General features: G+C 54.5%; 10 protein-coding genes and 1 long non-coding RNA gene across 22 annotated transcripts in view; 6 read left to right on the forward strand and 5 right to left on the reverse strand.

Annotated features, from left to right (window-relative positions):
* Nucleotides 1-6,391: 6,391 nt before the first annotated feature.
* Nucleotides 6,392-7,503, reverse strand: LOC307096173. Its single transcript, XR_013813244.1, has 3 exons — nucleotides 7,057-7,503; nucleotides 6,904-6,962; nucleotides 6,392-6,729 (listed from the first exon to the last, which is right to left on the reverse strand). It is a non-coding gene; the product is annotated as an uncharacterized lncRNA (long non-coding RNA).
* A 12,802-nt stretch (nucleotides 7,504-20,305) lies between these two features.
* RPL10 (ribosomal protein L10) lies at nucleotides 20,306-22,807 on the forward strand. Of its 2 annotated transcripts, XM_079765569.1 has the most exons (6): nucleotides 20,306-20,404; nucleotides 21,235-21,293; nucleotides 21,386-21,493; nucleotides 21,674-21,812; nucleotides 22,327-22,489; nucleotides 22,577-22,807. In XM_079765569.1, the coding sequence occupies exons 1-6, from the start codon at nucleotides 20,382-20,384 to the stop codon at nucleotides 22,727-22,729; spliced, it is 645 nt and encodes a 214-aa protein (XP_079621695.1). In that variant the 5' UTR covers nucleotides 20,306-20,381; the 3' UTR covers nucleotides 22,730-22,807. The 2 variants fall into 2 exon arrangements, with proteins under 2 accessions (XP_079621695.1, XP_079621696.1); XM_079765570.1 differs by lacking the exon at nucleotides 22,577-22,807 and having other exon boundaries at nucleotides 22,338-22,483.
* A 4,292-nt stretch (nucleotides 22,808-27,099) lies between these two features.
* Nucleotides 27,100-35,618, reverse strand: DNASE1L1 (deoxyribonuclease 1 like 1). Of its 3 annotated transcripts, XM_079766002.1 has the most exons (9): nucleotides 35,470-35,604; nucleotides 34,684-34,848; nucleotides 32,654-32,866; nucleotides 31,455-31,543; nucleotides 31,287-31,373; nucleotides 28,592-28,692; nucleotides 28,329-28,441; nucleotides 28,001-28,249; nucleotides 27,100-27,929 (listed from the first exon to the last, which is right to left on the reverse strand). In XM_079766002.1, exons 3-9 carry the CDS (start codon nucleotides 32,780-32,782, stop codon nucleotides 27,771-27,773), a joined length of 927 nt encoding a protein of 308 aa, XP_079622128.1. In that variant the 5' UTR covers nucleotides 32,783-32,866; nucleotides 34,684-34,848; nucleotides 35,470-35,604; the 3' UTR covers nucleotides 27,100-27,770. The 3 variants fall into 3 exon arrangements, with proteins under 3 accessions (XP_079622128.1, XP_079622126.1, XP_079622127.1); XM_079766000.1 differs by lacking the exon at nucleotides 34,684-34,848 and having other exon boundaries at nucleotides 35,496-35,618; XM_079766001.1 differs by lacking the exon at nucleotides 34,684-34,848.
* A 1,656-nt stretch (nucleotides 35,619-37,274) lies between these two features.
* Nucleotides 37,275-47,234, forward strand: TAFAZZIN (tafazzin, phospholipid-lysophospholipid transacylase). 2 transcript variants are annotated; one of them, XM_079764801.1, is made up of 11 exons: nucleotides 37,275-37,726; nucleotides 37,809-37,937; nucleotides 38,198-38,347; nucleotides 39,640-39,685; nucleotides 39,931-40,016; nucleotides 44,669-44,749; nucleotides 44,841-44,882; nucleotides 45,090-45,152; nucleotides 45,280-45,332; nucleotides 46,224-46,301; nucleotides 46,418-47,234. In XM_079764801.1, the coding sequence occupies exons 1-11, from the start codon at nucleotides 37,618-37,620 to the stop codon at nucleotides 46,517-46,519; spliced, it is 939 nt and encodes a 312-aa protein (XP_079620927.1). In that variant the 5' UTR covers nucleotides 37,275-37,617; the 3' UTR covers nucleotides 46,520-47,234. The 2 variants fall into 2 exon arrangements, with proteins under 2 accessions (XP_079620927.1, XP_079620928.1); XM_079764802.1 differs by lacking the exon at nucleotides 38,198-38,347.
* Nucleotides 47,235-53,303: 6,069 nt separating this feature from the next.
* On the forward strand, nucleotides 53,304-64,421 carry ATP6AP1 (ATPase H+ transporting accessory protein 1). The gene is made up of 10 exons (XM_079764895.1): nucleotides 53,304-53,505; nucleotides 53,754-53,880; nucleotides 58,078-58,152; nucleotides 59,148-59,341; nucleotides 60,075-60,115; nucleotides 61,392-61,477; nucleotides 61,881-62,128; nucleotides 62,736-62,783; nucleotides 62,870-63,101; nucleotides 63,588-64,421. Exons 1-10 carry the CDS (start codon nucleotides 53,354-53,356, stop codon nucleotides 63,795-63,797), a joined length of 1,413 nt encoding a protein of 470 aa, XP_079621021.1. The 5' UTR covers nucleotides 53,304-53,353; the 3' UTR covers nucleotides 63,798-64,421.
* A 624-nt stretch (nucleotides 64,422-65,045) lies between these two features.
* GDI1 (GDP dissociation inhibitor 1) lies at nucleotides 65,046-71,554 on the forward strand. Of its 2 annotated transcripts, XM_079764393.1 has the most exons (11): nucleotides 65,046-65,182; nucleotides 66,460-66,567; nucleotides 66,713-66,812; nucleotides 66,960-67,094; nucleotides 68,010-68,208; nucleotides 68,477-68,608; nucleotides 69,124-69,223; nucleotides 69,653-69,824; nucleotides 70,120-70,264; nucleotides 70,395-70,449; nucleotides 70,539-71,554. In XM_079764393.1, exons 1-11 carry the CDS (start codon nucleotides 65,138-65,140, stop codon nucleotides 70,689-70,691), a joined length of 1,344 nt encoding a protein of 447 aa, XP_079620519.1. In that variant the 5' UTR covers nucleotides 65,046-65,137; the 3' UTR covers nucleotides 70,692-71,554. The 2 variants fall into 2 exon arrangements, with proteins under 2 accessions (XP_079620519.1, XP_079620520.1); XM_079764394.1 differs by lacking the exon at nucleotides 66,713-66,812 and having other exon boundaries at nucleotides 65,047-65,182.
* A 652-nt stretch (nucleotides 71,555-72,206) lies between these two features.
* FAM50A (family with sequence similarity 50 member A) lies at nucleotides 72,207-80,911 on the forward strand. Its single transcript, XM_079765838.1, has 13 exons — nucleotides 72,207-72,439; nucleotides 74,013-74,097; nucleotides 74,199-74,298; nucleotides 74,554-74,699; nucleotides 77,188-77,264; nucleotides 77,388-77,454; nucleotides 77,876-77,937; nucleotides 78,146-78,222; nucleotides 79,287-79,341; nucleotides 79,549-79,597; nucleotides 79,695-79,765; nucleotides 80,277-80,387; nucleotides 80,560-80,911. Exons 1-13 carry the CDS (start codon nucleotides 72,329-72,331, stop codon nucleotides 80,566-80,568), a joined length of 1,020 nt encoding a protein of 339 aa, XP_079621964.1. The 5' UTR covers nucleotides 72,207-72,328; the 3' UTR covers nucleotides 80,569-80,911.
* Nucleotides 80,912-94,678: 13,767 nt separating this feature from the next.
* On the forward strand, nucleotides 94,679-113,583 carry PLXNA3 (plexin A3). Of its 2 annotated transcripts, XM_079765403.1 has the most exons (33): nucleotides 94,680-94,820; nucleotides 96,771-97,395; nucleotides 97,672-98,211; nucleotides 98,980-99,162; nucleotides 100,271-100,399; nucleotides 100,469-100,569; nucleotides 100,887-101,010; nucleotides 101,085-101,241; nucleotides 101,318-101,417; nucleotides 101,603-101,717; nucleotides 101,890-102,090; nucleotides 102,270-102,366; nucleotides 102,740-102,930; nucleotides 103,008-103,153; nucleotides 103,223-103,343; nucleotides 103,445-103,581; nucleotides 103,675-103,845; nucleotides 104,578-104,671; nucleotides 104,756-104,995; nucleotides 105,077-105,220; nucleotides 105,301-105,535; nucleotides 105,627-105,769; nucleotides 105,851-106,107; nucleotides 106,203-106,269; nucleotides 106,359-106,505; nucleotides 106,595-106,754; nucleotides 106,865-106,968; nucleotides 107,185-107,281; nucleotides 107,558-107,748; nucleotides 107,879-108,048; nucleotides 109,225-109,437; nucleotides 109,654-109,804; nucleotides 112,639-113,583. In XM_079765403.1, exons 2-33 carry the CDS (start codon nucleotides 96,799-96,801, stop codon nucleotides 112,732-112,734), a joined length of 5,619 nt encoding a protein of 1,872 aa, XP_079621529.1. In that variant the 5' UTR covers nucleotides 94,680-94,820; nucleotides 96,771-96,798; the 3' UTR covers nucleotides 112,735-113,583. The 2 variants fall into 2 exon arrangements, with proteins under 2 accessions (XP_079621528.1, XP_079621529.1); XM_079765402.1 differs by having other exon boundaries at nucleotides 94,679-94,820; nucleotides 105,627-106,107.
* A 5,955-nt stretch (nucleotides 113,584-119,538) lies between these two features.
* Nucleotides 119,539-121,309, reverse strand: LAGE3 (L antigen family member 3). The gene is made up of 3 exons (XM_079764751.1): nucleotides 121,093-121,309; nucleotides 120,662-120,790; nucleotides 119,539-119,861 (listed from the first exon to the last, which is right to left on the reverse strand). Exons 1-3 carry the CDS (start codon nucleotides 121,257-121,259, stop codon nucleotides 119,747-119,749), a joined length of 411 nt encoding a protein of 136 aa, XP_079620877.1. The 5' UTR covers nucleotides 121,260-121,309; the 3' UTR covers nucleotides 119,539-119,746.
* Nucleotides 121,310-126,773: 5,464 nt separating this feature from the next.
* Nucleotides 126,774-129,524, reverse strand: UBL4A (ubiquitin like 4A). The gene is made up of 4 exons (XM_079766003.1): nucleotides 129,390-129,524; nucleotides 129,115-129,220; nucleotides 128,706-128,920; nucleotides 126,774-128,588 (listed from the first exon to the last, which is right to left on the reverse strand). The coding sequence occupies exons 1-4, from the start codon at nucleotides 129,456-129,458 to the stop codon at nucleotides 128,478-128,480; spliced, it is 501 nt and encodes a 166-aa protein (XP_079622129.1). The 5' UTR covers nucleotides 129,459-129,524; the 3' UTR covers nucleotides 126,774-128,477.
* Nucleotides 129,525-130,344: 820 nt separating this feature from the next.
* SLC10A3 (solute carrier family 10 member 3) overlaps nucleotides 130,345-133,307 on the reverse strand; it is a 4,171-nt gene continuing 1,208 nt past the window's right edge. For 3 of the 6 annotated variants that reach the window (XM_079764341.1, XM_079764338.1, XM_079764340.1), the window contains exon 2: nucleotides 130,345-131,993. In XM_079764341.1, the coding sequence (XP_079620467.1) occupies nucleotides 130,443-131,870 (1,428 nt within the window). In that variant the 5' untranslated portion in view covers nucleotides 131,871-131,993 and the 3' untranslated portion in view covers nucleotides 130,345-130,442. Of the gene's footprint in view, nucleotides 131,994-133,116; nucleotides 133,280-133,307 lie in introns of all 6 variants that reach the window. The other 3 variants (XM_079764336.1, XM_079764337.1, XM_079764339.1) reach the window with 2 other exon arrangements.

Raw genomic sequence — 133,307 nt, forward strand, 5'->3', positions numbered from 1 at the left:
CGGGGAAAGGCCGGGCCCTGGCCAGGCAGCAGGATGCAAAGTGCCGGGTGGGAGGACCAGGTAGCCAGGCTTGAAATCACAGCAGACCCTGGCCATCTCCTAGACATCTTTTTTTTTTTATGTATTTTGTTGATTTTTTACAGAGAGGAAGGGAGAGGGATAGAGAGTTAGAAACATCTATGAGAGAGAAACATTGATCAGCTGCCTCCTGCACACCCCCTACTGGGGATGTGCCCACAACCAAGGTACATGCCCTTGACCAGAATCGAACCTGGGACCCTTCAGTCCACAGGCCGACGCTCTATCCACTGAGCCAAACCGGTTAGGGCTCTCCTAGACATCTTAAGTGCGCCACCACCCCTGGGGGAAGGGACTGTCGCAAGGTCCTCTGGCCCAACGGGCAGATTGTAGGTCTCTCATGGCCCCTCAGCAGGCAGGTGGGAATATTCGAGGAACTGCTGTCAGCTGCACAGTTTGCCCACTCCCACCCAAGCCCAGGTATCCTCGTCTGTCCTGCCCTCCCTCCAAGAGCTGCTTTGCCATGGCTCCTTGGGGCATTCAAACCCACCACTTAACTGTCCATCACCTCCCACATCCCACCCAAGTAGCTCCCACTCAAAACAACCAAATCTCCCAAGTCCTCTGCCATGGGCAGCAGGCAGCCTCCTCTCCCACTTCAGGGGAAGGGCTCTAAAGCCAGCTTTCAGCCCTGCGTGGCTCAGTGGTTAAGCATCTACCTATGAACCAGGAAGTCACGGTTCGATTCCCAGTCAGGGCACATGCCCGGGTTGCGGGCTCAATCTCCATGGGGGGCGGGCATGCAGGAGGCAGCCGATCCATGGTTCTCTCTCATTGATGTTTCCACCTCTCCCTCTCCCTTCCTCTGTGAAATCAATAAAAAAATATTTTAAAAAAATATTAACTTGCTCTAGCTCAGTGGTCGGCAAACTCATTAGTAAACAGAGCCAAATATCAACAGTACAACGATTGAAATTTCTTTGGAGAGCCAAATTTTTTAAACTTAAACTTCTTCTAACACCACTTCTTCAAAATAGACTCGCCCAGGCCGTGGTATTTTGTGGAAGAGCCACACTCAAGGGGCCAAAGAGCCGCGTGTGGCTCTCGAGCCGCAGTTTGCCAACCACGGCCCTAGCTGGTTTGGCTCAGTGGATACAGCGATAGCCTGAGGACTGAAGGGTCCCAGGTTCGATTCCCATCAAGGGCACATGCCTGGGTTGTGGGCTTGATCCCAGTGGGGGACGTGCAGGAGGCAGCCGGTCAATGATTCTCTCATCACTGATATTTCTCTTTCCCTCTCTTCCTCTCTGAAATCAATAAAGATAGATATATTTTTATTTATTTATTTTAATATACCTCTTCATATGTAGTACCTATAACTTTTTTAAACATATATTTTATTGATTTTTTTACAGAGAAGAAGAGAGAGGGATAGAGAATTAGAAACATTGATGAGAGAGAAACATCCATCAGCTGCCTCCTGCACACCCCCCACTGGGGATGTGCCCGCAACCAAGGTACATGCCCTTGACTGGAATCGAACCTGGGACCCTTCAGTCCGAAGGCCGATGCTCTATCCACTGAGCCAAACTGGTTTCGGCAAGATAGATATATTTCTAAAAAATCAGCTTTCAGAGCTCTTCCCCAACTGGGTAGCTACAGGCATGCTGGCCACGCCCCTTCCAGAAGCACTTTGGGGCCAGCACGAGCCCAGAGCCCAGGGCACAGTTGCTTCTTGGCCCAGGAGAAACCATGAGCTCAGGGAGGGAGAGGGGGAGAACGATGCAGTGGCCAGCTGCCTGCTCCCCAAGCCTGTGCTGGGGTTCCACCCCCCAATTCTACCCTCCATAACATGTCGGACCCTCGCTGTTACTGCCCCTGGGGCTGGACTGCTGCCTGGGCTCTGGGTGGCCAGTCTCCACACTAAACTCTGCCCCAGGGGCCGCTGGACGCGCCTGAATGAAGTCAGGCCCCACCCCCTGGCCCAGCACTTCTCTCTCCCACTGTCCTCAAAGGCAGTGGATTCTGGAGGCTTCTGGAAGCTACCCGGCTGGAGAGGGAACAGGAGGAGGCAGAGCCCGGCCCACAGACCTGCAGCACCAGCAGGGGAACAGAGATCCCCCCGAGGCACCCCTTCTCCCCTCGGCCCAGTGGACCCCCAGGACTCTGCACACACAGCACACACACCCCTTCCCTGAGATGCCAGAGCCTCCTGCCGCCTCCTAGGCTGACCGCTCTGAGAGGAGACAGTCCTGCCCCCCAGCCTCTCCCAAATCCCTGCCTGGTGGGCCCCCCACGGAGATGGCTCCCAGCTACCAGGAGCCCTGTCCCCTCCCCAGAGGCCCTGTCACACCCAGGCAGCTGTGACACGTGGGGCAGCAGCGATGGGAAATGCCCACCTGGGGGAACAGGCCCCTGGGGACCACCCTGGGCTGAGCATGCAGGACACACCAGGCCTGAGCCTGAGCCCTGCCGGGCACGGGCAGGAGGGGCCCAGTGGAGGGCCCGCAGCTGGCACCAGGAGAGAGAGCCACCAGGACCCCATGCTGCTGGGGGCACATGGCCCGGGACCCGGCTGAGCCACTGAGCGAACCCCAGACGACATCCTGGCTGCTGGGAGGACACGGGGAAGGGCAAGGCCCAGGCCATGAGCCAGGGTCACACACTGGGTGTGGAGGCCTGGCCACCCGCCCAGAGCCAACAGGGGGGTCACCCAGCCTCACGCCTGAGCCCTGCTCACCAGTAGGGGCCAGGAGCAGAGGGGAGGACCCGGCCACATGCCTTCCCAGGCTCCCCCACCTGACCTACTAAATGGGGAGGAGATGGCTGGTCACCCTATTGGGGGCCCCGGGCCCCGCCCCGCAGGTCCTGTCTGCCCTGAGTGCAGGCAGGGCAGGACAGGGCAGGGGGAGGGCTGAGCTGACCCCCACCCCACAGTCAGCCTCCACCCCTGCCCCAGCCACACCTCTGCACCTGCCCCTCCCAGCTGCCCATCCCCGCAGGAGGCTGGGGGCCCAGGTGGAGAAAGGGGAGCACTGGGCCCTCAGGGTAGGGCTGCTACCCCCCTGCCCGACAGTGAGGGAGTCCAGCATGTCAACAAGGGGAACATTCCTCTGGGGGCCCTTGGGGTTCCCGCTGGGCCTCCAGCTCAGGCAGCCTCACCCTGTCCAGGGCCTGGGGCCACGGTGCTCCAGGGCAGCCCCCTGGGAACCTGGAGGGAGCCAGGGGCCGAGGGGGGGCAGACACCAAGCCAGGGCGGCGAGCATGCGCGGTGCCGGTGCTGACCTGGGCCCTGGGTGCGCTCAGTGGCTCAGGACGTCTCATCCCCGTGCAGGGCCCGGGCCATCCCGCCGCAGACGGGGCCCCAGAGGCAGGGCCGGTCGTGCACAGACTCCTCCTCAGGCCCGGGCGTCCCCAGGGAGGCCGTTCTCTGCAGGACACCGAGCTGCTCGGAGGTCAGGCTGCTGCCGCCACCTCCGTGACCAGCACGGGGGTCAGGGCAGGTCTCCAGCGCCCAGCGAGGCCGCAGCCAGGGGCAGGGTGAGGACATCGCTGAGCAGCGGGCGGGGCAGAGGCTGCCCTGCGGTCGGCACAGCTGCTGGAGACGAGGGGGCAGACACCCGTGCCCCTGGGTCAGGACCCGGGTCCTCGGGCAGAGGGTGAGGCCACTGAGGGCAGATGGGGACAGGCTCCGGGTGGGGCTGTGACTGCCCATCCTCAGGGCAGGCCACCAGGAGGAGCTCCCCAGGAAAGGGGCCCTGCAGCGGGGAGGGGGGGGGCAGTGCCCGCCCAGCACCGCCCAGCCCTCCTCAGCTTCCTGGCCCGGCGGCCCCGGGCAGACCGCAGGGCAGCGCCCTCCTCACCGTGGCTCCTGCCCAGCGCCCAGGGATGGGAAGGGGGCTCGGCGCGGGCACAGGGGGGGTGGTGAGTCAGAGGTCAGGTGGCCCGGGAGCCAGGGCTGCCCCAGGCCTGGGCGTCTCCAGGGGCCCCGACCCTGTGTCCCCACACCCTGGCTGATGCCCCCAGAGTCAGGGCCAGGATCCCTGGGGCGAGGCGCGCCGGCGTCCCCTGCTGCCGGGAAACGGAGCCTGGCTCCCCAGACACCCGCTGTCCCGGGTTCAAGAAACGCACAGCACCCGGGGTGGTGCCCGGAGCTGGCACCGAGGGCTCGGTGTTGCCCAGCAGCGAGGGCCAACAAGGGAAGCGCTCACCGCCCACAGAACCTGGGTGACAAATTCAGAGCCAGCAAATGCGTCATCGGGAAGTCACCTCTGGGCCCCAGCCAGGAGCCGTGGGGCTGGGGCGGGCACGTCTCCAGGGAAACGAGATGCAAAGGGCCTCCTTCAGCCACAGTGGGAGCTCCTTCCTGAACAACTGGACACTCGGATGCCCCCGCCCCTCCCCCCAGACTGGCACCTGCCACCCTCACCCCCCAACCCGCCAGATCCCAGCCGGGGCTACTGACACCCTCCTTGAAGAGAAGGGGCTCCTGGGCCTGCCCCCCCCCCAATGCTGCCTGCACCTCTCCACCCCCCGCCCCCAGCCTTCAGGCTGCATGGAGAAGGCTGGAGGGGACAGCAGGGGGGGGGGAGTGACCTAGCCTGTGTGCAGCCAGAGGTCACCCCTGCCCCTGCCCCTGCCCCTGCCCCTGCCCCTGCCCCTGGGGACGGAGAAGGAATGGAGGCAAGCCTGGGCCAGTGTGTGGGGACACGGGAGGTCAGGGACATCCTGTGGCCCAGCCTGGGTGGGGACTGACAGGGCGCTGAGCAGCGCTGCTGTGATGAGGAAGAGCTTCCTGCCCTGAGCCCCGAGCTGCTCCAGGGGATGGGACCACCATCCGGGCTGCCAAGTTCCCAGCGAAGGGCAGAGAGCACACACCGCGGGCACACGGGGCTCGGAGGCACTCTCTTCTCTTTCCCTTTGTGTGTTTCGTCCACAGCCCTTTAAAGACAAAGAGCCCCCTGCCCCGCCAGCTCAGGCCCTGCCTGGCTTGGTCCCGGGCTAGAACTGGCCACCCTCCCTGAGACAAGGGACACGTTCTGGAGGGGCTGTTCTGTGCGGGGCCCAGAGTCCTCACGCCTGGACCCCCAGGTTCGGGAGCAGGCCCTTCTCGCAGCCTTCTCATTTGCTGTGAACAGAACACCCTTCAGCCCGTCTCCCCTCCAGCCCTGTTCCGGCGTTGACCTGTGTGACCCATAACAACACGGCAGAGGTGAGGGAAGGTCACTTACAGATCGAGTGATAAAAAGACTGTGTCTTCCATCTTGGGCCGCTCCCCCCTCTGCCCTGGTCCCGGGGAAGCCCTGCCTGAGCAGCCTGGTGGCCAGGCCCTGCGGGGAGGAACCGAGACCCCTGTCACCTTGCCTGAGTGATCTTGGAGGCAGAGCCCCTCCCCCACCAGGGAGGCCCGAGGCTGCAGCCAGCTGGGGCCTTGACTGCAGCCTGGGACAGGCCCGGAGCCAGACCCCCCAGCCAGGCCCTTTGGCCTCCTGTCTCTCAGACACTGGGAGGTCACTGTCACTCTCATCAGGGTGCTGCAATTGGGGCCATTGTTATCAGCAGCAGGGAGCTGATACACAGTTTTAAATGGAGACGGGGCTCAGAGTCAGTCAGAAGCAGACCAACCAACAAGAAAGCCCAGAGCCATCAGGAAAAGCCTGGAGAGTCTGATGGCATGGAAACTGCAGCTGTCTGCCTGACCAAACACGACCCCAAACCACAAAGTCAGGAGACAAGTGACAAAGTGAGGGGGAAACAGTGACGAGATGAGTCAGGGCTCCTGTCATTAACGCAGAGAGAGCTGACCCAGGGCACAGGGCACAGGGCACAGCCCGACACCCCAAAAGGAAGAGGGGGTCCAGGAGGGGAAACGTGGACAACGGAAGCCAAGGGTTCCTCCACCCTCTGTTCCCACAGCCAGCGTACGCTCAGGCGCTGGGCTCTGAGGGGCCACGGGGGCCATGACTGGCCATGCCCGTCACCTGCCGCTCCAGGGAGAGGACAGGCCGCCGTGGCGCCGAACAGGACGGGCCTCTGACCCCTGCAAAGACGGGCCGAGGAAGGAGGGTGCTGCCGGGCACTGGCCCCAGGCGCTGGGACACCCTCCGGGTGAGGGGCATTCTGCAGGAAAGGTGGAGGCTCCCAGCAGCTAGAGGGCCGGCCGCACCCCCAGCCTTGCCACCTGTCAGGGTGGTTCCCAGGCAGAAAACCACCTTCTGGGCGCTCTGTGCCCCCACATCCCCGTTCCGGCTCTCTGGGCCCAGGCTCCTCTCCCATCTCCGAGCTGGGGGTTGGGCCTTCCCTCTGCCTCCTCAGAGAGTCTGTCCAGCCCGCCCCAGGCCCCAGTCTGGTCTGTCTCTCCTCCATGCCCAGATGTTGTTATCAAACCCGGGGATCGCTGAGCACCTGCACCCCGACCCCTTTCCCCGCCGGGGCTGTGCGCGGTGCCCTGCAGGCCGCCCAGGCAGGCAGGAAGGGTGATGCTGCTCACAGGAGGCCCCTGGTCTCCGGAGGGCTAGCGGCCTCCTAGCATCTCCCAGACCCGCGGGGACCCTCAGAGGAGCCAGCCCCACGGAGGGCAGGTAGGGCAGGGGGCACACACCTCGGGGCTTCAGGCCTTCAAGGAAGTGCTTCTCTCAGCGGGACCCCTGCACAGCAGCAGCAGCATCACAGGGAGTGTGAGATCGCCGATTCGCAGGCCCCAGGTCAGATCTGCAGCATCAGAGAGCCCAGGGTAGGCCAGTGACCTGGGTGTGAACACGCCCTGCAGGGGCTGCCATGCACCCGCACCCCTCCCCCCACCCCCCAGCCTGAGCACCTCCGGGATGGATGGCCCTGATCACACCTCCTCCCAGAGAAGCCGCCAGCTCTGTCTGCAGGGCTCACCTTGGCCTGTCCAGGTGAGAGGCAGGCGGGCACAGCTGATGGCGGCAGCGCGGGGGCTCCTGCAGAAGAACGGGCCTGTCTGAGCAGGGCTCCCTCCCTCAGGCCCACCCTGCCAGGGCCCACGGGGAAGACGGTCCCTTCCCGCCTTCTCACCTCCAGGGCCGTGGACAGCCAGTCCCTCTGGCGGCCGGCACAGGCCCCGTGACCGGCCTCCACGCTGTGCCCCTCTCCCCGGGACCCGGCTCCTGGGTGGTTTTGTTTGTAGGCCGTGCTTTACAGAAACTGTCTGGGTACACTCGGGAGGCGCTGGAACACAGTGGGCCCGGGAATGAGTGTGTATGTGACTGTGTGGGGGGAGTGGGGGTGGGGGTGAGGGGTCCATTTGGGGCCCTGGGAGGATGGGAGCTCCCAAGAGCTCGGAGCAAGGCCACCCTCATTGGCCAGGACTGGGCGGGGCCGGAGACGGAGTGACCCTGCCCTTTGCCATCTGGGTGGGGTCCCCGGCCTCCTTTCCTCAGGCTCCTGGGGACCCCAATACACTGTCTCTGGACATCGGGAGGGCCAGGCACCCTCAGGAAGGTGGGGGAAGTCCTGCGGGGAGCCGGGGATGGGCGCCTGTGATGGGCTCCCGACTGAGACCCCAGGATCTCCCGGGGCCTGGACTCAGTTGTTTCTTCTTTCTGGGGGAAGGGCAGACATCCTCAGGCCTCTGGCCAAGCCCAGCACCTGGAGGGGAGGAAGACGGAGACCGGGGGCGGGGGGGGGGGGAGGGGAAGGAGGCAGGGCGTGGTCCGCGCGCGTGGGGCCCCGCCCTGAGCGCATCTACAGTGGTCTTCTCAAATCATCTCAGCGCGCCCACCGGAAACTCCGCCCCATAGGTAGCTGAGCTCCGCTTTCCTGCCACCTCTTCCGGACAGGTTAGCCAATGACCAAGCTCTTCTTCTGAGGAGACCCGCCCTCATGAAGCTGACAGACACTTCTTTGACCAATCAAAGCTAGGCGTTCTCTAGCGCCTCCCCTCTAGCCTCCGCCTTCGGGAGCGCTCGTCTGGGACGTGGGCCGGGCCAGCTGTGGAAGGTGGGGACCTAGAGATCCCCGCGGGGACTGCAGCGACCCTCCACGCAGAGCTGCGGGAGTCGTCCTGTCTGTACGCTAGTCTGCTTGTGTACTTTTCGTGTGATCTTGTATTTTGAAGTAATTAAGTTCACAGGAAGTTACAGAGAAACGTTCAAGTCGCCGGGCCCCTCCCACAGTTCCCTAGTGTCCGCATCTTGCACACTTAGTACAGTCGCACACCAGGAAATGGCATTGACGCCAGCCGAGAGCTGCTCCGGGGTACACCCGTGTGTATGCGCACGCACAGCGCTGTGCACTTTGATCGCACGTGTAGATTCCAGGGGTCGCCACTGCCATCAGTGTCCAGCCTGTTCCCTCACAAGGATCCCTCCGGTTGACCTTTTACAGCCACAGCCTCTCCCCTCCTCCCGCCAACCCATGCAACCAGTATTCTATTCTTTTTTCTTTCTTCTTTAAAAAAAAAAAAAATTTATTGCCCTAACCGGTCTGGCTCAGTGGATAGAGCATCGGCCTGCGGACTGAAAGGTCCCAGGTTCGATTCCGGTCAAGGGCATGTACCTTGGTTGCGGGCACATCCCCAGTAGGGGGCGTGCAGGAGGCAGCTGATTGATGTTTCTCTCTCATCAATGTTTCTGACTATCCCTCTCCCTTCCTCTCTGTAAAAAAATCAATTAAAATTTTTTTAATATATATTTATTGATTTTTTACAGAGAGGAAGGGAGAGGGATAGAGAGTTAGAAACATCATTGAGAGAGAAACATTGATTAGCTGCCTCCTGCACGCCCCCTACTGGGGATCGAGCCTGCAAACAAGGTACATGCCCTGGACCGGAATCGAACCCGGGACCTTACAGTCCATTGAGCCAAACCGGTCAGGGCCAGTATTCTATCCTCATCCCTGCAACTTTGTCATCTGAAGGCCATTAGCTACCTGAGTGGAAGAATGCGTGTGTAACTGGCTGAGCCTTTTCCACTCCGCGGGGGCCTTGAGGGCCATGCCCGCTGCTGCACGTGTCGCTGGTGTTCCCTCTGCATTGCCGGCTGTAGTCCTCGGTGTGGATCAAGCAGGGTTCCCTCCAGCATTCACCCGCTGAGGGCGGCTGGCTTGTTCCCAGTCTCTGGCTTCTACAAATTACCCGCTCTGAACACTGGAGCACAGTTTTCCTGTGATTACAAGCTTCCACTTCTTTGGCCTAAGTGCCCCAGCGTGCGATGGCTGGGTCCTGTGGAGATGGACGTGTAGCTTTAAAAGAAACAGCTGAGCCCTGGCTGGTTTGGCTCAGTGGCTAGAGCGTCGACCTGTGGACGGAAGGGTCCTGGGTTCGATTCCAGTCAAGGGCACATGCCCTGGTTGCGGGCTTCATCCCAGTTGGGGGCAGGCAGGAGGCAGCCGATCAATGATTCTCTCTCATCATTTATGTTTCTCTTTCTTGTTCCCTCTCCCTTTCTCTCTGAAATCAATACAAATATGTTAAAAAAAGAAAAAAAGAAAGAAACAGCTGAGTTGCCTTCCACAGTGGCTATACCATTTTACATTACCACCCTGCACATTTTCAATTTTTTATTTTTATAAATATATTTTTATTGATTTCAGAGAGGAAGGGAGAGGGATAGGGAGATGGAAACATTGATGATGAGAGAGAACCACTGATCGGCTGCCTCCTGCACGCCCGCCCCACCCCCCGGGGGGATTGAGCCCCCAACCCCAGCATATGCCCCTGGCCGGAATCGAACCCAGAACCCTTCAGTTCACAGGCTGATGCTCTATCCACTGAGCCAAAACAGCTAGGGCCTCACACTTTTAAAGTACATAATCAAATTTTGTTTTACAAAACAACATTTTAAGCAAGACTTTTAAAGCAAGATTCTTTTTTGTTTGTTTGTTTTAAATATATTTTGATTTTTTACAGAGAGGAAGGGAGAGGGATAGAAAGCCAGAAACATCGATGGGAGAGAAACACCCATCAGCTGCCTCCTGCACACCTCCCACTGGGGATGTGCCCGCAGTCAATGTACATGCCCTTGACTGGAATCGAACCTGGGACCCTTGAGTCTGCAGGCCGATGCTCTATCCACTGAGCCAAACCAGTCAGGGCTAAAGCAAGATTCTTAACAATTTTCTTTTCTAACTACATTTTTCTATGTAATCACTGACATAGTTATTCAGTTTTAAAAACATACACTTTAGCCCAGCCAGCGTGGCTCAGTGGTTGAGTGACAACCTATGAACCAAGAGGTCACAGTTTGATTCCTGGTCAGGGCATATGCCTGGGTTTCAGGCTCAATCCCCAGTGTGGGGTGTGCAGGAGGCAGCCAATCAATGATTCTCCCTCATCATTGATTTTTCCATATCTCTCTCCCTCTCCCTTTCTCTCTGAAATCAATAAAAATGTTGTTTTTTTTAATAAAATAAAAAACATACACTTTAGCCCTAACCGGTTTGGCTCAGTGGATAGAGCGTCGGCCTGCGGACTGAAGGGTCCCAGGTTCGATTCTGGCAAGGGCATGTACCTTGGTTGTGGGCACATTCCCAGTAGGAGGTGTCTAGGAGGTGGCTGGTCGATGTTTCCTCTCATCGATGTTTCTACCTCTCTATCCCTCTCACTTCCTCTCTGTAAAAAAATCAATAAAATATATATTTTTTAAAAAACACCAAAAAACCATACACTTTATACATTTGATTGTGATTTTCTTTTTTTATATATTTTTATTGATTTCAGAGAGAAAGGGAGAGGGATAGAGAGACTCATCAATGATGAGAGAGAATCATTGATTGGCTGCCTCCTGCACGCCTCCTACTGGGGACGGAGCCCACAACCCAAGCATGTGCCCTTGACCAGAATCAAACCTGGGACCCTTCAGTCCCCAGGCCCACGCTCTATCCACTGAGCCAGACCAGCCAGGGATTATTGTGATTTTCTTTTACTTGGTAATATATCTTTGAGATCTTTCCATGTTAGTACACAAATGTCTAGCTCACTTCTTCTCTGGCTGCTTGGTATTTGATGAAATACATGTACTGTAATTTACATAATGAATCCCAATTGATGTACTGTCACATTTTCTTTCTTGTTTTGCTATTCACATTAATGCTGCAACCACCAGCTTTGAACATGTGTCAATCTCCTCAGATAATTTCCAATAAGTAGAATTGATCTATGGGCATTTAACATGTTCGTTTGTTTTTTAACATGTTTTTGTTGTTGTTAATCCTCATTGGATTATTTTTAAATCCTCATTGGATTATTTTATTAAAATGGAGAATATTTTTCCATTGATTTTTAGAGTGGAAGGGCGGGGGAGAGACAGAAACATCAATGTGAGAGAGAAATATCAATTATCAATTGGTTGCCTCCCACACCCACCGTGACCCCAGGCTGGGGATGGAGCCTGCACCTGAGGTACGTGCTCTTGACCAGAATCAAACCTGGAACCCTTCAGTCCATGGGCCCATGCTCTATCCACTGAGCAAAACAGGCTAGAGCTAACATGTTAATAGACACTACATAAGAGTCTCCCCAAAAGACGCTACTTGTCATACACTAGGGCTGTTAGTACTTTGTTCTCTATGTTGCAAATATTTTTCCTCAGATTATTTAGCTTAGCTCTTTTCCCACATTTCATTGCTGTTCTTTCCAGACTACTTTGTGGCAACTTGTGAGTTTTGCGCATCACCTTCAGCTTGAACTCTGCAGACGGGTTCCAGGAGGAACTTCAGGCTGTGGCTAGACTTGCAATGGATTCACCAACGAAGCGTAATGCCCCCTCCCCTGGGTCATTTTCTCAGATGTCCGATGAAGGAGATTCAGCTGACACTCAAGCTGTCTCAGAAGCACTAGCAAAGAACCTTAGTAACTTGACTCTCAGCCCTAGTATCAAATTCCCTTCCCTTCCACGAAAACATTCACCCCAACAGCAGGACAGAGAAGAAGAATTCATGGGGTATCTAGTGGGAAGGAGTTATGGCCTGGTCTACAGGAGGAGATGTGGAGTGAGTTCAATGGCAAGTCTTAAAAGAGACCTCAAAGGACTCTTTCCAATACGGCTGAGGAGAAGGAATGAGGCTATTCAAAACCGCAGGAAGAATAGCAATGAACCTGTATTTCCATGTGGCTGTAGCCATTGCCTCTCACATCCAGGTTCTTCTTCTGCTATTGCTGAGAATTATGACATGGGGTCATTTTAGGAATACACCGTATTCTTATACTCATTTAAATTGTAACACATTTTTTTATGTACTATTTCAATTTTTAGTAGCAAATGTGTGTATAGGGCATCTTTAATAAACTTGAGGCATATCTGAGAAAAACCATTTTTCCTCAGACTGTCTTTTTTAAAACATATTTTTTATTGATTTCAGAGAGGAAGAGAGAGATAGAAACATCATGATAAGAATTATTGATTGGATGCCTCCTGCACACCCCACACTGGGGATCAAGCCAGCAACCTGCCGATTGAACCTCGATCTCCCAGTTCATAGGTCAATATTCAACCACTGAGCCACGCGCGCCGAGCCTGTCTTTTGTCTTAAAAGACTAGACTTGCTGGTTTTGCCTGTGAAGAAGTTAAACATTTTGAGCAGAGGCAGCGTCTGCTCCAGAGCTCAACATATGGTCTGAGGATCCTACAGAAAAAAAAAGTTGGCTCCTTGTGAGGTGAGCAGGTGGCTGCTGTGTGGAGGCTGTGCGTTAACAAAGTATCCATGGAGAGCACTTACAACTCAGTGGATTCAAAATCCATTAAAAATTCAGAAATAAAGCTGTTACATGAAAGCAAATCAATAGCCCTAGCCAGTTTGGCTTAGTGGATAGAGTGTTGGCCTGTGGACCTAAGGGTCCTGAGTTTGATTCCAGGTCAAGGTCACATACCTCGGTTGCAGGCAGGTTTCTCCTTAGCCTGGGCCCTGGTCAGGACAGGTGCAGGAAGAAGGCAACCAATTGATGTGTTTCTCTCACATCGATAATTCTCTCTGTCTTGCCCTCTCTCTGCTACTGTCTCTGAAGAATCAATGGGAAAATATCCTCCCAGGAGGATTTTTTTAAAAAGCAAATCAATGGACTCTGGGATATCCTTGCTCAGTAGTTACAGAATGGGTCATTCTAAAATGGGTTTATGTATAATCATCCTATATAATAAAAGCCTAATATGCTAATTGTTCTGTCATCCAGTTGGCTGTCAACCAATCAAAGCGTAATATGCTAATGATATGCTAAAGTCACTCAACTTCTCGCTATGATGTGCACTGACCACCAGGGGGCAGACGCTCTGACCAGTAGGTTAACTTGCTGCTGGCATCCAGCAGATCAGGACTGAGCCCTCCTGCAGTCCCTCCCCAGCTGGCCAACTTCCCACATCCCTCCCCAGCCCCAATCTTGCACCAGTGGGGTCCCTCGGCCTGGCCTGCACCCTCTTGCAATCTGGGACCCCTCAGGGGATGTCAGAGAGCAGGTTTCAGCCCAATGGCGGAATGACAGGTTGCTATGATGCGCACTGACCACCAGGGGGCAGATGCTCAATGCAGGAGCTGCCCCCTGATGGTCAGTGCACTCCCACAGGGGGAGTGCCACTCAGCCAGAAGCCCAGCTCACAGCTGGTGAGCACAGTGTCGGTGGCGGGAGCCTCTCCTGCCCCTGCAGCAGCACTAAGGTTGTCCAACAGCCAGCTTAGCTGGACATCTCCCGAGGGCTCCCAGACTGCGAGAGGGTGCAGGCCAGGCTGAGGGACACTCCCCCCCCCCAGTGCATGAATTTTGTGTACCGGGCCTCTAGTCAATAATAACTTTTATAAAAGTACTGGCTGGAATGGCATCTCATTATGGTACAGAAGTACATGCAGCAAACCTCAGGGAAACATTCCCAAATTTGCAATATGAAGTCAGGAATAAAAATGATCTTACATGGGAAGAAATTGTGATGGAACTGGTATGCAGTGTTTCTAAAGAAGATCATAGTAAATTTTATTTGCATGCTTCTAAGCCATGATGATGAAGGAATAATTTTTGGAACAAATGTTGACCTGAGAAAATTAACACGTTTTTTCAGAGGGGATTATTGCAGAAGTCTAACTAAAAACCCAACCTTTTCATTATTCAGGCCCGCCAAGGTACAGAACTGGACTGTGGAATTGAGACTGACAATGGTTATAATGGTGTCCTGACATGTTAGAAAATACCAGTTGAGCCCGGTGTGGCTCAGTTGGTTGGGCATCCTACCCATGCACCAAAAGTTTGCTAGTTCAACTCCCAGTCAGGGCACATGCCCAGGTTGCTGCTTGACCCCCAGTAGGGGGCGTGCAGGAGGCAGCCAATCAATATCTCTCTCATTGATGTTTCTCTCTCTCTCTCTCCCTTCCTCTCTGAAACCAATAATATATATAAATTTTAAAAGCCCAGGCAAACTTAAAAAAAAAAAACACTTTAGAAGTACAAACACATAGTCATTGCAATAAAAATCTCAGCCAATGGATTAAGCCACAAAGAGATGCCACCAAAGAATCAGTGACCTGAAGACGGTGCCTTGGAAATCACCTCCTGCCTTGCTCCCTCTTAGCTGCTGCTGCTGCTGCTGCTGCTTTCCCTGAAAAACTGCAGCAGCTCCTCCTCAGAGACCCAGGCTCTGGCTCTTCAACGCCCCCCATCCTGGCTCCTAGGCTTCTGATGACACCAACTGCTCTTCTTCCCCTTGTTCTGTACAGCTTCTTCCTGTACTATCTCTGCTACTGCGGCATCCTGTTTTGCACATTCAGTCTTCCAGCCCCTTATAATCAAGCTCCAGGTCCTTATCTCTTAGCTCCTTATAGTATGACAGCAGAGAACTTCTCCTACTTCCTGTATCTGCAGGGCTGACAGAGCTGAAAATCAAACACAGGGTTTAATTGTGTGGGTTACAGAATCCCAATGTCACTTGAATTTCAAGTCTCTCCATGTTTCTTTTTTTAAAAAAATACATTTTTATTGATTTCAGAGAGGAAGGGAGAGGGAGAGAGAGATAGAAACATCCATGATGAGAGAGAATCATTGATTGGTTGCCTCCTTCACGCCCCCTACTGGGGATCAAGCCCAAAACCTGACTAAGTGTCCAGACTAGGAATCAAACCGTGACTTCCTGGTTCATAGGTCGACGCTCAACCACTGAGCCACACCAGCCGGGCTCTCCATGTTTGTCATGTGAAAGGTAGGGCAGTGGTTGGAGGAGCAGGGCCCTGAAACCTGGAACTGGGACATCTGGTCACCCTCAATTGAAGCTGACTATCGGGAAGCCCCCAGTCCCTCTGAGCCTCCCTTGCTGATGTGAGTAGCCTGCCTTCTCATGTCCGGGAGACTGGTGCTCCATTGCTGGAGGACTGTGTCATTAACTCACTTGGGCAGGTGCCTTTCAAGGGGACACCTGTTCTTAATAAAGGGAAGATAAATGATCCAATAAAAAAATGGGTAACGGACCTAAATAGAATCTTTTCAAAAGAAGACAGAAGGAAGGCCAAGAGACACATGAAAACATGCTCAAAGTCACTAATTATCCGAGAGATGCAAATCAAAATGACAATGCGGTACCATCTCACACCGGCCAGAATGGCTATCATCAACAAATCAACAAACGACAAGTGCTGGCGAGGATGCGGAGAAAAATGAACCCTCGTGCACTGCTGGTGGGGATGCAGACTGGTGCATCCACAGTGGAGAACAGTATGGAGTTTCCTCAAAAAACTGAAAATGGAACTCCCATTTGACCCAGTAATCCCACTCCTGGGAATATATCCCAAGAAACTAGAAACACCAATCAGAAAGGATATATGCATCCCCATGTTCATAGCAGCACAATTTACAATAGCTAAGATTTGGAAACAGCCTAGGTGCCCGTCAGCAGATGACTGGATCAGAAAACTGTGGTACATCTACACAATGGAATACTATGCTGCCATAAAAAAGAAGGAATTCTCATCATTTGCAGCAACCTGGATGGAATTGGAGAACATTATGCTAAGTGAAATAAGCCAGTCCATGAAAGAAAAATACCACATGATCTCACTCATTTATGGATAATAAAGAACATTATAAACTGATGAACAAAAGGATAGGTACAGAGACAGTAAAGCACCAAGCAGAATGTCAAATTACAGCGGGAAGGTTAGGGAGAGGTGGGGGAGATAAGAGATCAACCGAAGGACTTGTATGCATGCATATAAGCATAACCAATGGACTCAAGGGGACACCTGTTGTCCTTGAGACCCATTGCAACCATCCCCTTGACATTAGACCCATAACTAGTGTCAAACACCTATATGCTCCAGGGAACAGACACAAAGTCTGACCCAAGAGGAAATAGCTCACACATCAATAAAAATTTCCAGCCCGCCCTGACTGGTTTGGCTCAGTGGATATAGTGTCGGCCTGTGGACTCAAGGGTCCTGGGTTTGATTCCGGTAAAGGGCACATGCCCAGGTTGTGAGCTCAATCCCCAGTGGGGGGGTGTGCAGGAGGCAGCCAATCAATGATTCTCTCATCATTGATGTTTCTAACTCTCTCTCCCTCTCCCTTCCGCTCTGAAATCAATAAAAAAATTTTTTTTGGAATATGTTTTATTGAGTTTTTACAGAGAGGAAGGGAGAGGGATAGAGAGTTAGAAATATTGATTCAGCTGCCTCCTGCACACTCCCTACTGGGTAATGTGCCCGCAACCAAAGTACATGCCCTTGACCGGAATCGAACCTGAGACCCTTCAATCCGCAGGCTGACGGCTCTATCCACTGAGCCAAACCGGTTAGGGCAAAAAAAATTTTTTTTAAATTTCCAGCCCACATGGTGTGGCTCGGTGGTTGAGCATCGATCCAGGAACCAAGAGGTCTCTGGTTCGATTCCTGGTCAGGGCACATGCCTGGGGTTGTGGGCCTGATCCCCAAAGGAAAGCATGCAGGAGGCAGCTGATCAATGACATCCCTCTCTCTCATTGATGTTTCTCTCTCTATCCATCTCCCTTCCTCTCTCTAAAAAAAAATCAATAAAAACATATTAACTATCTAATTAAGACAATGGTAACTGAGGCAACTTCCCCACCAAATAATCATGTAAATCCTTACTGATAAAATAATCTGCCTGGCCGAAACCGGTTTGGCTCAGTGGATAGAGCGTCGGCCTGCGGACTCAAGGGTCCCAGGTTCGATTCCAGTCAAGGGCATGTACCTTGGTTGCGGGCACATCCACAGTAGGGGGTGTGCAAGAGGCAGCTGATCGATGTTTCTTTCTCATCGATGTTTCTAACTCTCTATCCCTCTCTCTTCCTCTCTGTAAAAAAGCAATAAAATATATTTAAAAAAAATAATAATCTGCCTGTTACTGGAATTACCTGCCTAAGGGCAATAGATGTATCCCAAACGTGAATAAAAGGGACGGCAAGGCCAAAGCAAGACGTAGTCCTCCCACTAGAGGTGGGCTCCCGCCTGGCCCCCATTATTCCCAAATTAAAAAAAATATATTAAAAATAAATACATAATAAATATTTCCATGACTTGATTGATATCTAACAGCTAAACCCAATCGAACACTTGTGGGAGTGTATTTTCAGGGTGTTAGACTAAGGAGGTGAGCTATAACATTCAACTGGGGCCGGATTCACTGATAGGGGTGCCCTTACTAGAATTCCAGTTTGAACGTTAGTGCATACAGCTGGTGAGAAGTCCAGCATCTCACTTTGTTGGCTGACTGTACTTGGACACACTGGTGGCCTGATGTTCATGGGTTTTGATACCAGCTGTCCTGGCAAGTGGTGGAGGAGGGGAATCCCAAGGCTCAGGGAGAGAGGAATTTGGGAGTAGATTTCTCACATTCCACCTGACACACTCCACTCCGAAACCGTGTTCCACAAAGGCCTGGAAGCACCTGCTTTCAGTGAGGCATTGAGAGCCATTAGAGGCGAGAAACAGGTGTCTTTGAAAAGCTCTGGAAAGACCACAGTGTCTCTGGAAAATAGGCAGCATTCTACAGCCCGAAATGCTCTAGACCAGTGGTCGGCAAACTCATTCGTCAACAGAGCCAAATATCAACAGGACAACGATTGAAATTTCTTTGGAGAGCCCAATTTTTTAAACTTAAACTTCTTCTAACGCCACTTCTTCCAAATAGACTCGCCCAGGCCGTGGTATTTGGTGGAAGAGCCACACTCAAGGGGCCAAAGAGCCGCATGTGGCTCACGAGCCGCAGTCTGCCGACCACAGCTCTAGGCCTGGGAGCCAAACACCTGACTGCAGTTGTCACAGAACAGGGTCACAGACTCTACCCCAGTTGCCAGACCCAGAGCCCCTGGATGGAAGGGCTGGGTCCCCTGGGAAGGTCTCTGCACCACTGTTGGACGAGCACACTGTTAGGGTCGCCAAAGGAGGCACACAGGAGGCCAAAGGGGGTAAAGAATTATGAATTTAGCCAAGACCTGTTTGGCTCAGTGGATAGAGCGTCGGCCTTCGGACTGTAAGGTCCCAGGTTCGATTCCGGTCAAGGGCATGTACCTTGGTTGCGGGCACATCCCCAGTGGGGAATGTGCAGGAGGCAGCTGATCGATGTCTCTCTCTCATCGATGTTTCTAACTCTCTATCCCTCTCTCTTCCTCTCTGTAAAAAATCAATCAAATAAAAAAAAAAAAGAATTATGAATTTATTAGGTCATCTGGAAAACCAGATGGCACCAGCACCCAGGGATGGCGAGTCAGAGGTTTTAAAGGATTCTAGGTGGGCTTTTTCGGCTGGGAATTCTCTGGGCGGGTCCGGATCCTGGGAAGGTCCGGAGAAGGATACTGGTCTTAGCAAGTGGAACGTGGTCTAAGGAGCAAAAGGGAATGTCGGTTGTCAGTTCCCAGGGGAGGGGGTATCGATTCAATTATTTGATCAGACCTCACATTCCAGCCTTTTTGCCCTAAAAAAAAAAAACAAAACCACCATCTTTCCAAGCCATTTACTACAGTGCCAGGTTATCCCTGAGAAGAGCAGGTATGCTTGAGCAGGATTCCCTCCCTCGGTCAAGTAACACTAAGAATATTGTTACTTCTCGCCTTCCAGAAGCTTGGACAGACACGTCTGGTGGATAGCACATTCCTGATTGACAGTCTCCAGCTCTGCCCACCTCTCCCTGGCTTATTGGGCTCCTGGGGTGGGGGGCAAATCCATGCTTTATTATTTTTATTTTTTTATTGATGTTAGAGAGGAAGGGAGAAGGAGAGAGAGAAACATCAATGATGAGAGAGTATCATTGACCAGCTGCCGCTTGCACGCCCCACACTGGGTATTGAGCCCACAACCCAGGCATGTGCCCAGGCCGGGAATCCATCCTGTGACTCCTGGTTCATAGGTCTATGCTCAACCACTGACCCACGCTGGCCAGACTGAAACAATGCTTATGGAGAGCCGCCCACACACACTCAGGCGGCATTGGAACATGGTGGGACTTGGTAAGGAGTGTGTGTGTGTGTGTTTGGGGGTGGGGGCACATTCTGGGCCCTGGGAGGGTGGCCGCTGCTCTCAGAGGCCTGGACTGGATGGGGCCGGAGACAGAGTGACCGCGCCCTTTGCCATAAGGCATCGCAGCCCTCTTTCTCCTCTTCTGCATCAGGAGCACAGCGTCTCTTTTCTCCGCCCCAAGAGGGTGGGCAGGGAGGACCCAACGGTGCTTACGGGGCCTCCTGGAACCTGGATTTCGGTGGAGAATCGTCATCGGCCTTCACAGGCTGCGGACTTTTAGGTTATCGCGGGGAGTGGGGGCGTGCCTCGGCCTCCGGCCTCCCTATCGACAAAGGAATGTAAGCCGAGGCTCCAGCATGGCGCGTCCCCTGCGGGCCCTGAAGCCCAGAGGTAGGCACAGAGAGCGTGTCACGGGCAAAGTGAATCCTAGGAACAAGCGCGCAGGCGCTGTGAGCCCCACTCGGGGGTATTTCCCCTTTTTCAACAAAAACAAAAGTTTAAAAAAAAAAAGGACAAAAGTTTTTCATAGTTACAGCAAAGCCTCGGGCCGAGTTCTACGCCCAAGATGGCCAGTTGGAAAAGGCTTTCCCCTGCTGATGTGGCTAGCCCCCATTCGCTAGCCGTCCACTGCGGTCAGGCGCCCCTCCTCTTTCCCGTTCTGCGCATGAACCCGGCGGCCTGCACGCAGGCGCAGAAGGCCATCGCGTCTATGGTCTTGCAAGCCTGATAGAAAGTCCACCCGCCCTCGCGAGGACTCTATGGTTCCTGCGCGCGAAGAGAGGCGGCCTATATAAAGCATGCGCAGGCGTGGGAGCGTCTCTTTCCCTTCGGCGTGGTGAGTAGTGACGGGTGCAGATTCCCGCCGTGCCCTTGCCGTTTCCCTCCCGTGGTTGGAACCTTGTTATCGTCTTCTGTTCTGACTTTTTCTGTTTCATTGTAGCCACTGAAGATCCTGGTGTCGCCATGGGTCGCCGCCCCGCCCGGTGGTGAGTATTGAATCCATGTAATTTCGCTGCTGGGAAGAGGAATAGGTGCATTTGGCTACTTAAGGCAATCGTGGGGGTGGAACCTCTCTAGTACACCCAGCTTTTCCTATTTTGGGAATGGACTCCCTCGTTCTCCCCTATACCTTCCGGATCGCTTTAGGTCTTCGTTTAGATCATGTGGTTCTTTCACTTAAAACTTGATGCCGCTCTCACAGTTTTGTTGGGGTTTTGTATTGATCCTTTCCTGCATTTCCGAGCCAGTTTCAGGCTGGAAGCGGCGTCCGCCTTGCATCCCGCCTTTTGTCCTGGAAATTCGCCGCCTTTTGAGGCTCAATGCCTTCTGGGCCTTTGTGTGCCTTGCCCTTCTTATTTCCGGGCTGCGTGTCCAGAGAGCTCAAGTCTTGTGTGGCCTGCAGAGGGCGTTGGGAGTCGTTCACATGGCTTGGAGGCCAAATGCCACGTGCCCAAAAGTCTAGGGTGGACAGTATGAACTGTGCTGCTTTTATGCAGCAAATATGTAGTACACAGCGCCTGGAAGTGAGAGGTGTTTTTTTAACTGGGAAAGTCTGTTTCAAAGGATTGGCCCTGTGAGAAGTTGGAAACCCAGTAAGGGGTCAAGAAAGATTTTTGCCTACATGGTTGTCCTCTTAACTTTTGGCCGCCTAGATGTGACTGTGTCTTGCTTTAGCGCCACGCCAGACACGGAGGTAGCTTACAGATTGGCTTGTGCCATCCCCTCCTTTGGTCGTGGAGGGAGCGCTGAAGTGCCTATTGACCAGTTAACTTGTGAATCCCTGCAAACCTGGGTTTCTCCCTCCCCCTCCCCGCAGTTACCGGTATTGTAAGAACAAGCCGTACCCAAAGTCTCGCTTCTGCCGAGGTGTCCCTGGTAAGTTGCAGAAAAGCTCCCCAACTGGTTTGGCTGCGCTGACTCCGTTGCTGAGGGCACCCCACACACAACTGACCCCAGGCTTTTTTCAGATGCCAAGATCCGCATCTTTGACCTGGGGCGGAAGAAGGCGAAAGTGGATGAGTTCCCACTCTGTGGCCACATGGTGTCAGACGAATATGAGCAGCTCTCCTCCGAAGGTGAGATGCGGGATTCCTGGTTAGTCGCACCTATTCCTACGTGCTCCCCCAGCCAAATCCGCAGCTCACTGGACTGGAATTACCAGTTCCTTAGTCATGAACACCCAATTGTGAGCTATGATGATGCTTCTGTGCCATCCTTACTCTGCTGCCTTCCTCCCCCCCCCCCCCCCCATCTAGCCCTGGAGGCTGCCCGTATTTGTGCCAACAAGTACATGGTGAAAAGTTGTGGCAAAGATGGCTTTCACATCCGAGTGCGGCTCCACCCCTTCCATGTCATCCGCATCAACAAGATGTTGTCCTGTGCTGGGGCTGACAGGTGAGTTTGAGGGTCTCTGTTGAGCTTGATTATAGTAGTAGAGCAAAGAGATGGCCCCACTCAACCGTCCATGGCAAAGCCAGCCTAATTGCTGGCAAGATATGGGCACGCATTTTTCTGCTACTCTTCAGATGAGCAGAGGCAAAAAGGGCATCATGACTAGGGCTTAGCCTCTGGGCAGCAGGTGGAGGAAGCAGCTTTGAGCCTGATGACAGCCATCTGCCAGCAAGCACGTTGCTAGGGCAGTTGCACATTGAAGGGCTTTCAGATGAGCCCGGGGGTGGGGGGGGGCACCTTAGCAAAGATTCTGTTTGAGTCTGTTTTGGGGTTCACTGCAGCCAATTAAGCCGACCATGCTCTTTTCCCCGTGGGGGCCTGGTGTGCAATGGCTGCAAACAGCAGCATCCTTGGTAGTGTACGCAACCTGTTGCTAGTATGGGTTGCCATAAGGGACCTTGGATACAGCCCTTTCCGGTGGACACTCGTGTCTGAACTCATGCTGCCCCCAATCTAGGCTCCAAACGGGGATGCGGGGTGCCTTTGGAAAGCCCCAAGGCACAGTGGCCAGAGTCCACATTGGCCAAGTCATCATGTCCATCCGCACCAAGCTGCAGAACAAGGAGCATGTGATTGAGGCCCTACGCAGAGCCAAGTTCAAGTTCCCTGGCCGCCAGAAGGTAAGAAGTGCGGTAACCTTTGGTCCCTCCTTTCCTTGCCCAGATCCCCCAATATGTAGACTCAATTCTTTGTTTTTTTTTCCCCAGATCCACATCTCCAAGAAGTGGGGCTTTACTAAGTTTAATGCGGATGAGTTTGAAGACATGGTGGCCGAGAAGCGCCTCATCCCAGATGGCTGTGGGGTCAAATACATCCCTAATCGTGGTCCCCTGGACAAATGGCGAGCCCTGCACTCGTGAGAGTCTCAGTGCTGCCCCCACCTTACACCCAACCAATAAATCAACTTTCCATCCATGTCTTTGCATCTGGATTCATGGGGGATGGGGGAGCCTCTGGGAACCCTTTGAAATGTGCCACAGGGGCTGGCAAGAGCTGACCTTTGGGCAAATAGTGTGCAGTCCCAGACCACAAACATGACCTCAACTTGAACTTGCCCCTAATGTCTTGCTAGCTGTTCTAATTTTCTATTGACTTTTTAAGAGGCAGATCAGTTAGTTGCTCTACTCATGTAAGCGTTCACTGGTTGATTCTTACAGGTGCCCTGGCCGCCTATCAAACCCACAATGTTGGCATATTGGGATGATACTCTAACCCCTGGCCAGGGCACTAGCTGTTTTTACTGTGCTCTGTTCTCTGGAAAATGTAGTAGCAGTCCTGGAGTTGATTCGTGTCCTGTTCACACCTTCACAGCTGTCACAAAGGAAACATGCTTAAGTTCAGAACTTATTACAGTTGCAACTATTACATGAGAGCTGGCTCATGTATTTTCTGCATCTATAGCCTTGGTAACTACTCTCCCAGGGGCTGCACACAGGATCTGCAAGATACCAGGAAGGCCAGCCCAGGAGGGGGGTGGAGTCCCTGAGAAACACTGGCCACTGAGGGGCAATAGTGGCATGGTATGCTGACGGCCCGCAGAGCAGTGGGAGTAGAAAAGACGTGGGAACCCTAGCCGGTGTGGCTCAGTGGATAGAGTGTTGGCCTGCAGACTGAAGACTCCTGTGTTTGATTCTGGTCAAGGGCACATGCCCAGGTTACTGGCTCAATCCCCAGTGGGGGATGTGCAGGAGGCAGCCTATCAATGATTCTCGATGTTTCTATCAATTCTCCCTCTCGGAAATCAATAAAAATATATTTTAAAAAAAGACCTGGGCCCTAACCGGTTTGGCTCAGTGGATAGAGTGTCGGCCCCCGGACTCAAGGGTCCCGGGTTCGATTCCGGTTTGGCTCAGTGGATAGAGTGTCGGCCCCCGGATTCAAGGGTCCCGGGTTCGATTCCGGTCAAGGGCATGTACCTTGGTTGCTGGCACATCCCCAGTGGGGAGTGCAGGAGGCAGCTGATCGATGTTTCTCTCTCATCGATGTTTCTAACTCTATCCCTCTCCCTTCCTCTCTGTAAAAAAATCAATAAAATTATTCCAAATAAAAATAATAAAAGACCTGGGCCCTGGCTGGTTTGGCTCGGTGGATAGAGCTTTGGCCTGTGGACTGAAAGGTCCCAGGTTCGATTCCAGTCAAGGGTGCATACCCGGGTTGTGGGCTCCATCCCCAGTGGGGGCGTCCAGGAGGCAGCCAATCAATGATTCTCATCATTGATGTTTCTCTCCCTTCCTCTCTGAAATCAATAAAAAATATATTAGAAAACAAAAACATCGGGGAGAAAACGGTGCTGTCCCCACCCACACTGCACCCATTGCACAGAGGAAGAGTCTCAGGCCAATGATGGGAGGAACTTGCTCCATGTCTCTGCACCCGTGTCCCTTGATGTCCCCTTCTCAGGGACACGCCCCGGGTCAGGTAGGGCTGGGTGGGGGCTTTGGCTCCTGGTCCTCAGGAGTGCAGCTTCCCTGCAGTGATGAACCTACCCGAACTAAGGGGTCCATCACGTCCTCCCTGGCCACCTTGCCAAGCGTCAGCCTCTGGGCGTTGAAGGCACAGATGCGAAAGGCCTGGGCCGCCCCCACCAGGAGCAGGAGCGCAGCTGGGCGGCGCATGGCTGTGTTTGGGCTGGTGGCGCCCCCTGCAGGAACCCAAGGCGGCGGCGGCGGCCCAGCTGGGCCTGCTTGTGGCTTCAGAAGGACCTGGTTATGGACAGAGAAGGGGATGCTCACCCTGCTGCCCAGCACCAGCCCCCAGAGCTGCCAGCCTCGAAGACGGCTGCCTCTTCTCTCTGTGGACACCTTTGATGTGGGCACATGGCTCGGCCTCACTCTCTCTCTCTTTTTTTTTAATATATTTTTATTGATTTTTTACAGAGAGGAAGAGAGAGGGATAGAGAGCCAGAAACATCGATGATAGAGAAACATCGATCAGCTGCCTCTTGCACAACCCCCACTGGGGATGTGCCTGCAACCAAGGCACATGCCCTTGACTGGAATCGAACCTGGGACCTTTCAGTCCGCAGGCCGACGCTCTATCCACTGAGCCAAACCGGTTTCGGCAGCCTCACTCTCTTCATGGTGATAAAATACACATGGCATGGAACTGAGCTTCTTAACCAGGTGAGTGGCGTCAAATACATCCATATTGTGCAACCATCACCACCATCCAAACCCAGGACTTTTTCATCTTCTAATGCCGCGACCCTTTAATACAGTTCCTCATGTGGTGGTGACCCCCAACCATAAAATTATTTTCGTTGCTACTTCATAACTGTAATTTTGCTACTGTTATGAATCGGAATGTAAATATCTGTGTTTTCCGATGGTCTTAGGCGACCCTGCCAGTGGTTCTCAACCTAGAATCTAAACGGAAACTCTGTCCACATTAAACACTAACCCCCCATTTCCCCTCCAGAGCCCTGGCACCAGCCACCCTCCTTTCTGTCTCTCTGAGCTTCACTACTCCAGGGACCTCACAGAATGGAATCAGTGTCTGGCTTATTTCATGTAGCATAATGTCCTCAAGGTTCATCCATTTTGTAATGTGTGTCAAAATGTCCCTCCTTTTTAAAAAATATTTTTTATTGATTTTTTTTTTTTACAGAGAGGAAGGGAGAGGGATAGAGAGTTAGAAACATCGATGAGAGAGAAACATCGATCAGCTGCCTCCTGCACACTCCCTACTGGGAATGTGCCTGCAACCAAGGTACATGCCCTTGACTGGAATTGAACCTGGGACCCTTGAGTCTGCAGGCCGACGCTCTAGCCACTGAGGCAAACCAGTTAGGGCTCCTTTTTTTTTTTTTTAACACGTTAAGCGCCCAGTCAGTCACCGGTGACTGACACTATACTTTCTGTCCAGAAGACAAAACAGGCTGGGCGCTTAACGTGTTAAGCCCACAGCACCCAGTATTCCCAGGTGGTCTCCCATCCAACTACTAACCAGGCCTGACCCTGCTTAGCTCAGAAGGTCAGAGGAGATCAGGAGAGCTCAGGGCGGTACGGCCATAGACAAAACCTCCCTCCTTGTTAAGGCTGACCCACATTCCACTGCATGGCTGGCCCACGTGCTGCTCATCCCTTCCTCTAGGAGTGGACACTCGGGTGGCGACCCCCTTCTGGCTACTGTGAGCGATGCTGCTGTGGACATGGGAGAACAGATACCTTTCAGGTTCCTCCTTTCCATCCTTGTGGGTCTGTACCCAGAAGTGGAATTGCTGAGCCTCATGGGAACTCTGCTTAGTTGGTTGAGGAAGCGCCCTGCTGTCTTCCATAGCAGCCGCACCAACGTCCATTCCCAGCAGCAGTGCACAAGGGTTCAGCCTCAGGGTTGACCCCAGCTTTTCACCACCATTACGAGCACCATCATGAATATCTTGCTCCACTCTTTAAATATATATATATATATATATATATATATATATATATATATATATATATATATTATTGATTTCAGAGAGGAAAGGAGAAATAGAAACATCAATGATGAGAGAGAACCATTGATTGGCTGCCTCCTGCACGCCCCACATTGGGGATTGAGCCCACAACCCGGGCATGTGCCCTGAGCGGGAATCGAACTGTGACCTCCTGGTTCATAGGTTGAAGCTCACCCACTGCGCCACACCAACCGGGCTGTTTTTAAAAATTTTTTATTGATTTTAGAGAGAGAGAAACCTTGATTTACTGTTCCACTTAATTATGCATTCATTGGTTGATTCCTGTATGTGCCCTGACTGGGGATCAAACCTGCAACCTTGGCCTATCAGGATGATGCTCTAACCCACTGAGCTACCCAGCCAGGGCACTAGCAGCTTTTACTGAGCTCTGTTCCCTCTCTGACTTCATGTCCTTTGCAGGCCACCTGTGTACGCCCTCCCACACTGACTGAGGGACTGTCCTAACACACCCCAAGGAAACCTGCGTGTTCCATTTGTGGGCGTGTAACATAGGGACACAGTGACCATCATTTAATACAACTGCTCCACAAAGCAAACATCATGCTTACAAAACAGAATTTCTTAGTTAATTTTTGTCATTACATGACAGCCAGTTCCTATATGTTCTGTGCATCCGTAGCCTTGGTAACCACTCTGCCTGGGGCCACACCCTATGAATGTGCCAACGTGGACTGAGGGCACCTCATGGGCTTCGCCACAGACGTTGGGTGTGTTTGCAGCTATTTTCATTAGATCACACGAGTTCCAATGCATCTGCCATTTTTTTCGTGTGTGTGTGTGTGTGTGTGTGTGTGTGTGTGTGTGTGTGTGTGTCTGTGTGAACGGCTTATCTCCATTTTTTGTATCTATTGGGATCTTCACGCGAATTCACGTGCATCCCATGTACAATACAGGTGGCCCAGTGACATATCTGTTCCACGCATGTAGTGTCCCTCCTATCTAGCTTTTCGTTCTCAGTTTGTATGTGTTTCCTTTTTGTCATAATTTTTCATATGTTGTGATTCCCTTTTCTACGCCCCTTTCCCCTCCCCCAGCCTCGGGGCCCCTGCCTTCCTCTTACACATTCTCATGCCAGGCACCGGCCCAGCAAAAGAACACAAGCCAAACCAAAGAAAAGGCAGAGGGTTGCAGGCCAATAGGGCAGGGCTGGGTAGGACCAGGTTGGGCAAGACAGAGCAGGGCTGGGTTGGGCAGGACGGGGCAGGGCTGGGTTGGGTAGGATTGGGCAGGGCCTGGCTGGGCAGGACAGGACAGGGCAGGGCAGGACGGGACAGGACAGGGCGGGGCAGGGCTGGGCAGGGCCAGGCTGGGCTGCAGTTGAAGCCCTTCAGCAGTCACTTTGGCCCCAGGGCAGAGAGCCTGGAGAGGCTGGGGTTTGAGTCCTAAGGGCAGTGTAGTCAGTCATCACATCCGCGGGCAGCAGCCACCAGGGTGGGTGAGGCTCAGGCCCCCAGGCCCAGCTGTGGGGGCAGGAGCAGCAGTAGCAGCAGCGGGGACAGCAACAGAGCTGCCAGGCTGAGGGGCCGGGTCCCGTGCCCCGCCCGGCTCAGGCTCAGCCTCAGCTCCACCTCCACGGGGTAGTGGTCACTGACGTTGAGGGCCTGGGGCGGACAGAAAGACAGTGTCAGGCCCAAGGGACTTCCCCGTGGCCATCCCCGCTGCCTCGGTTTACCTCCTCCTCGGTGAGCCGGAAGCTCTGGGGGAAATTGAAGGCCGAGGCCGCCTGCAGCAGCCTCCGGCAGCGCTCCCCGTGCAGCACGATGCGGTCATAGGCACAGTGGGTGCTGGCGCGCACCGTGGTGTCCTCGCCGTCGGCGATCGCCCAGTAGAAGTCAGCCTGAGTGCGCAGCACCAGCTCCCCCAGGCGCTTTTTGGCGAGTGAACCACAGTCGGCATTGAAGTCCCCCAGCAGGATGATGTCCTGGAGAGGGCGCAGCTGTTGTGTCAGGCCTCCACGCCATCCGGTCCCCCTCTCTCCCACGCCACCTGCCCGGCCCTACCTCGCCCTTCCAGCGCCGGGAGGCATCCAGAAACACATCATACAGGGCATTCAGCTCCTGCTCCACGGCCTTCGGAGTGGTGTGTAGGGGGACCAACACCAAGCTGGGAAGGTCTGCAAGGCCCCAGGGATAGAGGGCTTCCACCCACTCCTGGCTCTTCTCCACGCAGCCCCCTCTGGGTGACCGAGCCCCCAGCAGAGCCAGCCAGCCGCCCCCCCCACTTCCCGCTGCCCCACAGCAGGCCAGCCTTCTTCCCCTCTTACCCTTGCTGGGCAAAGTGAACTTGGCCAGAAAGGGCTCCCGGGTAAAGAGGTCATCCTTGTCATCGTACACGTAGGAATCCTGGATCTGCATCTTGTGTGTCCTGGGGGACCGAGGGATGAGAAGCAGTGTCCCCACATCACTGATTCTGGTTTGCAAGTGCCACATCAGAGCTGGCACCCAGGGAGGGGGCTCCGCCAGCAGCTCTGTTCCACATGGGCACAGCCTCCCCAGCCTTTTTTTTTTTTCCTCTCTCTCTCTCTCTTCCTAGCCTTTTCCCTAGAATTTTATTGAGAGAAAATTCACAAACCATAAGCCCGGCCGGTGTGGCTGAGTGGTTGAGCGTTGACCTATGACCCAGGTCCCGGTTGGATTCGTGGTGGAGGGCTCAATTCCCAGTAGGGGGCGTGAAGGAGGCAGCGGATCAATGACTCTCTCTCATGATTGATGTTTCTATTTCTCCCTCTCCCTTCCTCTCTGAAATCAATAAAATATCTTTGAAAAAAGTCACATGCCATAAAATTCCAGTGGCGTTTGTTACACTCACAAGGCTGTAGAACCCTCACCACAATCAGTTTTTGAACACTGTTATCATCCCCAAAAGAAACGGTATCCATTAGCATCCACTTAACCATTCTCCACCCGCGGAACCCCTGGCAGCCACTCATCTCTTTTCTGTCTCTGGATTTGCCAATTCTGGACATTCCGTGTGAATGTAATCAAGTCATATGTGATCTTGCCCTGGCCAGTGTGGCTCAGTGGTTGACCATCATCCCATGTACCAGGAGGTTGCTGGTTTGATTCCTGATCAGGGCACATGCCTGGGTTTAGGGCTCAATCCCCAGTATGGGGCGTGCAGGAGGCAACTGATTGATGTTTCTCTTTGTCTCCTTCTCCCTACCTCTCTCTCTAAACTCAATAAAAAGATCGTTTTAAAAAATAATATGTGGCTCTAACCGGTTTGGCTCAGTGGATAGAGCGTCAGCCTGCGGACTGAAGGGTCCCAGGTTCGATTCCGGTCAAGGGCATGTACCTTGGTTGCAGGCACATCCCCAGTGGGGAGTGTGCAGGAGGCAGCTGATCGATGTTTCTCTCTCATCGATGTTTCTAACTCTGTATCTATCCCTCTCCCTTCCTCTCTGTAAAGAAATCAATAAAATAGATTTTAAAATAAATTAATAAATAATATGTGGTCTTCTGTATCTGGCTTCTTGCCCTTAGCATCGTCTCCACGGTTCACCCATGTTGGAGCATGGGCCAGTAGTTCATTCCCTCTTATGGCTGAATCATATTCTGTTGGAGAGAGAGACCGCCTTTTATTTGTCCAGCCATCAGCTGATGGACACGGGTCATTTCCACTTTGAGGTGTTATGACTGATGCTGCTATGAGCATTCCTGTGTGGACATTGTTCCTCTATTATTATTTCTTTTTAAAAATATATTTTTATTGATTTCAGAGAGGAAGGGAGAGGGACAGAGAAACATCAATGATGAGAGAGAATCATTGATTGGCTGCCTCCTGCATGCCCCCTACTGGGGATAGAGCACACAACCAGGGCATGTGCCCTGACCTGGAATCGAACTGTGGCCTCCTGGTTCATAGGTCGATGCTCAACTGCTGAGCCATGCCAGCCGGGCTCCCCCATTATTTTGGAGTGAATTCTAGACATTATATACTTCTATCTATATAAAGAAATAGGTGCTCCGCCGGTGTTGCTCAGTGGTTGAGCATCGACCTATGAACCAGGAGGTCACGGTTCGATTCCCGGTCAGGGCACATGCCTGGGTTGTGGGCTCCATCCCCAGTGTGGGGCATGCAAGAGGCAGCCAATGAGTGATTCTCTCTCATTATTGATGTTTCTATCTCTCCCTCTCCCTTCCTCTCTCTGAAATCAATAAAAACATATAACAATACTAGAGGCCCGGTGCATGAAAATCATGCACTCGAGGGGGTGGGGGTCCCTCAGCCCGGCCTGAGCCCTCTCTCAGTGTGGGAGCCCCGTGATCGATTGCCCCGCAGAGGGAGGCCCTGCCCACCCGGCTGGGGCTCTACAATCGATTGCCCCGCTGGCCGGTGGCCTGGACCTCCGGCTGCGGGGCAATCATGGGGCGATGGCAGGGCCCCCTGACCAATCGCATCACACCCACCTTGGCTGGCCGGGCACCAATATGTGTCATAGTGTGGTCGTCCGGACAGTTGTTTCTCTGTTCGGTTGATTTACACATTATGTTTTTATTATTATAGATTAAGAAAAAAAATAGGTCTCCTTCCCTGGCAGTCCCCTTGCCCTCTCGATCCTGACCACAAAGGGCTCCCCGAGGCTGTCCTCCCAGGATCTGAGGGCTGTTTCTGGAACCCGTGTCCATTGGAGGCCCACGACAGGCCCTGTCTGAGCCTCTTCCCAGAAGCTGCAGTCAGCCACTCCCAAATGGGGCAAGACACGCCCTGAGCCCCAGTGGCTTCCAGGGGAGAGGCAGAGGTGCCTGACATCTGTGCATGGATTAGGCCTGCTGCAGGGGCAGGTGAACACTGAAGCTGGCAAGGCTAGAGGAGAGGCAGAGCCCAGAATGAAAGGGCCGAGGAGAAAAAGAGTGAGAGAAGGTGAGGGCTGCCCTGGGAGGAAGGGGTCTGGGACTACTCAGCCATCTCACAGCGGGCCAAGTGCCAAGTCCGCCCTGGCCGCCGTGTGTACTTACCTGTAGATGTACACATACTTCTCCACGTATGTGCTGCGCCCCAGGAAGGGGCTGCTCAGGGAGCTGTAGGGCCCGGAGTTATCAAATCTGCCAGGAAAGAGGAGCCCAGGGTCAGGGACCCTGAGGTTCCAGGGGGCCCCGGATTAGACCCCCCAGAGCCCAGCTCACCGGTTGAGTTCTCGGAGCAGGAGGTAGAGGGCGCTGCCAGAAGAGTCCACCAGCTCCTGCAGCACCGTGATGTCACAGCGAGCCAGGATCTGCAGGACACCAGCAAGGCCGGCCCCACTCAGTGCCAGCTGCCCCAGGAGGGGTGGAGCCCCTGAGAAACTGGCACTGGCCACTGATGTGGGCAAGAGTGGCACGGTGTGCTGGCTGTGGCCCACAGAAGTGGGCCCAGAAAAGACCTGGGTGGGCCCGGCCCGCGTGCCTCAATGGCTCAATGGTTGAGCGTCAACCTATGAACCAGGAGGTCATGGTTCAATCGATCAGGGCACACGCCCGGTTGCGGGCTCAATCCTCAGTGTGGGGCATGCAGGAGGCAGCCAATCAATGATTCTCTCTCATCATTGATGTTTCTCTCTCTCTTCCTCTCCCTTCCTCTCTGAAATCAATAAAAATACACTGAGTGGCCAGATTATTATGATCTCTGAACACATAATAATCTGGCCACTCAGTGTGTATATATATATTAGAGGCCCGGTGCATGAATTCGTGCATGGGTGGGGTCTGGCCAGCCTGGCCAGGGGGAGGAGACATGGACGGTTGGCTGGCCTGCCTGCTGGTCGAACTCCTGGTCAAGGGGACAATTTGCATATTAGCCTTTTATTATATAGGATATACACTGAGTGGCCAGATTATTATGCGTTCAGAGATCATAATAATCTGGCCACTCAGTGTATATTAAACAAACAAACAAAAAGACCTGGGAGAAAGCTGAGTGCCGTCGCCACCATCACTGCACCCATTTTACAGAGGAAGAGACTCAGGCCAGTGACGGGAGGAATGTGCTCCATGTCTCTGCACCCGTGTTTCTTGATGTCCCTTTTTAAAATGTCTGTTTTTATTGACTTCAGAGAGGAAGGGAGAGGGACAGAGAGACAGAAACATCAATGATGAGAGAGTCATTGATTGGCTGGCCTCCTTCATGACCTCCACCGGGGATCGAGCCGGCAACCCAGGCATGTGACTTGACCGGGAATCAAACCATGACCTCCTGGTTCATAGGTCAACGCTCAACCACTGAGCCACGCTGGCTGGGCTTTCTCCATGTCCCCTTCTCTGGGACATGCCCCGGGTCAGGTAGGGCTGGGTGGGGGCTTTGGCTCCTGGTCCTCAGGAGTGCAGCTTCCCTACAGTGACAAACCTACCCGAACTAAGGGGTCCATCACGTCCTCCCTGGCCACCTTGCCAAGCGTCAGCCTCTGGGCGTTGAAGGCACAGATGCGAAAGGCCTGGGCCACCCCCACCAGGAGCAGGAGCGCAGCTGGGCGGCGCATGGCTGTGTTTGGGCTGGTGGCGCCCCCTGCAGGAACCCAAGGCGGCGGCGGCCCAGCTGGGCCTGCTTGTGGCTTCAGAAGGACCTGGTTATGGACAGAGAAGGGGATGCTCACCCTGCTGCCCAGCACCAGCCCCCAGAGCTGCCAGCCTCGAAGACGGCTGCCTCTTCTCTCTGTGGACACCTTTGATGTGGGCACATGGCTCAGCCTCACTCTCTTCATGGTGATAAAATACACATGGCATGGAACTGAGCTTCATCTTCTAAACGGAAACTCTGTCCACATTAAACACTAACCCCCCATTTCCCCTCCAGAGCCCTGGCACCAGCCACCCTCCTTTCTGACTCTCTGAGCTTCACTACTCCAGGGACCTCACAGAATGGAATCAGTGTCCTTTTGTGTCTGGCTTATTTCACGTAGTATAATGTCCTCAAGGTTCATCTTAGAGAGAGGAAGGGAGAAGGAGAGAGAGAGAGACAGAAATATTGATGTGAGAGAGAAACATCAATTGGTTGCCTCCCCAACCTGCAACATAGGCATGTGCCCTGACCAGGAATCTAACCAGCAACCTTTTGGTGCACAGGACGATGTTCAACCAACTGAGCCACACCGGCCAGGGCCTTTTTTTTTTTTTTAAGCCCACAGCACCCAGTATTCCCAGGTGGTCTCCCATCCATCTACTAACCAGGCCTGACCCTGCTTAGCTCAGTGGTTGGCAAACTCATTAGTCAACAGAGCCAAATATCAACAGCACAACGATGGAAATTTCTCTTGAAAGCCAAATTTTTTAAACTTAAACTTCTTCTAACACCACTTCTTCAAAATAGACTCTCCCCGGCCGTGATATTTTGTGGAAGAGCCACACTCAAGAGGCCAAAGAGCCGCATGTGGCTCACGAGCCACAGTTTGCCGACCACTGGCTTAGAAGATCAGACGAGATCAGGAGAGCTCAGGGTGGTACGGCCATAGACAAAACCTCCCTCCTTGTTAAGGCTGACCCACATTCCACTGCATGGCTGGCCCACGTGCTGCTCATCCCTTCCTCTACGAGTGGACACTCGGGTGGCGACCACCTTCTGGCCACTGTGAGCGATGCTGCTGTGGACATGGGAGAACAGATACCTTTCAGGTTCCTCCTTTCCATCCTTGTGGGTCTGTACCCAGAAGTGGAATTGCTGAGCCTCATGGGAACTCTGCTTAGTTGGTTGAGGAAGCGCCCTGCTGTCTTCCATAGCAGCCGCACCAACGTCCATTCCCAGCAGCAGTGCACAAGGGTTCACCCTCAGGGTTGACCCCAGCTTTTCACCACCATTACGAGCACCATCTCTCTCTCTCTCCACTTCTGAGATTTTTTTTTTAAGTGTACAGTTACCTTCATTATAATTCATAAATGCGTTAGAAATGGATTTTTAAAACGACAGTTAGGGTCTTTTGAGCTTCTGCTTTTTGTTCATTCAGCTATGCCCTAGCGGCTAGGGCCTAGCCGGTTTGGCTCAGTGGATAAAGCATTGTCCTAAGGACGGTGATACAATACACATGGCATGGAACTGAGCTTCTTAACCAGGCGAGTGGCGTCAACTCCATCCATATTGTTCCAGGTTCCATTCTGGTCAAGGGCACATGCCCGGGTTGTGGGCTCAATCCCCAGTAGGGGGCGTGCAGGAGGCAGCCGATCCATGATTCTCATCATTGATGTTTCTATCTCTCCCTCCCCCTTCCGCTCTGAAATCAATAAGAACATATTCAACATAAAATGATCTCAGATACACCAATCACCCCACTGCAGTGTGTGATGGCCCCTTTCCCATCCCCCACGTCACTGGTGAGCCCCTCTTGTTCGTCTCATCAGCTGCAGCCCTCTTCTTCCTGAGGGTCTCGGTGTATTTTTGTCCTAGACTCACCCAGACTTTGCTCTTTCGGGTTCAGCTCCTTGATCCACCCTGTCCATGTGGCTCTCACTCAGTCCCTCTACTTCTGTCTGCCTGCTCTCCTCTGTCACCTCCCCGCTGGGGCTCAATTTCTGCCTCTCTCAGGCTCTTCCTGCTTCTGTTTTTCTTGGCCTCTCTCTTTTAAAAAAAAATATTTTATTGATTTTTTACAGAGAGGAAGGGAGAGGGATAGAGAGTTAGAAACATCGATGAGAGAGAAACATTGATCAGCTGCCTCCTGCACACCCCCTACTGGGGATGTGCCCGCAACCAAGGTTCATGCCCTTGACCGGAATCGAACCTGGGACCCTTCAGTCCGAAGGCCTACGCTCTATCCACTGAGCCAAACCGATTAGGGCTTCTTGGCCTCTCTTGTCTGTTCATCTCTCACGGCTTCTCTGCATATCTCCACTCTCCTGGCTGGGCATGGTGCCTGTTCCTCCCTTGTCACCTGCTCTGTCACTCATGCTAGTTTGGGTCTCCCGCCCTGGTGCCTATTCTGGGATGGATGTGTGTGTTAGGCAGCCCTGGGCTGGCAAGGGCAGGCTTGGAGGCTGTAGGGCCAGGGGCACCCCGGAGGGTCCAGGACAAGAAGAACCAGAGTGACTGACTGTACCTGGCCTCAGCCCAAAGCCCAGCCTGGGCTCCCAACACTTGGCCTTGGGCCCTAGCCTTGGGGTTCCCTTCCCCTCTCACTACCCCCCACCTCTGGGGTGGGGGCCAACTTTGTCCCTCCCTCTGCCCAGAGGGCTTCCATACCTGCGCAGACCAGCTTGGCTACACACCTGCCTCGGCTGTAAGCGGATCGAGACACCCCACGGAATCGCAGCAGCTGCCTGACAGGGACCGGAGAGAAGAGGAACAGGATATCGTTCTACCCAACTCATCCACGCCCCGGCCCGGCCTGGTCCCTGCCCCGCCCAGGCGGCCGCAAGTAGGGCGGGCGCCTGGCCTGCGGACAGCGGACCGGCCCGCCCACTTTCCCACCAGGCCCCGCCTTCCCGCTGCGGGCGTGGGACCGAGCCGGGGCGGAGGCCCCCGGCTGCGGGCAGATGTCAGACCTGTGAGTCACAGTGATCAAGCCACAGCAGCTCGTTAATGAATGGTTGCCTGTGCCGAGGGCGGCGAAATGCTGAGTGCAAACCCCTAGGTGCATTCTCCCAGGCCAGGCGCTCAGCCCCTGGACTTTCCCAGGCAGCATCTGGGGAGGGAAGATGCAAAGGCTGGAGCTCGTGCCCGACGTAGGGGCGCGAGAGCTTTTTCTCCACGTCCTCCGGCCCGGTCCACTGTGGCTGCACAGAGCGGACTGAGAACTGCCCCCGAGAGAAGGGGATTCGAGAGCTGGTAGCTCAGCACCGCGTGGGGGCCGGCCCTGTCTCTGTTGGAACAACTTGGGGACTCCCGGCGGCGGCGTCTAGGGTAGGAGGTGGGTCTGCATTGGCTGGTTGTGGAGCGGTCATCAGGACAGTGTCGCCGTTGCCAGGATTGGGGGTGGTGATGAGCAGGTTGGGAAAAAAAATTTTAAATCAATAAAATGATTTAAAATAAAAGATAGACCGCTTGAGGGGTACAGGGCTTTCCTTTGGGGGTGATCATGTTTTGGAACTAGTTAGACGTGGTGGTTGACAACACTGCAAATGTATCAAGTCATATACTATATGTTATATCACATATTACTATATGTTATATCACATATTACATATATGTGATATCACATATTACATTAGATACATGTATACAGGTATCTGTAATATTGTAATTATGTAGGAGCACATATGTAATAACGTGTATGTTGTATATATAAAATATACAACTTAAAATATTATAGCCCTAATCGGTTTGGCTCAGTGGATAGAGCGTTGGCCTGTGGACTGAAAGGTCCCAGGTTCGATTCCGGTCAAGGGCATGTACCTTGGTTGCGGACACATTCCCAGTAGGGGGTGTGCAGGAGGCAGCTGATTGATGTTTCTAACTCTCTATCCCTCTCCCTTCCTTTCTGTAAAAAGTCAATAAAAATATTTTTTTAAAAATAAAATATTATAAAATACCATAGCCCTAGGTGGTTTGGCTCAGTGGATAGAGTGTCTGCCTGCGGACTGAAGGGTCCCAGGTTTGATTCAGGTCAAGGGCACATGCCCGGTTGCGGGCTCCACACCCCCCAGTAGGGGGCGTGCGGGAGGCGGCCAATCAATGATTCTCATTGATGTTTCTATCTCTCTATCCCTCTCCCTTCCTCTCTGAAATAAAAAATAAATAAAAAATAATAAAACTTTAAAAATAATAAAAAAATAAAATACCATAAAATGGTTTCATTTTATGTTGTAAGAATTCTACCTCAATAAAAATAAAGGGGGGAAAACACTAAAGTAGAAATGCTCCGCTAGCCCCGACTTTGAGTGGTGTCAGGTAATCTCGCTGTATAACCCACGATTTTTCTGGGGGGGGGGGGGGGAAGAGCGGGAATTGAGACAAAAGCGCGCAGCAGGCGGGCGCCGGGCACTGAGGCTGCGCTGGGCTGGGCGGGGCCGGGGGCGGGGCCCCGCTGCCGTCAAGCGGCCCGCGTTTGCGACAGGCGGCGGCGGAACGTGGGGTCTTGACCGCTTCGCTTTTCCCCGGGTGGGCGTGGGGGCGCGGTTTCCAGCTCCAACTCCTGTCGTTCCTCACCGCGACCCCCGACTCCTGATCACGGTGGGCTGGTCGGTGGCGAGGGGGGCCGGCCGGCCTCTGGCCCGCCCCGCGAGGTGACCTTGTTCGAGTCCCCTGTCGCGCTGAGACGCGGCGCGCGTTGCTGGCGTAGGCAGGTTAGGGACCCGGCTGTGGGGCAGTTGAGGACACCCCACCGGCTGCCCCGGGGCAGGGGAACGGCCGGGCCGCCGGGAGCGGTGGAGTGTGTGTGTGTGTGGGGGGATGCCCCTTCATGTGAAATGGCCGTTCCCCGCCGTGCCGCCGGTCACCTGGACCCTGGCCAGCAGTGTCGTCATGGGCCTGGTGGGCACCTACAGCTGCTTCTGGACCAGTGAGTGGGCTTGGCTGGGGGGGGAAGCCCTGGGCCTCCGGGGAGAAAGCCAAGACCCCCACGCTCTTTCTCTCCCCGCCAGAGTGCATGAACCGCCTCACCGTCCACAACAAGGAAGTGCTGTATGAGCTCATCGAGAACCGCGGCCCAGCCACGCCCCTCATCACGGTCTCCAATCACCAGTCCTGCATGGATGACCCTCATCTCTGGGGTACACGGGCCAGTGTGCTGGGCACAGGGAGGCAGGGAGAGAACCCCGGAAAGGGCCAAACAGAAGCAGAACAAACTCACTTCCCACTGGGCTCTTCAGAGCTCTGGGACTACTGTTTCCGGGACATCCAGACCCAGTGTGACCCCTTCAGCATCTTCTCAGGGAAGGTGATTTGGAGAGGGCCTCAGAAGTTTGGAGGGAACGAGGAAGCGAGGAAATGGCCACAGGGCAAGGTCTGACCATTTACTCTGTTGCAGCAGGCCTGTGGAACCTGATTTCTAAATCGTGGAAGGTCCCACAGAGTCTTGGAGTCTTGGGAACAAATCCGAGGACCCGTCAAGGAAACTCTGGGTTAGGGGCTGAGAGACCCGAGAGACCTGTATCCTGGTTCCAGGTTTGCCCCAGGCTGGGTTTGTACCCTTCAGCCAACCTTATTTGGGAGCCCGGTTCCCCACCTACAAGTTCCTGCCCTACTGACTTCACAGGGACTTGCTTGGCTGCAATAACCTGGATGGCTGGGTGGAGGGGTGTTCAGAGCTTTCACTGCTGAATGCAGGAGGTTAGACTCTCCTACAGCTCAGGGGCAACCACCTGGTAAAATCAGCCTTTCAGAACTCATCCTGGCTGCTGGGCAGAGAATGGTCTGTGAGTGCCACTGCCAGATTCCAGGAGGCTTTAAAAAAATAAAATAATAATAATAATAAAAATATATATATACACACACACACACACACACATATATATATACTTATATATATATGTATATATATACATATATATATACTTATATATATGTATATATATATACATATATATATAAGTATATATATACACACACACACATACACATACACACACTGAGTGGCCAGATTATTATGACCTCTGAACACATAATAATCTGGCCACTCAGTGTATATCCTATATAATAAAAGGCTAATATGCAAATTGTCCCCTCCACCAGGAGTTTGACCAGCAGGCAGGCCAGCCAACCGCCCATGTCCCCTCCTCCTGGCCAGGCTGGCCGGGCCCCACCCATGCACGAATTCATGCACCAGGCCTCTAATATTATGATGTTCAGAGATCATAATAATCTGGCTACTCAGTGTATATTTGTATTTATTTCAGAGAGGACGAGAGAGATAGAACATCAATGATGTGAGAGAATCATCAATTGGCTGCCTCCTGCATGCCCTACACAGGGGACTGAGCCTGCAACCTGAGCATGTGCCCTTGACTGGGAATCGAACCATGACCTCCTGGTTCACAGTTGACGCTCAACTCCTGAGTCACTCCAGCTGGGCCGGAAGGAGGCGCAGTGGTCGCCAACCGGTGCTCCACGGACCACTGGTGGTCTGTGAGGTCCGAAAGGTTGGCGACTGCTGGAAAGCATTCCAGTAGCCTGGACTAAGGTGGTGGTGGTGAAACTGGAGAGAGAAGGTATAGAATAGGCAGCATCAAAATATATTGGGGAGGTAGGCAGACCAGACATGGTGACTAATAAAACATGGGGAGTGGGACAGAGCAAGGAGCCAGTGAGAACTTGGGAGTCCGGCCCAAGGTTCCAGAAGATGCCACTTCGGGCCATTGGGACATGGTAGTGCTGCTTACCCTTGTCCCTCATTCCCTGAAGTGGGGTGACAGAAAAAGGTGCTTCCCGGAACAAGGTAAGTTGAGGCATGAAAGCTTTCCTCTTCTCCTCCAGGGATCCTGAAACTCCGCCATATCTGGAACCTGAAGTTGATGCGTTGGTGAGGAGGAATGAGCCCCTCCCAATGGGCCCGGCAGGACTCACCCGTCTCTGCCCAGATTTGCCTTCCTCCTGCTCTGACCAGGAGGCGGCATCCAGCAGCCCAGGCAGGGCATGGGGTGGGGCGCCGCAGGTCCTCTGTGCCTACATTTCACATCGCTGACGGTGCCAGGCATCACGCCGGGGGGAGGGTCGGGAAGCAGGGCGCAGGGGAGGCGGAGATGACTGTGTCTGTCCCCACTCCAGGACCCCCGCAGCTGCAGACATCTGTTTCACCAAGGAGCTGCATTCTCACTTTTTCAGCCTGGGCAAGTGCGTGCCTGTTTGCCGAGGTGAGTTACTCCTCCGGGAGGGGCCGGTGGGCCGGTGGGTGCAGGGAGACGCTTCTGCAGGTTTCTCTGGCTTGGGCTTGGAGCAGGGAGCCTGGTGGCCAGTGCCTCTGGCTTGGCAACACTGGGAGTGGAGGGACGCAGGTGGGACAGGCAGCCTGGGAGAAGGGGGCCAGGGAGCCAGCCTGGAGGAGTGCTGGTTCCTCAGAGAGAGCTCGATTCTCTGCACAGGCCTGAGGATTGTGCGAACCTGGGGCTCTGGCATTAGAAGTCAAGGAGGCATGCCCTGGTCGGTTTGGCTCAGTGGATAGAGCATCGCCCCGTCAAGGGCATGTACCTCTGTTGCAGGTCCGATCCTCGCCCCTGGTTGGGGCACGTGTGGGAGGCAACCAATCGATGTGTCTCTCTCGCACCGATGTTTCTCTCTCTGTGTCTCTCCCCTTCCCTTCCACTCTCTCTAAAAAATCAATGGAAAAATATCCTCAGGTGAGGATTAACAAACAAAAAAAGAAGTCACTGGTGGCAGTGTGTTATCTGTGGTGCTGGTGGCTTGTGCTGCAGGCTGCAGGGAAAACAAACTTGCTTGTGGAGGGAGGTGTGTAACATTGAATGACTACTTGGCACCTCTGAAGAGCCTCGGGTGGTAGGGGCCATTCTGGTACCCATTATCCACATAAGGAAGGATTAAGCTGCTGGTCCAAGGTCATTGGGCGAGATGTGGCAAAGCCAGGATTCAAATCCAGGGTGCTCTTTTCTCTGGGGAAATAGAATATTTCCCGACAGAATGTGAAAGGAAAAGCATTCTAGATGCATGTGCCAGGCACTAGAGAGGTCATCGATAAGGGTAGAAAATGCAGGTTGTAGCCCAGTTGGCCTGGCTCAGTGGTTGAGCGTTGACCTGTGAACTAGAAGGTCATGGTTGGATTCCCGGTCAGGGCACATGCCCTGGTTGTGGGCTCGATCCCCAGTAGGGGGTGTGCAGGAGGCAGCTGATCAATGATTCTCTCTCATCATTGATGTTTCTCTCTCTCCCTCTCCCTTCCTCTCTGAAATCAATAAGAATATATATATATATATATATATATATATATATATATATATATATATATTTTTTTTTTATTTATTTTTTTTTTTAAAAAGAACAGTTGGGAATAAAGATACTGGAGACTCAACCACAAACTCACAAATAGAGGCGAGATTGCAGAGGGGAAGAGCAGGGAGAGAGCAGGGGCCCAGGACAGCACCTCAGAGCACAGAAGGACAGACAGTCTCCGAGGTAGCAGGAAGCAATGGCTACAGAGGAAGGAAGCAAAGCCACAGGAGCTTCTGGGGGCTGGAGAGGGGGAAGGGAAGGGAAACAGCAGTGGTGGCCACTCCTTCCAGAGGTTGGTGGTGAGGCAGAAAGAGGAAGAAGTAACCAAGGGCCCTGGCCAGGTGGCTCAGTTAGTTGGAGCGTCATCCCATACACCAAAAGGTTGCAAGGTTCGATTCCCAGTCAGGGCACATACCTAGGTTGTGGGTTTGATCCCTGATCATTGCAGAAGGCAATCGATCAATGTTTCTCTCTCACATTGATGTTTCTCTCTCTCCCTTCCTCTCTCTCTCAAATCAATAAAAATGGCCCTAGCCAGTTTGGCTCAGTGGATAGAGCGTTGGACTATGGACTGAAGGGTCCCGGGTTCAATGCCAGTCAAGGGCACATGCCCGGGTTGTGGCATTGATTCCCAGTGGGGGGCATGCAGGAGGCAGCCGATCAATGATTCTCATCATTGATGCTTCTCTCTCTCCCTCTTCCTTCTTCTCTGCAATCAATAAAAATTGACTAAAAAAATAAAATCAATAAAAATGTATCCTTGGGTGAGTATTTAAATAAAAAAAAGGCCTAGCTGGTGTGGCCAAGTGGTTGAGCATCAACCTGTGAACCAAGCGGTCACTGGTTTGATTCCCGGTTGGGGCACATGCCCAGGTTGCAGGCTTGATCCCCAGTAGGTGGGCATGCAGGAGGCAGCCAATGGATGTTTTTTTCTCATCGATGTTTCTATTGCTCTATCCCTCTCCCTTCCTCTCTCTCTAAAAATCAATAAAAATAGTCTGGCTGGAGTGGCTCAGTGGTTGAGTGACAACCTACAATCCAAGAGGTCATGGTTCGATTCCCGGTCAAGTGCACATTTCCGGGTTGTGGATTCAACCCCAGTGTGGGGTGTACAGGAGGCAGATCAATGGTTCTCTCTCATCATTGATGTTTCTATCTCCCTCTCCCTTCTCTGAAATCAATACAAAATATTTTTTTAAAAAATAAAAAATAAAAATTTTAGAAAATTAATAAAAACATTTTTTTTTTTTTTGCAAAAAGAAGTAACCAAAAGGTGTTAGTGGTGTCAAGGGGGAGGTTTTATTTGTTTTTAATATATTTTTTATTGATTTCAGAGAGGAAGAGAGAGGGAGAAAGAGATAGAAACAATCAATGATGAGAATTATTGATCGGCTGCTTCCTGCACGCCCCACACTGGGGATTGAGACTGCAACCCAGACATGTGCCCTTGCCAGGAATTGAACCCAGGACCCTTCAGTCCATAGGCTGATGCTCTATCCACTGAGCCACACCAGCCAGGGCAAGGGGTAGTGTTTTTTTTTAATTATTATTTCTAGTTGGTCAAAGTAAAGCATGGTAAAGTCCAATAAAATACCTCAAATAGCCCTAGCTGGTTTGGCTCCGTGGATAGAGCCACGGCCTGTGGACTGAAGGGTCCCGGGTTCGATTCCAGTCAAGGGCACATGCCCGGGTTGCGGACTCGATCCCCAGTGGGGGTCGTGCAGGAGGCAGCCAATCAATGATTCTCTCTCATCACTGATGTTTCTATCTCTCCCTCTTCCTTCCTCTCTGAAATCAATAAAAATATATTTTAAAAAAATACCTCAAATAAATGAAAAGCTGCAGCACCCACGCCTCCAAATCCGCAGATGACTTACTCCCCAGAGACAGTGCCTATAATGCTTTCTCATTTGGCTGCTTTGGGCGGCTGCCTCTTTTCTCTAAGGCACAAGCAGACGCTACAGTGTCATGGCTGGTGACCATGGAGCTGTCTGTCATGCCCTGTTCTGAGATGGGGACTCTGCTCTTATACCCCGTCCCTGAGTCTCAGTTCCCTCCCTTCTGCAACCTCAGACAGAAGCAGCCCGTGTCCACTTCCTGTCTCTTTGGCCTGCATCTAAGATTTATTACACAGTTAAAATCAGAAAGCAAAAATCCCCCCAGAAAGCAAAATCTTAATCCTCGCCGAAACCGGTTTGGCTCAGTGGATAGAGCATCGGCCTGCGGACTGAAAGATCCCAGGTTCAATTCTTGTCAAGGGCACGTACCTTGGTTGCGGGCACATCCCCAGTGGGAGGTGTGCAGGAGGCAGCTGATGGATATTTCTCTCCCATCCATGTTTCTAACTCTCTATCCCTCTCCCTTCCTCTCTGTAAAAAATCAATAAAATATATTTTAAAACATCTTAATCCTAAGCACCTTCAGTGAGAGAAAGTGGGCAGGGACAAGCCTTTTCTCAAATGCATTTGATGGACAGCAAAGACGTAACGTTGAAGCAAAGGAACTAGCTGGCATACTTTGTTTCTGTGTTCAAAAAAATTCCCCTTTCCCCCAAGCATAGGCCTTTGATATGCATGAAGTATCGGAGTGATCTTGCACAAGCTCTGCAAGTGAGTAGAAAGACCATTTGCAAAAGCTAAACATTATGAAGAGTTGCACCCAAAGCATAGCATTGTTTTTTATTATTATTTTTTAAAATATATTTTATTGATTTTTTACAGAGAGGAAGAGAGGGATAGAGAGTTAGAAACATCGATGAGAAACATCGATCAGCTGCCTCTTGCACACCCCCTACTGGGGATGTGCCCGAAACCAAGGTACATGCCCTTGACCGGAATCCAACGCTCTATCCACTGAGCCAAACCGGTTTCGGCAGTTTTTTATTATTTTTAAATGTATTTTTATTGATTTCAGAGAGGAAGGGAGAGGGAGAGAGAGATAGAAACATCAATGATGAGAGAGAATCATTGATTGGCTGCTTCCTGCACATCCCACACTGGGGATCAAGCCCACAACCATGACCACAGAATCGAACTACGACTTCTTGGTTCCTAGGTTGATGCTCAACCACTGAGCCATGGCAGCCAGGCTAGAGGAGATTGTTTGTTTGTTTTTTATATAATTTGTAGAATTACAGTCTTTATTTATTTTTTAAATATATTTTATTGATTTTTTACAGAGAGGAAGGGAGAGGGATAGAGAGTTAGAAACATCGATCAGCTGCCTCCTGCACACCCCCCACTGGGGATGTGCCCACAACCAAGGTACATGCCCTTGACCGGAATCAAACCTGGGACCCTTGAGTCCGCAGGCCGACGCTCTATCCACTGAGCCAAACCGGTTAGGGCTGGAGGAGATTGTTTAACAAAGGACGTCAAGGGCCGCGAAGTGGTGCAGCCGGGACTGAGCGGGCTTGGGAGAGACAGTCATTGGAGGGTGTCTGTGTGGACTGTGCAGGGAGGAAGAGGACCGTCCTGAGCTGCCGCTTCGTTCTGTTCTGCGGGAGAGGGAAGGAGAGGCCCCGGAGAGTGGGGACTGATGGGGAGAGGCCTTTTCTCGGCAGGAGACGGTGTTTACCAGAAGGGAATGGACTTTATTTTGGAGAAGCTCAACCATGGGGATTGGGTGCACATCTTCCCAGAAGGTCAGTGGGGCCGGCAGGGTGGCAATGCTCCCAGGAATATGGACGAGGCCCCGCCCCCTCCAAAGCCTCCCCTCTGTCTCGCCCCTCCCAGGAAAAGTGAACATGAGCTCCGAGTTCCTGCGCTTCAAGTGGGGTAAGGGCTACTGGCCCTCTGGGGCCCTGGTGGACCACGGTACATGGGGCAGCTGAACGTTGTTGGTAACAGCAGCCAGAGGCCAGGTGCTGAGACAAGGGCTGGCCCAGGGGAGCCGGTGTGAAGTGGGGGCAGGCAGGGTGGCCCCCGCTGCAGGCCAGCCCTGAAGCGCTGCTTCGCCCAACATTCCTGCCTCCCTGCGGGCAGGAATCGGACGCCTGATCGCCGAGTGTCATCTCGACCCCATCATCCTGCCGCTGTGGCATGTGGGTAAGCCCCGCTCTGGAGCAGGCCTGCGGCCTGGGGCTGGGGGCAGGGAGAGGGTGGCCAGGCTGAGGGCCGGGGCCTCCCCGCTACACCCACGCCTGCTGCCAGCCTTCTGTTCCCTGTGCTGCAGGAATGAACGATGTCCTTCCTAATAAACCGCCATACGTTCCCCGAATCGGACAGGTGGGTAGGGGCTGCTGGCCTTTGTCTGTCTGTCTGTCTGCCTGCCTGCCATCTGGCCCTGGGCTGCCACTCGGCATTCTGGGAGCCAGGTTCAGGAGGAGCTGAGCTCGAGGCTGAGGCAGGGGTCCAAGTGGGACACCGACAGGGCCTTCCTATAGAGCACCAAGCCCCAGAGAAGGAGAGCGAATGAAATCAGGCCGTGGCAGGGGTGGTCCCTGGGGTTAGCACAGGACCGGACTCTAGAGCACGGACCCTGGGCCTGAGATGGCTCTTGCAAGCCATTGAGCCCCCTTCTAAAGAGGGAGAGTGGCCCAGCCGGTGTGGCTCAGTGGTTGAGCTTTGACCTGTGAACCAGGAGGTCACGATTCCATTCCCGGTCAGGGCACATGCCCGGGTTGTGGGCTCGATCCCCAGTAGGGGGTGTGCAGGAGCAGCCGATCAATGATGCACTCTCATCATTGATGTTTCTAGCTCCTCTCTCCCTCTCCCTTCCTCTCTGAAATCAATTAAAATATAATTAAAAAGAAATAAAAATTGCTGAAACCGGTTTGGCTCAGTGGAAAGAGCATCGGCCTGTAGACTGAAAGGTCCCGGGTTCGATTCCGGTCAAGGGCATGTATCTTGGTTGCGGGCACATCCCCGGTGGGGAGTGTGCAGGAGGCAGCTGATTGATATTTCTAGCTCTCTATCCCTCTCCCTTCCTCTCTGTAAAAAAATCAATAAAATATATATTAAAAATAAATAAATAAATAAAAATTAAGAGGGAGAGTGGCCAGAGGGAGCACCAAGCAAGTTAGGGGCAGAACTCTACTACTGGTCCCCCAGGGCAGTTGGGCTGGGGCTGTGGGCACTCCCCCTGTTCTAATGACCCTGTGGCCGGTGTCCCTGCAGAAAATCACTGTGCTGATAGGCAAGCCCTTCAGCGTCCTGCCTGTGCTCGAGCAGCTCCGGGCAGAGAATAAGTCCACGGTGAGTTTCCCGCCTGCCCCTGGCTGTCCTTCGCCCCTCCCGGCGCCCCTCGGCTTCCCACGGCCTCTGGGCGCAGCTCCCGGAGGGCTCCCGCTCAGCCTGGTCCTTCCCCTCAGGTGGAGATGCGCAAAACCCTGACCGACTTCATCCAGCAGGAATTCCAGGGCCTGAAGACCCAGGCGGAGCAACTCCACAACCACCTGCAGCCCGACAGATAGGCCCTGCCCTGCGCAGACCCTGCCCGGCTGCCTCACGGTCCTGTGAGGCCCCCGAGGCCTGGGGAAGAGGCAGCCCGGGGACCTGGTCCCCAGCTGCCAGGTTCTCAGTGCTGCCTTGGGTTCTGGCCCCTGCACACGGCTGGGCTGGGCTGGACTGATGCTTTGAGCTCAGATGCGGTTTTTAGACAGAGTTCTTCATCACCCTTAAAGGGTACCCTCCCCTAGTTGATGAGCATTCCAGCTCATCTGTGGTTTTTGCAGTTGAAAAGGGTCGCTTGGCCACAAAGGGAGGGGAAAATGTAGGCAGTGGCCTCCTTCTTGCCTCCATGTGTGGTCTCCCAGGGCTGGTGTCTGGAGGGAGAGCAGTTGAAGGGGGGATGGGCGACTAGACGGGCTTAGGGAGGGCCCCACAAGGCCATTGGCTTCGAGCTGCTCACCACCTCATGAGGGACAGTCTTTGGCCAGTGCTTCCTTCTGCCCAGGCTTCCGACAGGCCTGGGAGCTTCGGGCAGCCACCCCCTCACCCCCATCCCCCACTGTAGGCAGGAGAGCAGCCCTTTGCCACAAGCGGGGCCTGCAGCAAGGTCCCCAGACCTGGCCAGTCGTCCCATGCTGGGGCCCACCCACTTACTCTTCTCGGTGTCCCCGACATCACTCAAGCCCCCTGAGGCTGGATTTCTATGTTTTATAAAAAATAAAGTATCTGTGTTGTGCTGTTTTACCTCTGGCCTCTCTGTACGGGTGGGGATAGGAGGTCACCCGCTGGGCAGGAAGGATTCTCTCTCATCACTGATGGACCCTCAGAGCCCTGGGCACAGCCAGAGCACAGGAACAGATGGTGTGGAGCTCTCGGTGTGCACCAGCCATTGACTTCAGTCATCCCCATGACAACCCTGTGGAAATAGGAATTAATCTCTTTTCGCAAAGGAGGCGGAGCCAGGCTGAGGGAGTTGCTTCAAAGCCCGTAGCCAAGTAGGGAGAAGCAAGGAGCAGCTCAATCCTCCCCCTCTGCTGCCCAGGAGGGAGGAGGCTGCTGAAGGGCCCAGTGGGCCTTCCTGAGCAGCATGTGCTGTGTTGAGACGTGGGAAGGGGCCTGGCTGGCATGGCTCAGTGGTTGAGTGTCAACCTAGGAACCAGGAGGTCACGCTTCGATTCCTGGTCAGGGCCCATGCCCAGATTGTGGGCTCGATCCCCAGTGTGGGGTGTGCAGGAGGCAGCCGATCCACGATTCTCTCTTATCATGGATGTTTCTCTCTCTCTCTCTCTCTCTCCCTTCCTCTCTGAAATTAATAAGAATATATTTTTAAAAGAGAGAGGTGGGGCCAAAACCGGTTTGGCTGAGTGGATAGAGCATTGGCCTGAGGACTGGAAGGTCCCAGGTTCGATTCCGGTCAAGGGCATGTACTTTGGTTGCGGGCACATCCCCAGCAGGAGGCAGCTGGTCGATGTTTCTCTCTCATCGATGTTTCTAACTCTCTATTCCTCTCTCTTCCTCTCTGTAAAAAATCAATAAAATATATTTAAAAAAGAAAAAAAGAAAAGCAAGCTCAGTTTAGGCCTCCAGTTCACCCAAGATGAAGACTAGCCAAAAAGACCTCACAAAGATGTAAGGAAAAGGAGCCCCATACTTATGTCAGTAGAAACAAGAACAGGTTGAAACCCTTGGGGACTTCTGAAATTGACAGTGTCAGGCAGAATATGAAAAATACTATAATAGAAATCTGGAAAGAGCCTAGCCAGTGTGGCTCAGTGGTTGAGTGTCAACTTATAAACCAGGAGGTCACGGTTCTATTACCAGTCAAGGCACATGCCCGGTTTGCAGGGTCAATCCCCGGTGGGGGGCATGTAGGAGGCAGCTGATCAATGATTCTCATCATTGATGTTTCTATCTCTCTCCCTTCCTCTAAAATCAATAAAAAGATATTTTTAAAAATCAGGAAAGAAAGAAAAGATAGAACCACTAAAAAAGATGGAGCCAACAAGAGAAGATTTAAAGATGGTCAGAACTGCAACTGTGTAGTTTTAAACAAAAAGCTTTTTAAATGACCAGAAGGGGAAAAAAAATCACTTCAGCGTAAAAAAAGAAACATTTGTAAGTAAATATAGGTAAAAACAGACAGTTGGTCAGTATGCACGTAGAGGTGCAAGTGTAACATACGCTGTGATAGTATGTTGCATATTTTCATCTTATGTTTCAACTACATACTCATTTCCATAATATATCAACATTGTTTTGCATGTTTTTATTTTTAATTTGTATTTTTTTAAAATTCACTTTCTTTTTAAAAATATATATTTTTATTGATTTCAGAGAGGAAGAGAGAGGGAGAGAGAGAGATAGGAACATCAATGATGAGAGAATCATCAATTGGCTTCCTCCAGTATGGCCCCTACCAGGGACCCAGGCATGTGCCCTGACCCGGAATCGAACCGTGACCTCCTGGTTCATAGGTCGATGCTCCACCACTGAGCCATGCTGGCCAGGCCCAAGAAAGTTTTCTGTCCTCATCTTACCTGCTTCCTGGCAGCAGTTGACACTGACTTTGTTCATCATAGAGTCCTTGAAACCAAGCTTCTCCCTGGGTTTTCCCCTCCTCTTGGATGCTTCTCCCATTTCTCTTCTGGACCTTCCTCCCTGCTCATTGGACGTCGAGCATGTCAAACTCAAAGGCTAACACGGGCCAAATAAACAAGGTTGAAGTGTATGTGGGCCACAAAAAAACAAAAGCTTCCATTTTCATAGAAACGTAGGTTTATTTCGATAGAGACACGCTGAATACAAAGGGCTGAAATAAATGAGTCATCATTAACATAAAATAATGGAACATTTTAATAAAAATTAATATTTTTTCTTGAACGTTAACTTACCAGACATTGAATAACTGCACAAATTAATAAGCGTCACACAAATAAACCTATTTTTCTTGTTCTCCGAAAGCGAAATATCTCCTGTTGCGCACACCAAACAAGTCAGTCCAAGACTAATGACGTGGCCATCGGCTGCTAAAATATTCGCTGCTGGTATGAGTGGAGGGAAATGGTGCGCCTGCGCATAAGGCGCATAAGGGACATGAATGCAACACGATTATAGTCATCAGTCATTAGCGAACGTTGTAGTTCATTATTAATAATCCTACCTAATAAAATGGTAATATGTAAATTACCATCACTCCGCTACGCCCACGATTGGGCCAGCGGGAAGCGCAGGGGGCGGGACTCGGGGTGGCCGAGGTAGCCCATTGGGCCACCGTCTGCGCCATGGCTGTGCTGCAGAACAGAAGGGGCCTCTGGGGCAGCGAGCTCACGTCCTGCCGCGGACCATCAAAAGTGGGGGAGCTGGGTGCCTGTCTGCTCCGAGCTGGAGGCTTCCGAAAGGCCTGGTGCACCAGCGGACAGGCACCCAGCTCCACCTCGATCGAAAGCGAAAGCATGTGATTCAATCATGCACTGGGCCTCTAGTTATGTATAACAGGATATTGTAAAAATTAAGTTATAAAATTTTTAAAAAATATATATTTTATTGATTTTTTACAGAGAGGAAGGGAGAGGGATAGAGAGCTAGAAACATCGACGAGAGAGAAACATCGACCAGCTGCCTCCTGCACACGCCCCACCGGGGATGTGCCCGCAACCAAGGTACATGCCCTTTTCCGGAATCGAACCTGGGACCCTTCAGTCCGCAGGCCGACGCTCTATCCACTGAGCCAAACCAGTTTCGGCAAGTTATAAAATTTTTATTAAAATGTTTATTACATACTGTTATATTGGCTGGGCTGCAGAAATATTTGTTGTGGGCTGCATGCGGCCTGCAGACCGCGAGTTTGACATGCTTGTTGTACGTGCTGCTGTTCCTCCAGACATTATCCTATCCTGGGCCCTCTTCTCTTTCTACAGAGGGCCCATCTGCAGGAAAAGAAAACCACTCCTGCAATTTTTTTCATAGAACAGAGTTTATTACTCACAGAACATTTTAGTGCTGGTAACCTTGCCCATGTAGCAGGGATGCCCCCCAGGAGAGGAACCCTGAAATTATGACACTGAGAGCTCATGTAGCATTTCTGGCACATCTGCCATCCAAGATATATATACACACACACCTCATCTTTACTCTGGAATTAAGCAAATCCTCCCCAGGGAGGGGGCAGGCATCTCTAGGTTTATTACCATAAATGTAAGCTAAAAGCAAATCTCTAGAAAGATGAAGGGAATTTTTAATGATTTTGGAAAGTCTCCAGGAAGGGAGGCTTATATTTATCATAGCTTATCAATTTTCTTTGCTAAGAAGGCCCTATCCCTGGCCGGTTTGGCTCAGTGGATAGAACATCAGCCTGCGGACTGAAGGGTCCCAGATTCGATTCCAGTCAAGGGCACGTAATTTGGGTGCAGGCTTGACCCCCATCCCAGGCCTGGCTGTGCGGGAGGCAACCAATTGAGATGTATCTCTCACATCGATGTTTCTCTTTCTCTGTCTCTCCTCCTCCCTTTAAAAATCAATGGAAAAATAGCCTCAGATGAGGATTAAAAAAAAAAGAAGCCCTAGCTGGTTTGGTGTGGTGGATAGAGTGCTGGCCTGCGGACTGAAGGGTCCTGGGTTCGATTCCTGTCGAGGACACGTGCCTCGGTTGCAGGCTCCTCCCCAGCCCGGGCCCTGGTCTGGGCTCATGCAGGAGGCAACTGATCGATGTGTCTCTCTCACATCAATATTTCTCTCTGTCTTCCCCTCTCCCTAAAAAAAACAATGAAAAAATGTCCTCAGTTGAGGAAAAAAAAAAAAAAGGCCCCAACTGTGCAGGGAACACCAAGAAATCCAGGGAGAAATTGTCTCTTAACACATGGTAATAGAAATAGGGGATATTTAATGTGAAAATTACTAAGTAATAATAAAAGAGTAACTTTATTTATTTTTATTTTTAAATTTTTTCTAAAATACTTTTTTAAAAATATATATTTTATTGATTTTTTACAGAGAGAAAGGGAGAGGGATAGAGAGCTAGAAACATCGATGAGAGAGAAACATCGACCAGCTGCCTCCTGCACATTCCCTACTGGGGATGTGCCCACAACCACGGTACATGCCCTTGACCGGAATCGAACCTGGGACCTTTCAGTCCGCAGACTGATGCTCTATCCCCTGAGCCAAACCGGTTTCGGCTCTAAAATACTTTTTTTTCATTTTTTATTGATTAAGGTATTACATGTGTACATATCTTCGTAGACAGCAGCCCTAGGTTTGGCTCAGTGGATAGAGTGTCAGCCTGCGGACTGACGGATCCTGGGTTCGATTCCGGTCAAGGGCACATGTCTTGGTTGCATGCAGGAGGCAGCCAATCAATGAGATTCTCTCTCATCATTGATGTTTCTCTCTCTCTCTCCCCCTCTCTGAAATCAATAAAAATATATATTTTAAAATGTACTTCCAGACCTTTGGTTGGTATAAAAGTTCAATGACTGGTTCAGAGTCACCAGACCAGCAGGATCTTTGGAGAGCAAGCAAGCTGTGGTTGATGGGTGGGCACCCGGGCTGTTGGGCAGGCACCGCTAGAACTGGGAGCTGGAGAGGCCCTCTTCTGCTGGAACTCAGCACACTTCTGTGTACAGTTGGAGCCAGAGTGTCTTTGAGTGGCCAGAGTGGCTCTGGGTGGCCAGCCCCACAGGACCTTCGGCATGTGCACTTCCAGGGCTGAGGGCTGAGGAGGTGGTGTGGGAAGCAGTGACCTGTGCTGGGGTGCAGACTTGAGTTGTATACACGGCTGCTGTGTGAGTTGAGAGCTGGAGACTGTGTGGTGAAAACTCTGACTGGCAGGCTTGGCACTGGAGAAAATCATGCAGGTGAGCAGCAAAGAGAGCTTTTCCTTTACTTTTTAAAAAATATTTTTATTGATATCAGAGAGGAAGGGAGAGGGAGAGAGAAATAGAAACATCAATGATGAGAGAGAATCATTGATCGGCTGCCTCCTGCATGCCCCACACTGGGGATCGAGCCCGAAACCCAGGCATGTGCCCTTGACTAGAATCGAACCTGGGACCTTTCAGTCCGCAGGCCGATGCCCTATCCACTGAGCCAAACCAGCTAGGGCAGAGTTTTTCCTTTTCAATGTTATCTCCTGTCCTCCGCAGACAAAGCTTGTATCGCACCTGCGGTGCAGAAGTGAGGTTTGAATGTATACTAGTACTAGTACAGTTGCCACTTTTTTAGCAACTTTTGGAACTCCCGTGCGCAGAGATCATTCCAACAGTTCTGCTACATAGTAGCGTCTCACTTAAAGAAAGTATTTCACGGCTTCTCTCGGGCACATCTGAATGGCCAGCATCGCCCCTCTTGCACAACTCAGGAACAGCCTGATGGAAGCGATGCACGGGGCAAAGTATGGGGAAGGGGCGCGGCGCCACCGAACCTTCCCCCCCCCCCCCAGCCCCCGCCCCAGTCCCCCAGGCACTCCACTCTCCCTGGTCTCCATTACCGCTTGCAGTTTTAAGCAGAAGATGAAACCTGGGCGAAGCCTTGGGTGTGGGGACCTGTGGAGCGGAGCCCGCCCCGCCCCGCCTGTCCTATCCTGTCAGTGCCAGCTGTACCTACTGGGTGGCAGTGGAAACTGACAGAGCTCCACCAGTCTGTCCCAGTCCTGCAAGGAGCGTGCGCGCCGTGAGAAGCGTTTGGCCAATCAGGGCAAAGGAGCGGCCGTGAGTGGCATGCGCTTCCTTCAATCTTTTGAAGTCCTGGCCCCCAGGCCTGCATTCTGACCAATGGTGGCGCGGGGCGGAGCTCGGGCGGGGGCGACGGTCACCTGATCTGCGGCGGCAGCGGTGGCCGAGGCCGTGGAGACTGAAGCTGTGATGGCGGCGACGGTGGCGGCTCCGGTGCGGGCGGGGACGAGCAGGGCCCCAGCGTTTGGCCAAATGAAGTGGCTGCCACTGTTGCTGCTGGTGGCGGCGGCGGCGGCGGCGGCGGAGCAGCAGGTGCCACTGGTGCTGTGGTCGAGCGATCGGTGAGCGGGGTGGTGGGCTGGGGCGGGCTGTGCGGCGCACCGTGGCGGTTGGGGTGCCCTCGCTCGGCTCCTGGGCTGTTCTCGGCGAGAAGCTGCGAGGCCTAGAGGGGACTGTCCCTTGCTTGGCGGCCTACAGCGAATCGGCCGGATCGGATCTCCGGGACCCACACATCAAACTGGGAGCCCGGGGGTTTCGGATCGTAAGCCATGCGCCCCCACCTGACAGCACCTTTTCTGTCCACTGACAGGGACTTGTGGGTTCCTGCGGCCGACACCCATGAGGGCCACATCACCAGCGACATGCAGCTCTCTACTTACTTAGACCCCGCCCTGGAGCTGGGCCCCCGCAACGTGCTGCTGTTCCTGCAGGACAAGGTGCGCCTGTCCCAGCCCTCTGTCCCTCAGTCATCAGGAGGCAGGCAGGCCCCTCCCCCCAGGATAAGGAGACCCATTCCCCAAGGGAAGCTTCAGTGACCTTGTCCCAACTTCAGGGAGGTGTGGCTCCTCTCTTGGGAAGGCCCGTAGGAGAAGGTTCAGTGGGACTACAGTGAGGGCCCAGAAATGGCACCAACTTGACTGGGGGGAGAAAGTGGTCAGAGGCCGGAAGTCTACAGAGTACCATGAACTTGTCTGACCTACTCTATATGCTGGGGATGATTGTTGGCGGATGAGAAGACAGATGCCCAAGGAGGGGAAGTGACTGGCTCAAGGTCACACAGCTAATGGGTGGCCGAGTTGTGATTCTAATGGTAATGATCATAATAGAGAGGGAAAAAATGACCACTTACTGAGTGCTCCATGGGCACTGTGCTAAGCGGATGGCATTGTCTTGGTCTTACTACCAAGGAAACTAAAGCTTGTAGGGGTTCAGTGATTGGCTGGGTTGTGCACACCACAATTGGTTCCAGCCTGAGTCTGTCAGAACCCTCCCTGCGCTCCCCCGCCCCCCCCCAGGCCAGTTTGTGCTCATAACTGGGTTTGTGCTCCCTCCCTTCCAGATCTCTCTGCCCTCCAACCAGGCATTCAGCCCATGAGAAGATTCTAGGGCAGTGTAGGTTTGGCTTTGGGGAAGTTATCGAGCCTCTGCTTGTCCCTTCCTTGTTCGTGGCCTGTATGGTTCATTCCCCTCATGGTCTTGCTCCATCACTCTGTGGGTAGCCTGTGGCGGGCATGCTCTCCTGTAGTCCTTCCAGGAGGCGGTAAATAATGTAGTCAGACTGGAATTCAATTCTAGTTCTACTACTTACCAGCCTTTGGTCTGCGAATGCCGGGTTCTGCATCTGTAAAATTCACATACCACCTCATCAGAGGGCTGTGAGGAGCAATTCTTAAAATCCACGGAACACACCTCCCTGGATCCCTGTCTGATGGCATTCACGCATTTAGCAAATATGAACTGTCTACTATGTGCCAGTTATTAAGTATTGGGGACATAGCAATGAGCAGAATAACCCGAGCCCCTACCCTGAGGAAGCTGATAGTCACGTGAGCATGACAAGTCAACGCTGAGTTCTTATATGCCATAATGTCAGTGCTATTGTGTTTAGAGAAGAAAGAAACAGGCTAGCCCTATTGTGTTGTGCACAAATGCAGCCAATCATTGCCAGAGGGACTGGCAACCCTATTTAAGGGAAAGCTGATCAGGCAAGGCTCACTGAGCAGAGACCTGAATGGAGGTCCCTACAGAGCCGTGTAGCTATCGGGGGAGGGTGTTCCTGGAAGAAGATACAGCATGTGCAAAGGCCCTGGGCAAGACGGAAGAGCTGCTGTCGCTGGAGTATACAGTAGTGAGTGAGAGTAAGGGGGAGGGGATGGTTAGCCAGGTAGCCAGGAGATGAGGAAAAAGGTTGGTTGCAGTTCTAAACGTGACAGGAAGCCTCGGGTGACTTCAAGCAGGAGGTGCCGCGAGGAGGAGGAGAGAGTGGTGGTTTCTGGGCTTCCGAAGGAGAGCCCAGGTGTCCAAACAAGGTCAGGATTCCTGCCCAGGAGGGAGAGGAAGCTGGCCAAGTGTGTATACTAAACAGAAGCTGATTAAGATCGCCTCCGGGCCTGAGGGGGAAAAGCCGGAGAAAGCTGGGCGTTGGGGTGGAAGGGCAGGCGTTGAAGGGCATCTCTAGGTTGGAGAGGAAAAGGGATATGCGTCCGGTTACTGTGGTCTGGAGGCCTCAGAAGACTTCAGTGCTTTCTCCAGCATGTTCGAGATCTTCACCTGTTTCTCCCCTTCCACCAAAACCAGGTGAGGAGGGGGACTTCTCACGCTCCTTTACAAAAGGTGCCATCCATGCCCGGCCAGTGTGGCTCAGTGGTTGAGCATCAACATATGAATCAGGAGGTCATGTTTCGATTGCTGGTCAAGGCACTTGCCCAGGTTGCGGGCTCGAACCCCAATGGGGGGGTGTGCAGGAGGCAGCCGATCGATGATTCTCTCTCTTTTTTTTAATTTCTTTATTGATTTTGGTATCACATAATTGTCCTCATCCCCCCCATTCCCATCCCACACCCCTCCCCACACATGTCCCCACCCCCCTGTTGTCCGTGACCACTGGTTAGGCTTATATGCATGCATACAAGTCCTTTGGTTGATCTCTCCCCCTTACCCCTCCCCTCCCCTACTTTCCCTCTGAGGTTTGACAGTCTGATCGATGCTTCCCTATCTCCGGGTCTGTTTTTGTTCATCAGTTTATGTTGTTCATTATTTCCCCTAGATGCGTGAGATCATGTGATATAAGAAACACACTTATAAGAACCGAAAATGAGACAAGCCATAATGAGATGATTCTCATCATTCATGTTTCTCTCTCCCTCTCCCTTCCTCTGTGAAATGAAAATTATATTAAAAAAAAAAAAGTCCCTTTGGTTCTAGCTGTTGCAACTGGTATGCAGGTTCTCCTTTTTTTTTTTAAACTTCCCTTGAGGGGGGTGGGCATGTAGTAAATGCTTCTAACTGCCCAACCCCTCCCCTAGCTTCCCTCTTCCCTACCCAGTTCCTGTTGCCGAAGGCAGGCAGCTGACTCTTACTCCTGAAGTTACCACAAGTCAGCTGCCCGCACATTTCCTCCCAACCCCATGACTGCCTTCCATGATTTCTCACCCTCACCCTCACCCTGCCAGGAGGGTGCTAGAGAAAAGAAAGAGCCCTAGCCGGTTGGGCTCAGTGGATAGAGTGTCGGCCTGTGGACCAAAGGGTCCCGTGTTCGATTTTGGTCAAGGGCACGTAGTGTGGTTCGCAGCCTACTCCCCGGGTCCAGGTCTGGGCGAGTGTAGGAGGCAACCAATCGATATGTTTCTCACACATCGATGTTTCTCTCTGTCTTTCCCTCTCTCTTCCACTCTCTTTGAAAAAAACACACAAAAAACTCGCCTTAGTTGGTTTGGCTCAGTGGATAGAGCATCAGCCTGCCCACTGAAGGGTCCCAGGTTCGATTCTGGGCAAGGGCACATGCCCCGGTTGCAGGCTCGATCCCCAGTAGGGGGTGTGCAGGAGGCAGCCGATCAGTGATTCTCTCTCATCATTGATGTTTCTATCTCTCTCTCCCTCTCCCTTCCTCTCTGAAATCAATAAAATATATATTTTTAAAAACCTCAATGGAAAAATATCTTCGGTTGAGAATTAAAAATATACATATATATATATCCTATATAATAAAAGCCTAATATGCAAATTGCCCCCTTGGATGGTCATTGGACCTGGAGTTGGACCAGGATAATGGGAGTTGGACTGCTCACTGTGACGTGTGCTGACCACCAGGGGGCAGCACAGAACATGGCCGGTGTTGGTGGTGGTGGTGGGGTGATGGGGATGGAGGTATGGTGAGAATGCAGGGTGTCCGCTGAGCTGGCTTTCACTCCCCCTGCTACCCTCCCCCTGGAGGCCAGGGCTCGCGCGCGCCAGCCCCGGGAAGCTCCTGCACTCAGGTGCCGGGCGCCCATGAGGAGCCTGCCCCACACCTGTGCGGCCTCTTCTGGGTGAGCTGGGCTGCAGCCACTAGGACCACAGGGGCCTGTTGGGTTCCCCATGGGTTCGCACAGGAGCTGGTCTGCGAGGCCAGCTAGGAGAGAGCGCACTGCCAGCCTGGCTTCCGTGAGAGGCCCACACTGTGCCCCGGCCTGTGGCGTCCAGCCGCACTCACCGCATCTTTGTGTGGGGACTTGGGCACCGTGACTCAGGCGGAGGAGGGCGCATGGGGGCCTGGGGGCCCAGGTGCTGCCCAGGGCCCAGGCATCAGCTGGGACCTGCCCTTCCATGCCAGACGCTCGCACTTCGATCGCTGTGGGGAGCGGGCCTAAGCCGGCAGTTGGACATCCCCCAAGGGCTCCCGGACTGTGAGAGGGCACAGGCTGGACTGAGGGACTCCCACCGAGTGCACGAATTTCGTGCACTGGGCCTCTAATATATGAAAGAACCTTCTATCCCCACCCCTCACCCCAAACTTGCCCTTGCTTGCTTTTCTGACCAGACCAAATCTGACCCTAAGTGAGATTTTGCTAGCCCTGCAAATGCACGGGGAAGGGGTCTGCCCCCTGCCCTGGCCCTGGCCACTTCTGAGGCTGTCTTCCATGCTTCCCTACTAGCTGAGCATTGAGGACTTCACGGCATATGGTGGTGTGTTTGGAAACAAGCAGGACAGCACCTTTTCTAACCTGGAGGTAAGAGTCCTCTCCCAGCTGCGGGCATGGGGGCTGTCCCACCCCCCACCCCATAGCACAATAAAGAACTGTTTCCCGAACCTCAGTGTGGGGCGTGCACGAGGCAGCTGATCAGTGATCCTCTCTAATTGATGTTTCTATCTCTCTATCCCTCTCCCTTCCTCTCTCTCTAAAAATAAAACAAACAAAAAACAGCCCTGGCTGGCATGGCTCAGTGACTAGAGTGTCATCCTGCACACCAGAGGGTTGCAGGTTCGATTCCCAGTCAAGGGCATGTACCTTGTTGCAGGTTCAATCCCCACCCCATCAGGGTGTGTGCGGGAAGCAACCAATTGATGGGTCTCTTTCTACATCTCTCTCTCTCTCTCTCTCTCTCTCTCTCTCTCTCCCTCCCTCCCTACTCTCTCCCTTCCACTCTCTCTAAAAATTCAATGGAAAAAAATATCCTCACTCCTCAGATGAGGATTTAAAAAAAAAAGGGTAAAAAAAATATTTAAAACCCTACCTGGTTTGGCTCAATGGATAAAGCATCGGACCATGGACTGAAGGGTCCTGGGTTAGATTCTGGTCAAGGGCACGTACCTTGGTTGCGGGTTCGATCCCTGGCCCACGAGGGAGGCAACCAATCTATGTGTATCTCTCACATCGACGTTTCTCTCTCTGTCTCTCCCCCTCCTTTCCACTCTCTCTAAAAGTCAATGGAAAAATATTCTCGGGTGAAGAGTAACCAAAAAAAAAAAAAAAAAACAACAAAAAAACACACAACCTGTTTCCTTAGGAACCAGAGGTACTGGCTTTGGGGGTAGAAAGGCATGAGTGTCAGGGTCCAGGGGTGCGGGGCATTTTCTTTTTGACCCTGAATGAGAGTCAATCCTGTGGGTGTGGGTGTGGGTGTGGGTGTGGCTTGCAGGGGAGGGCTGCCAGAGCGGTGTGAGGGGCTGGCTCAGGCCAGGTCCCTTTTGCTAACTCACCCTCCACGTCTCCTTTGTCCCCAGAATGCCCTGGACTTGGCCCCCTCCTCTCTTGTGCTTCCTGCTGTTGACTGGTATGCAGTCAGCACTCTGACCACGTACCTGCAGGAGAAGCTGGGGGCCAGCCCCTTGCACGTGGACCTGGCCACCCTTCGGGAGCTAAAGCTCAATGCCAGCCTCCCGGCCCTGCTGCTCATCCGCTTGCCCTACACAGCCAGGTATGGCCCGGCCTCCAGCCACAAGGCTCGGGGCTCTGGTAGCACAACCCAGTCAACGATGACAGTCCTTCCGTTCAGAACCCTGAAGCCCTTCCAGAAGGTGCCCTGTATTGCCAGAAGAGACTGGAAGGGCCTCTGGCCGGGCTGTGATTCACAAGTCAGTGCCCTGCACTGAACTGGGCCTCGCGGGCCTCCAGAGACAAGGTGGACGTAGGCTCTGGTGGTAGGGAGCCAACTCGCCTTGCCAGGACCCGTTCACACAGCAGGTAGCAGGGACATGAGTGGGACCGTGAAGTGGAGGGTGGGGGGAGGGGCAAGGGATTCCAGGCAGGGCCTTGAGGTGAGCAAAGATGTGGAGGGATCCCAGCTGGTGTGGCTCAGTGGTGGAGCGTCAACCTATGAACCAGGAGGTCACAGTTCCATTCCTGGTCAGGGCACATGCCCGGGTTGCGGGCTCAATCCCCAGTGTGGGGATGTCCAGTAGGCAGCTGTTCAATGATTCTCTCTCATCATTGATGTTTCTCTTCCTTCCTCTCTGAAATCAATAAAAGTATATATTTAAAAAAAAAGATATGGAGGGAGGGTGGCTCCCAGAGCCCCAGCTAGAGTGCTAGGTGAATGGGGCTCGTGGGGAAGGATGCTGGCATTGAGTGGAGGACACACTAGGGGTGCGGCTGGGGATGGTGGAGAGCCATTTGGATTGTGGGGCTCTAACGCTCTGTCTTTTCCATAGCTCGGGTCTGATGGCACCACGGGAAGTCCTCACAGGCAATGGTGAGTGGGTCAGGGAGGGGGCACGTTCTCCATCCCTACCCAGCCCTCCCCGCAGAGTGGTCCTCAGCTCCTCGGCTCCTCCTCACCCCCAGCGTGGCTTCCTGCTTCTTGGAGCAACTGGCAGCTGATCAGGGAAATGCTGGCCCTCGGGCCTCATCCGTTGGGCCTGCCTCGTAGAGATTTGGGGATGTCTAGGGGTCCTCTCTGCAGGAGCCTGGGAGCCAGTTTCCACTGAGGCAGCCTGAATCCTTTAGTGTGGGTTTAAGAGACCAGCAGCATTTCAAAAAACACTTCCTAACACTTGTATTCTCCTTTTTTAATACCGTATTTTCCGGCATATAAGACGACTTTTTAACCCAGGAAATCTTATACGCCCAGTCGTCTTATACGCCGGAAAATACGGTACTATCATCTCTCATCCATCAGTATAGCAAAAAACAAACAAACAAACAAAAAAAACAATTACCGTATTTTCCAGCGTATAAGACGACTGGGCGTATAAAATTTTCCTGGGTTAAAAAGTTGTCTTATACTCCGGAAAATACGGTATTTTTGTACTGATTTCAGAGAGTAAGGGAGAGAGAGATAGAAACGTAAGTGATGAGAGCAAATCATTGATCAGCTGCCTCCTGTACGCCCCACACTGGGGATTGAGCCCGCAACCCAGGCACATGCCCTGACGGGGAATCGAACCCTGACCTCCTGGTTCATAGGTCGATGCTCAACCACTGAGCCACACCGGCCAGGCATCACTTGTCTTCTTTTTGCTATAACGGACAGTCAGTCATTCCCATTGGAAAGGTCACTGGAAACCTCCCACTGGGTGGGTTCGAAGTTGCATATATCTTTGTCTTTTCTCATTCCCTTTCGTTAGGCCTGGGCATTAGGGAGCTGACAATGGAGGCCACAGGTGGCCCAGGGGAGGCTGGGGGTGGGCAGGACGAACAGCAGCTGCTGTCAGGGATCCTGAATGGAATCTGAAAACACTATTGAAGGCTGACGGGAGCCGACTGACTCATCAGGGGTCTCAGTGTCCCACCGCAGAGGACATGTTAGTTTCCGGGGGTGGGGTGGGAAGACCTCACAGTGCAGACCCCTGGTGGTCGCCACCTCGGTGAGAGGGTTTCCCTGAGCTCCATCAAGAGGGCACTGATGGGTGTGCAAGGGCACAACCTTGCCTCTGGTGGCTTCTGCCGTGTGAAGGTCAGGCGGTGGGAAGCGTTGCTCTAGGCGTCCACCTGTGACCTGGTTCTCTGCTCTCCCCGTTGCCCCTCAGATGAGGTCATTGGGCAGGTGCTGAGCATGCTCAAGTCGGAAGATGTCCCGTACACAGCGGCCCTCACAGCGGTCCGCCCTTCTAGGGTATGTGCCCTGCCGCAGGGGCTCTGGGGGGTGTGGGCAAAGGCCACGTGGTGCGTGGGCCTGGAGGGGGGTGTGTGGCTCCGATGGCCTCAGTGGGGGCCAGCTTCTCCCCTGAGCCCGCGACAGGGGGGACGGATACGAACCTGCTTACTCCTGCCAGGTGCAGCTTTCCGAACGCCCTGTCAGTCTTACGGGCTGGCAAATGCTCGGACAATTAAGTCCAGATGTTCCCTAATTGGTGGGACTTGGACTATCCCAGAGGTTTAGGGGCCAAGCCGGAGGAAAGGCCTCTGAGTATGACCGGTGGGACCACAGATGGTGGAGAGGGACAGCGAGGACAGGCCACTTGGTCTGGGCCTGCTCCCAGGGCCGTTGAGAGAAGGCTTGTGGGCTGTCTCTGCAGGTGGCCCGCGATGCAGCCATGGTGGCCGGGGGGCTAGGTCGGCAGCTGCTGCAAACAACGCCCAAACAGCCCGTGTCTGTTGTGGTTCACCCCCCTGTGAGTTATAACGATACTGCCCCCCGGATCCTGTTCTGGGCCCAGAACTTCTCAGTGGCTTATAGGGACAGCTGGGAAGACCTGACCGCCAGGACCTTTGAGGCCCCGTCTCTCAACCTGACCGGCTCCTTCTGGAATGACTCCATTGCCAGGTGAGGGCAAAGGACCTGTCACTTGGGGTGGGTATATGTGCTGGTGGTGTGTGTTCACCATGGGAATGCTGCGGGGGGTGGTTTCTATCGGAGGGCCCTTGGAGTGGGGGTTGCTCAGAGTTCTGCTCCCCCATGCCTTCTAGTCCTTGACTGGGACCTTGGCTGTTACTACTCCCCAGTCACCTGGGAACCAGACGCCTCCCCCTTGAGCGGCCTCAAGGCGACTGCACTATGGTGTATACCATGCCCGAGCAAGTTCTGGGGCCCCCATACCTTCCCTGTGCAGTGAGAGAGATCGCCCTCACTCCCAAAACCCAACCTGGGCACCTCAATAACCCCAAGGGGGGTGGGTCTTAAAGGAGGAGGGGCAGTGGGTTCAGGGGAGCCAGAGGAAGGAGCCCTCAGCTGGAGGTGGGGGACCCGGATGCTGGTTCCTGACCTAGAATGTGACAGGGTCTCAGTTTTCCCATCTGTCAAATGGGGGCACTGCCTCTTCAGGTGGCTGCAAGGACCCAGGCAGCTTACGTAGGAGCAGACTTGAGCAATGTGGTCTAAGATGCTCAAGGCCCTTTCCGAGCCTCACTTGCCTCTCACTCTGGTCCTACAGGCTTTCGCTGACCTATGAACAACTCTTTGGTGCCACGGTGACATTTAAGTGAGTCCGAGGGGCGGGGGACGTGTGGGCGGACTGGTGTGGCCCTGGCTTCCTCAGCTCCCTGACACCCCTGTGGTCTCCCCCAGGTTCACTCTGGTGAACCGCTTCTATCCAGTGTCGGCCCGGCACTGGTTTACCATGGAGCGCCTCGAAATCCACAGCAATGGCTCTGTGGCCTACTTCAACGTCTCCCAGATCACAGGGCCCAGCATCTACTCCTTCCACTGCCAGTACGTCAGCAGTCTTAGCAACAAGGGCAGTATCCTTGTGCCCGACACGCAGCCCTTTCTCTGGCAGATGAGTCTTGAGGACTTCCAGGTAGGAAGCAGGGAGGAGCCCAGCCTGGGAGGAGCAGGGTCTGGGTAGAGGGGAGGAAACAGAGGCCTGAAGTCTTTAAAAAATATATTTAAAATAAGAATATATTTTAAAAAAAATATATATATATATATTTAATATATTCTTATTTATTTCATAGAGGAAGGGAGAGAGAGAGAGAGAAACATCAATGATGAGAGAGAATGATGAGAGAGAATCATTGATCGGCTGCCTCCTGCACGCCCCACAATGCGGATCGAGCCCGCAACCTGGGCATGTGCCTTGACCGGGAATCGAACCATGACCTCCTGGTTCATAGATCCATGCTCAACCACTGAGCCACGCCGGGTTGATACCCTTTGGGCTTGGGCTCAGGAACGTAGTTGAGAGCCCTGTCCCCCACGATGCTCCCTTCCCACTAACTTGGGAACCTCAACCCTTACTGGGCCTCCCTCTCCGTGGGGCCACGCGGTCCTTTCTGTCCCCCAGATCCAGGCCTTCAACGTGACAGGCGAGCAGTTCTCCTATGCCACCGACTGTGCGGGCTTCTTCTCCCCGGCCATCTGGATGGGGCTGCTCACCTCCTTGTTCATGCTTTTCATCTTCACCTACGGCCTGCACATGATCCTCAGCCTCAAGACCATGGACCGCTTTGACGACCACAAGGGCCCCACCATCACTTTGACCCAGATTGTGTGACCCTGTGCCCACTGGGGGTTAAGGGTGTGATGGTGTCCACGTTGTCACTTTCTCACTTCAAGGCATGCTGGACCGAAGGACTTCCTTCTCTTCCTACCATAGCATGAACCCCCAACTCCCCTCAGTCTGTTTTGCTCCTCTTCAACCCTGTGAGGGGCTTCCCTGGGGCTGCCCACCCCCCCCACCCCATCTCTATCAACAGGTGTACATATTCTGAGTAGATAGTAGACAAATCTCCCAGGGTTGGTGATTATAAAGGGAGGGGACATGAATTCTAGAGCCTCTCTTTCTTCCCCCCTCTCTCCTTATTTATTTTCATATCTCCACCTTCACCCCTTGCTGTTTATAGTGCTTTTTGTGTAGCCAGTGCTTTATGGGGTTCCCTGCAGCAGCCAGGAGCTGGAGATTCCCTGCGTTGGGGGTGGGTGGGGTGAAAGTACCATTTAACTGTCCTGCTTGGCTAGTGTTGTTTTTGGTGATGTGCTAACAATAAGCAGTACACGGGTTTATTTTTGTGGCCTGGGAAGGAAGGGACCTCCACGGCAGGTGGCCTGGGTGTGCTCACTGGGTTTCTGGCAGGCTCGGTGGGTTTCCTTCCTAATAAAATAAAGATGGGTCACCATGCTTCGGCCTCTTGTCGCTCATTTCTGCACTGGATATGCGGGATGTGCTTGGCTGGGGGCTTCCGGGGAGGCGCCCAGGTGTAGCTATAGCCAAGTGCGGCCCAGGGGGAGGCGGGAAGGGCTGCAGGGGTCCTGGGAGCCCGGGAGATCCAGAGGGTCTTTAGCAAGCTGGACCCCCTAAGTAGCTAGTGTAGGGGGGGGCGCTGCAGTGCACCGGCAGGAAGGGCCAGGGCGGTCAGAGCCTGGGAATGACAGCTGTGACAATGGCAGCCCTCAAGTCCCCCTGGGGCCGCCGGGGCTGCTGCAGGGGTGTGTGCCGGGCCGCGCTGAGCATCCCAAAGGGCGGGGCAGGCGCACCGGCTCCCGCGCACTGATCCCCATCCTCGGTCGCAGCACCGCCACCGGCGGCCCCGCCCGCCCCGCCCCGCTCCCCTCCCCTCGGGGCTCTAGGCGAGCGGAGCCGCCCCGCGGGGCCTGCGCTGGTGCTGAGGCCAGGGCCCTGGCAGCCCTCCCGGGAGGTGAACCAGGGAGGCGGTGGCCCCGGCCGCGCGCGGCGGAGCGCGGGGAGGGACGGACTCTTTGACGCGGCGGAGGGATCGGAGGCGGGGGGGGGGGGGCGGCTGACGCGCCGCCATCTTTGGTCCAGTGCGGCGGCAGCGGCGGCGGCTGTGGTGAAGCAGGAGGAGGAGCCCACGGCGCTGGCACCGAGGCCTGACCATGGATGAAGAATACGATGTGATCGTGCTGGGCACCGGCCTCACCGTAAGTGCGGCCCCGGGCGCCCGGAGCCCCACATCGCCCCATCCTCCCCGCAGTGCTGCCGCCCCCGACCCCATCCTGTCACTGCCATCAGCGGCGCTGCCCACCCCGGCTGGCTCTCTGGTCCCCGAAAAAAAAAAAAACAGCCCCGTGCCCACCCCCACGATGTCGCCTCTACCCACTGCCGTGGCTCCTTCTCTAAGAAATGGCCCCCGTTTTTTCTGCCCCCTCTACTCCCCGGGCCCCGACAGCCGGCCCCTTCTGCCCTCCCCATCCCAGCCTACACCCCCACTCGACCCTATGCTCCCCAGAGCTTCCCGCCCTATACCCCCCCACTCAGCCCTATACCCCCCAGAGCCCCTCGCCCTTCGCCCCGACACCGGCCCGTTCAGCATCCCCTCTCATCTTGCGCTAATCCTGATAAGGATGAAATAGAATGGGTCAGGGGCCCTCGGCCAGGGTGGACCCTCATCTTGCCTTCTCGGCTTTTTATGGGGCCCGGGGACCCAGGGAATGTTCCAGAAGGAGCAGTAGTGGGGGCAGTGGCCACATTCCCGCTACTCCTCCTATCCTCCCCCCCCCCTCCAGTTTCCCATGGATACCTCAGGCTGACTAGTGTCTGCAGCCTTTGTCTTTGGGTTAGTGACAGTGAATGGTGGGGTGTTTATCTCCCCCCTTTCCCTCAGACCCCGTTGGACTGCTCCTCTGAGAGACATTTCCCTGGGTTGCGGTGCAGGAGCCCCTCCCCTGGTGGGAAGACTCCGGGTCAGGGGCCACTTGGAGGACCCAGCAGCCCAGGGTGGGTGGGGTCTGCGATTCCTGGACCATGCTAAGCCTTTCTTCCCTTCCCTTCCGTGGGTCCCTCACCGTCCAGCGGGGGTCTCCTCTGTGGCTCATTGTATCTTATCTGTCTTTTCTTGCAGCTCTCTGTAGAGAGCTGGTGTAGAGAGATGACTTTCTTGGTGTGCTAGACCATCCGTGTGTCTGCTGGATACTCTCCTGCTATGCTCCCATTATTTCTTTCTCTCTTTGCCCCGCAAGGTTATAAAGGAGACTGTGGTCAGATTAAACCATTGCCCCCTAGTTTTAGGCCACTCGGCCAGCAGGGGGTGATGGTGATGGTGATGGTGATGGTGATGGTGATGGTGAAAGGAGCTGTCCATTGGTGCGGAGTCTTTCTAGCTTTGCTGTCCTCTCCCGTTTGGGGTGGGGAACCAGTAAGGGCTGCTGGCAGGGAATGTGGGCAGGTGGCAGTGCAGCAAATGCCATCCCTTCTGCAGGAATGCATCCTGTCGGGCATCATGTCTGTGAATGGGAAGAAGGTGCTGCACATGGACCGGAACCCCTACTATGGGGGCGAGAGCTCCTCCATCACACCCCTGGAGGAGGTGAGGCCGCCTGAGCCCAGGCCCATCCCTTGTTAACCTCTTGCATCGCGTGCTGAAGTAGCTCCTTAGGTTTTCGGGGCAGGAGGGGCGGGGGAGGGAGGGGTGGTCTTAGAGGTGCCTCTCTTTCTCTCCTTCCTGCTTACAGCTGTATAAGCGTTTTCAATTGCTGGAGGGGCCACCTGAGTCGATGGGCCGGGGCCGAGACTGGAATGTTGATCTGATCCCCAAATTCCTCATGGCCAATGGTGAGGGAGACGCAGGACGTATTGCGAGGGGGGGTGATTGGGACAACCAGAGAGGGGTCAGGCTCCAAAGAAGGGCAGCCAGAGCAGCTAGAGCTTCTTCTGAGGGAGCCGTGCTGATACTGTTGCCTTTCCCTCACCACCCTGCAGGGCAGCTGGTAAAGATGCTACTGTATACAGAAGTGACTCGCTACTTGGACTTCAAGGTGGTGGAAGGCAGCTTTGTCTACAAGGGGGGCAAGATCTACAAAGTGCCATCCACTGAGACTGAAGCCTTGGCTTCTAGTGAGTACGGGTCCCCTGAGCCAGAGAATCTTGGGGATGGGGGCAGCCATCGCGAACAGGGCGTCCCTTGCCCAAGGTCACATTCCCCATGCAGTACCAGAAGTCCCTTGCTCTATCTCTTCTCTACCCCCCTGGGCTGTCCCTCACACTGGTTGCCAGGAGGGAAGTCCATGTACACGGGGGATGTGTAGGGGGGGACTCCATGAAAGACTTCAGCCTTTTAAAAAAAATTCAGAGAGAGATAGAAATATCAATGATGAGAGAGAATCATGGATCGGCTGCCTCCTGCACACCCCCCACAGGAGATCAAGCCCACAACCCGGCATGTGCCCTGACTGGGAATCGAACCATGACCTCCTGGTTCATAGGTCGAGATGCTCAGCCACACTGGCCGGGCAAGACTTCAGCTTTTTTTTTTTTTTTTTAAAGTTAAGAGGTTGTTTTTTTTAAAATATATTTTTATTGATTTTTTACAGAGAGGAAGGGAGAGGGATAGAGAGCTAGAAACATCGATGAGAAAGAAACATCGATCAGCTGCCTCTTGCACATCCCCTACTGTGGATGTGCCCGCAACCAATGTACATGCCCTTGACCGGAATCGAACCCGGGACCTTTCAGTCCGCAGACCGACGCTCTATCCACTGAGCCAAACCGGTTTCTGCAAGACTTCAGCTTTTGATAGGGGCTGCACCTGAGCGGTGAAACATCCTCCAGTGTCAGAGCCAGGAGGGCCCTCACAGCCTTTCCAGAGGGGAAACTGAGGCTGAGAAGGGCAGAGGGGTTAATCTAAGGTCACATGGTAGTGAGCAAGATAACTCAGCCGGGAGCTAGGGAACCTGCTTCCTTGGCCTGCCGAGTGGGAAGGAGAGGTTCGTGTTCTGTGGTGTGAAGGCTTTCCTTGCATCGCCTCTGCAGATCTGATGGGGATGTTTGAGAAACGGCGCTTCCGCAAGTTCCTAGTGTTTGTGGCAAACTTTGATGAGAATGATCCGAAGACCTTCGAGGGCGTCGACCCCCAGAGCACCAGCATGCGCGAAGTCTACCGGAAGTTTGACTTGGGCCAGGACGTCATTGACTTCACTGGCCACGCCCTGGCGCTCTACCGCACTGATGAGTGAGGGGAAGCTGTCATGGCACACTGCACCTCACCTGGCCTGAGCCCTGCCCTCCCCACCCCTGCCTACTGCTCCCTCGGTCCACTGTGCACATCTCTTGTCCTCAGTCACACCCTCACCTGTTGCTTTTCCATTCCTTCCCTGGGTTTAACCCATAGGGCCATTGAGGGCGGGGGAATGCTAGCCTGGTGCCTGGGTGGGGGTGAGCTGAGGGTTCTGCTGTTGGAGCCTCTTCTTCTGACCCTGCCCCCCCCCTTCCGCCCCCAGCTACTTGGACCAGCCTTGTCTCGAGACCATCAACCGCATCAAGTTGTACAGCGAGTCCCTGGCCCGGTATGGCAAGAGCCCATATTTATACCCACTCTATGGCCTTGGAGAGCTGCCTCAGGGCTTTGCAAGGTGAGAGCATAGCTTCTTTCAGTTGGCAGTCCTGAACAGGACTGAGGCTAAGAATGGGAATGGCCCCGTGAGCATTTTCATAGCATCCTGTACTTTGCCCTCTTGGTCTCCATTTACTTTGCATCTTCCTTGGGTGCCAGGGTGCCGCAGCAATGTGCTGAAGTGCAGAGGTGAAGGGGCAGGCCACTGCAGGCGGGGCTTGCTTGGCTCCTGGCCTGTCAGGTAGTGGGGGGACTGGGCCGGGGTCCTTGGAACCTTGAGTCAGGGCTTGTCCAGAGCCCTTAGTTTTGTTCCTCAGACCACTTCCGTGAGGAGCTATGCCCTCATGCCACCCTTACACTAGCCCTTTACAGGATATTCTGGATGACAGATCTGGGTAGAACCATTGGGTCTCCTGAGCTCTGCCTGCTTGGGGCAGCCTTCTCTGTACCCCAGGGCTGGTGGGGGGAGGGTGCAGGGGCACTGGTCCCTGTTTCTTTTGGGTGGGTACTTCACCATCACTCTCCCCACCATAGATTGAGTGCCATCTATGGGGGGACATATATGCTGAACAAACCTGTGGATGACATCATCATGGAGAATGGCAAGGTGGTGGGTGTGAAGTCTGAGGGAGAGGTAAGCCTTCCCTGTGGTGCAGTCATGACGGTGTGGGTGGAATTTGTTCTTCTCCTTAGAGGTTCTCTTCCCAGGGACCCCGGCTCTGCTGGGTTTGCTGCTGCTCAGCTCTGAGGGCTTTGGGTTGGGCACTGGAGCTCCAGGAGTCTACATAGCCATTCCTGTTGGCAAGAGGTATCTCTCCAGGCCCATGTGCTGTGTCAGTGGTCTAGGGAGTGTTCCTGATCAGTGTCAGCAAAGGGGGTCGCCCAGCTCGGCGTACTTCCCTGAGATGCAGGATGAAGCTGGTTGCTACATACAGGAGGGGCAGTGGCTACAGCTCCGAGGAGTGCCCTGCCTGCCGGAGCTGCCAGCCCTAGCTGTGGGCCCATCTCCATGACCACCTAGGGGAGTGTTGGATAGGGACAAGGCCTTTTGGTGCGTTCACAGGTGGCCCGATGCAAGCAGCTGATCTGTGATCCCAGCTACATTCCAGACCGTGTGCGGAAGGCTGGCCAGGTTATCCGAATCATCTGTATCCTCAGCCACCCCATCAAGAACACCAACGATGCCAACTCCTGCCAAATCATCATCCCCCAGAACCAGGTCAACAGGAAGTCAGGTGGGCTAAGCTCCATGTGACTTCCTCCAGGGTGTTGTCTTTGGGGTGACTCTGCCTGTCCTCATAAGCCTAGGGGCTCTGCCTGATCCCTCCATGGAAGAATAGGGACCCGCATCACAGTCCCCATAACATGGGGCCCTAGGGATTGGGTGGCTTGGACTCTCCCCCTTCATGAAGGTGGCAGCTTGGATGCTGCCTGCTGTGTGGAGCTGGGGAGGGTCAGGCAGGCCCAAATTGAGCCAACCCCCGGGAGCCCTTTGTGTGCCCACGTTAATGGAGCGCTTCCTGCGGACAGACATCTACGTGTGCATGATCTCCTACGCACACAACGTGGCTGCTCAGGGCAAGTACATCGCCATTGCCAGCACCACGGTGGAGACCTCGGAGCCCGAAAAGGAGGTTGAGCCAGCCCTGGAGCTACTGGAGCCCATTGACCAGAAGTGAGGGGCTTGGTGGGGGCGGGGGGGGGGGGAGGAAATGGAGCCAAGGAGCTGGGGGACTAGGGGACGGGTACCATGGAGGGCAAGGCTGGTTGTGAGACCTGTCCCCTCCCCTCCATCTGCCCTTCAGGTTTGTGGCCATCAGTGACTTGTATGAGCCCATCGACGATGGTTCTGAGAGCCAGGTGAGCAGTCTGTCCTGGCCCCAGCCCCTGGCTGCTTGCCCAGGGCCCCTACCCAACTCACCCTGGGCCCTGGCTCTGGCTGTTTTCAGGTGTTCTGTTCCTGCTCCTATGATGCCACCACACACTTTGAGACAACCTGCAATGACATCAAAGACATCTACAAGCGTATGGCAGGCTCCGCCTTTGACTTTGAGAACATGAAGCGCAAACAGAACGATGTCTTTGGAGAAGCTGACCAGTGATTGCTGACCCTCCCCCAGCCCCAGATGCCCCTCCCCTGTTCTCCTCCAGGGCTCGGGAGATGGGCATGGCTGGGCACCCCTGTTTCCAGCATCCTCTGCTTCCCCCACCACATTCCTGTCACCCACCTCATTGATTCACTGACCAAATCCTTAATCTTAGTGATGGTTTGGGAGATGGGCGGGGGGTTGGCTAGTATCCTCTTTCTTGGCCCTTCCTTATCCTGGGAAAAGAGGGTTCCTCTCCTTGTCTGTGTTTCTTCCCCCTACCCCGAATTCTTCTGCTCTGTATGGGAAGAACACGGAGGAAAAGCTGACTTCTGCCCCCACTGCTCCTACTCCCACTGTAGTGGCCTTTGGAGATGCCCCCTGCCTCCCCCCACCACCTCTTGTGTGTTGGAGAGAAGGGGCCCTCCCAGCACAAAGTTTCATCCTTCGTCCCTCCCCACCCTGTTAATTTATTCTAATTTATTAACTTCTGCCGACCCTGTCTGAGAAGAGAGTTCTGGACCCCTCCCTTGCAGTCTTGGTGCGGCCTAGGGCTGTGGAGCAGCCCCCCCCCCCCCCTACCTGGGCGGCCTGGGACGGGGAAGGGCTTGGGTGTGGCCCCATTGGAGGTTGATCTTGCTGTTTTTGTTCCTTTGTGTCTTTGTATTTGTGTCCTTTGGTACTGAGAGAAATGTGAGCAAAGCAGAAGGAGGTGGGAAAACGGATCTAGACCCCCCCCCCCCCAGTGTGCCCTGCCCCCACCCTTTCCCTTAGTGGTGGGAAACCCTTATCTTTCAAAGTGGATGTGTGCCCTTCCCCAACCTCTAGTGTATTTCACAGAAAACAAAACCTCCCAATAAAACTGTGTGGAAACCTGAGCCCAGATCCTTAGCGTTATTTCCCCCAAACTGGGCACTGGTTAGGGCCTCAGCTTTCCTGGGATGTCATGCTGTCCCTGTGAGTTTGGGGCTCTGGCTTAGGTTGGCCCCAGATGGCCACAAACAGGTCACTTTCTTCATCAGGGAATTAAAAGAGCTCCTGAACTGAAAGGGCCTGTGCAGAGGAAACGGGTCCCACAAACCTTCCCTGGGGGTCAGTGTGAAAGGAACCGGGAGAGGGGTCTGGCCTGAGGTGGGGTTGAAGCAGAGGAGCAGGGTCCTTGCCTCCAAGTCAAGGAGGAGGAGGCAGACGGGACCCAGGTCTGGGGAAGTGGGGGATTGGGGCCCAGTCTTGGGTGCCGGTCAAACTGGTGGAAGCAGGGGAAATGGGCTGCCTCAGGAAAGAGGGCGGCAAGGGGGAGTCTGGCCTTGGGCCGGATCATCAGAGAAGTGGGGTTCTCAAGAGGGCTGGGGGTGGTGCTCAGCCTTGGGATAAACAGGAGGAAGTAGGACCGGGAAACCCAGCCTTGGGCCTGGGGTTAACGTCGAGGAATGGACGGGGAACCGAGGGAGTGTGCGCGCGGGGGCGGGGGTGGGCCTTCGGGGGTCACGTGGTGGGGTGGCTGGCGCTGCTCTGGGCGTGGCGGGGCGCCCGTGTGTTCCCTGTTGGGCGACGTCACAGCGCGCGCAGGCGTCTGCTGACTGCAAGGCAGCCGGCGACTTTGCCAGGCTACTGTCGCTGTCCTCGCTGCTGCTGCCGCCGCCGCTGCCACCATGGCTCAGTACAAGGGCGCTGCGAGCGAGGCGGGCCGCGCCATGCACCTGATGAAAAAGCGGGAGAAGCAGCGGGAGCAGATGGAGCAGATGAAGCAGCGGATCACCGAGGTGCGGGCTGGGCGGGGCCGCCACGGAGCATGCGCGCTGCGCACTGCCCCGGCTCCCTGGGGCCCCTCGCGACCCCGGGAGGGAGACCCTTGCTTGCTGACCTCCAGCAAGGGTCAGAAGCGAGCCGGCGACTGTCTGCTCATCTGTAAAGTGGGCCCAGCAGGCTGAGCCGGCCTAGCTTGTGACAAGCCTCCAACAGGCAGTGGTTCTATTGGTCACATTGGGGAGCCCCTCGCAGGCACAGAGCATCCTGGCTCTGGCCCCTCAGCCCTGAGAGTTAGGTCTGTGCCCTGGGCCCATGGATCCCAGGAAGGGCAGGCCCCGCAGGTCCAGGCCAATCCACCAGTTGGTGAGGCTCTTCCCAGAGCCCTTTGCCCTGCCACAAAGGTAGGCTCAAGCATCAGGGGTGCTAGCAGGTCACAAAGGCCTCAGTGAGTGGGAGGTCAGGAAGGAAGGAGTTGCCCCCCCCCCCCCCTTGGGCCTTTGCAGTAGACTCTTCCTTTGGAATTCAGGACGTGAGGGGCAAGCAGGCTCCTACGTTATGGACCATGGAAGCCAGGCCCAGGCAAAAACCCTTATGCTGAGGCCTCTGTTCATGCCCCACTCAGTGCTGGCTCTCTGGCCAGCCAGAGGTACATTTCTCTGCTGGCCACCTCCTCCGGAGGCCACTGGCTAGAGAGGGACCTATGTGGGATGGGCCTGAGCTGGATCGAGAAGGCCTCATGGGAAGCTGTTGGCAGCATCTGGAGCTGAGAGGGAGCCATATTGCTCAGTGAGGGACGAGGTCTCTTGGCCACTCTTCACTCCGCTGTCACCCCTTGACTTGGGTCTCCAGAGCTTCATCTTAAAAGCTGGGTATCGCCCGGGCAGTGTAGCTCAGTGGTTGAGCATCGACCTATGAACCAGGAGGTCACGGTTCCATTCCCGGTCAGGGCACATACATGCCCAGGTTGCTTGATCCCCAGTGTGGGGAGTGTAGGAGGCGGCCGATCAATGATTCTCTCTCATCATTGATGTTTCTCTCCCTCTCCTTCCACCCTGGAATCATTAAAAAATATATATATTTTTAAAAGCTGGGTATGGCCCTGGCTGGTGTGGCTCAGTTGGTTGGAGCATTGCCCTGTACACCAAAAGGTGGGGGGTTCGATTCCTGGACAGGGTACATACCTAGATTGAGGGTTTGATTCCTGGTCGGGGCACATGCAGCAGGCAACTAATCGATGTTTCTCTCTCTCTTTCCCTCCCTCTCTCTAAAATCAATTTAAAAAAATTAAAAAGGCAGGTAGAACCCATGGATCTAGGGTACTGAGGGAGCTCTGGTCCCCAAGGGGAGGTGTGGAGGGGCCAGAGCAGCTCAGAGGTCACAGGAAAACGACCCCATGTAGCTCCCTCAGCACTGAAAGAGCCCCTCGCAGCCCTGTGGAAAGTTCCATCCACTGAGGAAAGGGGACGTGTTTTTGCCAAGGTCACACTATAGGCCAGGAGCAGATCTGGGACTGGAACCCAGGCCCAGGTCCCCACTTCCACCGTGGCGGGGTGGGTGGCCCTCACCGCCGCTCTCCCTCCCCTACAGGAGAACATAATGAAATCCAACATTGACAAGAAGTTCTCTGCGCACTACGATGCGGTAGAGGCAGAGCTCAAGTCTAGCACCGTGGGTAAGCAAAACATGCGTGTCACCCTCTCCTGGACCCAGGGGACTGTTGTTTTGCTGGCTCTGGGTGGCCGATCCTTACCCCCGTGTCTCCTGGCCTCACAGGACTTGTGACCCTGAATGACATGAAGGCCAAGCAGGAGGCACTGGTGAAGGAACGGGAGAAGCAGCTGGCCAAGAAGGAGCAGTCGAAGGAGCTGCAGCTGTGAGTCCTCTGTGCCGGCAGCCCCCTGCCGAGGTGTAGCTAGTGCATGGACTTGGGTCATGCTGGCTCCTGCATCTTGAACAGGGACCCTTGTGTCCTAATCAGAGCACTGCCCATGAACTTGAAGTGACCCAGGGCAGTAGGACTCCTCAGGGTCGGTACCCCATGGGCCTACACTGAGCCCATAGGTGGCTCTGGCTCATGGAAGGGGCCTCGGGTGAGGATGTGGTGACGATGGCTATCCATGCCTCGCAGGAAGCTGGAGAAGCTGCGAGAGAAGGAGCGCAAGAAGGAGGCCAAGCGGAAGATCTCCAGCCTGTCTTTCACGCTGGAGGAAGAGGAGGAATTGGATGAAGAGGAGGAGGAGGAGACCATGGATGAGGAGGAGTTGGAAAGAGAAGGTGAGGGCAGGCTAGGGGCACCAGGGAGGCGCCCTGCCTGCAGCACTCTGTCCCAGGTTTCTAGCTCTAGAGTGAAGCAGCATATCCACCACCCAGCCTCGATTGCCCGCTGTGTTTATGGTCCCGAACTTCACAGGAGAGAAAGAGCCACGTCTGCACTGTGTATAGAGCCCTAGCCTGCTTGGTTCAGTGGATAGAGGATCAGCCTGCGGACTGAAGGGTCCCAGGTTCAATTCCAGTCAAGGGCACATGCCCGGGTTGTGGGCCTGCAAGAGGCAGCTGATCAGTGATTCTCTCTCATCATTGATGTTTCTCTCTCTCTCTCCCTCTCCCTTCCTCTCTGAAATCAATTTTAAAAATATATTTGAAAATATTTTTTAAAAAGCTGAGTTGGGATGGGAGCTCGCCTTCAATGGCAGTGAGTCAGAGCCAGTCGTGTGAGCCCCATACAGGGTCTTCAGTGCGAGATGCTGCCAGAGCAAGCTGCTGTAGGTACCATGAAGGATGGACCAAGGACGGGAGAGAATGGTCTAGATCAGGCTGGCTGGTAGAACTTTCTGTGATGATTAGAGGCCTGGTGCACGAAATTTGTGCACGGGTTTGTCCCTCAGCCCGGCCTGCACCCTCTCCAATCTGGGACCCCTCAGGCATCCCTGTGGGATCGGGCCTAAACCGGCAGTCGGACATCCCTCTCACAATCTGGGACCACTGCCTCCTAACCGCTTGCCTGCCTGCCTACTTGCCTGCCTGATTGCCCCTAACTGCTTCTACCTGCCAGCCTGATTGCCCCCTAACCGCTCCCCTGCTGGCCTGATTGATGCCTAACTGCTCCCCTGCTGGCCGGATTGCCCCTAACTTCCCTCCCCTGCCAACCCAATCGCCCCCAACTGCCCTCCCCTGCCTTCCCAATTGCCCCCAACTGCCCTCCCCTGTCGGCCCGATCGCCCCCAACTGCCCTCTCCTGCCACGACCTGCCTCCTCTGCCGGGACCGGACTTCTCTGCACCACATGGAGCTGCGGGACCCCCAGGCCTCCCTGCACTAAGTGGCCGCCGGGCCCTGCCTCTGCTGTGCATGCGGCCATCTTGTGGTGGCCATCTTTGTGGCAGCATCGCACGCGAGGGCGCGAGGACCACCTATGCTTTTATTAGTATAGATGGAAATGTCTGTGCTGCCAGGTGGCCACTGAGCATGAGGCTTGTGTGACTGGGGCACTAAGTTGTTAAATTGTGTTTGATTAATTTCAGTGTAAATTGACAGCCACAGAAATTCAGTGGCTACTTATGGGGCAGGCAGGTCTCAGCTGAGGAAATGAGGGGCTGTAGGGACAACTTGGAAAAGATGGGGAACAAGGACAAAGCCAGCATGGGGGCCCCGTGTGCCCTGCACCTGCTCCATGCTGGGCCAGGGTCAAGACAGAGGGACAAAAGCAGGGCACTGTTGCCCTGGGCGATGTGGCTCAGTTGTTTGAGCGTCGACCTATGAACCAGGAGGTCACTCTTGGAAGAGTGTCAAGGGTGCTAAGACCAGCAGGTTGAAGAACCACCGTTTTAGTTCACGTCCCAGTTGGGGAATCTGAGTCCCAGAGTCCAGGATGTTGGCAAGGCTGGCCTTTTCTTCCCTTTTCCCAGTTGGCTGTGAATGGGAAAAAGGAATATCATGCACTTTGGGGGCTGTTGTGAGGATTAGATGAGACAACAGATATGTGGCTGTGGGACCTGGCCAGGTAGCTCAGTTGGTTAGAGTGACATCTCAGTACACGAAGCTTGTGGGTTCGATGCCCTATCAGGGCACATACAAGAATCAACTAATGGCCCAGCTGGCGTGGCTCAGTGGTTGAGCGTCGACCTATGAACCAGGAGGTCACACTTTGATTGCTGGTCAGGGCACATGCCCGGGGTTTCGGGCTCGATCATCAATGTGGGGCGTGCAGGAGGCAGTCGATCAATGATTCTCTCTTATCATTGATGTTTCTGAAATCAATAAAAATATTTTTTAACAAGAATCAACTTATGAATGCATAAATAAGTGGAACATCAAATCAATGTTTCTCTTTCTTTTTCCCTCTCCCTTCCTCTCTCTCATTCTCTCAAAAAAGCAATTTTAAAAAAGATATGAGACTGTGATGAGCGCAGCTCCTGGAATAGAGGGGGCCCTCGCCCAAGCACCCACTCCTCTGTGGATGCCCTACCCATCCAATGCAATGGAACCTTTGCTCCCCCAGACACTGGCCCTAATGCCATCAGATCACAGCTGATGGAACAAGAATGCAGTACATGTATATGTGCATGCACATGTGTGTGCATATGCATGTGGAACCTGTAGTCCCAGCCGGCAGTGCAGGCTGCTGTGACTGGGAGCAGAGGGCAATGTGTCCCAGCCAGGGGGGTCTAAGAAGCCTCCAAGGAGGTGGCGTTTGAGCTGGGGCCCGAGCGACAAAGGTCCAGGACCCATCGTGCAGCTGATCTCTGTGTTTCCTTTGGCTCCAGAGATCCCCACGAAGAAGAGGAAATTGGGGAAGAACCCAGATGTGGACACAAGCTTTTTGCCTGACCGCGACCGCGAGGTACAAGCAGCCTGACCCTAGCCCTGGCCCTGACCTTGGCAGAGGTTTTTGCTCAGGGAGTGGGGCCCTGCGTGCCCTCTGAGCAGCCTGGGGCATCCTCCCTGTATCCCTTTCCTCTCCCAGGAGGAGGAGAATCGGCTCCGGGAAGAGCTGCGGCAAGAGTGGGAAGCCAAGCAGGAGAAGATCAAGAGTGAGTGCTCATGCCCTGGCTGGTTTGGCTCAGTTGATAGAGCATCGGCCCAGGAACTGAAGGATTGTGGGGTCATTTCCGGTCAAAGGCATGTACTTCGGTTCAGGCTCGATCCCCAAACCCCAGCCCCGGTGAGGGCGCATGTGGGAGGCAACCAATCGATGGGTCTCTCTCACATTGATGTTTCTCTCTCCGTGCCTCTCCCCCTCCCTTCCACTCTCTCTAAAGATCAATGGAAAAATATCCTCAGTTGAGGATTAACAAACAAACAAAAAGAGTGAGTGCTCACCAAGTGGGACCTGCGTGGTCCAGCCTGGGGTGCTGGGCCAGTGAGAGCCCTGGGCTGGAGGCTAAGCCCCAGGGAGCTTGCAGGGGCTGGAAATTCGTGGTTCTGGAGACTAAGTGGCAAATTGCTTTGTAGGTGAGGAAATTGAAATCACCTTCAGTTACTGGGATGGCTCTGGGCACCGGCGGACAGTCAAGGTGGGCAGTGGGGCCTGCAGCCCACGCCCTGTGCTCCTCAGATTCAGTGAGGAGGAGCTACAATCCTGGGTTTGGAACCTGCGGGTCCCTTCCTGTGGGTGGCCCCTGGGGGGGAGCAGGGAAGAGGGCCTGGCCACCTGTGATGGTGACAGCTCCGGGGTCCCATCTTTCCCTTCCAACTCTGGATGCCGGCTCGGACCTCACGCAGATGAAAAAAGGCAACACTATGCAGCAGTTCCTGCAGAAGGCGCTTGAGATCCTGCGCAAAGACTTCAGTGAGCTCAGGTAGGGTGTGTGTGCAGGTGTGAACATGTATATGTGTATGTGCATGTGTGAACATGTATGTGCATGTGGAACCTGCTGTCCCAGACCTGGTACCAGAAGCCCCAAGTGGTGTCTGCTGCTTGTGGCTCACCAGGATGACTGCTCCCTGTGTACAAAAGTGGCATGCGGCACTGTGCTACTGAAAAGAGGGTCAGGATTCTTTTTATATATATACTAGAGGTCCGGTGCACGGATTTGTGCACCAGTGGGGTCCCTCAGTGTGGCCTACAGGGATCGGGCCGAAACCATCAGTCCAGGGCTGCCTGCCGTTCCTGCCTGTGGCTCCTGTTCATGCCAGCCCCGCTGTGCCTGCCACGGGCTCGCGCCCAGTCAGTCCCAATCAGGAGAGGCTCGCGCCGCTGCAGTGGGGCTCGCCTGGCACTCACCATCCGTGAGCCCTGCGTTTGTTGCCCCTCTGTCAGCTGAGCAGTGCTCTCGCTGTGGGAGCACACTGATCACCAGGAGGCAGCTCCTGCGTTGAGCATCTGCCGCCTGGTGGTCAGTATATGTTATAACAACCTGTTGTTTGGTGGTTCAGTCTTAACATCGGTCAGTCGCTTAGGCTTTTATATATATAGATATTTTTAAAATTTAATTTATTTTGAATATATTTTTATTGATTTTAGAGAGGAAGGGAAAGGGAGAGAGAAACATCAATGATGAGAAAGAACCATTGATCAGCTGCCTCCTGCACACCCCACACTGGGGATAGAGCCCACAACCCAGGCATGTGTCCTGACTAGGAATTGAACCGTGACTTCCTGGTTCATAGGCCAATGCTCAACCACTGAGCCACACTGGCCGGGCAGGATTCTTTTTCCATCCCTTTCACCACACATAGCTTAGGTGGGAGCATGGGCCTTAGCTCTTTAGCCCAGATGTGGGGGATAGTGGGTGCTACTCCTGGGCTCACCAAACCTAGTAGCCGGCCTCCAAGCAGTCGGGGTTGCCTCCCAGCTCCAGCACTGTTCTCCTTGGCTGGCTGCTGCTTCATCCATCCGTGCCCTCCTGCCTTTCTCCCTCAGGTCAGCAGGGGTGGAGCAGCTCATGTACATCAAGGAGGACCTCATAATACCCCACGTGAGTCCCCTCTCTTCCCACAGCCCTGTCAGGGGGAGGGGTGGCGGGCATTGGCCTGCCTGGGGGCTTCGTAGGACAGTCTACTCTGCTCTGGGCTTTGGCTCGGGCCGGGGAGCGCAGTGTTGATAGCTGTGCCTGCATCCGGCCTGCACGTGGGAGAGGCTGGGATGGGTCATCAGCCATGTCTTTCCTGTCCTTGGCTCCTAGCACCACAGCTTCTACGATTTCATCGTCACCAAGGCCCGAGGGAAGAGTGGTGAGTGCACCCGGCCCAGCCCCTCACCTTCCCCAGCAACTCGCCCGAACATCTCCGGGCAGCAGCCTGAAGGTGGGCTGGCTGCTTCTCCCCGTAGGCCCACTCTTCAATTTCGATGTTCACGATGATGTGCGGCTGCTCAGCGATGCCACTGTGGAGAAGGACGAGGTACAGGGGTGCCGGGGCGCTGGGCCAGGGGAGGGAGGAGCAGTAGACGGGAGGGAAGTGCCGAAGTCAGGCCCTGGAGAGTATCACGTTAAGTGAAATAAGCCAGTCAGAGAAAGACAAGTATCACATGCTCTCACTCCTATGTGCAATCTAATGTACAAAATAAACTGATGAATGGAGTGGATCCAGAGACATGGAAGCATAGAACATACTTCAGAATATCGGAGGGCAGGTGGGGGAGGGTGGGTGGGTGGGAAGAGATCAGCCAAAGACCTTGCATGCATATATGCATAACCCATGGACACACACAATAGGGTGGTGAAGGCCTGGGGTGGGGGGTGGGGTGGGCTAGAAGGGGTCAATGGGAAAAATAGGGGCCATATGTAATACATTCAATAATAAAGATTAAAAAGAGAGAGAGAGAGAGAGAGAGAGAGAGAGAGAGAGAGGGAAGTGAGGTCCCCGGGTGACTCTGAGCACAAGGCCTGGCTGGCCCTTCTCCCTTCCTCAGTCACATGCGGGCAAGGTGGTGCTAAGGAGCTGGTACGAGAAGAACAAACACATCTTCCCCGCCAGCCGCTGGGAACCCTACGACCCCGAGAAGAAGTGGGACAAATACACAGTAAGAAGGCCCCGCCGAGGTGGCCTGGTGCTGGGCTGGTCAGTGGGAGCTGGGGGCTGGGCTCTGGCTGGCTGGGGTGGGCTGTACTGTTCGGCTATGGGGGCCACCGCGATAGGCCAGCCCACCCCACTCAGCTCGGCTTCCCTTCTCTGTCCCTTTGTCCTCACACCAGATCCGGTGAATGCAGAGGTGGAGCAGGCTTGCTCCCCCAATCCCCTCCAGTCTCCCCACTTCCCGGGTCTCCAGGACTTCAGAAGCCCAGCTCCCCCATCCTGTGACGTCACCGATCATCCCCTGCCCCTGATGCTATCAGTTACTGCTTTTTTCTTTGCAATAAAGAAGTTGTGCCCAGCCCTAACCGGTTTGGCTCAGTGGATAGAGCGTCGGCCTGCGGACTGAGGGGTCCCGGGTTCAATTCCGGTCAAGGGCATGTACCTTGGTTGCAGGCACATCCCCAGTGGGGGGCGTGCAGGAGGCAGCTGATTGATGTTTCTGACTCTATCCCTCTCCCTTCTTCTCTGTAAAAAAATCAATAAAATATATTTTAAAAAAAAAAAGAAGTTGTGTCCAGCCATACCGGCTCAGTGGTTGAACGTCGACCCATGAACCAGGAGGTCACAGTTCCATCCCTGGTCAGGGCACATGCCGGGGTTGTGGACTCGATCCCTAGTGTGGGGCGTGCAGGAGGCAGAGGATCAGTGATTCTCTCTCATCATTGATGTTTCTATCTCTCCCTCTCCCTTCCTCTCTGAAATCAATGAAAGATATATTTTAAAAATAAAAAGAAAAAAAGAAATGCACATGTCAGAGTCAGAGCACCTATACTGTGTTTTATTTAAAAAACACATTTTTTTTTTGCCCAGGCCGGTTTGGCTCAGTAGATAGAGCATCGGCCTCCAGACTGAAGGGTCCTGAGTTTGATTCCGGTCAACGGCAGATGCCTCGCTTGCAGGCCCTGGTTGCTCGATCCCTGGCCCTGGTTGGGGCATGTGCAGAAGGCAACCAATCAATGTCTCTCTCTCACATTGTTGTTTTTCTCTCTCTGTGTCTGTCCCCCTCCCACCCACTCTGTCTAAAAATCAATGGAGGGATGTCCTCCGGTGAGGATTTAAAAAACAAAAAAGAAAAACAATACATTTTTGAGATAAAATTCACGATAACATAAAGTTCACCATTTTAGCCATTTGCAAGTGTGCAATGCAGGGGTATTTCATACACTGACAATGTTGTGCAACCATCACCTCTGTCTAGTTCCAGAATATTTCCAGCACCCCAAAAGGAGACCCCATATCCATTAGCAGTCTCTTCCCCCAGCCCCTGGCAACCCTACTCTACTTTCTGTCTGTGTGGATTTTCTGTTCTGGAAATTTCACATAAATGGAATCATACAGTATTTGTGGTCTTTGTGTCTGGCAAGAAATTGTGTGTTTGGCGGGGGTGGGAGGGTGGAAGAGGATTGGGCAGGAATGTGAGTCTGTGGAGGGAGAAGGGGGGCATTTACAAGCCACAGGGGCCTGGGCAGGTCCAGCTGTCCCTGCGGCCAGCCCGCCCTCCCCAAGGCACCAACGTGGCATTGTGGTTCTTTACTGTGAGTGGGAGGGGTGTTCCACTCCAGGCCTCCCTCCCAGGCCCTGGGGCTTCTTTTGTGTCTCTAAGCTGCTTGTTCTATAGGGGACAGGACTGTTCTGTGGCTCCCAGCCACCCTACATCACTACCACAGCTATGCAAACCCACCCTGGCCATCCTTGCTCTGGGCCCTTCCCAGCATCTCTCCTGAGTCCCGACATGAGAAGCCTGCTATGAGCCCGGCTGGCGTGGCTCAGAGGTTGAGCATCAACCTATGAACCAGAAGGTCACAGTTCAATGCCCAGTTAGGGCACATGCCTGGGTTGTGGCCTCGATCCCCAGTGTGGGGGGTGCAGGAGGCAGTTGATCAATGATTCTCTCTCATCATTGATGTTTCTCTCTCCCTCTCCAATCCTTTCTGAAATCAATTTAAATATACACTGAGTGGCCAGATTATTATGATCTCTGAACACATAATAATCTGGCCACTCAGTGTGTATTAGAGGCCCGGTGCATGAATTCGTGCATGGGTGGGGTCCAGCCAGCCTGGCCACGGGGAGAGGACATGGGCGGTTGGACAGCCTGCCTGCTGGTCGAACTCCTGGTCGAGGGGACAATTTGCATATTAGCCTTTTATTATATAGGATATACACTGAGTGGCCAGATTATTATGCGTTCAGAGATCATAATAATCTGGCCACTCAGTGTATATTAGAGGCCTGGTGCATGAATTCGTGCATGGGTGGGGTCCGGCCAGCCTGGCCAGGGGGAGGGGACATGGGCAGTTGGCCGGCCTGCCTGCTGGTCGAACTCCTGGTCAAGGGGACAAGCATATTAGCCTTTTATTATATAGGATATACACTGAGTGGCCAGATTATTATGCGCTCAGAGATCATCATAATCTGGCCACTCAGTGTACATATTAAAGAGAGAAGGCTGCTATGAGTGTCCTGCTCAGACTGCTCTGCCCTGGGGCAGGTGGCTTTCACAGCCCCAAGGTGGGGAATCTGGCTTAGAGATGGCTGCTCCCCCATTCCCCTTGGGTAAACTGAGGCAGACATATCTGGGTCCAGGACGCTGAGGAAAGCAAACTGACCACTCCTTGCTCCTGCCCTTCTTCCCCTTGCCTGACACCAAGAGAGGGGACAGAAGCCCTACCTGCGTGGCTCAGGGGTTGAGCTTTGACCTATGAACCAGGAGGTCATGGTTTGATTCCTGATCAGGGCACATGCCCGGGTTGCAGACTTGATCCCCAGCTGGGGGCATGCAGGAGGCAGCCGATCCATGATTCTCTCTCATCATTGATGTTTCTATCTCTCTCTCCCTCTCTCTTCCTCTCTGAAATCAATAAAAATATATTTTTTAAAAAGAGAGAGGGCAGGAGACAGCGGCTGGCTGGTAGGGAGCTTCCCAGCTCTGGGTCTGGCCCCACCTCCCTGTGGACTTTGCTGGGTGCAGAGACTTCTATGCGCTTCTCCTGCGGGCAGGACCCTGTGTTCTGTTCAGGCAAGGCCTGGGGAGGCCTGGCTGGTAGCTAGCAGCTCTCACTCCGGCTTCCAGGCCCTGGGTCTGGGATGTGGCCATCTGGGGTCACTTGGAGGAGGGAGGAGGGTGAAATAGACCAGAGCACCTCGGGCACAACCGGGAGGGGGTGGCCAGGCCTGACCTCAGGTCATGAACAAGTCTGAGCAACCTCAATGGGACCTTTTGTTTGGTTCCAGGAACCCTAGAGAGGGGATTGTTTGGCCTTCTGCACCAACCCCCTCCTGCATTCTTTGAGAAGCCACCAGAAGAGCAGGCTTCCCAGGAAAATGAGCCCCTCTCAGCCACCTCATCCAATGGCGGGTGTTTCCGCCTTCAGCCTCGTACCTTCAGGAAAACCAGCTTCTGAGACACAATTTGGGGTCCTGGCAGAGAAGGAGCTGGTTTCTGGAAGCCCCTCTAAGTTCCTGGAAGGTTGGGCTGAGGCCCAAGGGAGCCCTTTGGGGTCAGGATCAAGGGGCAGGAGGACTGTCAGGGAAGGAGACCTACTTCCTTGTGGCCAGTGAAGAGATGGGAAAGTCTACACCACAGTGGGGGGGGGGGGCTGAGGGAGGACCCTTTGTCCTGTGAGGACTGTGGCAGCAGCCCAGAAGGCCAAACTGGAAGAGCATTGGCAAAGCAAGCTTCTTTTATTTTTATTTTTTTAAAAAAAATATATTTTATTGATTTTTCACAGAGAGAAAGGGAGAGGGATAGAGAGCTAGAAACATTGATGAGAGAGATACATCGACCAGCTGCCTCCTGCACACCCCCCACCGGGGATGTGCCCGCAACCAATGTACATGCCCTTGACCGGAATCGAACCTGGGACCTTTCAGTCCGCAGACCGACGCTCTATCCACTGAGCCAAACCGGTTTCGGCAAAGTAAGCTTCTTTTAAAAATATATATATTTTTATTGATTTCAGAAAGGAAGGAGGAAGGAGAGAGAGAGAGAAAAAAACATCAATGATGAGAGAGAATCATTGATCAGCTGCCTCCTGCACGTTCCACATTGGGGATCAAGTCTGCAACTGAGGCATGTGCCCTGACCGGGAACCGAACCGTGACCTCTTGGTTCATAGGTTGATGCTCAACCACCGAGCCACGCCTGCCCGGCAGCAGCAAGCTTCTTGCAGCTGTCCCCTGAGTTTCTGCCAGGAGAGGGGACTGTCTAGCCCAGGGCTCTCTCCTTGGGACCTTCGATTCTTATGAATGTGAGGCTCAGAGGCAAGGTTGGGCGGCTGCAGAGAGCAGTTGTGGAGCTGCTGTCTGATGCTCTTTCACGAGGTCACTGGAGTCAGTAAGCGATCAAAACAATATTTCTAGGGACCAGTGTGCCAAAGCCAGTGGTAGGCTAGATCCCAAAGACACAAGGGAGAGATGAAGGCCAGCTGTACCTTGCTTGCCCAGGCTTCATTCAGTGTGTGTGTGTGTGTGTGTGTGTGTGTGTGTGTGTGTGTGTAAACAACCAATAGGGCCCTAACTGGTTTGGCTCAGTGGATAGAGCATCGGCCTGCGGATTGAGGGGTCCCGGGTTCGATTCCGGTCAAGGGCATGTACCTTGGTTGCAGGCACATCCCCAGTAGGGGATGTGTAGGAGGCAGCTAATTGATGTTTCTCTCTCATCGATGTTTCTAACTCTCTCTCCCTCTCCCTTCCTCTCTGTAAAAAATCAATAAAATATATATAAAAAAATAAACAACCAATAGGGAAACAGAAAATGAACCAGCAAGATGACATCGAAGCTGACAAGAATGACAAGTCAGCCATTCTAAAACTGGGTAGGGAGTGATCCACTTGCAAAGACATGAGGCGAGCAGGGGCTGGAATGGAGGGAAGGAAGGAGGGGAAGGAGAGGCAGGGAGGAAACATCACAGAGGTAGCTGAGCAAAAGGGGGAATGCTGATCTTTTCTTGTTTACCTTGATCTGTTCTGCAGAGGCCAGAAATTCACCTGGTCCACACATCAGCATGAAAGGGTGGACCTGCTGATGCCTCACCTCTGCCCAGCTCTCTGGCCCAGTTCTCACAATGCCCCCAACAAAGAAGCGTTTGTACTTGTCACTTAATATATTTGAATCTCCTACATGTCTCTCTATATATGTGCCTGCAGAGCCTTCATTCTTTTTTTAAAGCAGCATAATTAATTTTTCAGATATTGGCAAATTCTTTTCCCTGGGGCCTGACCCATTTTGCAGCCCCACCAGCAGGGGAGAGAATCGTGGCTCCCCTGAGCTTCACCTATAGGGTACTGTTACTTCCCACCAGGGAATATATGCAACCTGAGATGGGACATGTGGTCTCTTAGTGTGGGTCCTATTTTTCCAACCGAGGAAAAATTCACATAACAAAAATAACCATTAACCATTTAAAAATGCACATTTGGTGGCATTTTGTACATTCACAATGTAATGCAACCATCACCTTCGTCTAATTCCAGGACATTTTCATCACTTCTAAAGGAAACTCCATACGCATTAAACAGTCCCTGGCAACCATCTACTTTCTACCTGTATAAATTTTCTTGTTCTGGAAGTTTCACATAAATGAAATTATACAATTAAAGATCTATATAGACGGAAAGACATCCCATGTTCATGGATTGGAAGACTCAATACTGTCAGGATGACTGTTTTAAGTTTCTATTGCAGTGTAATAAATTAACAAAAATTCAGTAGCTTAAGACAATACTCATTTCTTACCTGACAGTTTCTACAGGTTAAAAGTCTGGCCATGATGGACCTGGATCCTCTGCTCAGGGTCTCCCTAGGCTGCAATTAAGGTTGGCTAAGCTGCCCTCTCATCTGAGGCTCAGTGTCCTCTTCCAAGCTCATATGGTTCTGGGTAGAATTCAGTTCCCGTGACTTATAGGACTGAGGTCTCTGTTCTCTCATTAGCTATTGTCTAGATAATGCTTTCAGCTCCTAGAGGCCACCTAAAGTTCCTTACCACCTGGTCCCCTCCATAGCCCCTCTCATGCTTCAAATCTATCCCTGCAGGAAGGTCCTAGTCTTGGTTAAGGGCTCACCTTACTAGGCCAGGCCCACCCAGATAACCTCCCCTTTGAGGAACTCAAAGTCAGCTGGTTAGTAACCTAACCATGGGAGCTTGTGTCGTGGTTCTGCTCTGCCTCATGGGAAGGGGATTGTATAGGTCTGTACACTAGGAGGCAGGAACCTTGGGGTCATCTTAGAATTCTGTCCCCAAATGACAACTCCCCCCACCACCAAATGATCTTTGAATTCGATGTCATCCCTACCCCAATCCCAGCATGCTTTTCTGTAGAAATTGACAAGCTGACCCTCAAATGATAAAGAAATGCAAAAGGACCTAGAATATCCAAAAACAGTTTTGAAAAAGAACAGGGTTGGAGGGATCACATTACCTGAATTGAAAACTTACTATGAAGCTACAGGAATCAAAGCAGTGTGGTAAAGGCGCAAGGATGGGCATAGAGGTGAATGGCACGGAATTAGGATTCCAGATATAAATCCTTACATTTAGGATGTTTAATAAATGGTGCTGGAGCAGTCAGATATCTGAATGGAAAAAGTGGACTTTAACCCTGATGTTATGGGTTGAATTGTGTCCCCTGGGAAGATATGTCCATGTCCTGTTTCCCTGTGAATGGGACCTGATGTAGAGGCAGAGTCTTTGCAGATGTGATCCAGTTAAAATGAGGCCAGACTGGAGAAGGGTATGCCCTAATCCAATATGATCAGTGTCCTTCTAAGAAGAGAGGAGCCCTAGCCGGTGTGGCTCAGTGGATAGAGAGTTGGCCCACGGACTGAAGGGTCCTGGGTTTGATTCTGGTCAAGATCACGTACCTCTGTTGCAGGCTCGATCTCTGGCCCTGGTCAGGGTGCATGGAGGAGGCAACCAATTGATGTGTCTCTCCCTTCCCTTCCACTCTCTCTAAAAAATCAATGGGAAAATATCCTCGGGTGAGGTGGACTCAAGGGTCCCAGGTTCGATTCCAGTCAAGGACATGTACCTTGGTTGCGGGCACATCCCCGGTGGGGTGTGTTGCAGGAGGCAGCTAATGGATGTTTCTCTCTCATTGATGTCTCTAACTCTCTCTCCTTCTCCCTTCCTCCCTTTTAATTTTTATTAAAAAATCAATAAAATATATTTTAAAAAAAGAAGGAGGAGGAGGAGGAGGAGGAGGAGGAGGAGGAGGAGGAGGAGGAGGAGAGAGGAGACAGACAGGGAGAATGCCACTTGACAAGAGAGACTGGCGTGAGGCATCTACAAGCCAAGGAATGCTAAGGATTGCCAGCCGCTCAGACGCTGGAAGAGACAATAAGGGCCCTCCCCTAGAGCCTATGGAGGGAGCGTGGGCTGACCCACTCCTCGATTTCATTTATTTTTTTTAATTGATTTCAGAGAGGAAGGGAGGGAGAGGGAGGGAGACACAGAAACATCAATGCTGAGAATCATTGATCAGCTGCTTTCTGCACGCCCCCTACTGGGGATCGAGCCCGCAATCCGGGCATGTGCCCTTGGTCAGAATTGAACCCAGGACCCTTTAGTCTACTGGCCGATGCTCTATCCACTGAGCCAAACCGGCTAGGGCCCACTCCTCGATTTCAGACTTCTGGCCTTCAGAACTAGGAGAGAAGAAATGTCCGTTGTTTTTGCTACTCAGTTTGTGGGATTTTGTTATGGCAGCCACAGGGAACACACACCATCCAGAAAAACGAACTTCACATGGGTTATAGACCAAAAAGTAAAAGCTAAAACTAAATAACATCTAAATAAAACGTGGGAGCCCAGCTGGCATGGCTCAGTGGTTGAGCGTTGACCTATGAACCGGGGGGTCACGGTTCAATTTCGGGTCAGGGCACATGCCTGGGTTGCGGGCTCAATCCCCAGTGTGGAGCATGCAAGGGGCAGTCAATCAATGATTCTCTCTCATCATTGATGTTTCTATCTCTCTCTCCCTCTCCCTTCCTCTGTGAAATCAATAAAAAATATATATTTACCCCCCAAAAAAGGGTACATGGGAGCTATTTCTACTATTCTTACAGCTTTTCTGTAAGTTTGAAATAACTTCAAATTATAAAATTAAAAAGAAAGTAACCAATTCTATCAAACATTTGACTGGAGGTTCTAGACAGGGCAATTGGGCAATAAAATGAAATAAAAATCATCCAGATTGGAAAGGAAGAGTAAAACTCTCTTTTCTCAAATGACATAATCTGTGTATGCAAAATCCTAAGAAATCCACTAAAAAACTATTAGAACTAATAAATGAGTTCATCGAGGTTGCAGGATAAAAGATCATTCATTACCCAAAAGCAACTGCATTTCTGTACCCTAGCAATGAAAAATCCAAAATGAAATCAAGAAAGCAATTCCATTGACAAACAGCATCAAAAAGAATAAGATACTTAGGAATAAATTTAACAAAAGAAGTACACTGACAACTACAAAATATCACTGAAAGAAATGAAAAAAAACCCTAAATAGGAAGACTTCTGCTTAAGTCAGTTTTCCAGAGAAATAGAACAGTGTACACACACACACACACACACACAATGTATTTTGAGGAATTAGCTCATGTGATTGTGGGGGCTGGCGAGTTGGGCAGTCTCAAATTTGTAGGGCAGGCCAGCAGGCTGGAGACTCAGGCAAGCTTTCTATGTCACAGTCTTGAGGCAGAATTTCTACTTCTTCAATTTTTGTTGTTAAGGGCTTCAACTGAGTGGACGAGACCCACCCATGTCATGGAGGGTAATCTTTACTTAAAGGCATTTTGTAGATATGTTGATCATATCTACAAAATGCCTTCACAGCAACACCAAGGTAATTGTTTGATTAAATCACCAGGGACTACAGATGAGCCAAATTGAAATTAATAAACACAACATTAATCATCAGAACATCTCATGTTCATGGATGGAAAGACTTAATCTTGTTTAGATAGCAGCCTTCCCCACATTGATCTAGAGATTCAATTCAATCTGTATTAAACTCCCACTGGCTTTTTTTTTTTTTTTTTTTTTTTTTTTTTTTTTGCAGAAACTGACAAGCTTATCCTAAAATTCACATGAAACTGCTAGGAACCCTGAGTAACCAAAACACTCTTGAAAAAGAACAAATTTGGAGGACTCACACTTCGTGATTTCAAAACTTACTACAAAGCTACAGTGATGAAGACACTGTAGGATGGTCCTAGCTGGTTTGGCTCAGTAAATAGAGCCTCGGGCCCCAGACTGAAGGGTCACAGGTTCAATTCTGGTCAAGCACACATACCTGGATTGTAGACTCAATGGCCTCATCAGGGCATGTGCTGGAGGCAATCAATCGAAATGTCTTTCTCTCTCTCTCTGTCTCCCCCTGTTCCTTCCACTCTCTCTAAAAATCAATGGAAAAATATCTTTGGCCCTGGCCGGTGTGGCTCAGTGGATAGAGCGTCGGCCTGCGGACTGAAGGGTCCCAGGTTCGATTCTGGCCAAGGGCACATGCCCAGTTTGTGGGCTCGATCCCCAATAGGGGGTGTGCAGGAGGTAGCCGATCCATGATTCTCTCTCATCATTGATGTTTCTATCTCTCTTTCCCTCTCCCTTCCTCTCTGAAATCAATAAAGAAATATATATATTTAAAAAAGAAAAATATCTTCGGATGAGGATTAAAAAAAAAAAAAGACAGTTTTGGTGTGTCTCAGTGGTTGAGTGTCAACCTATGAACCAGGAGGTCAGGGTTCGATTCCTGAGTTGTGGGCTCGATCCCCCAGTGTGGGGTGTGCAGGAGCAGCCGATCAATGATTCTCTCTCAACATTGATGTTTCTATCTCTCCCTCTCCCTCTCCCTTCCTCTCTGAAATTAATAAAAATATCTATAATAATAAAAATGTAATATGCCAATTAGACCGGACATCCTTCTGGACGTCCTTCTGGACGACCTTCTGGACAAAGCCAGGGCTTCGAGGGAAGCCCAGGTCCCGGGTGCCAAAGGGAAGCTGATGCCGGCAGCTGGGGGAAGGAAGGCCTACTCTTGCACGAATTTTGTGCATCGGGCCTCTAGTATTTTTAAAAAGAAGAATTGAGAGTCCAGCAATAAACCCATAAATTTATTGTCAATTGATTTTTTGAAATATATTTCTTTATTGATTTCAGAGAGGAAGGGAGAGGGAAAGCTAGAAACATCAATGATGAGAGAGACTCATTGATCGACTGCCTCCTGCACACTGGGGATCGAGCCCACAATCCAGGCATGTGCTCTGATTAGGAATCGAACCCTGACCTCCTGGTTCATAGGTTGATGCTCAACCACTGAACCACACTGACCAGGCTACACTTTTATTTTAAAAACTAGTAGCCCTGCCCTAGCCGGCTTGGCTCAGTGGATAGAGTATCGACCTGCGGACTGAAGGGTCCCAGGTTCGATTCCGGCCAAGGGCACATGCCTGGGTTTCGGGCTTGATCCCCAGTAGGGGGCGTGCAGGAGGCAGCCGATCAATGATTCGCTCTCATCATTGATGTTTCTATCTCTCTCTCCCTCTCCCTTCCTCTCTGAAATCAATAAAGAAATATATTTAAAAACAACAACAACAACAAACTAGTAGCCCTGCCCATGAATCCGTGCACCAATAGCTCTCTGCTGCCCTCCTGTAGCTCTCCACTTGCTGCCCCACCCTCCTGTAGCTCCCCGCTCATAGCTTGCTGACCTGCCCCCTCCTTCACCGCCCACTTGTAGCTCGCTGCCCCACCCTCCTGCAGATGCAGATCCGTGATCTGGTCATTATGTGGTTGGTCGTTACGCCTCAAGGCATAAGGGATAATTAGCACATTCCTCTCTTATTATATAGGATGATATGAATAAGTTTGTCTTCGTGATCCCTGACATCTGCTGAACTGTGGAGCCAGGCTTCATCGGTAGGGCTGTGTGGTGCCTTGTATCTGCCTCCTGACGTCCTGTTTACCATCTCCAGAAGGCTCAGCTTCTGGAGAAGCTGGACGTATCTTCAGAAGGGTATGTCCCCAGGAAGAGTGAGCCCAGGCCAATGGCATCAAATGCACTGATTTGTCTCTTGGTCCATTCTATTCTGGCTTCAGAGAAATAAGACAGTTGCTAATGAGATCGGTGCCATGGTGTGTAGTTTCTGCACCTTGAACTCTCTCGTTTCAGAGATCTTGTTCCTGTTCTAAAGGCTCATCAGGTTCTCCCCCGTCCCCCCTCCTGGACATGGAATCTAGCTCTTCAGTGTTTTGTTTTGTTTTCATTGTCATCCCAGAAATGCTCACATTTTCATGTCACAGATACTCCTTCCTATTAGCTTCCTGTGGAAGCAATATAGGAAACACTAGATAAGTAGGAGTCAAAACACTTTATTAATAGTTGCACAGACCTGATGCAGAGCTGGTAAAAAGCCTGAGTTCATCTGGTGAACAATTATGCAGCAAAAGCAAATGTATGCTGAGGGAGGGTCTCCTGGTGTGCCAGACAGTGTGTCTGATACAATGGAACCAAATCAGACATATGGAGCTGGGTCGGTGAAGGACACAGTCTGAAACAAACCCTAGCCGGTTTGGCTCAGTGGATAGAGTGTTGGCCTGCAGACTGAAGGGTCCCGGGTTCAATTCCAGTCAAGGGCATGTGCCTGGGTTGCGGGCTTGATCCCCAGTGGGGGGCGTGGAGGAAGCAGCCGATCAATGATTCTCTCTCATCATTGATGTTTTTATCTCTCTCTGAAATCAATAAAAATATGTGTATATTTAAAAAAAAATCACATAACCCTGACTCGATGGCTCAGTGGTGGGACGTTGACCTATGAACCTGGAGGTCACAGTTCAATTCCTGGTCAGGGCACATGCCCGGGTTGTGAGCTCGATCCCCAGTGTGGGGCGTGCAGGAGGCAGCTGATCAATGATTCTCTTTCATCACAGATGTTTCTATCTCTCTCTCCTCCCTTCCTCTCTGAAATAAAGATATATTTTTAAAAAACACCATCATCTAGTAGCACATGATCTCACTCATCTAGGGGAAATGATGAACAACATAGACGGATGAACAAGAACAGACCCAGAAACAAGGAGGCGTGGATCAGACTGTCGGGCCTCAGAGGGAGGGTAGGGAAGGGTGGGGGTAAAGGGGAGAGATCAACCAAAGGACTTGTGTGTATGCATATGAGCCTAACCAGTGGTTAAGGACAACAGGGGGGTGGGGGCTTGTTTGGGGAGGGGTATGGGATGGGAATGGGGGGATGAGGACAAATATGTGATACCTTAATCAATAAAGAAATGTAAACAAAAATAAATAAATAAATAAATAAATAAATAAATAAATAAATAAAATTGGGCAAGGAAGCTTGTGGGAGGTGCTTGAAATTTGGAGTTGGGGATCCTGGGTTCCACGAGCTGTAGAGCAAATGACCTACGCAATTAAAAGGAATACAATAACATGTAAAAAAATAAAAATAGAATTAATAAAAAAACAAACCATCATATAAATAAGTGGTTGCTTTATGTGAAATTACAAAGGAGATGTATTTGGGAATATGTAGGTAAGAAGGGATTCTTTTTTCTTGTTTAGAGATGCCAGGGAAGCCTTCTAGAGGAAATTATGCTTAAATTGAAACTTTAAAAATGAATAGGCATTACCTACGTTCAAATGTATGGTAGAGAAACTGCCTGAGCAAAGGCCCTATGATAAGAAGGAATAGGGCAAATGTACAGAACTAGAAATGTGGCTGGAGTATAGATAATAAGGGACGGTATAGCATGAGATGAAGATAGAGAGCTAGGGGTTAGATCATATGGGTCTTTATGAGTCATCCTCAGGATTTTTTTCTTCCTAATCTAGATATTCGATTGTGAAACCAAATTTGGACTCTTAACTCTGGAACCCCAACTTCCTTAGCAAGTTGTTGGAATCAATCCCGGGACACAGGTTGCTGGCAGTGCCGTGCTGAGGGTGTGTAATTGGGAGGAAGTGTAGCTGGTCGACACTGTCTACCTTCTCTACTTTGAGTCTTGCTTCTAAGTCCTCCTCAGGTTGTGATCTTCTCTGGATTCGGTGCCTAGCTCGATTCGAAAACCAAATCTGGATTCTAGACTCTTCAGTGTTGATTTCTAAAGCAAGCTGGGTAAGGTTTTTGGTTGAATGCTTTGATGAGGATTTAAATATATATATATTTATTTCAGAGAGGAAGGGAGAGGGGGGAGAGAGAGAGAGAGAGAGAGAGAGAGAGAGAGAGAGAGAGAGAAAGAGAAACATCAGTGATGAGAGAGAATCACTGATGGGCTGCCTCCTGCACGCCCCACACTGGGGATCCAGCCCACAACCCCGGGCATGTGTCTTGACTGGGAATAGAACAGTGACCTCCTGGTTCATAGGTCAACGCTCAACCACTGAGCCACGCCCTTGGGGCTTTGATGAGAATTTTCAATTGATCTCCTGTGGATTCGGTGTGGCTTCGTCTACCATTCATTGTCTTTGGAGAGTTGTCTTGAGCCATGTTGGAAGAGAGAAATCTCAACCTTCGACCAGGAGACCGGCACATTTTTAATGTGTGACTTATACGATAGGTGAATTATATCTCAAATCTGTTTAAAAAGAAAAAAAAGGGGGGAGGGCAAGGGAATGAAATCCCCAGATCCCCCCCCCCCCCCCGGCTCCGGCTGGGGAAGGGGCCAAGTATAAATGGTGACAGCCCTCGAGTCCTTGTGCTGGCCTTTTGCATATTGTTAGTCACGGCCCCTCCAGGTTATGGACCATTGCGGGGAGCGTGTCCTAAGCCAGGTGCGCACCTGAGGGGTCAGGGAGCAGGTGAGGCAGCAGGTGACCCCCTGTGTGTCTCCGGGCGCCGGGGCGGGGCGGGGCCGGCGCGCCCCCGAGTCAGCCGTGCGCACGCCCCGGGCCCGAGGGGGTGTGGCGTGGGCGCGCGCGGGTCCCAGGGTTGCCCGAGGCAGCGGGTGGGGAGGAGGGGGGGGGAGAGAGGCGCGCGCTGCGGACGCGGCCATTGTGCGAGTGGGGGGGGGGTCAGCTCGTCGGGCGGGGATCCCTGCAGCTCACGAGGCCCAGGCTGTGCGCTGAGCCTTCCCCCGACCCCGGAGAGGAGCGGCCCCGGCCCATGCGCCCCGCTGCCCGGCCCTCCCTGGGCGCCCCCGCCCAGCGCGGTGGTACGGTCCGGGTTTAAAAGGCCCCGGCGGCCGGGGGCCTGCCCAGTGTGTGGGCGGCGGCGGCGGCGGCTGCGGTGGTCGGGATCGGGGCAGAGGGCGCACGGCGCGGGGCGCGGCGGCGGCGGGGGCGCGCCATCGGAGCCGGTGTGGGGGCTCGGGGACGCGTCCACGTGGCTGGTGGGCGGCCACCCGGAGCCAGAGGCGGCGGCGGAGGGGCAGGTAGGTGGCCGCCATCCCCCGCCGCCCGTGGGGGGCAGCCTGCTCGGCGGCCCGGGGTTCGGGCAGCCCGAGGGTTCCGTCGGCCCTGAGGGGGTGGGGCCCTGCCTTTCCTCCTGCTCCTTGGGCGCGGGCCTGACTGGTCCTCCATGCCCCGCTCCAGTAGGGACGGCCACGCCGAGCCCAGCCCCCCTGCCCAATGGGGACCCTTTGTGGCGGAGGAGCGGCCTCTCCAAGGACTGCTGTGGCGCCTCCATCCACTAGGGTCCCCGTGGGTCGGCCGAGGGGTGCCCCTGGTGGGGGCAGGGCGAGCCTGGCGCACAGCACGGTGGGGGTATGGGGGGCACCGGGGAACGGGCACTGGAGCCGTGTCTGTGCGAGGGGCGGTCTCCTCCTCGGGCTCAGCTGCCTGGGCTGTAGCAGAGGGGTGTGCGTGCGTGCGACGCCCCAGGCTCCCACTTACAGGTGGAAGTTGGAATGGGGTGCTTGGGGTGCAAATCCTGCCTCTCCAGGTCTTCCTCCTGGCCTGTCCCGGCCCCCATTCCTCTGCTTGTGTTCCTGCGGGGTGCGGAGGAGGTGAGGGTGCGCTGCGGCCTCTCTTCGCTCTCGCCTTTCTTTCTTCTCTGGCTGTTGCATTAGGGGTCTAGGATGCCGACCTGACAAAAGAGCCCTGGAAAGGTGATCGGTCTGAGCTGAAACTTTGCCGTTTCAAGCTGGGCCTGCTCCTTGTAATAGCAAATGCATTTTTTTTCTGTTCTCTCTTCTGCACCTCCTTCCTGGCACACACACCCCCAGCCCTCCCCCTCCCTGAAGCTGGGTACCTTGCGTCTCCCTTGGGCTTGGGCACCGAGAGGGGAGCGCTCAGCCCTGCCTTGGTGGCTGCCCCGTTGGCTGCTATGACACTGCTGTGCTATCTTTGCCACCTGGCTTTGGCAGGAGAGCTGGGTGTGGCCTGGGGGTGAAGACTCAGGCAAGCTGGGTACTGTCCTTACAGCCCGTACCCCATTTCCCCAGAGTCTCTATTTGGGGACTGGGATCCCCTTTCATGGGGTTCCTTGGGCCCCCTGGCACCTCTCCTTCTGCAGCTAACCTCTGGATCTGGAAGGAGAGCCGCACAGGGCTGCCTGGGCCATCTGGCTGTGCCTGAGCAGAGCCTGACTTATGTCTGTCTCGGTGGTGCCTGGTTGGGAAGTGGTGGTGGGGGGGGGAGAGCAGGCGAGACTTGGCTTTGTGTTGCGATCGGTAGGCCAGACAGCAGGCTCCTGGACAGCCGGCTGAGGGAGGCCCTCGGGGTGAGGAGGCAGCTGGGGCCAGGAGTGGGGGTGTGGTGGTGGTGGTACGGGGTCCAGTCTTAGGCCTTGATGCCCCAGACCTCTGTCCTGAGGCCCCTGGTGGCAATGCCACTCTGGAGTGGTGTTCCCCCCCCCCCACTCCCTACCCTCCCCCCCGCTTGTGATTGTTCTCTCCCTGCCTTTCCCCTTCCCCCAACTTGGGCGTGGGGCGTCTCTGTGGCCTGGGGTTTGCCTACTGTGGCTCTTGTGTGTGGCTAGCCGCCCTCAGCTCTGGGATCTGGTGTTTCGGGTCTCATTCCAGGAGCGCCTCCTGCCCTGCCTTGCCCAGCATCTGGCTCTGCTGCCCCCTTGGGTGTGGCCCACTTGAGGCGAGGCCTCCTGGCTCCTTTCCAGGGGTGGGGGGGGTGGGGGGTGGGAGATGATTGATGGCCCCCGAGCCCGCCTGCGCTCACTGCTCACTCACTCGCCCTGCTGGGAGGCCCCTCCTCTCCCAGCCGAGGTCACCAGCTGGGGCTCCGGCTCCGGCATGGTGGTGGGTGAATGAGTGACCCCCCCCACCCACTGTGGCACGGAGCTTACCCTGCTGGGGGTCCCGGGGCAGAAAGAGAGTTTGCAGCCGGGGCCAGGGGCCTCTTACTTGGCACTCCCCATCTCTCCTCAGGCTCTTTCCGGGAGCGCAGCCGCCGGCCATGCCCGCTGTCTGCCTCCTCCCGCTGCTCCTCCTTGCCATGGGGGGGGCCCTGGGTGGCAGCAGGCCCTTCACTGCCTTCTCAGTGACAGACACCACCCTCACCCACCTGGCCGTGCACCGGGTGACCGGGGAGGTGTTTGTGGGGGCAGTGAACCGGGTCTTCAAGCTGGCCCCCAACCTGACTGAGCTGCGGGCCCACGTCACGGGGCCCGTCGAGGACAACGCTCGCTGCTACCCACCCCCCAGTATGCGTGTGTGCACCCACCGCCTGGCGCCCGTGGACAACGTGAACAAGCTGCTTCTCATAGACTACGCGGCCCGCCGCTTGGTGGCCTGCGGCAGCATCTGGCAAGGCATCTGCCAGTTTCTGCGCCTGGATGACCTCTTCAAGCTGGGCGAGCCCCACCACCGCAAGGAGCACTACCTCTCGGGGGCCCAGGAGCCCGACTCCATGGCCGGGGTCATCGTGGAGCAGGGCCAGGGGCCCAGCAAGCTGTTTGTGGGCACCGCCGTGGACGGCAAGTCCGAGTACTTCCCCACCCTGAGCTCCCGCAAGCTCATCAGCGACGAGGACAGTGCCGACATGTTTAGTCTGGTGGGTGGGCCTGCCTGTCTGTTCACCCTCCTCCCCTCGCCTCTCGTCCCCAGCACCTGTGTCCCTCCTGCCTTCACTCTGTCCTGGCTCCACCTCCAGGTCCTAGAGGGGAGGCACAGGATGGGGCTGGGCTGGGCTCCTATGACTGTGCGGGGCAGGGGAGGTCATGAGGGGAGCCCCAGGGGAACCGTGTTGGGGGGCTGAGAGGCCAAAGTTTGGGAGGTAGGTGACAGAGCCAGGTCTCACCCCACCTTTTCTCCTCGACCTGCTCTCCAGGTGTACCAGGATGAGTTTGTCTCCTCGCAGATCAAGATCCCCTCGGACACCCTGTCCTTGTACCCCGCCTTTGACATCTATTACATCTACGGCTTCGTGAGCGCCTCCTTCGTGTACTTCCTGACGCTGCAGCTGGACACCCAGCAGACGCTGCTGGACACAGCGGGCGAGAAATTCTTCACGTCCAAGATCGTGCGCATGTGCGCCGGGGACTCGGAGTTCTACTCCTACGTGGAGTTTCCCATCGGCTGCTCCTGGCGCGGCGTGGAGTACCGCTTGGTGCAGAGCGCGCACCTGGCCAAGCCCGGCCTGCTGCTGGCCCAGGCCCTGGGCGTGCCGGCTGACGAGGACGTCCTCTTCACCATCTTCTCACAGGGCCAGAAGAACCGGGCCAGCCCGCCCCGGCAGACCGTGCTCTGCCTCTTCACCCTCAGCACCATCAATGCTCACATCCGGCGCCGCATCCAGTCATGCTATCGGGGCGAGGGCACACTGGCCCTGCCCTGGCTGCTCAACAAGGAGCTTCCCTGCATCAACACTGTGAGCACAGCGGGCTTCAGCTCTGGCACACCCGCTTCTCCCTCTCAGGGACGCTTGTCCTCTCTCGTCCTCTCCCTGCATCTGCTGCTGCTCCTCCTCCTCCCCTTGCCTGCCTTCTCACCGGCTCTCTTGGCGGCTACTCTCTGCTTGTGGATCACGCCTCCCTTTTCCTGCCCCTCCACCCATCCCCAGTTTGCTGCTTCTTGCTCCATCTCCTGGGTGTCCCTCACCGAGTTAGCAACCGTCTGCCAGCCTGTCCCATCATACACACACACACACACACATACACACACACACACACACACACACACACATTTTTATTGATTTCAGACAGGAAGGGAGAGGGAGAGAGAGACAGAAACATCAATGATGAGAGAGAATCATTGATTGGCTGTCTCCTGTATACCCTACCTTGGGAATCAAGCCTGCAACCCAGGTACATGTCCTAATTGGGAATTGAACCATGACCTCCTGGTTCATAGGTCGATGCTCAACCACTTGCAGGCCCAGGTCTCGCTCTTCTTTCCTGCTCCTGCATCCTCTCCCTCCACCATCCATCTCCCTCCTCCATCTCCTTTCTGCATCTACCTCCTCAGTCCCCAATTTCCTGTGGGGTCCAGGGCAAGGGGTTGGTCTTAGCTGGTGGGGAACAACTTGCAGATCCTGCTCCCTTCCCTAATGTGGCATCTCGTGGCCTCTGTCCAACTGATGCCCCCCCCCCCGCCCCCCAAGCTTGGACTCTCACAGGCACTCCTGCTGTTTTCTCAGCCCATGCAGATAAATGGGAATTTCTGCGGGCTGGTGTTGAACCAGCCGCTGGGTGGCCTGCACGTGATCGAGGGGCTTCCCCTGCTGGCGGACAGCACTGATGGCATGGCTAGTGTGGCCGCCTACACCTACCACCAGCACTCCGTGGTCTTCATTGGCACGCGCAGTGGCAGCCTCAAGAAGGTACGCCCTGGCCCCCTTGGCGTGTAGACATGGGGGCAGACTGAGATATGGGATGAGGGGTAGGGACAAGAATGTGCATAAGAGCCCTGTGAGACCCCGGACAGTACACAGCCCGCAGGGGAAGGGGGACTTCCCAGACTGGGCCCCAGGAGCCTGGCCAGGATCCATGGGCAGCCTCCACAGCCATCCACCCCTGCCAGCACCCTTGCTAGCTTTGGCCTGAATCGCCTGCTTGCTATGGCTGTGGGAACAGAGACCAGACCTATCTTGGGGGCGTCCCTGCCAGGAGAGCAGGTGGCCGTGGTTTAGCCATCATTGCTAGATCCTTAGTCAGATGAATGCGGACATAATCGTCTTTGCCCTCCTGTCCGTTCCTGTGCAGCGGGGGGGCTCAGTTGCTGCTGTTCTGGGGGGGGGCTCAGTTGCTGCTGTTCTGGGACCGGGGCTGGTGGGACCTGGGGAGATGAGTCCCTGGGACCTCTGGTGGCTCCTAAAGGGACAGGAGTCAGGGTGGCTTCCGCTCCTCATCCTGTTTGCCAGGCAATTGCAGCGCTATCCCCAGGGGGGCGGGGGAGGTGTCGGTGGCTGGGGGAAAGCTTTTGAAGGGAGCTGCTGAGGTCTCCGGCCCAGCCTGCTCCCTTGGGGTATAATTCCCATCCCATACACCTCCCCCCGCTTAAAGCACACATTCCAGAGCTTTTAGTAAGTCCGCAGAGTTGTGCAACCCTAACCACCCCTCACCACCGTCTCATTCCAAGACATTGTCATCACCCTAAAAACCTCTTCCCCTTTGGATGTCACCCCTGTACCCCATCCCTGGGCATCAGTAATATCTCTGTCTCTTATCTCCTGGGAGTGCTTTCTGGCTGGCTGAGTCACCCCCGAGGACCTCCAGGGACTGGCCTTTGCGCCCTCCATCCCCAGCCCCTGGGGATCGCGGGGTCAGGGGAAGTTCAAGTGCCGAGCCAGGCCCTGGCTTCAGCTCAGCCACAACTTGGGAAGTCCCCGGCCCTAGAGGAGCTAGAGGAGGATGCCCGGGGGGTGCATGGGGTGCTGCTGGGGCCTCAGACTGGCTTGTCGTCCCTCTTCCCCGGTCTTGTGGCCCCAGGTCCGAGTTGATGGCTCCCAGGACGCCCACCTGTACGAGACCGTGCCCGTGGTGGACGGCAGCCCCATACTCCGAGACCTGCTCTTCAGCCCCGACCACCAGCACATCTACCTCCTGAGTGAGAAGCAGGTGGGCCCGAGGCGGTGGCGGCGGGCGGCTGTCGGGGGGCGGGGCGGGTGCTGACAAGGTTGTCCCCAGGTGAGCCAGCTCCCAGTGGAGACGTGCGAGCAGTACTCGAGCTGCGCAGCCTGCCTGGGCTCCAGGGACCCGCACTGCGGCTGGTGTGTGCTGCAGCACAGGTGAGGGAGACCGGGTGGGGCTGGGTGGTGCCGATGGCTCGGGGAGGCTCTGCCCCTGGGAGAAGCCACCAGGCGTGTTGGTTGGGGAGGGCGGTACCTGCCCTTGCCCGCATGTTCACGGCTCCCAGCCCGGCCCTTATGGCCTCCCCCTCCCTCCCCTTCCCCTCTCTCCAGCTAACAAGCAGAATCTCCACCCCATGGGCCAAGGTGCTGTGGGCTGGGCCCGCTGTCCCCTTTCCCCCCCCAGGCTCCCAGTGAGCCTTGGACAGAGCCCTCCCAAGGCAGATGCGGGATGGGCTCTGGCTGACCCCACGCAGATGCTGTCGAGAAGGGGCCTGTCCGGGCGCCTCAGCCCCGCATGGCTTTGCAGAAGAGCTGAGCAAATGTGTCCAGGTGCGGGTCCGGCCCAACAACGTGTCAGTGACATCGCCCGGGGTGCAGGTAAGTGGAGTGGCGAGCGAGTGGGGTGTGGGGTGGGGCGTGGGGGCCCCTGCTGAGTCCCCTGCCTTCCGCAGCTGACCGTGGCCATGCGCAACGTGCCAGACCTCAGCGCAGGCGTGAGCTGTGCCTTCGAGGAGGTGGCGGAGAACGAGGCCGTCCTGCTGCCCTCCGGGGAGTTGCGCTGCCCCTCGCCCTCTCTCCAGGAACTCCGGGCTCTCACCAGGGGCCATGGTCAGTGGCTGGGCTGCTCGGGAGGGGGCCCTCTCTGTCCCCGGCTGGCTCACGGCCGCCCTTGGCCTTGCTGCAGGGGCCACGCGCACGGTGCGGCTGCAGCTGCTCTCCAAGGAGACAGGGGTGCGGTTCGCCGGGACCGACTTTGTCTTTTACAACTGCAGCGTCCATCAGTCGTGAGTAGTGGCCTTGCTGACCTCTGCCCCCACGTCGCTTCATCCCTTGCTGCGCTGTGCGGGCCTCAGAGGGGCCCTGGCGCCTTCTTCCTTCCGTTTCCCCTATGTCCCCTAGGAGGGGGCAGCCTGGCCTTCTCTGTTGTTTCTGAAGCCTTTCTCTCTGCCTCCCACCCCCACCCCCCCAGGTGCTTGTCCTGCGTTGGCAGCCCTTACCCCTGCCACTGGTGTAAGTACCGCCACGTGTGTACCAGCCACCCCCACGAGTGCTCCTTCCAGGAGGGAAGGGTCCACAGCCCCGAGGTGAGGCGGGTGCCGCGCATGCGCGAGGGGGCTGGGCTCGGTGGGGGCTGGCTTCTCCACCTTTGATTCTCCTTGGTTCCTTGGAGCCTCCTCAGTGCGGGGCCGGCGCCCTGCTGGGCCAGGATGGCAGCGGTTGGTGTGTGGCTGATGGGCGTCCTCCCTCCTCCCCAAGGGCTGCCCTGAGATCCTGCCCAGCGGGGACCTCCTGATCCCAGTGGGTGTCATGCAACCCCTCACCCTGCGGGCCAAGAACCTGCCGCAGCCGCAGTCAGGCCAGAAGAACTACGAGTGCGTGGTCCGGGTCCAGGGGCGGCAGCAGCGCGTGCCCGCCGTGCGCTTCAACAGCAGCAGCGTGCAGTGCCAGAACGCCTCGGTGAGGCCCCGTGCCCCGCGCCCCACCCCCCCCGGCCTGTTCCCTGCACCCCCACCTGTGCCCCACTCCCCCGGCCGGTGCACCCCCTCCTCCCTGGCCTGTGCCCAGCTCACTGACCGGCCTGGGAGGTAGCTGTGGCAGGGCACCCTCTGAGGGGTCGTGCGGTCCCTCTCTCCCAGTACTCCTATGAAGGTGACGAGTATGGTGACATCGAGCTGGACTTCTCTGTGGTCTGGGATGGAGATTTCCCTATCGACAAGCCTGCCACCTTCCGAGGTGAGGGGCAAGATGGGGCATAGGTTCCCGACCCGCGTGGCTCAGTGGTTGAGCGTCGACCTATGAACCAGGAGGTCACGGTTCAATTCCTGGTCAAGGGCACATGCCCAGGTTGTGGGCTTGATCCTCAGTGGGGGGCGTGCAGGAGGCAGCTGATCAATGATTCTCTCTCATCATTGATGTTTCTATCTCTCTCTCCCTCTCCCTTCCTCTCTGAAATCAATAAAAATGTATTAAAAAAACAAAAAGATGGGGCGGAGGAGCTTGCCTCCTGAGGCAGAGTTGGCACGAGCTGGGGCCAGGTCTAATGGGGGGACCCTTAGTGGCCCTGGCTCCCCATAGCCTCCCCCAGCAGCGCCCCCTGTGTCCGCAGCTATCCTGTATAAATGCTGGGCACAGCGACCCAGCTGCGGCCTCTGCCTCAAGGCCGACCCCCGCTTCACCTGTGGCTGGTGCGTCTCGGAGCACAGGTGCCAGCTGCGTGCCCACTGTCCGGCCCCCAAGACCAACTGGATGCACCCGAGCCAGAAGGGCACGCGCTGTAGCCACCCCCGCATCACCCAGGTTAGCCTCCCACACCTTCCGCATCCGAGGCACCCAGCGGCCTGGCTCGTCCTCTCACCTCCTGTCCTGCTCTTCAGATTCACCCACTCATGGGGCCCAAGGAGGGAGGCACCCGAGTCACCATCGAGGGCGAGAACCTAGGCCTCACCTACCGAGAGGTAGGCCTTCGGGTGGCCGGCGTGCGTTGCAATTCCATTCCCGCTGAGTACATCAGCGCTGAGAGGTGAGTGTGGCTGGGCGGGGACCCAGGCCGGCTGCTCCGAGGCGGGCCCTGACCTTGTCTGTCCCCTAGGATCGTGTGCGAGATGGAGGAGTCGCTGGTGCCCAGCCCACCGCCGGGGCCCGTGGAGCTGTGTGTAGGCGACTGTTCTGCTGACTTCCGCACGCAATCAGAGCAGCTCTACAGCTTTGTGGTGCGTGAACCGCCCGGCCCTCCCCACACCCACCCCTTCTGAGGGCGCGCGACCCGCACTGGGCTGCCTCCTCCCTCCCCTCAGGGCTGCCTCTCCCACAGACCCCGACATTCGACCGGGTGCGTCCCATTCGGGGCCCGGCTTCTGGGGGCACGAGGCTCACCATCTCGGGAAGTTCTCTAGACGCCGGCAGCACGGTCACAGTGATCGTGAGGGATGGCGAGTGCCAGTTTGTGAGGTGGGTAGGGCCCTGCCGGTCTTTGGGATGGGCATTTGGTTGCCCGGTGAGGGCCCTGGGCCACCTGCTCAAAGCTCTCCACTTGCCACGTAGGAGGGATGCCGAAGCCATCGTGTGTATCTCGCCCGTGTCCACCCTGGGCCCCAGCCAGGCCCCCATCACCCTGGCCATTGACCGTGCTAACATCTCCAGCCCCGGAGTTCTCTACACCTACACCCAGGACCCTACCGTCACTCGCCTTGAGCCCACCTGGAGTATAATCAAGTAAGACCCTCGAGAGAACGGGTCCCCAAGCTCCTGTCCTGGGGCCTTGCCTGATGGCTGGGCCCTTGGGCATCAAATTTCACCTCCTCTAAGCTGGAGCCCTTAGCTGGGCCGGCATGGCTCAGTGGTTGAGCATCGACCTATGAACCAGGAGGTCACGGTTTGATTCCCGGTCAGGGCACATGTCTGGATTGTGGGCTTGGTCCCCAGTAAGGGACACGCAGGAGGCAGCCAATCAATGATTCTCTCTCATCATTGATGTTCCTCTTTCTCCCTCTCCCTCCCTCTCTGAAATCAATAATAAGACTATATTAGCCCTGGCTGGTTTGGCTCAGTGGATAGAGCGCCGGCCTGCGGACTAAAGGGTCCCAGGTTCGATTCCGGTCAAGGGCACATGCTCGGGTTGTGGGCACGATCCCCAGTAGGGGGCGTGCAGGAGGCAGCCAATCAATGATTCTCTCTCATCATTGATATTTCTATCTCTCTCTCCCTCTCCCTTCCTCTCTGACATCAATAAAAAAATATGTAAAAAAAAAAAAAAAAAGACTATATTAAACCTGAGCCCTTATTGGCAGAGGGGGCAAGGTCCTCCTGACACACAGCTCCTAGCACCCGCCCAGCGACCTGAGGTGTGGGGGGGCCCCAGGCTCCCACTGCAGCCTTCAGAGCTCTCCAGGGCTGGGCTGGGGGCACTGGGGGACAGAGTCTGAGGCCCCTCCTCCCTGTCCCCAGCGGAAGCACAGCCATCACTGTCAGTGGGACCCACCTGCTGACAGTCCAAGAGCCCCGGGTCCGGGCCAAGTACCGAGGCATCGAGACCACCAATGTGAGTGCCAGCTGCCCTCGCCCCGCCCCCGCCCCTGCCATGCATGGTCTCATGTGCTGGACTGGCCTGCCTTTGTCCACACAGACGTGCCAGGTTATCAACGACACTGCCATGCTGTGTAAGGCCCCTGGCATCTTCCCGGGGCGGCCCCAGCCACGGGCCCAGGGCGAGCACCCTGATGAGTTTGGCTTCCTGCTGGACCACGTGCAGACAGCCCGCTCCCTCAACCGGTCCTCCTTCACCTACTACCCTGACCCCAGCTTTGAGCCACTTGGGCCCTCCGGCGTCCTGGATGTCAAACCTGGCTCCCACGTGGTGTTGAAGGTGCTGGTGGGGCGCAGGGGCTGGGAGGGGCGGAGCAGGGGTGGGGGGGGAGCCCTGGCTGACTGTGCCCTCCACACACAGGGCAAGAACCTGATCCCCGCGGCAGCGGGCAGCTCCCGCCTCAACTACACCGTGCTGATTGGGGGCCAGCCATGTGCCCTCACCGTCTCGGACACGCAACTCCTGTGTGACTCACCCAGCCAGACGGGCCGGCAGCCTGTCATGGTGGGTAGGGGGCGGGAAGGCCACCAGGGGCCTGTGGGGGCGGGGGTGGGGGTCAGCTCATGGTGAGCCTCTTCCCGCAGGTGCTGGTGGGCGGCCTGGAGTTCTGGCTGGGCACCCTACACATCACAGCCGAGCGGGCGCTGACCCTGCCGGCCATGGTGGGGCTGGCGGCCGGGGGCGGGCTCTTGCTGCTGGCCATCACCGCTGTGCTGGTCGCCTACAAGCGCAAGACTCAGGATGCGGACCGCACGCTCAAGCGGCTCCAGCTCCAGATGGACAACTTGGAGTCCCGCGTGGCTCTGGAATGCAAGGAAGGTGCCTGGAGTGGGGGTTGCAGTGCGGGGGTGGGGGTGCGGGGTACCGGCCTCCTCTTGGTCTGCTCACTCTTCCTCCCTGCCCCTCCCAGCCTTTGCCGAGCTGCAGACGGACATCAACGAGCTGACGAACCACATGGACGTGGTGCAGATCCCGTTCCTGGACTACCGGACCTATGCTGTGCGCGTGCTCTTCCCAGGCATCGAGGCCCACCCGGTGCTCAAGGAGCTGGATGTGAGCCCCTGCCTGGCCTACTTGCGCCCTGCCACCCCCCGGGCCACTGCGCCACCGTCTGACGCCCCCTGTCCCTCACAGACGCCCCCTAATGTCGAGAAGGCTCTGCGCCTGTTCGGGCAGCTGCTGCACAGCCGCGCCTTCGTGCTCACCTTCATTCACACGTTGGAGGCCCAGAGTAGCTTCTCCATGCGGGACCGCGGCACCGTGGCTTCGCTCACCATGGTGGCCCTACAGAGCCGCCTCGATTACGCCACGGGGCTGCTGAAGCAACTGCTGGCAGACCTCATCGAGAAAAACCTCGAGAGCAAGAACCATCCAAAGCTGTTGCTGCGCAGGTACGACCCAGCCCCAGCCCTGTCCTCCGCCAGCCTGCCCCCTGAACCGCCCCATCCCCTGCCCGGCTGGGGCCCCAGTAACCTTTGCGCCCTAGGACGGAGTCCGTGGCTGAGAAGATGCTTACCAACTGGTTCACGTTCCTGCTGCATAAGTTTCTGAAGGTGCACTGGGCAGGAGGGCTGCGGGCAGGGGAGGTGGGGAGGCAGCTGGCCATGGGACCGGCAGCCACGTGCCCGCCTCTCACTTGCAGGAGTGCGCGGGGGAGCCGCTCTTTCTGCTCTACTGCGCCATCAAGCAGCAGATGGAGAAGGGCCCCATCGACGCCATCACGGGCGAGGCGCGCTACTCCCTGAGTGAGGATAAGCTCATTCGGCAGCAGATTGACTACAAGACGCTGGTGAATGGGGGGCCTGGTGGGTGGGGCTCTGGGTGTGGTGGGGGGGAAGCCTCGCCCGGGACCCACCCTGCGCTTCTCCTCGCCTGCAGACCCTGTACTGCGTGTGCCCGGAGAGTGAGGGCAGCGCTCAGGTCCCCGTGAAGGTTCTCAACTGCGACAGCATCACCCAGGCCAAAGACAAGCTGCTGGATGCCGTGTACAAGGGCATCCCCTACTCCCAGCGTCCCAAGGCCGAGGACATGGACCTGGGTGAGGCCTCCCCTCCCCTCCCTCCCGGGACTCTGTCCTCTGAGTGGAGTGGGGGCCCGGGGTCTCGGGGGACACTGGGCAGGATCTCAAGGGCTGTCTGTGGCCCGCAGAGTGGCGCCAGGGCCGCATGGCCCGCATCATCCTCCAGGATGAGGATGTCACCACCAAGATCGAGTGTGACTGGAAGAGGGTCAACTCGCTGGCCCACTACCAGGTGAGGGGCCGGGGCCCCGCCGACCCCCAGGGCCACCTGGGAGCTGTGGCCTTGCCCTGATGACACAGGAGCAGGGTCCTGGCTCCCTTCCTCCTCAGGGAGCCTCGGGAGCTATTCTGTACACACCGCAGGGCCTGGACGGGGCGGGGCGGGGGGGGGGGGTGACCTGGGCTCCTCAGCTGCCTGCACTGCCCCCTTTCTCTCTGGGGTCTCCAGGTGACAGATGGTTCCTTGGTGGCACTGGTGCCCAAACAAGTGTCCGCCTATAACATGGCCAACTCCTTCACCTTTACCCGCTCCCTCAGCCGCTACGGTAGGTGTCCTGTGTGGTGGCCTCCGTGTGCCCTGTGAGGCTGTGACCGCGGTCACGGGGAGCCCCTGTCGGAGCAGCCAGCTTGGCTCTGGTGGCCTCCCTGGGCCTTGGCATTGGAAGGTCTCCAGTTCCTTAGAGCTTAGCAGTGGGGTGGGCCGGCAAGAGCATACAGGTCCCCTCAGCCTGCTGGGCCCCCAGAACAGAGTGGGGCAAGCGCGCCCAGCGGTGGCTGGTGGGGCCTCGCTGCCTAAGGGGCCAACTGGTCCTCTGCCCCAGAGAGCCTACTTCGCACAGCCAGCAGCCCCGACAGCCTCCGTTCTCGGGCGCCCATGATCACGCCTGACCAGGAGACGGGCACCAAGCTGTGGCACCTGGTGAAGAACCACGACCACGCCGACCACCGCGAGGGGGACCGTGGCAGCAAGATGGTCTCCGAGATCTACCTGACGCGGCTGCTGGCCACCAAGGTGCGGGCCTGCCCCGTGCCACCCCCTGCTCACTGCCAAGCCTCTGCCCGCCTCCGTCCCCCTCTATCCCGCTGTGGGGACATCCCGACCCGGCTCCCTCACGGCCTGCATGTTTGCTGTCCCCCTGCAGGGCACGCTGCAGAAGTTTGTGGATGACCTCTTTGAGACGGTGTTCAGCACGGCGCACCGGGGCTCGGCCCTGCCCCTGGCCATCAAGTACATGTTCGACTTCCTCGATGAGCAGGCCGACCAGCGCCAGATCAGTGACCCTGACGTCCGCCACACCTGGAAGAGCAACTGGTACTGCCCTGTTCCCTCCTGCTGCTGGCCCCTCTAGGGGTGGGTGGTCGGAAGAGGCTGCTGGCTTTGCCAAGACTCAGTCGGGGCAACTGATGGGAGCTGGAGTGGTCGTTCAGGCAGGAGAGGACCAGCATCCAAGGTGGCAGCAAGCAAAGAGGGCGGGTGAGCGCAATTCGGAGGTGGGCTCTGTAGGGCATGTGCTGGGGTAGTGGGGCCAGTACCCAGCAGTGGCCCTTAGCCCTCAGGGCCTTGCCTGGGGCAGAGATGCTGGTAGCTCAGCCCATGGGGTAGCTCTTTTTTTTAAGAAATATATTTTTAGCCCTAGCTGGTTTGGCTCAGTGGATAGAGTGTCGGCTTGCGGACTGAAGGGTCCCGGGTTCGATTCCAGTCAAGGGCACATGCCCAGGTTGTGGGCTCGATCCCCAGTAGGGGGCGTGCAGGAGGCAGCCAATCCATGATTCTCTCATCATGGATGTTTTTATATCTCTCTCCCTCTCCTTCCCTCTCTGAAATCAATATATATATATATATATATATATATATATATATATATATATATATTAATATTTTATTGATTTTTTACAGAGAGGAAGAGAGCAGGATAGAGAGTTAGAAACATTGATCAGCTGCCTCCTGCACACCCCCCACTGGGGATGTGCCCACAACCAAGGTACATGCCCTTGACCGGAATCGAACCTGGGACCTTTGAGTCCGCAGGCCGACGCTCTATCCACTGAGCCAAACCAGTTAGGGCAATAAAAATATATTAAAAAAAAAAAGAAATATATTTTTATTGACTTCAGAGAGGAAGGGAGAGGGAGAGCGAGATAGAAACATCAACGATGAGAGAGAATCATTGATCAGCCGCCTCCTGCACACCCCCTACTGGGGATCGAACCCGCAACCTGGGCATGTGCCCTGACCTGGAATCAAACCATGACCTCCAGGTTCAAAGGTTGACGCTCAACCACTGAGCCAAGCCTGCCGGGCCCCATGTGGTAGCTCTTTATGTCTCTGACAGAAACTTAAAGAAAAGGCTGTTAACCCTAAACGTGTCACCTTTGCTGCTCTGGGCAAGACGTGGGTTGGCCGGCCAGGAACCATGGCGGGGAAGGGCACTGGGAGGGTGCTTCTGGGAGACGACGGAGCTGCGGGTGTGTGTGTCCGTCCATGCAGCCTGCCCCTGCGCTTCTGGGTGAACGTGATCAAGAATCCGCAGTTTGTGTTCGACATCCACAAGAGCAGCATCACGGACGCCTGCTTGTCAGTGGTGGCCCAGACCTTCATGGACTCCTGCTCCACGTCCGAGCACCGCCTGGGCAAGGACTCGCCCTCTAATAAGCTGCTCTACGCCAAGGACATCCCGAACTACAAGAGTTGGGTGGAGAGGTGGGCCCTGCCCTGTGGCCCCAGGTTGTGGGGAGGTGGAACCGAGCAGTCCAGGGGAGCTGTCGTGGGCGGAGGGAGGCAGGAGCTGCCTGTGGGCTCGCTTCTCTGAGGTGGGCCAACTACAGGAAAAAGGCCCAGAGGCTGGCCTGGCAGCCAGGGCAGGGACTTTGACTTTGGTGCCGCCTGCCTATGTGTGTGACCTCAGGGTCCCAACAGGTACTACCGGGACATTGCAAAGATGGCATCCATCAGTGACCAGGACATGGACGCCTACCTTGTGGAGCAGTCCCGCCTCCATGCCAGCGACTTCAGTGTCCTAAGCGCACTCAGTGAGCTCTACTTCTATGTCACCAAGTACCACCAGGAGGTGTGTGCCTCTCCCGGGGTGACAAAGGCAGGGGGCTTGGTGGGAGTCGAGGAGTGCCACAAGGACATGGAGGGGACAGAGGGGATAGGCAGCCCATCTTTTATTTATTTATTTATTTTAATACTAGAGGCCCGGTGCACGAAATTTGTGCACAGGGGGTATGTGTACCTCAGCCCAGCACCCCTTGAGGGATGTCCGACTGCCCATTTAGGCCCGATCCCGGTAGGAATGGGCCTAAACGGGCAGCCAGACATCCCTCTCACAATCCAGGACTGCTGGCTCCCAACTGCTCGCCTGCCTGCCTTCCTGATTGCCCCTAACCACTTCTGCCTAACAGTCTGATCACCCCATAACCGCTCCCATGCCAGCCTGATTGATGCCTAACTGCTCCCCTGCCAGCCTGTTTGCCCCTAACTGCCCTCCCCTGCAGGCCTGGTCACCCCTAACTGCCCTCCCCTGCAGGCCTGGTCACCCCCAACTTCTCTCCCCTACAGGCCTGGGTCCACCACAACTGCCCTTCTCTGCAGGCCCAGTTGTCCCCAACTTCCCTCCTCTACCAGCCTGGTCACCTCTAACTGCCCTCCCCTGCAGGCTTGATCGCCCCCAACTGCCCTCCCTTGTAGGCCTGGTCCCTCCCAACTGCCCTCCCCTGCTGGCCTGATCGCCCACAACTGCCCTCCCTTGCAGACCTGGTCCCTCCTAACTGCCCTCCCCTGCTGGCCATCTTGTGGCAGCCATCTTGTGCCCACATGGGGGCAGCTATCTTGTGTGTTGGAGTGATGGTCAATTTGCATATTATTCTTTTATTAGATAGGACTAGAGGCCCAGTGCATGAAATTCTTGCACGGAGGGTAAGGGGGTTCCCCAGCCCGGCCTGTGCCCTCTTGCAATCTGGGAGCACTCACCCTAACCACTAGCCTGCCTGCCTGTCTGCCTGCTCGCCCCTAACTGCTTGCCTGCCTGCCTGTCTGCTTACCCCTAACCGCTCGCCTGACTGCCTGCTCAGTACGCGTCACTGTGACCAGTCATTCCACCATAATGGTTGCTTAGGCTTTTATATATATAGATAACTTTATTGATTTCAGAGAGGAAGGGAGAGGGAGAAATAGAAACTTCAAAGATGAGAGAGAATCATTGATGGGCTGCCTCCTGCACTCCCCACATTGGGGATGGAGCCCGCAACCCGGGCATGTGCCCTGACCAGGAATCGAACCCAGGACCTATTAGTTCATAGGTTGATGCTCAACCACTGAGCCACACCGGCCAGGCAGGAGCCCATCTATTAGATTGCTCACGATCACTCCCCCAAGCAGGCCCCTAGACCCAGCACACATGACACTCACCTTGATGCTGGGATTTGAAGGACCCAGAAGAGAAGCCACTGGCTAGAGTACAAAGTTCCGGTTGGGCAAGAGTTGAGGGCCAGGGGCATTGGGAGGGACAGGCTGAGGGGGTTGAGGCCAGAAGGTGGGCATGGACAGCCCTTTCTAGGGCTTGTGGGATTTGTGCCTGGAGGTGGCAGGAGGCAAGGGACAGAGAGGTGTGGACCTCAGGATGTATTCTCTGAAGATACGGATTTGTGAGCCAGGACATGGCCCTGAAGGCCCTGAGCCTGGATGAGCTCAGCCAGGGCGGCCGGGAGTGGGTGCAGAGGGAGAGGCGGCCCGAGCACTGAGCCCTGAGTCCCCGGGACACTCAGAGGTGGCGGAGAAGAAAGGGAGTAGTTAGCGGAGACAGAAGAGGGGGTGGCCAGCGGGTGGGACGGACCCCAACAGTACAGAGCTGATCCCGGAACATGTATGAGGAACCCCGCCCCCCATGGAGGAGGGTCAGGGAGGAGAGAGCGCTCAGCTGTCAGGTGCTGCTGATGGTCAAGGAGCGAGGGCCTGAGAACGTTGGCTGGCTTTGGTGACAAGATCGTGGAGACCTGAACAAGAGAGGTTTTTTGGGGGGGAGGAATTAAGAGGGGATGAGAAAGGGAGATCGGGAACGGCAAGCCCAGACCACTTGTGGGAGGGCCGCATTCTGGCTGTGGAGAGAAAGGAGGAGAAAGTTCTGCAGCTGAGGCGGATCTGGGGTGGAGGAGACGAGGGTGTGTTCAGAGGGGAGAGATTGGAGCCTTTCCCACGCGCCTAGGGCCGCAGGTGAGGAGGGATGCGCCAAGGCAGGAGGGAGGGAAGAGGTGAGGAGGGATGCGCCAAGGCAGGAGGGAGGGAAGAGGTGAGGAGGGATGTGCCAAGGCAGGAGGGAGGGAAGAGGTGAGGAGGGATGCGCCAAGGCAGGAGGGAGGGAAGAGGTGAGGAGGGACGTGCTAAGGCAGGAGGGAGGGAAGAGGTGAGGAGGGACGCGCTAAGGCAGGAGGGAGGGAAGAGGTGAGGAGGGATGCGCCAAGGCAGGAGGGAGGGAAGAGGTGAGGAGGGATGCGCCAAGGCAGGAGGGAGGGAAGAGGTGAGGAGGGACGCGCTAAGGCAGGAGGGAGGGAAGAGGTGAGGAGGGATGCGCCAAGGCAGGAGGGAGGGAAGAGGTGAGGAGGGATGCGCCAAGGCAGGAGGGAGGGAAGAGGCGAGGAGGGATGCGCCAAGGCAGGAGGGAGGGAAGAGGTGAGGAGGGACGCGCTAAGGCAGGAGGGAGGGAAGAGGTGAGGAGGGATGTGCCAAGGCAGGAGGGAGGGAAGAGGTGAGGAGGGATGCGCCAAGGCAGGAGGGAGGGAAGAGGTGAGGAGGGATGCGCCAAGGCAGGAGGGAGGGATGAGCTCAAGACCTCCAGGGCAGCGGCTTTGCCCAGGAGCAACCCGCCTCCCACTTGGAACCCAGCTCTGGGCCTCCCTCCCGCAGGTTCTCACCGCCCTGGACAGAGACGCCTCGTGTCGGAAGCATAAGCTGCGCCAGAAGCTGGAGCAGATCATCAGCCTCATGTCCAGCAACAGCTAAGGGTGGCGGAGCCGGTGAGGAGGGGGCTTCCCGGTCCTGGGTCGTCGTCCTGTCGAGAGGGGGGGCTCACGCCTGGGGCTCAGGGCTGAGCCCGGGATTGGGTGGCACAGGCCAGGTCACCGGGCCAATATGCCCCCGAACCCCCTTCATTAGTGCCTTGCTTTGGGCCCTGCAGGCGGGGAGGGGGTGACAGGACCTAGCCCCCCACCCCAGCAGCAGCAATACCCCCAGCCTCCTGCCCTTGTGCCCAGGTGTGTGACAGCCCCTGCCCCCCCTTACTATTTATACCCCCAACCACCTATTTATTTAATTTATCTCCGCCTCACCGCCTCCATCTGTAAATACCCCCCCACCCCCCGCCCCGGGATGTTGCCAACCTCATTCTCTTCCTTGAGTTGTCCTGACCCTGTGACACCCTCAGCCTTGGCATCTCGCCCTTGCCATGGCCTCGGCACCAGCAGCGCTTGGGGTGATGCACCCTAAGCTGCCCTCGGACTGTGGCTGTGCCAAGGGGGTCCCCTGCAGCCGGACCACAGCGTCCCCCTACAAACCTCTTGGGACTTGGACGGCGCATCCTCACGGGGCCCCGTTCTTTCCAAGCACCTGAGAGCTGTAACTAGACGTTCCGGGGCCTGACCTGGGCCTGGGGCTCCAGAACTTTCTCCCGGCCCTACTGCCAAACCTCCTCAGTGTTGTCTGACTTGCCTTGGACCCTCATCCTCAGCTGCCCAGTTCTGCGCCCGCCCCAAGGGGCCGAGGCGGCAGTGCCTTACTCCTTTGTGTTTTTGCCTCTTTCGAGGACTCTGGCCCCATCTCGAGGTCCCGGAAACCCCACTCTCTCCTCTTTTGTTGCATGATTTTTCCTTTGTTCATGTACATTTTTTTTCCTAATTAAACATTGGGAAAATGGAGTCCGTGTGGCTTTTCTCTTGGAGCAGGTGGGTGGTCGGGGAACATGGGAAGCAGGCGGGGGACTGTGGGGAAAAGGTAACGCATTGCAGGGTTCCTGGGGATTTAAGGAGATCCAGGGCCATGTCCAGCTCATCAGCAGGTGCTGGTGGCTCTACCTTCAAGAGCCATTCAGAATCTGCTCCCTTCTTTCCACCTCTACTGCCCCCAGCCTGGTCTAAGCGCCCTGTCTCAGGCCTGGATGCCCGTCTATCCCCGTGCCTGCCTTGCCTGCCCTCGGCCTATTCTCAACCTGAGAGGCCCTGGCATCCTGTTAAGATATAAGGTGGGTCTTGTCCCGCTCTGTTCAGAACCCTTCAGTGGCTTCATTGCACTTAAACTCCTTCATATCTGACAACTCCTTACTGTCCCAGTTGTATCTCCTTCACGATACGCCTACTTACCTCTTAACCCCCCGCCACACGCACCTGTTACAGTGATGCAGGTGCGGAGAAAGTGGGGCTGCGATTTTCAATAGAGTGGCCAGGGCCCGGCCGGCGTGGCTCAGTTTGTGGAGAGCGGCTACAGAGTTTGGACAGGTTCAAGCCTCAGACTAACGAGAGGGCACAGTTCTCTCGTGGCCACGTGCAAGTCCCAGCTTGGAGGGCAGAGCCCTCCCCGCACAATTACAGCCAACAGCTGGAGTTGTGAGTTTGAACCTATGGTCCGAACACTGGCCCCACGTGCCTAAGTGATATAGGCTGCAAGGACACAAAGCTTGATCAGGTGCATGTAGTTGAGTAGGATGGAAACGCACGAGAATGTTGTAAACATCTTGACCACGCCCTTACGTTGCCCCGTGGCATCTGCTATAAAATAAAGACACAGCTTGTAGTCCGTGGCGCTGCTGGGTCTCCATCAGGGAAGCAGAGTCCCACCGAGTCCCAGCTTTCCTTCTCTTGTCTGTCTTTTCCAATCCTTCATCGCCCCCACTCAGGCTCACCGAACCTGGCTGAGCTGGTGCGGCACATAAGGCGCCCTGGGGCTGAGTATGCCATGGCCGTGCCGGCTCGCCACAAGCGTTGACCTATGAACCAGGAGGTCACAGTTTGATTCCTGGTCAGGGCACATGCCTGGGTTGCAGGCTCAATCCCAAGTGGGGGGAGTGCTCTATAATCAATAAAAATGTATCTATTTTTAAAATCACCATTGTGAAATTGCAGAAACTAAGCCAATGAGGTGATTTTTAACCTCGGGCGGAAAGAAGAACCCCCAAGAATTGAACAAAATCATGTGGGGAAAAGGAAGAGGAGAACACAGTAGATAGTGGTGTCAAAGAGCTAAATTCTCATCTATCCATCAATAGTTAAGGTCTTAAGAATGATTTCTAAAAAAAAAAATTTTTTTTTTCTTTAAAAAAAGGTAAAGAGAAAGAGACTGTCCCTGCCCTAGCTGGTTTGGCTCAGTGGATAGAGCGTCAGCCTATGGACCGAAGGATTCCGGGTTCGATTCCCACCAAGGGTACATGCCCGGGTTGCAGACTCAGTCCCCAGTGTGGGGCCTGCAGGAGGCAGCCAATCAATGATTCTTTCTCATCATTGTAGTTTCTATTTCTCCCTCTCTCTTCCACTCTGAAATCAATAAAAATTTAAAAAGAAAATCTGATTTAAAAAAAATAAACACCCTCCCTGTAGCCACTACAGCAGCTGCACGCTGTCAGGTGGGATGCTTCATTGTCGTCATGACCACCGGCAGTATCCCCATCAATAGCACCTCTCTCCCTCCAGCTCACAATGTTCTCCAGTTCTCCAGTGGCAGACTCTGGTCACACAAGTGGGGTAACAGGGACTGCCCTGACCCTGCCACTTTCTTGAAAGAACCCCCCAAACCAGACACAATACATGAAGCACAGGCTGTAAAGAAAAGGGGCGTCAAGCAATGAAGGACAGTGCTGTCTGGGAGACGAGAAGCAGGAGGTGTGCCCTGCCTTTGCCCCAGGACTGTGTGGGGAGGGGGTTTCCTGGCAGAGGCCAGTGGCCACCCCGCCTTTAGGAGAAGGAACTGAAGTTCTCAGCACCTGGAGTTTGGGGGGCTGAGGCCCAGAGGGAAGAGTGGCAGAGGGCGAGAACCCCGCGTATCCACAGAGGGTCCCCCTGGAGTATCCCACTGACCACTGATCAGCACAAGTGCGTGAGGGGGCTGCGTGAGGCTGGGCCATAGCCACTGAAGGGGTGAAAGGTACTACGGCCCAGCGCTCATGCGGGACAGGGACTGGTTGGTGGCTGTCCCCGGCGGCCAGGATGGCAGACCTCAGGATTCGGGAGGCATCGGGCGGGCCCCCCCCCCCCCCCCCCCCGGCTCAGAAGGGTCTTGCCTCACAGTGTGGGGAAAATGACTCCTATACAGCCGAAACCGGTTTGGCTCAGTGGATAGAGCGTCGGCCTGCGGACTGAAAGGTCCCAGGTTCGATTCCGGTCAAGGGCATGTACCTTGGTTGCGGGCACATCCCCAGTAGGGGGTGTGCAAGAGGCAGCTGATGGATGTTTCTCTCTCATCGATGTTTCTAACTCTCTATCCCTCTCTCTTCCTCTCTGTAAAAAATCAATAAAATATATTTAAAAAAAAAAAAAGAAAATGACTCCTATACAGAGAGGGCTCACACAGCAAAGCTCTAAAGTATTCATGCCCTGGCTGGTGTGGCTCAGTGGATGGAGTGTTGGCCTGCGGACTGAAGGGTCTCAGGTTCGATTCCAGCCAAGGGCACATGCCTGGGTTGTGGGCTTGATCCCCAGGAGCGGGTGTGCAGAAGGCAGCCAATCAATGATTCTCTCTCATTATTGATGTTTCTATCTCTCTCTCCCTCTCCCTTCCTCTCTAAAATCAATAAAATATATATATTTAAAAAAATAAAGTATTCAGCTCTTTCTTTTTTAAAAAATATATTTTATTGATTTTTTACAGAGAGGAAGGGAGAGGGAGAGAGAGTCAGAAACATCAATAATGAGAGAGAAACCTCAATCAGCCGCCTCCTGCACCACCACCCCCCCCCCACTGGGGATGTGCCCACAACCAAGGTACATGCCCTTGACCGGAATCGAACCTGGGATCCCTGAGTCAGGCCGACGCTCTATCCACTGAGCCACACCAGTAAGGGCTCAGCTATTTCTAAGCCACTTAGCATTCAGAGCAAAGCTAAAAGTATGTCTAGGACTATATAGATATCCAGCACTGCCCTAACTGGTTTGGCAGCCTGCAGACTGAAGGGTCCTGGGTTCGATTCTGGACAAGGACACATGCCTGGGTTGCAGGCTCCATCGCCAGTAGGGGGCGTGCAGGAGGCAGCCGATCAATGATTCTCTCTCATTGATGTTTCCTTCTCTCTCTCCCTCTCCCTTCCTCTCTGGAACCAATAAAAATATATTTTAAAAAGAGATATCCAGCACTCAAGGGAAAATCATGTCTGGCATCCAATCTAAAATTACCAGGCATGCAGAGAAGCACCAAAATACAACCTCATAACGAGAAAGGATATTAACCAATGGAAAGGCATCCGACTTGAAAAAGGAAGCAAACCGCTTTTATTCTAAGAAAACATGATCATCTTGCAGACAATCTGATGGCATCTATAAAAAGAGCTGCTAAAATAAGTAAGTTTAGCAAGAGCTGCAATATGATTTACAGGGAGCTCATTCTTTCCAATGAAAGGCTTAAACCAATTGTCCCAACACTTTACTTCACTGACCTGGGTCAAGGCCAGTCATCCCACAAAGCTCTGCTTTTCGTATTTTGGGGTTGTTTGCTCTTTTCATGCAAACTAGATTAAAAACAAATTTTTGCCAAGGAGACAAAACAGTGACAAGGATGTGGGAAATCAGCATTCTGGCCTCATCCGAGGATTTTTTCTCCATTGACTTTCAGAGAGAGTGCAAGGGACGGGGAGAGACAGAGAGAGAAATAGAGATGTGAGAGACACATCAATTGGTTGCCTCCTGCACATGCCTTGACCTGGGCCAGGGATCAAGCCTGCAACTGAGGTACATGCCTGTGACCAGAATCAAACCTGGGACTCTTCAAGCCGAGGGCCAATGCTCTATCTATTGAGCCAAACTAGTTAGGGCTTCTGTAGTGCAATTTTGCACTGTAGAATGAGGCTTTATACAATAAATCATAAATATTTAACTCAGTAAGTCCACCTCTTGGAATCTGTCTTAAGGAAACAATCATTCATGCAATGATTTATATACAAGAATTCCAGCCTGACTGGTATGGCTTAGTTCAGTGATGGCAAACCTATGACACGCGTGTCAACACTGACACGCATAGCCATTTCTGATGACACGCGGCCGCGTGCCGAGGATGAAACATTTGCTGCTCCTGAGGATGAAACATTTGTGACTAGAGTCTTGGAGTTAGTTTTTTCCTCAAAGTGACACACTACCCGAGTTAAGCTCAGTTTTTTGGCGAAGTTTGACACACCAAGCTCAAAAGGTTGCCCATCACTGGCTTAGTTGCTTGAATGTTGTCCCATGCACCAGGGCACTGGTTCGATTCCGGCTCGATCCCCAGTGGGAGGCCTTCAGGAGGCAGCCGATCAATGATTCTCTCTCATCATTGATGTTTCTATCCCTCGTTCCCTCTCCCTTCCTCTCTAAAACCAACAACAACACTTTTTAAAAGATTCCATTGCACCTGGCTGGCGTGGGTCAGTGCTAGAGCGTTGACCTATGAACCAGGAGGCCAAGTTTCGATTTCTGGAGGCAGCCTATCAATGATTCTCTCTCATCGTTAATGTTTCTATCTGTCTCTCTCTTCCTCTCTGAAATCAATACAAATATATTTAAAAATAAAATAAAAATTCCATTGAATCATTACCTATAATAGGACAGAAATTGAAAATAGAGTAGTCAATAATTACATTATAATGTATGTGCTATGCCTCCATTCAATAATGCTTTTGAAGAATTTTTAGAAAGAGGAAAAGTTCAGCCCTAGCCGGTTTGGCTCGGTGGATAGAGCATCAGCCTGTGGACAAAAGGGTTCTGGGCACGTACCTCCCCAGGCTCCTCCCCAGCCCAGGCCCTGGTTGGGGCATGTGCAGGAGGCAACCAATTGATGTGTTTCTCTCAATCAATATTTCTCTGTCTTTCCCTCTCTCTTCCACTCTAAAAACCAATGGAAAAATATCCTAGGGTGAGGATTTAAAAAAAAAGAGGAAAAGTTCATGTTAGATGAAAAACATTAGTAAGCCCTGACTGGTTTGGCTCAGTGGATAGAGAGCATCGGCCCGCAGACTGAAAGGTCCCAGGTTCGATTCCAGTCAAGGGCATGTACCTTGGTTGTGGGCACATCCCCAGTGGGGGGTGTGCAGGAGGCAGCTGATCGATGTTTTTCTCCCATCGATGTTTCTAACTCTGTATCCCTCTCCCTTCCTCTCTGTAAAAAATCAATAAAATATATTTTAAAAAAATATTAGTAAAGCCTTGGCCAGGTAGTTCAGTTTGTTAGAGCATTGTCCCACTATGCCAAGGTTGTGGGTTTGATCCTTGGTCAGGGCACGTACAAGAAACAACCAATGAATGCATAAATAAGTGGAACAACAAATGGATGTTTCTCTCGCACACAAAACAATAAAAAACAAAAACAAAAAATATTAGTAAAAATGCTAACCTTGCAAAATATTATACATTACGGTATTGTTATGTTTACGATATACATACAGCTATGAAAAGAAGGAAAGATTCCAAAATGTTCACAGTAGTTAACACTGAATGGCAGGACCCATTTTCCATTTCCTAAATGGTCTTTAGCTTCCTTGTAGCGTTGGAATATCTGATCCCCAGACCTCCCCCTCCAACCCCGGGACAAAGACAAGACTGTTAGGAGGTGCTGTAGCTGAAAAGAAACTCAGACATGGAATAGAAGCTCAGTTTTATTTGCCGTAGTGACAAACACTTAAGCACCAAACAAAACAAGTGGACCACAATTGTCCAAGGGCCAGTACAGGCAAAAGATGAGGGCCTCGTAATAAAGTGGCAACTACTGCAGGAATCACTGCCATAGGAAGGATCCACTGCCCAGGACTGGATACAAGGTTGGGCCTCAGCCCCCTTTTCCTAGCCCAGGCTCAGCGGGGAAGAGGGGGCCCGAAGCGCTGCATGGTCCGCATCACTAGGGAAAGCTGGTCAAGAAAGCTCATGATGGAAGTTCGGAGGAGACGAGAATCTTCAGCTCTCCAGTGGCTAAAAGTGAGGGGAAAAAAGAAAATCAGCCTGGCCCCTGTGGCTCAGTGGTTGAGCATCAACCTATGAACCAGGAGGTCACGGTTTGATTCCAGGTCAGGGCACATGCGGGGGTTGGCGGGTAGATTCCCAGTTTGGGGCATGCAGAAGGCAGCTGATCCATGATTCTCTCTCATCACTGATGTTTCTATCTCTCTCTCCTTCCCTCTCTGAAATCAATGGAAATATATTTTTATGATGTTTCTATCTCTCCCTCCCTCTCTGAAATCAATGGAAATATATTTTTATGATGTTTCTATCTCTCTCTCCCTCCCTCTCTGAAATCAATGGAAATATATTTTTATTTTTAAAAAATATATATTTTATTGATCCTTTTACAGAGAGGAAAGGAGAGGAAGAGAGAGTTAGAAACATCGATGAGAGAGAAACCTCGATCAGCTGCCTTCTGAACACCCCCCACTGGGGATGTGCCTGCAACCAAGGTACATGCCCTGGACCAGAATCGAACCTGGGACCCTTGAGTCCACAGGCCGACGCTCTATCCACTGAACCAAACTGGCCAGGGCGGAAATATATTTTTTAAAAAAAGAAATTCAAATTAGAGATGATGACTCCTCCCTTCCTTGCTCTGCCCCTCAGGCATTACACTGAATCTTTAGCTGTCCCCAGGACAACACCCCTTAGAGCGCACCAAACCTAACCCTTGAGTGTTTCCGTGTCTCCAGCAAATCACCCCTTGGTGGAGACTGGCCCTGCCACCTGCTGCCCCGCCTCCTCCCCGCCGCCCTTGTAGAGCTTACACCGCTAGGACGCTGCCGTTCACAGTGAATTCCTTCTGAACCACTTCTCGGTGAGGTTCCACATCTGGGGCCAGGGATCCACGGGCGATGTCTGCCTCCAAGGGGGACGGGAATGGCACACTGAGGGCGCTGGTGGAGATTCCGTTAAGGCACCATCCACATCGACTTTGTGTCTCAGGTCCCCTCCCAGGCCACCTTGGCTAGTCTCACCCCCTCCAGGCCACCCCTGGGCCTGATTCCCACCAGCCACCCCGTTACTCCCCTGCTCTCATTTCTTCCCCTCCAGACTGCCCCTGGCCCGTACACACCCAAGCTGCGCCTAGTTCTCTCTGCTCCCCTTTCGGCCCCGCTCGGTGTGTCCCTCTGCAGCCTACACAGCCGTCCGAAGACAGCCCACAGCGTATTTCCGCTGTGCCCCCGCGGTAGGATACAACGTATGTTGATTTCCAGGCCTTCCGGCCGTGAGTGCGGCGTCTTCCCCGCGCCCTGAGGCATGCTGTGCTCGCGCAACACGTGGATCGGCGCGGGCTGTATCGCCCGCGGCGCCCGCACCTTCCCGGACCTGGGCTCGGGTGAGGCCTGGAGCTGCCGCATGCATGTCGCCTCGCCCCGCCTAGCTCCGCCTTCGATCCCGCCCCTGGAGCGTCGTTCTAACCCCCAGCGTACGCTAAGGCTCCGCCCCCTCACGTTGGCCCCGCCTAGCTCCGCCTTCGACCCCGCCCCTGGAGCGTCATTCTAACCCCCAGCGTACGCCAAGGCCCCGCCCCTTCACGTTGGCCCCGCCCCTCGCGCTGACTCCGCCCCTCAGGCCTGCGTAACCAGGCCCTACTGAGGCCCCCTGTTGTGGGGTCAATTCCACCAAGCTGGCCCTGCCACCCGCGAGTCCGGGAGACACTGTGGCGGACGCCCTCACGAAGCTCCGCCCCTAAGCGCGAAGTTAAACGGGATTCCCAGAGCTCCGGCATAAACCCCCCCCCCCGCCCTCCCCGCCCGCCCGCAATTCGGTTGGGCGGGAGATTGGTTCCCACCCAGCCAGCCCTGCCTCTGCCGGGAGACATCTCGTTGGCTGCCTAGCCTGCGCGCGCTCCCTCATGATGCTCCGCCCCTTAAAGCGACGTGTGACCTCAGTGTCCCCTGCGTAAACATCCCCACTCCTCCCCCCACCTCGTGTGAGGCCACCAGACACGTGGGATAGTTACCCACCCAGTCCCTTCTCTGGGCCCAATGTTCCCAAGAAATGTGGCTCAACGTTCTTATAGTGATTTGTGGAGAGAGATGGGGTCGGATAGCCCACAGGGCTACTGCTCTGCACCCTGACCCCATCGCCGATGTAGATGGAGAAACCAAAGTGGCTTTACAGGGGGCGATGAGTCAATCATATTTGCCTTTCAGAAAGACCGCTAAGTAGGCAAGTGTGAAAATTGAGCCTGCCAGCAGGGAGGCCCGCACAGAGGCAAGGAAGGAAATGATAGGGACCTGACATAAAGTAGTGGCAGTGGAACAGGGCTAATGTCATATGTGAAAAATCAGAATGCAAATCTAAAATCACGAAAAACCCAACTTAGTAAACTACTCAATACATACATTGAAATCCTAGAGCAATACACCAAGAAGTAAATGCTTATTATCTCTGTTTGATGGCATTGTGGGTGATAATTTCTTTTTTGTGTTTTCCCAAACATTTTTGACAGTGACCATATATGAATTCTTATTTTTTTAAATATATTTTATTGATTTTTTACAGAGAGGAAGGGAGAGGGATAGAGAGCTAGAAACATCGATGAGAGAGAAACATGGATCAGCTGCCTCCTGCACACCCCCTACTGGGGATGTGCCCACAACCAAGGTACATGCCCTTGACCGGAGTCGAACCTGGGACCCTTCAGTCCGCAGGCTGACGCTCTGTCCACTGAGACAAACTGGTTAGGGCTTATATGAATTTTTAATCAAAAATAAGTTTTTAAAGTAATGATCATGCTAGTTTTCTATTTTCCTCCTTGTAATCGTAAGGAAGGACAAAAACCTGAACTGTATCCTTAAATCCTGTTGGATCTCAACAGAGCCTAAGCAGCCCACTTCTCTCCCTCTTCATTGCTAGTCTCCAGTGGGAGCTACCACCTTTCCCTGAACTCCTTCCACAGCTTCCTACCTGGTTTTCTCTACACCTGCTCCTCTAGAGCCTATTCTCCACACAGCAGAACCAGGTCTTCATTTTTTAAAAAATATATTTTTATTGATTTCAGAGAGGAAGGGGGAGATAGAAACATCAATGATGAGGGAATCATTGATCGGCTGCCTCTGGCATGCCTCCTACTGGGGATTGAGCCCGCAACCCAGGCATGTGCCCTTGACTGGAATCGAACCCGGGACCCTTCAGTCTGCAGGCCAGTGCTCCATCTACTGAGCCAAACCAGCTAGGGTTAGGTTTTCATTTTTTTTTTAATACATTTTATTGATTTTTTACAGAGAGGACGGGAGAGGGATAGAGAGCCAGAAACATCGATGAGAGAGAAACATCGACCAGCTGCCTCCTGCACACCCCCCCACTGGGGATGTGCCCGCAACCAACGTAAATGCCCTTGACCGGAATCGAACCTGGGACCTTTCAGTCCGCAGGCCGACGCTCTATCCACTGAGCCAAACCGGTTTCGGCAGGTTTTCATTTTTAATATAAACCATATCATATCAAATTTCTGCTTAAAATATTTTTTAAAAATATTTTTTTTTATTGCCCAGCCAGGCGTGGCTCAGTGGTTGCGCCTCGAACTGTGAACCAGGAGGTCATGGTTCGATTCCCAGTCAGGGCACATGCCCAGGTTGTGGGTTCAATCCCCAGTGTGGGACCTGCAGGAGGCAGCCGATCCGTGATTCTCTCTCATCATTGATGTTTCTATCTCTCTCTCCCTCTCCCTTCCTCTCTGAAATCAATAAAAAAAATATTTACCCCCCAAAAAAGGGTACATGGGAACAACCCGGCATGTGCCCTGACTGGGAATCAAACTGTGACCTCCTGGTTCATAGGTGGTTACTGAGCAACATTGACAGGACTTTGCTTAAAATCTTAAAATTATTTCCCATTTCCCTTGGAATCAAATCCAAACTCTTCGTTGTAGCTTATAAAAGCCCTGGGTGGTCTGGCTCCCAGCTCCTTCACCCTCTCCCCCCACCTGCCTGTTTCCTCATCCTCTGCAGCCTCTGGGGCCATTTCTCTGCTCTGACCGGGGGTGACCTGCCCCCAGCCCTTTGCATTTGCTCTTCTCTTTGGAAAACTGTCCCCAAACTTTCCCATGGCTGACTCCTTCTTGTCATTAGGATATTGAGTACCATGTCACCTCTGAGAGGACTTATGGATCACCAGTCTAACACTACCCCTAGGCATGCTCCATCACATTTGCCCATTTAAATTTGCTGCATAGCATTTCTAATCATCTGAAATTATCACCTTGATTTGTTCACTTATATATTGTTAATATATCATCTCTGATGCCCCTTTCTTGTTCAGTGCAGTTTAGAGAGTAGGTCGTTTGTTCCCTGTTGAATGAAACAAAGAATTACATACGCACAAAACTGATGAAAATGGTCACCTATGGAGGTTGGCATGGGTATAGGGTTTCTTGGAATATACTGTTGACTTTGAAGCATTGTAAACTTTTTTTTAAAAAATATATATTTTATTGATTTTTTTACAGAGAGGAAGGGAGAGGGATAGAAAGCTAGAAACATCAATGAGAGAGAAACATCGACCAGCTGCCTCCCGCACACCCCCCACCGGGGATGTGCCCGCAACCAAGGTACATGCCCTTGACCGGGGTCGAACCCGGGACCCCTCAGTCCGCAGGCCGACGCTCTATCCACTGAGCCAAACCGGTTTCGGCAGCATTGTAAATTTTTTAAAATATATTTTTATTGATTTCAGAGAGGTAGGGAGAGGAAGAGAGAGATAGAAACATCAATGATGAGAGAGAATCATTGATCGGCTGCCTCCTAAACGCCTCCTACTGGGGACAGAGCCCACAACCCTGGCATGTGCCCTGACCAGGAATCGAACCGTGACCTCTTGGTTCATAGATTGATGCTCAACCACTGAGCCACACCGGCCAGGCTGTAAATATTTTAAATGCCCAAAAAATACATTTGAAAGAGTGAGAAAATCACATGCTAAAGTTGAATAAAAACAAAAATGAGTCTAACTGCTTATCCAATTTATAACAAAACCACACAGTGACAAGGATTCAAGTGCCTTTTAAACTCAGCTGTCTGACTGTGCTCCCTTCATGGGCTATATTCTCAGTACAAAAGGCGCTGGCTTCACTCTTAGGGTGTTTGCTGTCGGCAATGGCAGCGATGAGGTGACTGTGAAGCTATTTTGGGTGTGCTTTAAGACAGATTCTATCTGGTAGAGCCAATGAGTAAATATATCCACGCTTCCGGGAATGAAAAGTCTCACTTTGGAATAAGGGAAGGTGGCAAAGAACTGTGATGCTGGATTGAAATTGGGGATGGCTGTATAAGCTTTTTTTAAAAAAATGATTTCAGAGAGGAAGGGAGAGGGAGAGAGAGATAGAAACATCAATGATAAGAGAGAATCATGGATCGGCTGCCTCATACACACCCCACACTGGAGATCAATCCCGCAACCCGGGCATGTGCCCTGATCGGGAATCGAACCATAACCTCCTGGGTCATAGGGCGATGCTCAACCACTGAGCCACGCCGGCCGGGCTGCAGTAAACATTTTGACACCTATTGAAGGATCTCAGCATTGGGGCCTGCAGGTGTCCATGGGGCCATCCCCAGACTCTGGGGGCAAAGGCAGAGTGCGGCCTGTGGCTGCTCCATCCTCACGTGGAGTGCCGTCTCCTCTCATGACAGCTTGGGGCCTGGACCAGAGCCTCCTGGTCCCTTCCCATCTGGGCCTCCCATCACTCATCGCTGTAGCATTTCCTCCCTTTCCTGCCTGCCCTTCCCCAACCTGCCCATCTCTGTCTTGTCACACACAAGCTTCTAAAATGAGGGGTCCCCAGTTACTGTCACCATCTCCTCCCTTCCCCATACAGTAGTTGCTTCTTGCCCCCCCTTCCCCCCAAAATCACCAATGACCTTTTTTAAAAAAAAAAACAACAAAACCTTATCCGAGGAGCTAGGACATTTTCTCCATTGATTTTAGAGAATGGAAGGGAAGGGGGAGGAGGAAGAGGAGGAGGAGGAGGAGGAGGAGGCGGAGGAGGAGGAGGAGGAGGAGGAGGAGGAGGAGGAGGGAAACATTGATGTGACAGAGACACATCGTTTGGTTGCCTCCCACATGTGCCCCTGAAATCCAGGCATGTGCCCTTGACTAGGAATAGAACCTGGGACCCCTCTGGTGCACAGGCTGACACTAACCACTGAGCCACAGTGGCCAGGGCGCCAATGACCTTCTGGTTACTAATGCAGCGGAGGCTCTGGCCTGCCCTCACTTTGCCTCTTGGCAGCCCTCTGGAAGGGCATTCCTGGCGTCTGACACTGAGCTAGCTCTCCCTGTGGCCTTGCATCTGGGGTTGCTCTTGGCCTCTACTCCATCTCCAGTTGGTGAAGTTCCTCAAGGCCCAGTCCTCCCCCCTTTTCACGCCACACTCTCTGGGAAGCCACCTCATCCATCTTCACAGCTTCTAGGATGTCCTGTCCACAGGTAGCCCGCGATCACAGATGGCTCTGGAATCAGACTGGGCCTGGCTCCATCAGCTCTCCCTTGACTGAGGCTCCCATCACACGCTCTGGACTCCACTCCTGTCTCTACATCCTGCCTGATGGCCCTGCTGAGTTCCTCACCGCTGTGTCCAACTGCCCAGATGTCTCCTAACCACCAGGTGGCTGTCACACCCAAGCTGGGAGACACTGGCACAAGGAACTCAAAGACCACCTCTAGGGTCTGTCTGAAACGTGCATCTGCGTGTCACTCCCCTGCAGTGACAGTTGCCACTTGGGGCCCCCACTTCCCCTTCCCGAGGACCTGGCTTTTGTTGAGAATTCCCTCTCCCATCCACAGCACATGCGTGCCCAGGGGGGCTGGCCTCCCACTACCCACCGCAACCCGCCCCTGGACAAAATGATTGGAGGCACGACCCAGTTCTGACCAATAAAAATGAGTTTATTTACTGGAGGCAAGTGAGAAAGAAGCTACACTACAGGGCGAGAAGGTGCTGGCTATGAACGAGGGGTTCAGTGGAAGCTGCAGGCAGCCATCTTTGCTCCTGAGGCGGCAGCCTGGGATGAAGCAGACAGTGCAGAGCGCAGAGGGGAGGTAGGAAGAAACTGGGTATTTGGTGAAATTGTTCATCTGCTGCCAATACCCCTGGACTTCTCAGTTTTGTAAACCGGTTAAGTTTCCTTTATTGTTTAAACCCATTTCCTTTATGGTTAAACCAATGACTGGAAACCAAGAGCAGCCTGGCTGAAATAGTTCTTTTTGGATCAAAGTCTCACATTCACCTTTTAGTGCTATTGAAAATATCAACATAAAATTCCTGACTCAGAATAAAGGAGAGCGTTGGCAAGTCTGTCACGTGAGCTGCTAGATCACACGGGCTCCCACGCAGGCCCTGCTGTTTGATATTCCCGGCTCTCAGGTGGGGCCAGGGGCTTCCATCTGCTCTTCAAATCCTTCACCCAGAAGGCCTCTGTCCGTCTGCCCAGCCCAGCCCAGGGCCTCGGGCAGGGAGGGTGGCAGGGCTCGGGGATCCATCCTCCTGTGCCCTGGGTGACCTCCTCCAAGGAGCAGGTGCCTAGGTGAACTCTAGTGCCCACATACCAGGCAGGTGGGAAGACCAGTGCCACCAGGCTGTGCTTCTGCCCACTCCCTGGCACTCCGAGGTTTCCTTTTGGGCAGTGAGGGGCGTGCAAAGTGAAAGCCCTTGTGCACACGTGGTGGGGGGAGGGTCCGCTTCCATTCTGTGGGTGAGCACATGGCATGGGGGCCCGGCTGAGGCCTGGCTCTGGCACTGCCTTGCTGAGTCACCTCAAGCCAGTCACCTGTCATCCTTAAGGAGCAAGAACGACCCGTGTCCAGCGGGAGTCAAGTACAGAGGGTGCCCAGGGAAGAGCTTGACAGGAAGGGGCCAGGACACCCCATCTCTGGGCCATGCTTGGCTATTGCTTGGCTTCTGGCCTCAGTTTATGGAACACAAAGGGGAGGGCCGCTGCAGACACCCGCCCCGCCCCGCCCCGGGTCTGGAGTCAGGATGAAGGAAACGGAGTGAGGTTTAAGGAGTGGCCTTCACTGGGCAGAGTCAAGGGCTGGGGACCAACACGGCACCGGGACTTGCCTGAGGTCACACCACAGAGCTGGGCGATGTTCACCCCCGACTCCCCAAGCTGCTTTTCCTTCATCGTGTGCACACTGGCTGCAGCAGCTGGGGGGTGGGGGGGCTCCCAGGACTGGCTGGCACTCGGCCTCCCACCCAGGCTGGACCTGCCAGGGGTCTGCAAAGGAATCACTTGAGGGTTTAGTCAACACCAAATGCCCAAGCCCATCCCTCTGCATCTTCCAGACAGCTCCTCTCTCTTTCTCATCCTGAGGCACTTAGAGAAGTTGGCTGGACTCGGGTTGGAGCTCCCTCACTTCGCTGCAAGGAGTCTCGGCCGTCCCACCTTTTGTTCGAGGTGGAGGAGCCAACCCAGGTCAAGTGCTTTCAGCGGTGCCTGGCACCTCGCAAGAGCCGGGTACAAGTTCCTGGGTACCCACCAGCTAGTATCATAAGCCAAATTGCAACGTGAGAACACATTTAATGCTACATGCAGCTTGCAGCCTGGCCGGGCTCATCCCCACACTCCGTGAATCTTACTTAGAGAACCCCTTCTCCTTAACTTCAGTGGCTTCGGGGTGCAGGAAGCGGCTAGCTAAACGTTCGATGTCATCCAGGGTCAGGCGACTCAGGGACTTCTCATAATCCTGAGGAGAGAAGGCCAGGCGGATTCAGGGGGGGGGGGTGCCCATGGGGGTACACCAGGCCAGAGGCAGGTGGGGGCAGCGGGGACAGGAGTGGGCGTCTGGGGCTACCCTTCTCACCCTCTGTAGTTGATCTAGGACCCTGCTGGCATCTGAGGCACTGAAGTGGCGGGCCAAGACTTTGGCGATCAGCTGCCAGGCGGGTGGGCGCAGGGGCGGGGCCTCGGCCACTTTCTGCGGGGCGCTTTCTTCCAGTAACACCTTCTCCAGAGGTTTGACCACGAGGTTGAGTTTGGAATTGGGCCCGATGCTGTAATCGGAGAGTCTTTTCCCATCTGCCAAAAAGGGATCGATGAAGTCATGACCAACGGCGGTGGGGGCGGCCTCAGGGATTGCTGTGGCATCTGGCTGAGGAGGGGTCAGCCACCGCCTCGAGGGTCAAGTGGCCGATGCCCCAGCCCTAGCTCGGCCTGGACACCCGACCACGATTTCACGCAGGGCTCCCCGGTCACCTCCTCTTCCCCGTTACCTGCCAGGGCCTTGCCCTTGAACAGCAGCCGCTGCTGGCGCACAGGGACGTTCAGCTTCTCGGAGACCAGCTGTTTCAGCGTGGACACCAGCTCATCCTCCGACACCTGGCCGAGGGCGGGAGCAGGGGTTGAGCCCGCGGCCCCCGATGCCGGCGGCTCTCCCGGCCTCCCCAGCGCGGCTGCCCGCCTGCCCGCCCGCCCGCCGCCCGCTCCCCACCCTCAGCCCAGCCCTGAGCCCCGGACACGGAGGGCATCGCGGGCTTGGGGACGCTACCTGCAGGCTGCACTCACGGCCCTGGAGCGCCTTCACCGTCAGCTGCATGGCGGCCGCGGCAGCGTCCATCCAGGCCGACACGCACCCCTCAGCCCCCTGCCGCGCGCCGCCGCCCCGGGCGTGCGCCGGAACCGCCCCGCCGCCACCGGAAGCCGCGAGAGGGCGCGCCCGCCGCCCTGGCCCCGCCTCCGGCCCCGCCCTGCCTCGTGGCTCCTGGAGGAGGAGTCCCTTCGGCGTCCCGCTTCCTCCCCGCCCTGGGACCGCCCCGGGTGGCAAACCCGCCCGCTGCGATCGGGCAGGAGGGTCTGCCAGGACGGGGAGGACCGAGCTGGGCCTGGTGGGCTCCGTGGAGAGCTGGGGGTGGGGAGGAGGGAGGGCCAGAGCCCGCTCGCCCCGCCCCGCCCCGCGAGCGGCCTGGCTCGCCCCGCGTGAGCAGCCGCGGGAGTAGCTGGTCGCGGTGCCGTCACCCAGTCTGCCTCTCTGGTCCACCAAGGGCCCCTCCCTGACAAGCTTGCCACCCTGGCCACGGGCCTTCGGCCTCCCCCGTCCCAGTCTGGCGGCGGGAAGCCAAGTAAACTTGGCAGCAGGCGGGGAGCCAGGCCTCTGCTCTCGTTCTCCCACGGCCCATTCTAGAGCAGAGGGCCACTTCTACCAGAAGGGAAGCGTGGGGAAGAAAGGCCGAGAAAGTCCGTGCAGAGGTCACCGTGGAACCCGAGCCAGTCCTCCACCCTGGCCCACACCTACTCAGTCAACACCCTTCTACCCCCGCACCCTCAGGCCCCAAAGGGCAGAGACTGGAAGAGACCCAAGCTTGCTTGTCTCTTTTATTGAAATATATTTTCTGGGCAGTGCCTGCCTCCGTAACTCAGCGTGGCCTCTTTGGCACTGAAAGCTGGAGAATAAAAAAACCAGTAACAAAAATAAGCCTGGATTTTTTTTCTGAGTGCATAGTGCATGAGAACTAAAGGCCTTTGGTACACAAGAACTGTGGGGGCAGTGGGGGTCGGGGAGGGGCAGGAGGGGAGGGTGGCAAAAGCTTGGCCCCGGGGGGCCTCAGGGAACTGGGCACAGGCTGCTATAGATGAAGTGCCCAATAACCAAGGCCAGCATCTCCGAGGTGCCGCTCAGCGCCACAATGAAGGGGGCCTGCGAGGCGTAGTCAGCTTGAAGGCGGCGGAGGGACAGTTGCAGCATGGCCAAGGCTAGCACACTGTTCTGTACCCCCACCTCGATGCTGACTGTCCGCCGCTGGGCCACGGGCAGCTTCAGGCACATGGCCAGGCAGTAGCCCACCAGGAGGCCAACCAAGGGCACAGTGAGGCCCACCAACACGATGGGCAGCCTGACGCCCGCCAGGATGAAGACCCCCATGCGGTAGGCCAGGAAGAGGCCGCCCAGGAGCAGCACAAAGCTAAACGGCTTGATGACCTGCAACAGCAGCTGCGAGAACTTGGGGAGCTTGGACTTGATCAGCACGCCTACCACGATGGGGATGGCGATGAACAGCAGGCTCCCCAGGATCTTGGAGATGGGCACGTGGAGTGTCTCGTGGATGCTGAGCAGGCGGCTGTACACAGCCGAGGACAGCGGCAGGAAACCAGTGGCGGCCACCGTGGAGATGAAAGTCATGGAGATGGCCAGGGTGACATCCCCTCCGAGGAGGAGGCTGAAGAGGTAGCTCCCCCCGCCACCAGGTGACGAGCAGGTGATGATGAGGCCCAGAGCCAGGGCCTGCGGCAGCATGAAGACCTTGGCCATGAGGAAAGCATAGAAGGGCATTACCAGGAACTGGCCCAACAGGCCGAGCAGCATGGGCTGGGGGCTGTGCAGGAGCTCCTTCAGGACCTCCAGCTCCACTTTGCACCCGAATGAACACTTGTTGACGAAGATGAGAGGCAGGAGCAAGTAGAGGATCGGGTTCTCTGAGAAGTGGACCAGGTCGGTGCCAACGGGGGCGGGGGCGTCCTCGGCAGGTGAGACCTTGATGCAGAAATCTTTCCGCTCCTCGATCAGCGTGGGTGGGGCTTCGTTGGGGTCCAGAAGCTGGATGTGGAGTGGGGCTCGCCCAGGCAGGCCCGAGTGGATGCCCACCACGAAGCCGCCCCCACTGCCCCAGGTGATGGCACTCACGTTTTGGATGGTCAGCACCTCCGTGGCCAAGGAGGTGACTCTCAGCGTGGGGGTGGGCCCTAGACCATTGCCCTGGCCTGGGTACTGGCTCGAGATCACGATGATGCCCTCACTATCCTCTGGGAACTCAAACTCCACCACGGAGCCGTCCCCAATGCTCAAGTAGGGGCCCCCTGGCAGTGGCCCGGGGTGGCCCAGAGCTGTGCTGAGGTTGGCAATGGCTGTTCCCTGTGCCCCCCAAGACAGGCTGGCAAGCAGCAGGGCAGCCCTGAGCATGCCTCGGGGGCCTTTGCAGCCACTGCCCCCTCCTGGGCCAGACCTCAGCTGGGAGCTGCTCATCGTCAACACCATGGCTCCTGGCAGAGGATGGTGTGCCCAGGCCCTCTGGGGCTTAGGATAGCAGCCTCGCTGGTGCCTTTGGGTTGTCCTGAGAAGGGTCCATGGGTGGGGCCTTCCTTGATGACAGAGCTCTTCCTAAGGAGAGAAGGGACACAGGGAAGTGGCAGGTGAGGGCGAGCACTGGTGATCCCAGGAGCATGGGGACCTGGAAGTCCACTGCTGAGAGACTCAGCGGGGCCCCCTGCCCCAAACCTTGGAACAGAAAGGCAATGTCTAGTGCTGGCTGGCTCGAGTGCCATGCGGCTGCCCCATCCCCTAGAGCAACTGCCTAAAGCTTGCCATCCCTAACCCGGAGGGGCCACCTCCAGATGGGGAGTTCCCAGCACAGTGATGGGCTTGCCCCCAGCACAGCGACCCTGCAGAGATGCCCTGATTTCAAGGGATTCGGGAGAGCCACTCCCGATCCTGTCACCACTAGCCTGATTTCCACCGGCTTCAAGACACAGCTAGAGCCGAAACCCGTTTGGCTCAGTGGATAGAGCTTCGGCCTGTGGACTGAAGGGTCCCGGGTTCGATTCCGGTCAAGGGCATGTACCTTGGTTGCGGGCACATCCCCGGTAGGGAGTGTGCAGGAGGCAGCTGATCGATGTTTCTCTCTCATCGATGTTTCTCCATCTCTCTCCCTCTCCCTTCCTCTCTGTAAAAAATCAATAAAATATATTTATTTTTAAAAAAGATACAGCTAGAGCCCGGCTGGCGTGGCTCAGCGGTTGAGCGTTGACCCCGGAACCAAGATATTGCCGGTTGTATTCCCGGTCAGGGCACATGCCTGGGTTGTGGGCTCGATCCCCAGTGGGGGCTCTCCTCTCTCATCGATGTTTCTATCTCTCAATCCCTCTCCCTTTCTCTCTCTCTCTCTCAAAATCAATAAAAAAATATATTTTTAAAAAGACACAGCTACAGCGGGCTGCAGCTGTGCCACAACCAGGATGAAATCTCGGAAAGGCTGCCCAGGGGTGACAAGGAGACAAGCCCGAGGAAAGAAAGGGTGCTGATGGGAAATAGTGGCTCAGGCCAGATCCGAGAGGCCATCGGAGAGCAGGTTTAGGGCTGCCTGAGTGCCAGCTATCAGGCCGAAAGCAATCGACAAAGTGGTGTGGACAGCAGGTGATCATCAGGACAAAGGCCCCAAGAGCTGATGTCCGCCACCGACATGCAGTTGTCAAAGGGGTTGCCATGGATATCTGGCCTATCCTACCTGCTGACAGTGGTGTGATGGAGGGTCTGGAAGGGTGCAGGTCCCCTCTCCCCATGGAAGTTGCTGGAAGGAGAAGCAGGAGGGGCTCAGATAGGGCCACATAGCCGCTGGGGGGGGGGGGGTGTCTTTTCCTCCCAGCAGAGATTCCACTCCTCTGGCAGTCCTAGAAGTTGAGCCACTGAATCATGTCT

This window comes from Cnephaeus nilssonii (genome assembly GCF_951640355.1).
Source record: "Cnephaeus nilssonii genome assembly, chromosome: X".
Taxonomy (NCBI): domain Eukaryota; kingdom Metazoa; phylum Chordata; class Mammalia; order Chiroptera; family Vespertilionidae; genus Cnephaeus; species Cnephaeus nilssonii.

What these genes read in the sequence shown, in the direction of transcription:
- RPL10 (XM_079765569.1), top strand. Translation starts at nt 20,382, where the DNA reads ATGGGTCGCCGCCCCGCCCGGTG. An exon ending in GGTCGCCGCCCCGCCCGGTG is followed by an intron (nt 20,405 to 21,234) that starts GTGAGTATTGAA and finishes CCCTCCCCGCAG; the next exon opens with TTACCGGTATTGTAAGAACA. An exon ending in TGAGCAGCTCTCCTCCGAAG is followed by an intron (nt 21,494 to 21,673) that starts GTGAGATGCGGG and finishes CCCCCCATCTAG; the next exon opens with CCCTGGAGGCTGCCCGTATT.
- DNASE1L1 (XM_079766000.1), bottom strand. Translation starts at nt 35,597, where the DNA reads ATGAGTTGGGTAGAACGATATCCTGTTCCTCTTCTCTCCGGTCCCTGT. An exon ending in CTGCTCCGAGAACTCAACCG is followed by an intron (nt 31,374 to 31,454) that starts GTGAGCTGGGCT and finishes CTTTCCTGGCAG; the next exon opens with ATTTGATAACTCCGGGCCCT. An exon ending in GTTCACTTTGCCCAGCAAGG is followed by an intron (nt 28,442 to 28,591) that starts GTAAGAGGGGAA and finishes GGGGCCTTGCAG; the next exon opens with ACCTTCCCAGCTTGGTGTTG.
- TAFAZZIN (XM_079764801.1), top strand. Translation starts at nt 37,618, where the DNA reads ATGCCCCTTCATGTGAAATGGCCGTTCCCCGCCGTGCCGCCGGTCACC. An exon ending in GTTCCTGCGCTTCAAGTGGG is followed by an intron (nt 44,883 to 45,089) that starts GTAAGGGCTACT and finishes CCCTGCGGGCAG; the next exon opens with GAATCGGACGCCTGATCGCC. An exon ending in ACGTTCCCCGAATCGGACAG is followed by an intron (nt 45,333 to 46,223) that starts GTGGGTAGGGGC and finishes GTGTCCCTGCAG; the next exon opens with AAAATCACTGTGCTGATAGG.
- ATP6AP1 (XM_079764895.1), top strand. Translation starts at nt 53,354, where the DNA reads ATGGCGGCGACGGTGGCGGCTCCGGTGCGGGCGGGGACGAGCAGGGCC. An exon ending in CAGCGGTCCGCCCTTCTAGG is followed by an intron (nt 61,478 to 61,880) that starts GTATGTGCCCTG and finishes CTGTCTCTGCAG; the next exon opens with GTGGCCCGCGATGCAGCCAT. An exon ending in TGGAATGACTCCATTGCCAG is followed by an intron (nt 62,129 to 62,735) that starts GTGAGGGCAAAG and finishes CTGGTCCTACAG; the next exon opens with GCTTTCGCTGACCTATGAAC.
- GDI1 (XM_079764393.1), top strand. Translation starts at nt 65,138, where the DNA reads ATGGATGAAGAATACGATGTGATCGTGCTGGGCACCGGCCTCACC. An exon ending in GTGTGAAGTCTGAGGGAGAG is followed by an intron (nt 69,224 to 69,652) that starts GTAAGCCTTCCC and finishes GTGCGTTCACAG; the next exon opens with GTGGCCCGATGCAAGCAGCT. An exon ending in ACGATGGTTCTGAGAGCCAG is followed by an intron (nt 70,450 to 70,538) that starts GTGAGCAGTCTG and finishes GGCTGTTTTCAG; the next exon opens with GTGTTCTGTTCCTGCTCCTA.
- FAM50A (XM_079765838.1), top strand. Translation starts at nt 72,329, where the DNA reads ATGGCTCAGTACAAGGGCGCTGCGAGCGAGGCGGGCCGCGCCATGCAC. An exon ending in CAAGCAGGAGAAGATCAAGA is followed by an intron (nt 77,455 to 77,875) that starts GTGAGTGCTCAT and finishes ATTGCTTTGTAG; the next exon opens with GTGAGGAAATTGAAATCACC. An exon ending in AAAGACTTCAGTGAGCTCAG is followed by an intron (nt 78,223 to 79,286) that starts GTAGGGTGTGTG and finishes TTTCTCCCTCAG; the next exon opens with GTCAGCAGGGGTGGAGCAGC.
- PLXNA3 (XM_079765402.1), top strand. Translation starts at nt 96,799, where the DNA reads ATGCCCGCTGTCTGCCTCCTCCCGCTGCTCCTCCTTGCCATGGGGGGG. An exon ending in GAAGGGTCCACAGCCCCGAG is followed by an intron (nt 101,718 to 101,889) that starts GTGAGGCGGGTG and finishes CTCCTCCCCAAG; the next exon opens with GGCTGCCCTGAGATCCTGCC. An exon ending in AGCAGCTCTACAGCTTTGTG is followed by an intron (nt 103,344 to 103,444) that starts GTGCGTGAACCG and finishes CCTCTCCCACAG; the next exon opens with ACCCCGACATTCGACCGGGT.
- LAGE3 (XM_079764751.1), bottom strand. Translation starts at nt 121,259, where the DNA reads ATGCATGCGGCAGCTCCAGGCCTCACCCGAGCCCAGGTCCGGGAAGGT. An exon ending in CCTGGAAATCAACATACGTT is followed by an intron (nt 120,791 to 121,092) that starts GTATCCTACCGC and finishes AATCTCCACCAG; the next exon opens with CGCCCTCAGTGTGCCATTCC. An exon ending in AACGGCAGCGTCCTAGCGGT is followed by an intron (nt 119,862 to 120,661) that starts GTAAGCTCTACA and finishes CCTCACTTTTAG; the next exon opens with CCACTGGAGAGCTGAAGATT.
- UBL4A (XM_079766003.1), bottom strand. Translation starts at nt 129,458, where the DNA reads ATGGACGCTGCCGCGGCCGCCATGCAGCTGACGGTGAAGGCGCTCCAG. An exon ending in CAAGGGCAAGGCCCTGGCAG is followed by an intron (nt 128,921 to 129,114) that starts GTAACGGGGAAG and finishes CCTTTTTGGCAG; the next exon opens with ATGGGAAAAGACTCTCCGAT. An exon ending in TCCTAGATCAACTACAGAGG is followed by an intron (nt 128,589 to 128,705) that starts GTGAGAAGGGTA and finishes TTCTCTCCTCAG; the next exon opens with GATTATGAGAAGTCCCTGAG.